Here is a 144,179-nt window from a genome sequence, read left to right as displayed (position 1 = left end):
ATTGTCTTTTGCTTCCTGAGCGACATGAGATGCTTCATATTTCCTCTTGCCATTCTTCTTTCGCTTGGGAAAATCTCTTTGGTAGTGCCCATATTCATGACATTCAAAGCATTGAATCTTTGACATGTCTTTCTTGGGATGTTGCTGGTGAATAGATCTCTCAAACTTTCTGAACTTCCCTTTTCTTTTAAACCTGACAGAAAATGCTTGCTCTTTGGATCCAACTGCAACATCTTCCTTGGCCTATAATCGGGCTTCTTCCACTTTGCATATTTCCCATAGATCATTGAGTGAGGAAGCCTCCTTCTTGGCCCATATTCTTGGTGTAAAGTCTCCCCACTCCTCAGGCAACACATTCGGCACTATTGTAGTCATCTCTTGATTAGGCATGATTTCTCCTCATTCCTGCAACCGATCTCTTATTTCAGAGACCCTCATGAAATATGAAGTTATACCTTCTTCTTTTCTAATCTTAATTTTTTATAACTCATTCCTTAGAGATATCCCTTCTCCTATAGTGCTGACAAGGAATAAATCTACCAGTTTGTCATAGATCTCTTTGGCTATTTCAATCTTGGCTACATAAGGAATCAGAGAGTCCTTAATAGATTCTATGAGAATCTTTTGAGCTCTCACTTAGTTCTTGTTATGCTTAGCTAGTTCTTGACCATTAGAAGGATAAACAATTTTCTTTTGTACATAATTAATAACTTCTTGTTCTTTCAAAGTGAGATCAGTCCTCTTCTTCCAAGCAAGGAAGTTGGCAACCCAAACTAACTTACTGCTTTCCTTGCAGGAAGACATCCTTTTCAAGATTATATTTTCTCAAATAAATAAGATACTTACTTGATGTAATGATCCTTGAATCTCTAATTTAGATGGTTGCCTTGAAGGAGCTTGAGGAAGCTTGACTACCCTTGACTGCTAGGGAACCTGAGATCTACTTGCCTTATCCTTGAGGATCTGTTGTACAACTGAAGAAAGAGGATTCTTGATAAATTTCTCTTATAGATCCCTCACTTTAATAGATCTTGGAGTTTCAGAATGTGGATCTTAATTCTGAATATTTCTTTTCCTTCAACTTTAGTTGCCTTGACTCTTCTTAAATGTTCTATACCAACCCTTTCTTGATCTTCTACCATCCCTCTAATAGCATGTTGAGAAATCTGAGGGCTTGAGAAGTTAATGATTTCTCTATCTTGAGCTTGTCAAGTAATTACCCTTTAGATATATTCAAACAAGATCTTTTATATGTTAGTGATTATCAACTTCATCAACCAGCTACCATGCATGATAAACAAAAATAACAAAGACACAAGATATTGGCAGCAGCCAGGGCAAAACCTCTCCAAACCTCAGAGGAAAACCCACGGTAATTATTCTTATAGCTTCATCTTCTTGATAAAATTTCCACGAACAATACAAGACCCTTCTGAACAATGTGACTCCAAGATCAAGGCTATATCATTCTACTACTACAATTATTTAACTTGTTGTCCCATGGATGAAATTTGCTACTATGAATGTATGAGTTGGCTTCCTCCTTCCTTCCTCTTCGTTATTCAAGCTTCCCTTGCTCAAGATAGTACACTAGCCTAGTAGTTTTCCTCAACGTTGCCTTGAGACAATGTGATCTGCTTCCTTGAGTGGACTGCTCATAAGTCCTACTTGCAGATTTGAAGATGACACTTTCCTTCCACTTGTGAATGAGCCTTTTTCTCTTTAAGGTCTTCTTCTTCCTCGTTGTGCTTGTAGATTTCTTCTAGCCCAATGACTGATCTCTTTAGACTTGGAACCAACCTTTATCAACAAGATACCCTAGGACTATATGCTGCCCTAACCCAAATATGCTCCTTCGTACGTGTGAGGGATTTTGGGCTCTTCTAGCCCTCCTAAACCCTCTCTTCAATGGTCACTCTTCTTCGCATGGATATGCCTTTCAAATGAAACCAAGACAGAGTATTTTCCTTTATTATTAGGGCAGATGGAGTGATGCCCAAATATTGCACGTGTGACAGACCCTCCTGTGGTTATGGACATACTTTTGCGGTTATGGATAGACTTCTTTGCGACTCCCTTCTTCTCCTTTACCTCACACTCAAGAACAATCTCCTTCGCATAAATTGTAGATCAAATGTTCTTGTGTGAGTATGTCTGAATAGATGAGGAGAGGCCTTTATTTATAGTGTTTGAGGGATTTCCGTTAGGGTGACATAACATGCCTCTAAGCCAACGTGAATGTGATATGAAGCTGACATGAACACTCAAATATAAATATATATTTGTGCTAAAAATACATTGCTTCTCCATATTCGTTTGGATGGGTTAATTGCTAGCCTTTTGATCTTGACTTAGAAGGAGTCTTGCACCATGATTCTTCCCTTGATCTTGGAGTCATACATTGTACATATTTAAGTGTAAACATTTACATCAATGACACAAACCTATCACCTAGCCTAGAGCTCATAATAAGAGCTACTAAAACAAATAAATTTTTGAGCATGAAACCCATGACTCAAATTCACAAAAATATTTTGCTAGATACAATTTACATCATTTACATTGGAATGTATCATTATGAATAATGAACCTAGTTAAAATTTATTCAACACTGGTTACTACTAGAGCTAAGCAACAAAAAGGAAAATCTTAGATTTAGAGTTTTTTAGAAATAAGGTTTCAAATCCAAGTTCATTTTTGGACTTAATACTACTGCAAATTATAGAGGAAAATAAAAAACCCCTACAAAAAGTAAAAATGAAGGCTACAAAAATGTGCCCATTGGGGTCTTCCTAGTGGAGTCACCAATTATATTATGGATAAATTTTTCTCACTGTAGTGAGTTACTTTAGATCCAACAAACTTTCCCAGGTTCTTCCAAATAGAGGGTGTGTGAATTAAGTGTAGTACAATGCAAGGTAGATTATCCCAAGCATACAAGAAAAAATTCACAAAGAAAGCGGAGAAGGTTACCTTTCCTATCATGATGAAACAACTCTATTTGGTGTTTCCAACTTGTAGGATATCCCACATATATCTTTTCTGTTGCTTCTACTTATAAATCTCTACACACAAACAAGAAAGCAATGTTGGCTTGAGGGGGCCTGATCCAGGTTCATCGCTAATTAGCCAAACAAATCCATACACTACTGGCCCTTTTGGCATCAGCTTGTAGAGCGTGGACTGAAGTCTCACCTGAAGCAATATGGGGGGATGCTGGAACCAAGTTTCCGCACCCTGAGATGGTTGTGACGTCGTTTGATTTTTCCTATCCCTGCCTTCGCACAGGTGGTTTCACTCTAGGTCTTGCAAGACAAATCCTCTATTCTGGTCCTCAATACCTTCGTGAAAGTATATGATTGACCTTCACACAACCCTAACCTGTGGCTTAGGTATTTTTGTGCTACTATGGTAGCGTGCCATGCAGATTCCTCAATTATCCTAAGTGATTTGCTTATCTTGTCAAATACTTAAAGTTATCACCACATAAGTAGATATTCATAATTGTGTTCAATTATTCAATGTAATTTCATTCATTCATGCATCATATAAGAATATGTTGAGGGCCCTGAAATCGGGTCAACAACAAGGGGGATACCCACCCGGTCGAGAACCTGGTTGGCGGCTCCGTGCCCATTTGGTGTAGCGGGTCCGACTGGGGATAACGGGACCAGCTTCCCATTCTAAGGGGATGTGTGTGTGTAGAGTTTTTTCTGGTTATGATGCTTGAGTCAAAAGAAGATTTTATTAGCGCTTGGTGATGAGCATGGATTTTCCTAGCTTGTTCTCTTTGCTCTTCTAGTTTGATTATTTCCATTTGTCTTAATTGTAAAGAGGAAGTAGATACTTCATCGATATATTGCACTAAAGACAAAGAGGGAATGACTAGGTGAGTCAGAAGAACCACTTCTCTCCCATAAACTAAATTAAAGGGAGAAGTGCCGATTGAAGCTTTCTTTGTGATTCTATCAACCCATAAAGCATTTACCAGCGCTTTGTGCCACTTCTTTTGGCTTTGGTCGACTGTTCTTTTGATAATTCTGATTAGGTTCTTGTTTGTTGATTTAGCCAATCCATTACCTTGCGGATAGTAGTTGGTAGAATATTTCAGTTTGAAACCTCTTTTAAGCGCAAACTCAGTCATAGTATTTCCAGAAAAATATGAAGCGTTATCAAACATTAATGCTGTTGGCAATCCAAACCTAGTGATGATAAATTGATCTATGAATTCAATAATATTTTCAGAATGAGCTGTCTTGAGAGGAACTGCTTCTACCCATTTGGTAAAATAATCAGTTGCCGTAAGGATATACTTATGCTGCTTAGAAGAGTGAGGAACAATCTCACCTATTATGTCCAAGCCCCATTGACTGAATGGTTGGTCGATGTTGACTGGTTGTAGCGGCATGGATAGTTTCCTTTGTTTTCCTGCAGCAGTCTGGCAGACTTGGCATTTCCTTACGTGATTGTATGAGTCTTTGAACAGCGTGGGCCAATAATATCCTGCACGCAAGATTTTATGTGTAGTCGCATCTCCGGCATAGTGTCCACCTGCTGGTCCATCGTGGAGTTCCTGCAAAACCTTTTCGGCTTCAGTTTTCTCAAGACACCTAAGAAGCACAGAATCGTAATTCCTTTTAAACAAGACATCATTTATGAGCTGGTATTGTTTAGCTTTTAATCTCAGAGCTCTTTTCTCGGTATGATCCAGACGTGATGGAGCATACCCATTCTTAAGAAAATAAATGGTGTCAGCATATGATGATTCTGCATCGTTTAGGCTTACCTCATATGCTTGTACCTCTTCAGATGAGTTCTCCGGGATTTGCGATGCTCCAGCTAACATCTTGCAGAAGCCTTGACCTCTTACGATGTTTGCTGGTTTGATTTCAAGATCATATTCTTGTAAAGCGGTAATCCAATTAGCTCTCTTTTCGCCCACGTCTTTCTGCACCAAAAGGTTTCTTACCGCCGGAAACGGTACTATGACTTTAGTGTGGGCTTTAAGCAAGAAAGGTCTGAAGTATTTGATTGCTTTGAAAACAGCATATGCTTGTTTCTCTACGTCTGAGTAATTAATTTCAGCACCTTGTAAGTTCGAGCTAAAGAATGCGATTGGAGCTTCCGCTTTCTCTTAATTTGCTTGGGTCAAAATCGCGGCATAGGATTTCTCTGAGGAAAAAGTGTATAAGGTAAAAGATTCTGAAAAATTTTGGGTGGCCAAAGATGGAGCATTGATGATAGCTTGTTTGATTAAGTTGAATGCTTCGTGCTCATCTAGACCCCATTTGAAATTTGAATTCTTTTTTATCATATTTTGTAAGGGAGAAATAATACGTGAAAAATCCGGGACAAATCTTTTGACAAAATTGATCTGTCCAAGGAAGGATTGCATGGCTTTCTTGTTATGAGGTATGGATATTTCAGAAATTTCCTTGATTCTGTCGGGTTCTATGTGAATACCAGATTTCGACACTATGAATCCAAGCGATTTCCCTTCGCTTAATGCAAAGAAAGATTTCTTTGGGTTGAGCGAAATCCCATACCTCAAGCATCTTTGAAAGATTTGCTTCAAATCTTTGAGATGGTTGTTTCGTTTTTTGGAGTACACTGTTATATCATCCAGGTAAATCACTACTGATTTATTGACTAACCCTTTAAACGCGATGTCCATGGCTCTCTGAAAGGTAGCTCTGGCATTGATCAGACCAAATGGCATCTTCCGATATGCATAAGTGCCCCATTTGGTTCGGAACGTAGTCTTTAACTGATCATCGGGATGCACCAGTACTTGATTGTATCCTGAAAATCCATCCAGGAATGACATTAATTCTGAGCCTGCTACTGCCTGTAATATTTGCTCCATGGGTGGGAGGGGAAAGTTATCTTTCTGACAGGCTTTGTTGAGATTTCGGAAATCGATACAGATTCTAATGTCTCCGTTTTTCTTCCTAACGGGCACCATATTGGATACCCATTTAGAATGCCTGACGGGGAAGATTATCCTGGCTCTCAACAACTTATTAAGCTCAGTTTTTATCTGATTTTCTAGGTTAGGGTGTATTTTTCTGAGCTTCTGCTGGACAGGTTTTTCATTGTCAATCATAGGGATAACATGTTGAATGATAGAAGTGTTGTATGTCTTTAGCTCATCGTAATTCCAGGCAAAAACGTTCTTGTATTGTCTCAGAAGACGGATATATGCTGATTTCGCTTCAGGAGCTAGGCCGTGACCTAGGTTAACGTTTTGTGGCTTCTGATTGGTTCCTAGGTTTACTAATTCATAGTTCAGGGTAGAACTGCAAAGTTTAGCATTGGCGGACCTTTTAAACCGACTTTTCAAATCATATAAATCTTCTAATTTGACCACTGATTTCGGTATAGCATTGTCAGAGCTATTTTGTTGTATTTGGTGATCATGATGGTCTTCGTCAATTATCTGATTTGAGTAGGATCCTTCAGAAGTAAGGAAATTTACGATGTCAGGATCGTCGTTGAACACTCTCCAATTGGTGATATTGTCAGGGATGGATGGTCTAAAGATTAATTCTATTGAAAACCTATCAGGACTAAAATCTTCAGAAGGGATAAGTCTAGAGGCTACATTAGCTAACAGGTCTGCGCTCGCATTTTGAATTCTTGGAATTGACGAGATGTTGAATGCTACGAAATGTGCAGTGAGATCTTGAACTAATGATTGATAATGCTTTAAATGACTTGACAGGCAATGTATGGTGTTACGTACCTGTTTTACGACGATCTCCGAATATCCAAAGACTTGAAGATACTTAACGTTCAATCCGATTGCTTTGTATAGGCCTTGAACCAAGGCTTCGTACTCCACTGTGTTGTTCGTGCAATCGAACTCAAGTCTGCATGTGAGCATAATCTTGTTCCCATCTGGGTTGATCAGAACTCATCTTGCTCCTGCCCCCTCATTGGATTTAGATCCGTCAAAATATAATTTCCAAAATAAAGATGTATTTACAGAATTATCTAAAAAACTAAAACATTTTGAGTCATCAGTTTGGGAGAAATTTTCAACTTGGGATAAAACTGAATTCTCTAAGTATGGTGAAATATGAGCATTGAAATTACCTAGGAAAGAATCTATTGCGTAATTGCCTACAATGCTGCTATTGTACGTTATGGCTTCATTTTCTCCTTCCAGTTCTGTCACTATGTATTTTTGGTGCAACTCTCGTTCAACCTTTATCTAATTTGGTTTACCATTGTATGGTAACCACATGTGCGACCAATCGGTTGAAAAATATCTGTGGAGTTTTTCCGACCAATCCCTGCTAAGAATCAAACCATAGAACTCAGGGATATCAGCTACTAGAATGTCGATAACCTGACACACTTTTGGGTTAGACCACAATCTTATGGTCACCTGATTAAGTTCACCAATCACTTCGACTTGGGATCGATCAAGTTGAACTATACGTACTGCGGATTTTTGAGGTTGCACATTCAATTTGGCACATATTGACCTGGGTAAAATATTCGTTGAAGCCCCAGAATCGACCAAGCAATTGTGCACGTTTTTGTTGAAGATTTCATATGTGAGAAGAAAAGGAGGAGTATGAGATCTTGATCTTCCTCCAATAAAGGCGATGTCATTTGGATCAATTTTATTGATCGTGTTGGTTGGAGGCCTTCCCAGATTGTCGGAAGCTACAGCTGTAGGTAAAGATGTAGTAGGCACAGCATGTAATTCTTTCATCATTATTTTCTGTTGGTGTTTCAATTTACTCAATTCATACAGAGTGATATTAGCCCTAGTCTTCTTCATGTCATCAATGATGTTATAATCCATTTCATCCGACACTATTAGTGTTCTTGATGGAGGCGTTTGATCAGATTGGACTGGGCTAAGCTGGGTCGCTTTAGCAGTTGTCTTTTTTGTTGTGACCTTTTCTTTTGTTGCAGGGCTTGCGCCCTTTTGTTTTGGGGTAATCTGGGGAGGATCAAGTTGATTTTTGCTTCTCGTGCTAACAGGAAATGCTTCTTGATCCTCTGCTTGTGGGAGGATGAAGTCCCACATTCCTTGTAGTTCTACGACCTCTTCCTCGTCGTTCTGCCCTTCAGTGGTATTTTCTTCTTCTTCGCCTTCTTCAGATTCAACGTTTGAGACAACACTAGGTGGTTTCACCTCCATGGGAGGATTTCTTTTAAAAGTCCTAAAGGGCTTTTTCGAAGAAGTCTCTGCTACTCGTTTCTTAATATCAATCATCTCATTGGACATGGATTTCAACACTTTTTGTAATCCTTCCAAATCGAAAGGGTCTTTCGTTTGCTTCTTCTTGGTGTCTTCTTTGAAAGAGATCTTCTTAGATTTGCGTTCTTCTATAGAAGATCTCTTTTCTAGGGCTACCACACATTTTTCCACTGCTAACGCTTCTGTCAAGTTGTCAACTAAGGTGGTCTTGTTTGCCCTATCTACGAAGATAGCCAAGTTTGGAGGTAAAGCCGTGATGTACCATTCACATCTTACTTCCTCGCTGGGTTGTGAAGCAGCGGGGATTTTGTTGAGGATCTTATTGAACCGTAAGTTAAAATCTTTAATGGGTTCTCTAGCCTCAGCCTTAAGATTAGATAGGTCATTGATCAATGTCGCTGTTGATCTGTCATCACCAAACTTGGTGAGGAACTGACTTTGAAAAATGTCCCAGCTTGTGATGGATCCGGAAGGTAACGAAAAGTACCACGACCCAGCTGTTCCTTGCATTGTATAAGGGAAAAGCCGGACAACAGCGTCTTCGTTAGTGACTCCGTTGAGATTAACAGAAAGCATGAAATTATTGATATGTTCCTCGGCTAGCATTCCTGCTTCCCGATTGAATTTAGGCAGCCATTTCTCAGTATGGGCCGGTATAGGGCTCAGGGGTGGAGGCATTAAAACCGCCCCAGGATTGTTCCATGGAGACTGGGCCATCGCTGAGCTGCTAGTTAATGGAAGTGCAGAAGATGATCCCTGATGTTGAGAAGATGAAGATGTTAAGATCTTTGATGTTTGAAGAGGAAGGTTTGTAGAAGATGGGTGAGTGAGTTGAAATGAAAGAGTGGGTGGTTGAATTCGCGGTGAGGGAGTTGATATGGACGAAGTGGATGAAGGAGTATTACTGTCAGACTGTGGTGGAGTTTTCCTTGCTCTTTTCCTGGTAGGAAGAGGAATTTCACTTGGTTGTATGCCAAATTTTTCACTCTTTAATCTGGTAAGGGGATGAGCAGGGTTGTACTGCGAAGTCACGCTGCTTTTGGATTTATCAGACTTCTGGTTAAAAATAGAGAATCCCTGGAGTTTACGAATCAAAGTTTGAATTTCAGGGGGTTCAATGATAGATTGGTCTGATATATTCGAATATGAAGTAGTGGTAGATACTCGAGCGACTTCAAATTCTGGTTTTAACCGTGTTGGAGAAGTCGAGGGAGTTGATGAGGGTGTATTACTCTCAGAATGGTATTTAAATATTTCTTTAGGTGCCATTCATAGTTCGAGCCCTCCTTCTAGCGCCAAATATGTTGAGGGCCTAGAAATCGGGTCAACAACAAGGGGGATACCCACCCGGTCGGGAACCTGGTTGGCGGCTCCGTGCTCGTTTGGTGTAGCGGGTCCGACTAGGGATAACGGGACCAGCTTCCCGTTCTAAGGGGATGTGTGTGTGTGTAGAATATGCTAATGAAAATATGGAATTATTTCTAAGCTAATCTAATTCTAAACTCGGAGACTGAATTTTATACTACTTTAATCTATCAAGAACAACACATCTAATCTACGCTAACCCGGGATAGCAATTTTTCCATTATGCGATCTAGAAAGATTTCACACAATAACTGGTAATGAAGATTATTCAGCTATTACGAGAATATAAATCAATTAAGATGAACCATCCTGCATAAAAAGTTAAGCAAAACGGTTGTGAACAGCATGTCGCATAATCAGTTATTCATGTATTAAGCACAAATTAATAACTCCACCGTACAAAAGTGCCAAATGGTAGTCCACTCATTCATACATTAACATATAAACAACATCAGCTGTATATTACTCTAAGAATGCAAGCAGAAATTCGTCAAGAGATAAAAGTACCATTTATGACTGATTTTATACTCACAAACCTTAAGCAATAACGATCTATTTCTACTTACTTCTAATGCCTACTAAGAGTACAGAAGTGCAACATCAGTAGCGGGTATTAAAATGCAAACATAAATAAATCTTGATCCGTCCATTCATCAAAAACCCCCTCCGAGGGTACAAAAGTGCATGTTCTGAGGACAAGTTTTTTGACAAATTTCTAGACCCTTCTCCAATGCAACGAGAAGGGTTAAATACTACTAACCGGCTAATTTTAATTACACAAATTTAGGGAACGGCTTCAAATGACCGCCCTTTTACTAAAACAAATTTATTTCTAAAAACTGAATCTAATTTCTAACCATTTCTGTATCTGCTCCTTAGTGCTGTAAGCGATGCGCTGTCTGCCGTGAAAGAGTCGGCTGCTTGTCCTTTCCTTTTGTTCAAGCTTGAAAATTAGAAATAACAAGAGCTGGCACCTCTTTCTGACAAACTAGAAGATATTTTTGAAAGTGTTCTTCTGGAGGAGTGTCTTCACGGCGTGTATACTTAGTACAACTCAGATTTCTTTCAAACTGATTGTGCTGTTGCTATTTCGGTTTCCGGCCTTGCGAATGACTCAATGAGCTGGGGATTTTGTTGCCTGAACGATTTTCTCAATTGAAACTTGTTTCCATTCTTTGTTCCAGGCTTTTCTGAGACGTCTTTCCCCTTAAGTGTTTTTCTTTTTGCTTTACCCAATTTGGGACTCAGGATCTTTCATAAACGCTTTGCTTTTGTGCACCTTTGACTCTGAGTCCTAGATAGCCTATTTCCATCAGCATTTGTTGAGTGATACTCTAGAATCCGCGGCCCTGCTGTATGCGGTATCCATCTGCGAAGTCATCTCCTCTCTTTTCTTCTAGCTTTGGCGCTTTTCCTTAGATGTTTCCTGCATATAGATTTATATCAGTTGCTGACTTATAGTTCACGTAAATGAAAAGAGACAGAGAAAAGATTGACATGAAAGCAATTAAGTTCTAATGAATGCATAATCATGTCACCCATTATGACTTGACTCTTCGAAAAACGCAACATAATCATCTTTCGATACACAGGCGTACAATCATTAATTTCCCGTAAGGTGCGCGCCTAATTTTGGGCTCACAGATCATGCCGAGGAATGCCTGCGATGAATGGCTTCTGCGATGTGCATCGCAGCATCGAAGATTGCGATGTAAATAGGTGGCATCGCAACAATTGATAATCTCATTTGTCGCACACCATAGATCGCAGGTCGCAGCTTTGCATTGTCGCAGATCGCATATCACAATATCGCAAGGTCGCAAGGTTTTTCGCTTTGTCACTTTGTGCTGCTTATGTAACATTGCGACGTGCGACGTCGCATATCGGCCGTCGGCGATTCTTTAGGTTTTCCCTTTTTGAGCGCTTTTAATGCATGCGATGCGATGAGTTCTCGCGTTGCTCCTCCTCAGTGTATTTATGCGCTTTGGGAAAGCGATCCTTATTTCCTTTGCGATGCGATATAGCTTCTTAGGGAGTTAATACAAAAGATTTTTCAAACAAAAATATTTTTTGGATTTTTGGTTAAGGGTCCCCCTTTGCTTGATGTTATTACTAATATCAAACAAAGAGGGGGGTTGTTGGTGACCACAACAAAATAATAAAGGAAATTCATACATAATATATCCAAATCCATCAACAGAACAAAGACATAGAAATTTCAGAATAACTCCTTTTATTAATATCTCCCAAGTGTTACGGACTCTGTCCACCCTGCGCACACTGCTATAGGGGTCCGTGCACTCAGCTGTGGACTTGTACACTAGGCTTCTATGCACTCAGCTGCAGAGTCTCTATCTACACTGCAACCCATGACTTAGAATTCTTCTTTAGAGCTATCACTCTATTACAAGATCTGCCATTCTATTGATCAATGACTAAACTACTTAGAGCCTAGCTCTTGACCACCCTTTTTGACACATAACACCTTCATGCTCTGCAACCACAAAATGCAAAGTCCTTACAATTATATTACAAAAATTGACTTAACATGGGCTTTTAGCCCCAAAACTGCCCTTGGGGCATCCCACTTCCAACAGGTCCCCAACATAAACATCATGACTCGTTCTCGAGTCACTCGGTAGGCACGAAGATCTTTGCGTGAGGCCCGTCCAGCTCGACCCTGATGACTACAACTTTGGCCATGCACTGAGCTGCTGTCTTCTTTGAATCTTCAACTGTTTTCTCGATTACTACCCTTGTGCTGTCAGCCTGAAGCTGTTATTGCATCGCTTGCAGAGTTGCAAGCTTGCCTTCAATGTTTCCTATGATTGCGTAAGCTTCCTCCAGCCAGGGCTTTAGTCGTAACTTCAGCACTGCTTTCTTGTGCAATGCTGCATCCACCTGTTCCTTCAGCTGCTTAGCTTCCTGCAGTTTAACTAACCTCTGTGTCAGCGCAATAGTTCGCGTTGTGCCCTTAACTTTGTCATAGCACTGCTGGAGTTCACGCACTTCCGTCTCTAGCCTCTGGATGTTTGGGTACTCCTGTAAGCTGGTCAGGACCTCAAATGATTGTTCAAATAACTCTGTGTAGTCTGGTACTGCACTCTCCACTGCCGCGACTGCTTCTGTGACAGTGGCCGCCCGCTGTTCCTTTACCTTTGGAGGTGTTGAAGGCTAGGCCCTCAACTGGAGCTCTGTAATCTGTAGGTTCAGCTCCAACTAAACCTGCACTAAGCATTGCAAACCTTGGTAATTTCATTTTCGAGCACTTTTTTGAACACCTCCATTGTCTTGTTAGCCTGTGGGTGATAAGGTGTGCTCTTCTGGTGATATACCTGAAATTCCTCCATCAGTGCTCTGATCGTCTCATTCAGGAAGTGCGTACCACGACCACTCATCAAGATCTTTAGACATCCAAATCGCATCAGTACATGCTCAAATAGGAACTTTGCGGTAGTCGCGCTTGTGCAATCCTTCATTGGCTACGCTTCTGCCCAACAAGTCAAATACTCCGTCGCAGTGATAAGGTACCTTGCTCCCGTCTTTCCATATGGCTGAATGGGTCCTACAAAATCTATCACCCACTTCTCGAAGGGTTGCAACATCATTTGTGGATTCAAAGGAATTTCATCCCTCTGCGATGGCCTGCCTGTTCTTTGACATACATCAAACACCTTGCAATATTCTTTTGAATCCTGATGAAGGGCTAGCCACTACAACCCTGCATGTAGAATCTTTTGCGTGGTTGCTGTTCCTGCATAATGTCCTCTTGTGGCACCCCCATGAGCATCCATGAGGATGCTTCTTCTTTCGAACTCAGGTACATACCGTCACAATATCTCATCAGTCCCCAACTTGTATAGAATCCTAGCAATGACAGAGAAATCAGTCGCATGCACCACTAATTCCTTCTTTTACTGAACAGTGTATCCTTCCAGTGCAGTTCTTGTTGTTAGGAAGTGTATTATATCCTCAAAATGACAATCCGCAACATGCACTGCAAATATCTGCACGTCAGGTAATCCTTCTTCCAAGTTAGTAGGTTCCTCCCCTGTTTTGATGCGCAACAGATGGTCTGGTCTCGCGTTCAATCGTCTAGGCTTCACAACAACTTCAAAATTGTACTCCTGGAACAATAAGAGCCATCAACAAATTCTCCCCCCCAACACAGGCTTATTGATTAGGTACTTTAGCGCGGAGTGATCCATATACATCTTAAAATGGCCTCCTTGCAAGTAATGCCTATACTTCTGGAGCACATACACCATAGCTAGCCCCTCGTGCTCAGTGGTGGAATATTTCTTCTCTACTTTGGATAATATGTGGCTTGCGAACGCGATAGGATGGTCCAATCCTTCTCCACTAGCCTATGTCAGTACTGCTCCTAGCGCTATACATGATGCGTCGACATGCACGTGAAACTCTTTTTTCCAGTTTAGGAAGACTAGAATCAGTGCGATAACCATCTTTTCTTTCAATATATCTAAGCTCTTCCTACATTCATCCTTCCAGTAGAACGTGACGTCCTTCTTCAACAATTTCGCCATAGGCGCAGTGATCTGGGCGTAACCCTTGATAAACTTTTTGTAATATCCTGTACGTCTTGGAGTAGGGCACAATTATTTCACACTCCTCAATGCTTCCAAGTTTGGTATCACTGTGATCTTTGTAGGATCTACCATCAGTCCTTGTCTGCAAACCACATGCCCCAGTAGGTTCCCAAATTGAACACAAAACAGACACTTCTTGAGATTGAGAGCAATCTGGCATCTTGGATAGGTATTGAACATCAGGCGCACGCTTGCTACATGGTGCTTAACCATCGCAAATACAGTCCAATAATCAAAATATACCTCCAGGAACTTATGAATGAATTCCTTGAATGCCGCAACAACCATGTGCGAAAATATGGCAGACACGTTCTTCAATCCAAATGGCATTACAGTGTACTGAAAACAACCCCACTCAGTTGCGAAGGTTGTCTTGCTCCTATCCTCCGGCGTGATTTTGATTTGGTGGTACCCAAAGAATGCATCAGTGAAGGAATATACTTCCTGGCCACCTACATTGTCCAACACTTCATCAGTGAATGGAGTTGGGAAAGGATCATGCACACAAGCATCATTCAGTTTTCTGAGATCCACACATATCCTTATCTCATCCTTTAGGTTCTTCTCTTGCTCACCATTGGGCGTACCCAATCAGATTCTTCCACAGGCTCAATGATTCTTGCTATGAGCATCTTGTCTAGCTCTAAGCAGACCTTCTCCTTATATTTCAGATTGAGATGGTAAGGCCTTTTCTTAACTGGCTTCGTGTCAGGCTTTAATGTGATGTTCATCATTCCTAGGTCCCCGATTATTCCTTTCAGATCAGTAAACTTGGTAGGGAATAATTCTTGGTATTTGTGGAGTAGTTCAACGACCTTATCCATCTTCGTGTCGTCCCTATAGTCTCCAATCTTCGCGAATTTGGGTTCTGCCTCCGTACCAATGTTTACTTGTTTCATTTTGAATGGCGTGGTTATATCAAGGTTCTCAATCTGCAGTCCTTGAACCTCGTGGTGACATTCTATTTCCGGAATGTTAATCTTCCATGAATTCTTGTCCTCTTCTTCAAAAGTTACATTATAACATTCTAGCACACGACTCAACTGAGTAGCCAATTCAGGTCGAATCAGGTCTAAAGGATCATGTTGTATCCTAAATATTGTTGCTTTCACTTCTTGTAGCACTTCATCAATACTGTCAAACCGGTCCTCAAAACTAAATGTCATCATGAATCCTTCATGTAGGATATCCAATTCACCTATCCCATGGCAGAGCTCTGTTTCTATATACCAATTCATTGGGATAAAATCCAGGGTATGACAGAATAGGTGCACCCACTCAGGTTGGGGCATTTCTCCATAAGCCTGGGTCCATTTGGCTAGATGTGTGTGCAGATTATTCTGCCCATCATACTTGTCTGTCAGTCACATCTTAGGCTCCCCAAATTGTGTTCTCATCATCCTCCTCTATTCGCGCCAATAATCAAAGCTTCCCTTGTGCGTACCCCACCATCTTGCAGGCAAGGAAAATTTTAAGGATGGAAAATTTTCTTGAAGTTTAAAAAATTGGCGAATCTCACTAATCCCTAATATGCAAACTATAAAATGTGTATTGATATATTTGTAAAATTATTCAAATCTATAATGATTTTATATATAGTCTCTATATAATGTTGGCGATTTTTGAGGTAAAATAATTTTATATTCTAAAATTTGGGCGAATCATCTTTTATAAAAATTGGTAATTGGGGAATCTTTTTTTGGAAAAATCAAGGAAAATTAGCCCACTGGGCGAACATTAGCCCCTAAAATTTTCCATGCTTGCAGGTGTGGCACGCAGTGCCTAGTCCAAGGTCTGAAAGTGCTGCTTTTCTAGTACCTCCCTTTCAAATGCATCCAAAAAGATATCTACCTCATTCAAACCATCATAAGTAGGCAAATTTCTTACCTCGATGACACTCAGTGCAACGACCAGGTCATCATGTTGCAATTCAACATAAATACTTCATGTAACCAATTCTGCTAGCATTCTATTTCTTCGTTGAAGTCTAAATTGCAGGAAATTTTGCGATCCCATGTACTCCGTCCATTTGTGGTGGGATTCACCCAATCTTGGTCTCACGCTATTATATTATAGATATAGTCCAAGTCATCATCACTCTCATAATCGTAGATAGGATTAGTATAGCGTGATCCTTCAGTAGGATTGAGGGTTACTATTACGCACAACGATTTCTTCTCAAAGGTCATCTTTCATTTCTTTAGATTGATTACCCTGTTTATATCAATAGCCCAGTGAATTCCTAGGAGTGTAGGATAGGTATTGTTGTCATCCACTATCTCTATTACTTCAAAAGCGGCCAGTGCACTCGCTCCCTCAATATCCACGGTCACCCCATGCAGCCGCCCCATGGGGATGATCTTCTGCTAATTCGCCATCCTTAGCTGAATCAGAGACCATTGTAGTGCAGGTCTACCCATTCACTCAGTCTTATCTCCCGTCCCGTCCTTGTTTTATGCTTGCCAATCTTTCATACTATGTGTGGCTCACCTCGCACAGTTCCAGCACATCTATTGATGAGTTCTTATAACCCTTTCACAACCTTACTGTTGCGTAGTAACTTCATACAGGTTTCTAGGAAAGTTGTGAGCATAGAGGGCTCCATCTCCTGCTCAGGCTTATCCTTGCTTCCTGAGGTGGAGGCCTCAGTGAAGCTCTTCTTATCTTCCATGAAAGTTTCACGTGCATGCTCCAAATTGAAATTAGCCTCCCTTGCCAGAGCTTTGCGAACCCATATACTGTCTTTTGGTTGTTTCCCCTTTTCACCTCCTATTATGATTCCACTTCTTAGCACTATATTTATGTTTCGATATTCCTTGTGCGGCTCAAACCTCATCATCTGTAGGTTTTGAGTTGGCGGAGGTGGTAGCGCCCCTTTGTCATGTATCCTAGCTATTAGCATAGGACAATCTTCTGTTTCATGATCAAACAGTGTGCAATACTTGCACGACGAACTCGTTAGATTAGTGCAATCGCGGGAATAGTTTCCTCTTCCTCTGCAATTGCAGTAAATAAACTATCCTTGACCTCTACCAGGTCCTCCTCCACCTCGGCCTCTTCCATGCCCCTGAAATCATATTCATGCCATTCCTATGCTCTGGTCAAGGGGTTGCGTCTCAACCTGAACCCTATAGGTGGGATTTCTATCCATCATCAGTTCATAGCTCCTGCAAGTACACTCATCATTCCCTACTAACCTACAAAAGTTGTAGAACAACTATTGCGGTGTCTGTACAAACTTCTGTAGAAAGTGATAGTTATCCGTGGCATGTTTTCCGGCTACCTAATAGACAACGCACAATAATGCAGGCCCCGTGCTAGGTTCTACTTGAGATTCTAGCCTTAGAGGCATCAGTCCTCCTCCTGGAATATAGTTTGCAAAGACCAGTCAATGGTCTTTGTCATGACCCTGACTCTTGCATTTCAAGCACCATACCTCCTCGCGTACCTCTGGTCGAACCATCCTGTTCTGCTTTAGACTTTGCATCTCAAGGCACAAATTCTTTAGCTGCGCATGGATCTATTGAACTCCTAGATTAGGAACTTACATCAAAGTTTCATGTAGTCTCATGGAAATATCCAAGGCCTCTTCTTGAGTTTTTATCTTCTACTGCGACAATGCACTCCTTAACTGTGGTAGTAGCGAAGCCACAAACGACTCACGATGTTGTCCATCTGTCAAATTCATTTTGGCTTCGAGGATTGTGCATTTTAGCCTCTGATCCAGTTCCCAAGGCATCTTTCCTGGTTTCATCACGATCTCTTTGAATCACACAATAGACTGTGCCTCAAATTTAGGCCTACTAAATTCCCTATTCAGTGCTAGCTGGATTTCTGCTACTCTAGCATTCGGGTTATCGTTAGAGTACTTAATATACCAAGTTAGCACGCAATATTGTAGAGAACTAACCAATGTGTCCTTCTTTATATGATCATGTTTAACACCTTCAGCTTCCCATACAGCCCTCACAACAAACCAGAATTGGTCCGGGTCCTCATTTACCAAGCCTTTGAACAAAGTAAACTTCACTGTATTTTCCATACTGAACCGCGATGGAGGTGGAGGTGGTATGGGTGAATTTGGAGGTGAGGGTGGTGAAGTCGGAGGTGGTGTGCATGGAGGTGGTATTCGTGTGAATCCTTGTCTTATTAACTAAATATCACTTCGTGGAGAAACCTTCGCTATCCTTCTTCGTCACCTCGTAGAGGTGAAATCAAGGGACTATACTCTAGACCCTTTTTTCCTTCGTTCTTGTAAGTTTTTCCACTTCGCATAGTCCCGAACATCAAGGTAGTTGCACAACCCTTTTTTCACACAATAGCATTTTAATCCAGGTATTCAAAGATTTTACATACTTACCTCACAGTCCTTTGAAAAAGCGTTGCTCTGCCTTGCTATAGCTGTCTGAGGTGTCGGCTATGAATTTGATCACAAATCCTCCTATTATGTGATCGAGCCAATGATTGGCAGTGCGGGAAATCTTATCCTCCGATGCTTTGAACCTTCACACTAGCTTCGGGGTCCAGACAATAGGACCGTCAAGTTTCCAACGTCCTTGGCTATCTGCTAGCTTCACGATCCACTAGTATATCTCAATAGGGAAGGATCAGAAAAATATCTCGTGGATCTCTGTATACAGGTATCTGTCCAACCACTGTTCCTTTGTCAGTCGCGGGTTTCTCTTCTCTTTTGCTGTGAATTCATGGATCTTTCTATCCAACCAGTCTCCAATCTCCTTCTTAGTTGGATTCCAGTGATACAACATCCCACATCTCTTATGCAGATTCTGATCCCGGCAACGGAACCATTTGTTGGCTTGAGGGGACCTTATCAAGTTTCAGCGCTAATTAGCCAAAGAAATCCCTACACTACTGACACTTTCGGCATCAGCCCGCAGAGCGTGGACCGAAGTCTCACCTGAAGAAGTATGGGGGGATGATGGAACCAAGTTTCTGCACCTTGAGATGGTTGTGATGTCGTTTGATTTCTACTATCCTTTCCTTTGCACATGTGGTTTTGCTCTAGGTCTTGCAAGAGAAAGCCTCTATTCCGGTCCTCAATACCTTTGCAAAAGTATATGATCGACCTTCACACATCTCTAACCTGTGGCTGAGGTATTTTCCTGCTGCTATGGCAGTGTGCTATGCAGATTCCTCAATTATCCTAAGTGATTTGCTTATCTTGTCAAATAATTAAAGTTATCACCGCGTAAGAATATATTCGTAATTGCATTCAATTATTCAATGTAACTGCATTCATTCATGCATCATATAAGCATAATAAAGGAAATTCATACATAATATATCCAAACCTATCAACAGAACAAAGACACATAAATTGCAGAATAACTCCTTTTATTAATATCTCCCAAGTGTTACAGACTCTGTCCACCCTACACACACAGCTGCAGGGGTCTTCGCACTCAACTGCAGACTTCTACCCTAGGCCTCTACGCACTCAGCTGCAGAGCCTCTATCTGTTGGAAATAATACTGAGAGGGGGGGTGAATCAGTATTATCAAGTCAATTATTTTTCATTTCACAATCAAATTTGTATACGCTACTTCAGTTAGTGAAAACCGTGTATGTACACAAATACAGTTAAGGAAACCAACGTATAACCAACAGACTTGTAATTTAAATTATTCTTCAGATGTTGATCATTAATCTAAGCATCAAACCATATAAACAATAACCAGGAATAGTAAAACAGAATAGGCAGTCACACATAAGAACACAAGATATAAGTTGGAAACCCAATGTAGGTGAAAACCACCTGCTGCAATTCGTCTCTATCTTCTTTTAATTAGAAAATTCTTTTTACAATGTTTCTGTACTGGTGCAGTCTTATACTAGTATGCAAGTTGCTACCTGTAGAAGGCTACAACCTTCTCGCGTTCTCCAGCTTCTCCTGGAAGGGAGCTACAACCCCCTTAGACCTTGTACTAGCTAAGGTACTAGTACATAGGTACTGACCTACAGAAGGCTACAACCTTCTCTTTTCTTCCAGGGACCACGTTTCATAAATTTTCAAACTGGATCCATGAATAACATCAATCAAACATCAAGTATATCTGCATAAACCAATCTCCTTTGCACCAAACAAAACTGAATCAAATAGTCACCTCTCTGAATGCTGTACCCAGAAAACTGTAACAGTAACCAGACACCAATTTTCAACCCAGAACACTGCAACAATAAACAGAAGTAGCTAAAACATATTTCAAGAGATGTACGCTACTTCAATGTGTACATCCTGCATGCATACGATTTTGAATTAAGGCCATCTAGATACGCTATTTTGAATTACCGAACCAGCATGTATACAAGCCTTTGCTTCGCTGAACCTGCGTACAGATCTATAAAAGTTAATTTATCCTTTTCACTTATTCAGACATCAGTTATACCCAGATTATCCGATTTATAGATCAAGTTATGCCCCAAATATAACATATCAAAATCACACAAAGATACTATTATTCAAGCCTTAGGATCTTGACCCATCAATGGAATTTATCCTTCTCCTTGCACTTAGGTTCCTCCTTGATTCAGATCCAGCTATGCACCATAACCCAATGACCAGTGTTCTAGATCTTGCCTTTGATAAGATATTCAATACTTGAGTCAATGCCTTTTCCTAATGATCTCCTTCCCCTTTTATAGTCTTAGGCCTTACTCAATACCATGGTCCAAAACCACTTAGAACCAATACTTGGGGTGCAATACCTAGGTTTAATACTTTGGACGAGATACCATGGTCCAAAACCATAGGTCCAAATACCAAGGACCAAATACTATGGACTAAAATAAGTTTTCCCACATGTACGCGCTTTTCCATGCATGAAAGTGCGTGCATCCGCATACGCAACTTTTGATCGGCAATCCCGCGTGTATACGTGACTTTTTCAAAGGGAACCTGCGTATAACTCTTTTTCTTTCATTCTGGGAACCTGAACAGTGATCTGCCATCTGAGTGAGTTGCCATCAAGGATAACACCCGTGTCATAGTGCCAAACCTGTGTCATAATGCCAACAATCTCCCCCTTTGGACTTGATGGCAACCCCAAGTCGCTCAAATTCATTCTCCCCCTTTGACATCAAGGGCAAAGGGTTCTGCTTTCCTATGCTGTCCATGCTCCCCCTGACTGTAAGCAAGGTCTGCAAGAACATGTTCTACAAGAAGAAACATGACTTTATACATCATAAATGACCTTCCTATCACCAAAGACTCATACATACATCCATCTCCCAACCAAGTGGGGATATACCAATATTGACTCATCCACCCAACCAAGTGGGGATATACCAATATTGACTCATCCACCCAACCAAGTGGGGATACACCAAAAGTTTACACATGATAAAATTACAACATCCATCCCAGGCATAGTGGGGAAACCAAAAAAAAAGGTCGTTACATGACCTTGATAAGAAAACAAATACACGATATAGAGACAAAATATCTACAACGAGACTATGATAGTCATCAACAATTATCATCAACAACATCTATCAATTATCATGCAGACCGACAATCATGATCTTCTTTTGCACCTGTTCCACCTAAATAAAAACAACTGTGAAACTGAACCAATATCTTCTAAGATAATGCCAATAATGCATTATTAGACGTATATGCTCCCCCTGAACCTGTGCCAGATGGTCTTTATCAGACCCATATCAGACTCTTTTCATCCTGAGTCTATTCCCACTGTTTTTCTTCAAACCAACATATACGCGACTGTACCCATAGAAACCGACATATATATGCAGATACGCTTCATTAAACTCGCATACAACCACTATTCTCTTAAACATATAATTTCAACAGCAAGACGATGCATCAACTACTCCCAGCTTCTCTCTGATGTATTCAAATGTCTCCTTGGGCAGTGGTTTGGCGAGTATATCGGCAACTTGTTCTTTGGAGGGGTCATACTTCAATTTTACCTTTTGTTCAAGCACTTGTTCTAAGATAAAATGATATTTGATAGGTATGTGCTTGGTCTTCGAATGCATGACTGGGTTATTTGAAATACTGATTGCACTTGTATTATCACAAAAAATGGAGATAGATGGATTACAAGTGATTTGAATGTCTTGCAATGTTTGCATCATCCAAAGAAGTTGTGTGTAGCAAGAAGCAGCTGCCACATATTCTACTTTAGCTGTAGATAATGCAATTGAACTTTGTTTCTTGCTAAACTAAGATACTAATCTAGAACCCATAAAGAATGCACCACCACTAGTGCTTTTTCTGTCATCCACGCTTCCTGCCCAATCTGCATCTGTATATGCATGAAGTGTGAGATCTATATCTCTAGGATACCATAAGCCATAGTTTTGAGTTCCTTGAAGATACTTGAAAATTCTCCTAACTGCCTGAAGATGAGTTTCCTTTGGATTTGCCTGAAATCTCCCAACTATTCCCACTGCATGCATGATGTTTGGTTGGGTACCTGTTAGATAGAACTGACTACCAATCATGGATCTATAGGTTGGTTGATGTACTGCTGCTGATTCATCATTTGCGCTGAGGTTGCATCCTGTTATCATAGGGGTACATACTAGTTTCGAATCCTCCATCCCATATTTCTTCAAGATTTGCTTGAGGTACTTGGTTTGTGATAGAAAAATACTGTCTTTGTTTTGTTGGACTTGTAAACCAAGAAAATATGTGAACTCACCAAGCAGGGACATTTCAAATTCTTTTTGCATCACCAAGGCAAAGTTTTGACTCATGTCTTCTTCATTACTACCAAAGAGGATATCATCAACATAAACAACACGTATTAGCAACTTATCATTGTCAATTTTTATATATAGATTGCTATCTGTGGATCCTTTTGTAAAACCTTGTTGATGGAGGTACTTATCCAAATGATAATACCAAGCCCTTGGAGCCTATTTAAGGCCATAGAGAGTATTTTTAACTCTACATACAAGTTTTGGATCATTTCCAAGGATAAGCCCATCTGGTTGCTCAATATACACTTCTTCTTCTAAGTCTCCATTTAAAAATGCAGATTTCACATCCATTTGATATACTTTGAACTTTTGAAAGCTAGAAATAGCAAGGAACATTCTTATGGCCTCAAGCCTAGCAACTGGTGCAAAGGTTTCTTCAAAGTCTATACCTTCTTGTTGAGCATACCCTTTGCAAACAAGTCTGGCCTTGTTTCTAATAACATCTCCATTCTCATTCAGCTTATTTTTGAATATCCATTTTGTCCCTATGACATTCTTATCATTTGGTTTAGGAACTAACTCCCAAGTATTATTCTTTTCAATCTACTCAAGTTCTTCATTCATGGCCTTGACCCAACATTCATCTTTGCATGCTTCACTTACATTTTGTGGTTCAGTGGAGGAGAGCAATGCTATATAGCTTGAAGCTTCTAAAATAGCTCTTCTTGTTTGTACACCTGCCTCTTTCTGCCCCAAAATTTGAGTTTCTGGATGATTCTTCTGAACGTACCTGGATGGAGTCTTTTCTTCTATCCTTATCTATTCTTCTGGTGCCTCATGGGTTTCTTCTTCATCGTAAGTCTAATTTGATGTTGAAGGATAGTCCTCATCATCTTCGAAATCTTCAAATTTTACCTGCCTAGTAATGTTTCCTTCTTCATGAACCACTACATCAATACTTTCAACAATTTTTCCAAGTCTTTTATTGTAACACTTATATCCTTTGCTATGGGGAGAGTAACCAAGGAGAATGCCTTCATCTGCTCTAGGTTCAAACTTGCCAAGGTTTTCATCAGTCCTTTTGATGTAACATTTGCTTCCAAAAATTTTGAAGTATTTTACCGTGGGAGTCTTACCATACCAAAGTTCATGAGGAGTTCAAGTGCTGTTCACCCAGACGTTTGTCTTGTTGAGAATAGTAACTGCAGCAAATGCAGCTTCACCCCAGAGGGTTGGGGGAGTTCCAGACTCATCAAGCATAGCACGAGCCATTTGTTGAACCGTTCTGTTCATCCTTTCCACTACATTTTGTTGAGGAGTCCTTACTGTAGATAATTCCCTTCTTATTCCATGTTCTTCACAAAAGTTGAAAAATTCATCCGAGGTAAATTCCCCTCCTCGATCAGACCTGAGGCATTTGATTCTGTGATATGATTCGTTTTCAACCAAGGCTTTGAATGCTTTGAACTTTTCGAAAGCTTCGTCTTTATGCTTCAGAAGTCCTATCCAACACATCTTGGAAAAATCGTCAATGAACAATATGAAGTATTCTTTTCCTCGAGGTGACCTCTTCCTAGATGGACCACATACATCAGTATGGACAAGTTCAAGTGGTCTATTATCTGATCCTTTCTTCTCAGGGAAATTAGTTCTGGTTTGCTTACCAAACTGACATGATTTTCATATTGTATTGTCTGGAATTCTGATATCAGGTAGATCACGAACTGCCTGATATTTGCATGCTTTCCTTATCTAAGATAAGCTTAGATGCCCCAATCTTCTGTGCCATAACTAGTGTTTATCATTCTTGCTTAGATAGCATTGTTGTTGTCCTCCCTTGAGTATGTATAAATTATTGGGAGTTCTTATGCCTTTGATCACTATTTCTCCTGTATCAAGCTCACGAACAATACATCCATTTGATCGAAATATTATCTCATATCCTTGATCACACATTTGACTGACACTCAATAGATTATGCTTAAAGCCATCAACATACATAACATTTCCAGCTTTTACTTTTTCTTTCAAAAGAATAGAACCTTTACCTTTTATGAGTGCAGGGGTGTCATTTCCAAGTGAGACCTTCCTTTCCTTTTCTAAGGCTCTATATGGCTGAAGTTTTTCTTTATCACCTGTCATATGTTTCGAGCACCCACTGTCAACGTACCACTGATTTTGCTGCCCTTCCGCATATAAGGCTATACCACATCTTTCTGGTTGTGGTTCTTTCTTTCTCCATGTTTTGGGACTCAATGAAGCTTGCTCTTTCTGAGATGTTTGCCGAAACCTACTCCTGCATTCAAAATCTTCATGACCGAAGTTGTTACAAATAAAACATTCTATTTCATTTTCAAGAGCTGAAAAGTTATTGTAGGTCCTTTTCATGATCCCAGTCATACTCTATTTTTGTGCTTCTCTAGTCATGATGGTCTTGTAGGCAACACATTGAGCAACTTTGTGTCCAAAGTTATGACAAGAGAAACATTCGCCATTAAGGAAATTCCTGTGATTATCAAACCTACTGACCAATTGATTGTAGTTTCCATTGACATCCATTCTTGAGGCAAATTGAGAATGATTTACCTATGGTTGGTTGTATATTCTGTTTATCCTTGAAGTAGATTGCCCTCGATTTACTTGGTGATCTCTGTTCATTCTTGAAGTAAATTGTCCCTGATTTACCTGGTGATCTGCATTATGCTTTTGTTGTCGATTATCAACTTGTTCACTTCTCCTTGCTGCATCAAGATAACTTTTGGAGGTGGATGGCTTCAGTATATCCAAGACCTGTCTTGATTAGAGGAGAACCCTCCACTTTGATAATCTCATCTAAAGTTTCAGATCCTTTAGAAAATATAAGATTAAGAGCTTTTGATTTCTCAATATCTTTTCTAAGTCCCACAATTTCACATTCTAACTTTTCATTGTGTTTTTCCCTTTCAGCAAGTTGGAATGTCAGAGTATCTATAATGATATTCTTTTCTTCTAAACAAATTTTAAGTTTAGAAATTTCTTCATAAAGACCTTCTTCATCTATAGCATCCAAGAAATCATCATCTTCAAAGGCCATCAAAAGTCTATAATCATTACATTTTTCATCTTCATCACTATTTGAAAATCCATCACTGTCTTCATGTGTATAATAGCTCTTCTTACTTACATTCTATTTTCTATTCCATCTAACTGGTTCCTTACCTTTGTCAAGCTTATCTTTATGAGGACACTTGGCAGCATAGTGACCGACTTTTCCACAAGCAAAACATTTGAAGGGTAGCTTACCTCTGAACCTTCCAGAGCCCTGTTGAAGGTTCTTGACAAAGTTTGATTCTTCCTCTCCTTTTGACAGATGTCCTAACTCATTGTAATCTCCTTTTCCTGAGGCTTTGAAAGCGGCTTCTCTCCTGTCTGATGGTCCCCCTTTTCTCATTTTGAAAGCAGTTAGGATTCCATGCAACTGTGACATGGTAATGCTCTGTAGATTCTGCTTTTCTTCTATGGAAGAAACTTTTGATTCAAACTTAGAATACAAAGATCTTAGAACCTTTTCAACCAAAGTAACTTCTTTTATTTCTTAACCCAAGTTTTTCATACAATTAACAATCTCATCTATACGTAAGAAATAGTTAGCCACCCTTTCATCATTGTGCATTCTGAGATTTTCATACTAAATTCTGAGAGTTTGTAGTTTTTCCCATTTTACCTGATCATCTCCTTCATAGCTCAGAATGATCTTGTTCCATATTTCTTTTATGGTTTTGAACTGCATAACCTTGACGAATTATGATTGAGATAGACTCCCTTATAGAGTATTGACAGCCTTTGAATTTGTTTCATACTGCTTCTTTCCAGTCATATCTGTAGGAGTTGCTGATGGAAATGTGTATCTTGTTTCCATGATATCCCAAACTTCTGTACCAAGAGATTCAAGATAGGCTTTTATTCTTACCTTCCAATAGACGAAGTTGCTCCCATGAAAAATTGGTGGCCTGATCAATGTCTCTTGTTCGTAGTTGCTCATGATGATAGATCTTCCTTCAAGAGATCAAGCTTCTCCTCAAGGACCTGCTATGATTCCAATTGTTGGAAATAATACTGAGAGGGGGGGTGAATTAGTATTATCAGGTCAATTATTTTTCATTTCTAAATCAGATTTATATATGCTACTTCAGTTAGTGAAAACCACATATGTACGCAAATACAGTTAAGGAAACCAGCGTATAACCAACAAACTTGTAATTTAAATTATTCTTCAGATGTTGATCATTAATCTGTGCATCAAACCATATAAACAGTAACCAGGAAAAGTAAAGAAGAATAGGTAGTCACACATAAGAACACAAGATATAAGGTGGAAACCCAATGTGGGTGAAAACCACCTACTGCAATTCGTCTTTATCTTCTTTTAATTAGAAACTTCTTTTTACAATGTTTCTGTACTGGTGCAGTCTTATACCAGTACGCAAGCTACTACTTGCAGAAGGCTACAACCTTCTCTCGTTCTCTAGCTTCTCCTGGAAGGGAGCTACAACCCCCTTAGCTCTTGTACTAGACATCAGTTATACCCAGATTATCAGATTTATAGATCAAGTCATGCGCCAAATATAATAGATCAAAATCACACAAAGATACTATTATTCAAGCCTTAGGATCTTGACCCATCAATAAAACTTATCCTTCTCCTTGCGCTTAGGTTCCTCCTTGATTCAGATCTAGCTATGCACCATAACCCAATGACCAGTGTTCTAGATCTTGCCTTTGATAAGATATTCAATACTTGAGTCAATGCCTTTGCCCAATGATCTCCTTCCCTTTTTATAGTCTTAGGCCTTACTCAATACCATGGTCCAAAACCACTTAGAACCAATACTTAGGGCGCAATACCTGGGTTTAATACTTTGGACGAGATACCATGGTCGAAAACCATAGGTCAAAATACCAAGGACCAAATACTATGGACTAAAATAAGTTTTCCCACATGTATGCACTTTTCCGTGCATGAAAGTGCGCGCATACGCATACGTGACTTTTGATCGGAAATCTCGTGTTTATACACGACTTCATCAAAGGAAACCTACGTATACCTCTTTTTCTTTCATTCTGAGAACCTAAACAGTGATCTACCATCTGAGTGAGTTGCCATCAAGGACAACACCTGTGTCATAGTGCCAAACCTGTGTCATAATGCCAACACTATCTACACTACGACCCATGACTTAGACTTCTTCTTCAGAGCTATTACTCTATTACATGATTTGCCATTCTATTGATTGATGCATAAACTACCTAGAGCTTAGCTCTTTTTATACAATCCCATGGTCATCCGTGCACTCAGCTGCAGAATTCTACCCTAGGCCTCTACGAACTTAGCTGCAGAGCCTCTCTCTACACTATGACCCATGACTTAGACTTCTTCTTTAGAGCTATCACTCTTACATGATCTGCCATTCTATTGATCAATGCCTAAACTACTTAGAGCTTAGTTCTTTTTATACAATCCCATGGTCTGCGGACCATGGGTAGGTCTCTTACAGTCGACTTTACTTTACAAAACTAAGGGCGGACTACCCATTTTGACACATAACACCTTCGCGCTCTGTGACCACGAAATGCGGAGTCTTTACAATTATATTACAAAAATTGACTTAACATGAACTTTTAGCCCCAAAACTGCCCTTGGGGGATCCCACTCCCAACACCAAACCACTATTTTCTTGCAACAAAGAGTAATGCATGCATACACATAAATCCAAGACAAGCATGTAATCAATGGAAAACATGAATGAAATGGGGGGGGATATTTATTACTTTGCATTAAAACCATTCAAGTGCACATAGTTGTGCCTTCTATAGCCTCTGTTCAAGTTACCTTCTCACAAACACTTACTTATATCTAGACGTATTCATACAATCTTATCATGGAATTAGACTATATGTCAAACTTTTAGCAACATTTCGAAATTTCAACTTTATCCTCCTTTGTGACTTATGGAAAGCTTGTTTAAATATTTTTTTCTAAGAAGTGCTCCCATTGAATTTAGACGTTCTTGACCGTGTCTGCTGATTTGATCCTTATCCACTCATAGTGATCAAATATGACCTAATCAAGCCTTATCCATGCAAAAAATTTCTTTATTTCTCTAACTCAGTGGCATTGGGGCATTGTTATCCCTTTGTTTCTCAAGTTATTGTGACACAGGGCATTGTTGGGCCTAGTGTTGCTTAGCCATAACAATAGTGGAGTGCTAAACCCTCCAATTTCACTGTTATGTAGCCTTTTAAAAACCACTTTTTGACACATTGACTTGGAAGGCCTTGTCCCCTTCTATTGGAACCTAGGGGGTGACCTTTTGAGCTGAAACCAGTGGATACAGAGGATCTTAGTAGAGTGGCACCACCAAAAACCCTTTTATTGATTGTTTATCATCCAAAGTTAGAGCCTGAGGAGGTCATAGGAGATGAAACTCCAGGCATTGACAACAATAGGAAGAGAGAGTACTTCATCAAATGGAAGGAGAATGGATCTGTTAGTATGAAAATTATTAGTAGGTGTACCAAAATTTCTTCACTTAACTCACTGGTGACTAGTGACCCTAACAACATAAAATGGTTGCTTCTATGCTTCAAATCTGCAATAAAATGTGAGAAAACCTTGCACGAAAATATGTGAGGCAAGCCCAAAACATATAACAACAGTAAATGAAAGTGCAATAACCTAATGGAGGACTTCAAATGAATAATAATTTTATCAAAACAAATGGTGAGGAATATTTACAACATGGTTCTGTAGATCCCCCTCCATGGGATGGGTCCTTTTGATGTCCTTGTGCTTCAACAATCTGTTTCTCTCTCTCAATCTTGTAATGTGCAGAAAAAAAAATGGCTTGAACTCAAGTGGGAGATCAAATGTGATAAGATAATAGTGGTGACGATGAGAATGATCAAGGTGAAGGATGAATGGAAAACCCTCTTATTTATAACAAAGTATTGAGCCAAATTAGGAATTAGAAAATAATAAAATATTATTGAATAAATCAAAATCTAGATGTTAGGAACACTTTATTATATTTTTGAGAGGGAAAAGATATTCAAAATGGTTAAATGTCTTTATTTAGAAAGTGGTTGAAGTAATTAACAAATAAAAATGATTTATTAATCACTTTGTGAGAATTAAGAAAGGTGTGAATTTGAAATAATTATTAAATAATGGTTTAACAATTATTCCAAAAATAAAAATAAGGAATAATAAATAAATAGTGATTTATTTAATTACTACAAGGTGATTGAGTCAAAGGTTACCAAAAATAATTATCAAATAATGATCTAATAATTATTTCTAGAGAAAATTAAATAATAATGATTTATTCAATTATTCTCATGGGGATTTTTGGATTTTAATGAGAAATAATTTAGGAAAAATGGTTTACTAAATTATTTCCATGGTGAAAGTGAATTTACTATGGTAAAATTAATCCTACATGGTGTATTTCGATCAACCTAGGAAGAAATGACTAGGTGATCTTTTTTGGTGATAACAGATTTCCCCCCAACGTAAGAGTGTAAGGAGAAAATCATATGACCGAAATATGTTGTAGGTAAATTGCTTTCACGAGACATCGAATGGGAGTGTTATAGGCCATTTTATCACATCTCATAAATAGGCTTGTTAACTATTTCAATAAACATCATTTTACCCCTTTTCATCACCCTTGCACAAACACCTAAGCATGAATCTCCCTAATCCCTGAATTTTTGCCTTTAACTTCTTCATTTAAGTGATTTTAAGGCCCAACACACCTTGTTTCCCTAAGAGACTGTGTTCACAAGTAGGTTGACCCTCTCTAGACCTGCGTTGATATCCAATAGGTTGCCCCTTGCTGGGGGTGTGCTAATTCTAGAAATTTTGGAAAAATAAAATGAATCCCGAAGCTTCCTCTTCTAGAAGCTTCCAGAGTTTTTTCGAACCATTTTCCTTGGATGAAAGTCTCGAATCCTATCCTATCCTACCTTGGATATTTCACCCCTTATCCCTTGAGCTCATCCTCCCATCAAGAGTTGATATCAAGCCTAGATTGATAAATGGATAAGAATTCTTAAACTGCAATCCTCTTCTATATATTTACTTCCATCCACATGCTAGGGTTGGCTTTTGGGGATAGATTCTACCCTCATGATGTTGTTGTGAGAGTCATTATTCCATGCATAAGGGTGACATAGAAATACACTTTGTGACAAGGAAGGACAAGTCAACTTGGAGGAGCTCTTCTAAAAGATCAACTCTATATTTGGTTGTGACTCTCTCCATTTCTATTAATACACAAGGAGTACATTATTTTCCTATATGTGATGTTATGTTATTAATGTATTTCAATACCATGCTCATCTATTGAATGAATTAATTGGATTATGCTACATATATGTCGTATATCTTTGTCTTGTGTTTTTTTATTATGTAGGTTCTAATTATAGTGAGATAGGATTGGAGCAATCAAGCAAAGAGAGGAACAAAAATTGCAACATGCTCTAGGTAGGCTTCATCTCATTGTCCATTTACACTAAGGACGACATCAAAGTCCTTGATTTATGTTGTTATAGGCCAGTCCACCAGGCCTAGGTAAGACACTTTTGTTCACAGTTGTAGATTCTGTATAACAAATTGGCGACTCCACTAGGGATTGGTGTATTCCCTTAGTGGTTTCCTTGTCCTTAGTGATTTTTTTACCTCCTTCAAACCTTCTCTCCCTTATTTAGTCAAGAATATACCTAGGAAGACATTTCGTTGAGTTTCAATTGCAATTTTTTTGTCAGAACCTTACATCCCCTGATTAGTGCTCCCTCTTGTCTAGAGACAGAGCGTTGCAACACTCCTAAGACTTCTCTATGCCTTACAAAGAACCAATTCTCTTCTAGCACCTGCGTTGGTCCATGTTCATGCATAAATTTTATTTTCTCTGATTTTACCTCTGTCCATCTTTGTTCCAGCTGCTCTTCTTCCTTGAGTCCCCAAGTGCCTTGTGGTGTCTCAAAAACCTCCATTTGGTTTGATTTTGGTTTTGAGTGTCTTTGATAAGGATTTGTTTAGGTTTTCCTTTGTTCTTATCATTAGGTCATTAGCGAACTGATTTGTTTAAATATTGAGTGCTTGAATGAATTTGTGTTCTAGTCATCGTTTTGAAAAGTTTGCTTTTATCAGTGATTTGACATGCATCTTAGCTTTCGTCATATTTGAAAATTAAGTGGAATTGAAAAGAAAAATCTCTTTGCATTGGCATATAGGGTTTTATGTGTGTATAATTATTGGAATAGTTACATTAAAAGGGAATTTCACTTTTCATATTGTTTGTTGCATTTTGTATGTTGCATACTCTTTGTCTCTTCCCTCTTTTAGATACATTTTCATTGAAAGTGAAAGATTTTGTTTCTTCATGCTAGCTTGCATATTTGGGAATTTAGGTGAAACTCGCAGTGAGCCCCAAAACTAAAACTTAATTGAAGATAAACATTAAAATTTACTGAATCAACCTAAGGAGCATTTGTAACAATAATGCAAACACTTAGAGGTCTAGGCTAGAGATGTGTTTTGGCGTTGTTAAACGTAGGAGTTTCCATTGTTTTCTAGCATTTTATCCTGGGGGTGATATCCTGTTCCATGTACATAATGTAGGTTTTAACCCTGTATAGAAATTACCTGCATACAAATTCTAAAACACAGAAAGTAAACAATGCGAGAGCATAACACATATACACAGAGATTTTCCCCTTGATCCCAAAACCGGGACTACTAACTTGATTTTTCATTATTTTCCTTTCAATGTTACAATACATATTTATACATGTCGAAGCATTCAATACCACGGACCGAAAACCATCGCGTCCAAGATCATGGACCGAAAACCATAGGTAGGTTTGCCTAACCTAATATAGGGTCCAAAAAAAATTTTCCCGGGGCACTGCCCCAGACCCCATAGAGGGGGGCTACTCACCCCCCTTAAACCCCCTGTGACCCCCCCACTACACAATTGTCACAACGATGGGGGAATCCACCCCCCCTCTAACCCCCCAGTTCACTACATCGGTTAGTCATGGAAAGAATATAACACAACCCAACATTCTCCCACTTGTTGTTTCCTTTCCACAGGGGGCCACAGGAGAGCTTAGTCATTTTTCTAGCCTTGAAATGCCCATTGTTTCTCTACACCAAGAGAACTTCTCAGAGCTCACATATTTTTTCAATGCATCTGCAATATTCTTCAAAGTGTCCACCTTTACCAGCAACACCTTTTTGTCTTCTATCATATCCCTCACAAAGTGATACTGAACATCAATGTGCTTTGTCTTTGAATGATAAGCAGGGTTCTTTGCCAAGAAAATTTCACTTTGGCTATCACAGTCTATCCTTATAGCTCCCTGTACTAACCCCATATTTGAACATAATCTCTGCAACCAAACTGCTTCCTTGCTTGCATGAGTGGCTGCCATGTATTCTGCCTCTGTAGTTGATAGTGCCACTACATATTGTTTCTTACTCATCCAACTGACTGCACCTCCAAATAGGTTAAACATATACCCACTTGTAGATATTCTCTGATCCAAATCTCCAGCCTAGTCTACATCAACAAAGCCACGGATATCCAACACTTTGTCCAATCTTGGTCTTCCTTGGTAGCACAAACCATAATCACTAGTGCCAAGCAAATACCTGAAAACCTTCTTCACTATTGTCCAATGCTCCTTCCTTGGTTTTCACATAAACCTGCTCAATACTCCCATTGCATGTGCAATGACTGGTCTAGTATAGACCATTGCATACATCAGGCTACTAACTGCACTTGCATATGGAACAGGGGACATGTCCTCTTCCTCTTCTTATGTCTTGGGACACTGTTTAGCATATAACTTTACACCTACAGGAATAGGAACCTTCACTGGTTTACTATCCTGCATATTAAATCTTTGCAATATTGTCTCGACATACTTCCTCTAGTTTAACTAGAGCTTCCTCTTTGCTTGATCTCTTTTAATTTCCATGCCCAAAATATAGTTTGCAACACCAAGATCTTTCATGCTAAATTTGGAGGACACTTGGGTCTTCAAATCCTGGATAATTTCTTTTTCATTTCCAACCAGCAACATATCATCCACATACAAGACCAAATAAATAACACAGTCACCAATTGATTTAAAATACACACAGTGATCTTCTTTGCTTTTGGTGAAGGCAAGTCCCCGTATAAGTGTATCAAATTTCTGATACCACATCCTTGGTGACTGTTTTAACCCATATAGAAACTTCTTTAACTTGCATACCAGTTCTTTCTTACCCTTCATCGCAAAGCCTTCAGGTTGCTTCATGTAGATCTCCTCTTCCAGATCCCTGTGAAGAAATTTTGTCTTCAAATCCATCTGTTCTACCTCAAAATCAAAAGCAGCAGCAATAGATAAAAGTAATCTAATAGAAGTTACCTTGGCAACAGGAGAAAAAATATCACCAAAATCAATTCTCGACACCTGGGAATAACCTTTTTCTACCAACCGAGCTTTGTATTTCTCCACCTTTCCTTCTGCATTTGTCTTCTTCTTGAACACCCATTTGCTGCCAATGGGCTTCCTTCTAGTTGGCAACTCCACCAGATCCCAAGCCTCATTTTTGTGCAAAGATGCCATTTCATCAATCATGGCCTCTTTCCAGAGTTTTCCATCCTCTGAATCTACTGCTTCCTTCACAATTTTGGGATCATCATCAATAATAGATAAAGAAAATTTGAACAGAAAGCAGATGGACTATACCTTTCTGGCTACCTTCTTTCTCAAACTGATCTTCTCACACCCAGAGTTTGTGGCTCTTCATCTTCTGATTCCTCCTCTGTTGTAGAGTCTGATTCTTCCTCCTTTAGCTCAAACTCTATCTTCTCAGGTTCCTTTGGTTGGACTTCATGTTTAATAACATCTTTTACCTCTCTGAACACCACATCTCGGCTGTACACGACCTTCCTTTTTGCTGGGTTCCAAAGCTTATAACCCTTTAAACCATCCTTATACCCAATAAAGATACACTTTTCAAATTTACTATCCAACTTGGTTCGTATCTCGTTTGGAACATGTACATATGCATCACATCCAAATACCCTTAGATGTGAAAGAGAGGGTTTCTTACCAGTCCATACCTCTTGTGGAGTCTTATCCTCCAACGCTGATGAAGGTGATCTGTTGACCAGGTAACATGATGTCTCCACTGCCTTTGCCCAGAATTCCTGTCCTAACCCGGCACCACTGAGCATGCTTCTTGCCCTTTCCATCAACGTCTTGTTCATTCTTTCTGCAACTCCATTTTGCTGAGGTGTATATGGAGTAGTCTTCTGCCGTGCTATACCACACTTCTTACAAAATTCAAATTCCTTACTACAAAACTCTCCACTGTTATCTGTCCTCAACACCTTTATCTTCTTCTATGTCTGGTTTTCCACCAGAGCCTTAAATTCTTTAAACCTGTCAAAGACTTCAGATTTCTTCTTAAGGAAATATATCCATGTATTCCTTGAGAAGTCATCTATAAATGATACATAGTACATAGACTTACCCAGTGATGGAACCTTCATAGGTCCAAACACATCACTGTGCACAAGCTCTAATATATGTTTTGCCCTCTTACCACCAAAGGGAAAACTCACCCAATTTTGCTTCCCATATACACAATTTTCATAGAAATAAAAATCCAGAGAGCTATTACTCATACCTTCTACCATACTTTTACCATGAAGTATTCAAAGGCCCTTCTCTCCAATATGTCCAAGCCTTTGATGCCACAGTATGGTCTTCTCTCCAGAGACCACTAGATTTTCTGCTCCACTTTCAGGAACCACAGAACTGTTGCACCCATCAACAATAGTGCTACCTTGCAGCTTGTATAGAGTTCCAGTATGAACTCCCCGCATCAATACCAATGCTCCCAAAACCATCTTGCAGGTATCCTTCTCGAACACTGTTTTTATACCTGCATCATCCAACTTGCTTACAAAAATCAGATTTCTGGATAATGCAGGAATATGCAAAACACCTAGAAGTGTTCTAACCCTTCCACCTTGCAACTTCAACTTTACTTTTCCACGACCAACAATTCTAGCCTTCCTATCATCCCCTAACAAGACATCACCACCATCGTATTTCTCATACTCGCAGAACCACTCTCTATGGGGAGTGAAGTGAAAGGATGCACTTGAGTCAATCAACCATGCCTCATGATCTACATGTGTACTTGAAGAAGTCGAGTACACATCCCCAGCTTCATCTGAGGTGGTTTTCGCCTCTGCAGAAGGAGCATCATCAGATCCCTTTCCTTTATCAAGAGCTTTAGATTTATAGTCCCTTTTGTAGTTCCCTTCCTTTCCACATTTCCAACAAACCACCTTTACAGGTTTTCTTGGAGATTTAGATCTCCCTCTAGATTTAGATCTCCCACTCGATGACTAATTTTTGTTTCTGTTCTAGGACCGTCCACGTACAGACAAGGCATCACCTTTCCAGCTCTCCATATTTTTCCGTCTCATCTCCTCCATCAGCAAGGATGAGACTATTTCATCAAACTGCAAGGTACTTGCATTGCTACCTATTGCAATAACCAGACTATCCCACAAATCTGGTAGAGAACACAACAAACTGATGCACTTATATTCATCTAAAATTTTAATATCAACAGATGATAACTGACTTACCACAGTATTAAATGCATTCAGATGCTCTATCACCAAGTCTCCAACTTTCATCCTTAGGTTATACATCTTTTTCCGCAGGAACAGTTTATTCACTAGAGACTTAGATTGGTACAAAGTCCCTAACTTGTCCCACAAAGCCTTCGCCATAGCTTCCCCTGATACATTCAGCAATACTTAATCTGAGACACACAATCATATTGTGCTCTTTGCCTTTTGATCCAACTTCTTTCATTCTTCATCAGACACTCCCGTTGGTTTAGTACCCGGATCTACCTCGATCCACTGAAATTTATCCACCAACAGATCCTCCATCTTGAGTTTCTACAACTCAAAACTTTGACCATTAAATTTATCGATCTCTATCTTTCCATTTTTCGCCATCCTCTTTCACGACTAGAATTGATCTCGCATATCTCCCATTTAACAGGGTCTACCACAGGCCCGAGCAAAACCCCTCAGCAATAAAGGCATCCCCTTGAAGCCAAAACAGCTTTGATACTAAATGTAGGTTTTAACCCCGTACAAAAATTACCTACATACGAATTCTAAAACATAGAAAATAAACAATGTGAGAGCATAACACATAAAACACATATACACAAAGATTTTCCCCTGGATCCCAAAACTGGGACTACCAGCTTGATTTTTCATTATTTTCCTTTCAATGTTACAATAGATATTTATACATGTTGAAGCATTCAATACCATGGACTGAAAACTATGGCATTCAAAACCATGGACAAAAAACCATAGGTAGGTTCGCCCAACCTAATATGGGGTCCAAAAAAAGTTTTCCCAGGGCATTGCCCTAGACCCCGTAGAGGGGGGTTACCCGCCCCCCTCAAACCCCCCGGACAGGGGGGGCTGCCACCCCCACTGCACAATTGGCGCAACGAAGGGGGGGCTCTGCCCCCCCTCTAACCCCCTGATTCGCTACATAGGTTAGTCGTGGAAAGAATATAACACAACCCAACACATAAGTGTATCAAATCATTGTTTGTGTACCTTTGGGTATATTTGATGGTGCCCCATGCATGGTAAGTATATGGGAATTCTGTCACTGAACGGTTATGCATTATACAACACTACTACAGATTACACTTCCACGTATCATCGACTATATTTCAGAAGTCCACCATAGGTTGCTATCCTCACATTCGGTAACTGAGTCATCCGCCTTGTACACTGTCATACACAGAACACATAATTCGGGGAGATTGCCTGCCCGTACATAAATCCTTGGTTCTCTAAGGTGGTATATTGCAGTTCACAATTTCTTAGTAAACCATTTTTCCTAGCTACCCCTTTTTCATTTATTTTTTTTGTTAATTTCTAAATGTTGGCACGAAAGATTCATTAGGGGAGAAGACCCTAGGTTCAAGCGCGGAGAGCCAACAATGGACCGTTGTAGTCTAGGACAACACCAACATTTTCACCTTACCCAAGGCATAAGGAGTCTCGCCCGAGGTGTTCCTTGACTAGAACTAGGAAGGGTTTGTCATGGAATCAACGGTGCACTAACCGATAATAGATAAACAACATCACATACATAGACAAGATAAAAACATACCATCCATTACTAAGAAACTACTATGTGCATGAATCTTATAGGACATTTAGAATTTTAAGTGGGTCACCACATCATAAACAACTATATGCATCATGCTAAGCAACCAATCTAGACTTTACTTCATATTAATTCAACAACAAACCATTACATAACACATCAGCGTTCGCCATAGATGATTACAAGGAATACCCATTTATGGACTCACGGGCTCGTTCTCTAACTCAATGGTCCTGCTTCGCTCTATCTCTACGTTCTAGTTCTGTCTTGTCGCAACCAACTGTCCCATCTGCAATGCTAACATCCACAGCTTAATCAACCAAACTCTCTTCCTTACGGGCCTTCTCCTTTCATATTTCCCATACCACCTGGACTGTCAGTTCCTGCTCAGCTATTCTTTCCCTCGGCTGCCACTCGTCCTTCCTGTCTGCTCGACTACCTTTATCTTCCGTTGACACCTTGATGCAACCCTTCCGCAACTGCCTGTTCCTTCTTTACTCTCCAGTTGTCCTCCCCACAACCTAACCGTTGTTGCCACCACTCGTTTCCTCCTCATTCTTTGGCAAGCAAAAATAATGAAAACCTTTGAAAAATCAAAACGAAGGCCCCAATAGGCCTCGACCACAATTCTTTGACTCATCCCCAAGTCAATTCATTTCGATCTCAGCCAACCATGTAGGTATCTCTATGGGTGCTCTGGTTGGTGGATGTACTGTCGATTGTTCTGACTCCTGGGTTGGTGCTTCCTTTGTTTTAGCCAACACTTGCAAGGTGGCATCACTTTTATCCTTCTGAGGCTCCCCCATTTCAAACGAAGGCTCCAACTCTGGAACAACTACCGTGGTTTGCTGCCTGAACTCTCTATACTTCTGAAGGGCTTCTTCCCATCTGGCAAGGATTGTGTCGGCTCGTTGAGTAAAGTCCTTGGCCATATTAGACGTTAACTCAAATGGTCGTTGGCTTTGCAGATTGTCCCATTGTTCTCCACTTGTGTCACAAACTTCTTTTAGAGTTAGGACTTGTGTACAGACTGGTGGGCGTAGGTCTCTAATTACCTTCTTAGTTTTTGCTGACTCTTCCTTGATCTGATCAACCTATTCCTAGATTGCGTCAATTTATTCATTGATTTGTTGTAGGTGTACCAGATTTGTGCATTCCTTGGTGTTAGCGAACAATGCTTGTAGCTGCTCTCTTGTGGGGTATACCAAATGATTTTTCAATGCCAGGCTTCCTGGCCAGTTGTGGACTCTATTCATCAGGACGTAGCCTTCCACAAGGACCTCAGCTAGTGCTTGCTTTTTTGCTTCTACTTCGGTGATTTTCCCTTCGACTATCCTCACGTATATCTCGACTGGATCCGAGAGTGATAATCTTACCGTCTCTAGTTTCTTTTTCATATCAAAATTAGTGGATACTAGATTCGAGCATGCCACTTGGATATGGTCGCAACAACTTACTAGTGTGCAGGTTGTGATATTTTTTGGGGCTTTCGTGTTTGCCTCGGTGATCATTGGCCATAACGATTGGAATCTCTGCGTGACCTGGTCAACCTAGGCTTGTGAATTTGTGTTTTCCTGTCTCAAGCGATCTCGTTCTTCTGTCACCTCTCACAGTTGCTTTGTCTTCTGCTCATGCTCTTTGGCGAGATCGTCATGGATCTTTTCAGACCTTTGTGCTTCTTGTTCTATGAATTCAAATAGCTACACCGATGACCAATGCTGTAGTGTGACAACTTGTATTATGCTGGGCTCTAGAAAATGATGTTGTATGGGTAGGCCACTTGCTATGGATTTTTCTGAGTGGAAGGTGGGTGAGTGAATGGGCTGTGACTGTGGAGTGAAATGAGGAGTAGGGGGAACAATGCTAGGGTTCAGGACCACTGGGAGATTTATAGGAAAAAGTGGCTGGCACGGTTCATCCCTTTTCCCTTGTGTAGTGATTGTGCTTGGGCTTTTGCCTTGTGGCAGGTCCAACCTAAAAAGTAGTGATGCTAGTGATGCTTGTTGGGTACCGCTGGAAAAGGTGGTGCCCTTATCCTACTCGGTGACTCAACTTCCATTTCCACAGTTGTTTGTCGTCAGCTAGAAAGGAGGGTTTCTTACAGGGTTACGGAAGTGAAGGTTATGTGCGGGGAAGATTCTCGCTAATGATGTAAGGAAGTGGAGGTGGTGGGAGGAATTTCCTTTACTATTGGGGATGCAGAAACTTAGTGTTCAACCTCATCAGTAAGGTCAACAATTGAAGGTGGTGGAGTAGTTCTTGGCTTTTTAACAGCGAGACTCCGAACAACTCTTTTCTTCTTCAGCTTGGGGACTGTTGGCTGGGATGGAGTGTGAGTGACCCTAGTGGGGAGTTTCATAGAAAATAGAGTTGTGATGATGGGCAAAAACATAGTGGAACCTTGAAATTGCAAGGGTGTGTTACTCTCACTTGATTGGCCTTCGAAACTTGCAATTGTTTGCCTTAGTGTGAACATTTTCTCCTCCATCTGCAACACCATCAGGTGGAGCACATCTTCAGCTGGTCTCTTTCTGCTACTTTCTGCTACCTCTCCCCCTTGCTTCGTGGATTTAAGATGCCAAACAAATATACTTCCCATCAGTAATCTCACAGGCCACCCCGGGTCATGATCCCACCTCAGTATGTAGTGCCACTTCGTCTAGAATAAATTTATGTGGCCTCATCTTGAATTTTTCTAGATGGATGCACCATGGTCTAAGGTAGGTGTGCCCATGTGAGGCTCCAAACTAGACTTCTCCAGAAAACTCATCTAGTAGAGTTTTCGATATCCTCTACGTCGATATTACTGCAGTCAGTATCATTTCATACTAGTCTCTGAAAGTCGTTTCATTTACCTCCTTTGTGCTCAAATCCCTCGACGCTCTCCATGGTTCATACCTGAGTTCTAACAATTGTCCTTTGATAATAGGCATCATTTCCCTCTCTCTCGGCAGCCTCCATTTCCACATGGCCAGAGACATTAGAATATACCCAAACAGAAAATTGGTACTCTGCCTATACACATCTTCACATGCTTCAAAAAGTTCGTTAAGAACAAAAGTAGACTGGTTGAGTACCTCCCCTTTGCAAAATTGTTCCACAACCGAAATTACATCCAGTGTGCATTCGTTTCTCAAGAAGTGTCTCATGGTTTTGCCTGCTATGATGTAGCAGGAAAATCTTATGTTGACTTTGTTTATCATATCAATCTTTTCTCCTCTTCCACCCTGTTCAGTTTCATATCTTGCATAGTAGTTATCTTCACTCTGCTTCTTGGCTCTTTTAGCACCTTCCTAAAACATTGTGGTGACTATGTTCCCTCCGGCTGACAACCCTATTAGACAATGAATATCATCTACATGAATGGGGCACTCTTTGAAAAGCCACAGTGATCCCCCATGTATTACAGTAGTTTAGTACATTTCATGGCGGCAAATTGAGTGCCGAAAATAGGTAGGCTTCTCAATTTGAGTAATATAAACCTCTACAATCCTCGGAAAACCTCCTTGAATCTAGAGCTCTTGGTGCTATCATCCTTCTAGATGTCTTTTGTGTAGACCTCTCTCTTCAGAGTTGGGAATTGGAAGCAATCCATAAGGTTGTTGTCAACTAGAATCGCCTTATCGTATTTCCCATACAAATTATCGACCATCACAATTCATTCATATAACTAACCTTGTGGAACTGATATAATTCCCTTCGTCATCTCCCTGCATCTCTGGTAAAAAATTGTCACTTGAGGTTTCACACTTCTGCAGTTGTTCTTCAGAGTGGGCCTGGATTTGTTTTGCTATATGCAATTGAAACTTTGTAGTTTCCTTCATTATCTTGCAAGTTAAGTAGCCAGGATTGACACGATGTTTCCTGACTGGACCTTAGGAACTAATTACTTTGGTAACATTCCCGATGTGTTCTAGCCCTAGTTCTCCATCATCGGCTGATCTGGACCTGACAATCGTGACGTGGACTGGGAAAGGACAGAGTGGGCTGCATAGCGTATTAATTTTTCCATGATGGGGTTATTTATTAACTAAACTTGTTCTTAATGGGAAAACATTTTATGGCTCCTACTTGATAGTTGTATTATTGGTTACTTATTATGAAAATGACTACTAGTATGGCGGAAAGGATGGGTATAGCGTGTGACCATAAAGACTGAAAAAGTATCTACCTACGTGTAACTTGTAGACTATGATTGCATGTGCGACTGCTAATTCTACTTCCCCCCCGACCACAAATGGGTTGTGGCGTGATGTTATTGTTGTCGCAACCTTATTGACATTTTTGCTTATTTCTTTGAAAAGGATAAAAACATGACTCTAACTAGCTGCTTAACATGATTGACTAACTCTTATTACCTCCTACCTACTTGCGGGCTCGTTTTCGAGACCCTCTTCATCTTGAATTTTTGTTTGATGATTTGTGGAAGGGCTTTAGGCGTGCGCCATTTACCCATCCTTGTAGCATGATACCATCCAGTTGCACTAATATTACTGCTCCAAAATCTCTGATTTCCGCAACAGCGAATGGGCTGAGCCAGTGCATCTACAGTTTTCCTGGTAATTTATGGAACTTGTTGTCATATAGTAGAACCTGATCCCCAACTTTGAATGTCTTCTTCTTGATATTCCTATCGTGCCAAGATTTCTACCTTCTCTGCTCCATGGACTAGTGAAACTCGGCCAAGAATCGAGATTCGTCAAGTTCCATTAGTTGATGTAGTCTTTCTCTCAATGTCATATTTTCAGTCATTCTCATTACTTCAGTTATGAATATGCTTGGTATTATAAACTCTACTGGCACCACTGCTTCCTTTCTGTATACTAGCTGAAACGGTGTTTTTTTATGAAGTCTCTTCACCGTTGTTTTGTATGCCCATAGAGTTGTTGGTATTCTCTCATCCCAATCATCCCTGTTGGCTGATATAATATTTGTTAGACTTTTCTCCAAGATTTTGTTGAATTCTTGAACAGTTCCGTTGGTCTGTGGATGATATGGACTACTTTTTTTATGTTGAATCATGAAATTCTTCAGAAGATCCTCAAGAGTTTCATTTATAAAATGCGTTCCTTGGTCACTTGTGAGACTCTTCGAGCATCCAAATCTCAAGATTATGTTCTCAAAAATAAACCTTGCAGTTGTGTCTGCTGAATAGTCTCTGAAGGGTGTTTCTTTTACCCATCTGGTGAGGTATTCAGTAGTGGTTATTATGTATCTTGTGCGTGAATGCCTTGCTGGTGGTGTAATGGGTCCAATGAAATCTATTTCCCATTTCTTGAAGATTTGCATTGTGTGAATGAGATTTAAAGGTAATTCATCCCATCAAGAAGGTTTCCCAACTCTTTGATAGACATCACAGCTCTTAGCATATTCCTTAGAATCTTTGTGAAGAGTTGGCCATCATAGTCTCACCTGCAGTATCTTCCTTGTGGTGGCTTTTCCTCCCACATGGCCTCCTGTGATTCCGACATGACATTCCCATAGTACATCTTCTCTTTCATGCTAAAGTATGCAACGTCTCAGTACTTGATCTAAGCCCATTTTGTAGAGGTGTCCTGCAATCAGTTGATAGTCTACTGCCCTTACTATTAAGTGTCATTTCTGTGTTGCTGTATATCCTTCTAGGCAATGACCTATTGTCAATAATGTGGAAATCTCTTCTAGGTGATCTGGAACTACCTCTATTCTAAATAAATAAGCATCAGGCAACCGATCATCTAATGGTCTTTCTTTCTCTCCAGTCTCCAATCATGACAAGTGGTCTAGCCCCACATTTAGTCTGCCTGGTTTTACGAACACCTCGAAAGTAAATTCCTAGAACAGTAATAACCATTGACATATCCTACCTTCTAGTACTGGTTTGTTTACTAAGTATTTCAGTGCGGAATGGTTAGTGAAGAACTTGAATGGTGCCCCCAATAATTAATGCCTAAAATTTTGGAGTGAGTAAAACATGGCCAAGGCCTCCCTCTCAGTTGTCGTATAATTCCTTTCTGTAGTTGACAGTTTTCTGCTGGCGTAATACATCGGGTGATCCATATTTCTCTTCCCTGGTTTTGTTAAAGCCTGCTCCTAGTTCTATCCCTAACACATCAATGTTCACATGAAACATTTTGTTCCAATCTGGATAGACAAGGATCAGGGCACTTCCCTCATCAGCCTTCCTCTTAATCTAGACCCAAACACCACTTTTTCTTTTGAGAAGGATTGATAACTTTCAGTGGAAAACTCGACTATATATCCTTCCATCGTAGTCTTTACCCAAAAATTGACTACTCTGGTCAGATCATTATCTAGTTGTTTGAGCGATATGAGATCTGAGGAAGTTCAGCTGCGGCAAGCTGACATCGACCCTGCTGACTGATTCTCCCCTTTCGGCATTCTTAACCATTTATAAAAGTCTTCTAGGAACTTGCACCAGAAGATCTCATATTGGTCATTGGCACCCTCAGCATATAAAACCCTTCACTCACCTTGTTGATCGGTTGATTCCTGTGGATAGCCTGATCTACTATGAACTGATCTATTTTGTGATTCTACCAATCCCTAATCTCTTTCTTGAATATCCTCAACACCATGTTCCGAACTGGTCCTTGTAACTTTAGGTCAAGACTACGATGGAATGATATATAGTTGAGTTTGCCGCCGAAAGTTATCAATCCTTCTCAAAGGCCGAAGCATTGTTTGGATCTAAATTAAGAGGAAGGTTGATGAGGGAAGTGTCGTTGTGGATTAAAATGTTTATGGTAGAAGAAGGACTACGTACCTCACCTACCATGGAAATGGTAGCGTAAAACCCCAGTATCGGGGGAGGGATCTAAGGGGAGAATGCTACTGGTTAGGGAGTAGAGATGCTATTGAAGGAATGGATGTAGAAGGTTTGAAGAAAGTTAGAGATGTGAGAGCACAAAGGAGAGCGCTTTTCACTGACAAGTGAAAAGCGAGAGTGATTTAGACTCTGAAGAAGAGAAATATGGGACCTCACCAAGTAGGAGTAGTCTCAAGGAAACCCCAAGAGTAAGGGGGAGGGAAAGAAGATGCAGAACAGAGAAAAATTGGCAACAGATGGGATAGGAGCTAGGATGATGAAGAGGATCCTTCCTTACAGGTTACAGGAGGGATAGTGTAGGAAAAAATGCCGAGTAGGTATGAAGAGGAGAGAGAAGAGGACATGAGCAACATCATGAGAAGACTATTTTCCGAAGGAGAAGAATCCACTAGGAGTCAGCAACAATACCCCCAAGGTATAAGTAGTATTCCTCCCGACCTTCCCCTAGTACCTTACTATAATCCAGAGAAATTTGTTATTAAATTAGCCAAGGCAATACAGGTACACAGCGTGCACGAGAAATATAAGGCCAGTTTTAATACTAGGAATAACAAAGGAACCAGTGGTATTAGTAACTTGGGATTGCAAGGATCCCAACAGCGAGGCAACAAGGGGTTCGTAATACTAGCTCATAACTAAGTAAGCATGGCAGGATATTTTATCAGATATCCAGAGTTCGTGGGGAGGGGAAACGAAGACATGGAATAACACTGGTATCTCTATGAAGCTATTTGGAGAGCACGTCACACTCTAGACAACGTCAAGATATTTTAGTTCCAGACCATGCTGAGGGAGAGAGATTTGCATTGATTTATAAAATGGGCGGAACAAAACTAGAATCCCACAATAGATGATATCAAGAGAGAATCGTATAGGAATTCAAAGTACCTCAGACAAACCAACAAGGGTTATCGGAGCTATAAGAAATCAAGCAGAATGAGGGTAAAACTACTTGGGAACTCATGCAAAGGTTTAAGGATGCCATTGCTAAGCTGAGGTACACTCTAGACCTGAATCACCAACGCTATTTGTTCATCAAGGCACTCCCGCCCCTCACAAGAATGCCACTAATAGAAAATCAGGACCCTTCAAATGCTTTGGAGCAAGAATCACACATAGAGGCCATGGCTGGATATCCTCATGAATATCGGGGCGGGACGAGTTTGCAGGATCCAACAATTATGGGCCTTCAGAACTAGATCACAACTTTAACGGAGAAATTGAAGGATCTTCAACCAGTGTGACCAGCCATACCCAACGTATGGTGCACACTGCATGGTGGAAGTACATGTCGTGATAGAATTCCCAAGGTTGTGGGGAATTAACCATCCATGGGGGAGGGGGTTCACGGGATCATCAGGGACCGCACCAACTGCAGGAGTTGTAGCAGTAGGAGTGTAAGGAGCTTTTCCTGGACAGAACAACTAGGAATATTGTTATATCTGTAGAATGTATGGATATCTACCACAGATGTGCCCGATACTGCAAAAGTACTCCAACATCCCTAATAACAACTACTATGAGTTCTGTGCATCTACAAAACATCACACTAACTAGTGCCGAGCATTGGATTCTCTAGCAGAATGACTGGACAGGTTGACGTTCATAATTAATGAGTCAAATGGGGGATGACGAGGAGGAAATGGGAGAGGAGGAAAAACAGGAGGAAGAGGCTTTATAAGGTGTTATAACTGTGACCAAGAGGGACATGTCGCTAGCGAATTCCCACTCCCTATGAGACCATGGTGCTCACAATATGGAATTAACACTTATGCCATGAAGGATTTCCCGGAACTCATTGCAAAGTGGGAGGAAAGGACCAGACAAAGGGGGGCTAACCTGATTAACGCCGAACCTCGTATCGACGACGGTCTTCCCACAACCAATATCAACATAGTTACAAGAGAAGGAAAGAAAACGGGGGAGGATCATTGTACAACGGACCCATCCTTGATTATTAAAGTAGCATCTCGAAAGAAGTCATATCAGCTTGAGAGACAAAAGCAATATTATCACGAAGCATCCAAACTATTCGAGGGGATGACCAAGATGAAGGAAGACCAAAGGTAGAATGGTCATGTGCTAGATAGTAACCAACCGATTGAAGAATGGTTAAAATTATTCTTGCATATCGTCGAAGATGAAAACATGTTAAAGGAGTTGCGGAAAAGTTTGAAGGCTGCACTATCAGTGGAGGAAGGGGAAGAAGAATGATTATCTGCCAACCTACCAGAAAAACATACTAGAAGAGTGCGGTGAAACAAGAAGAGAAGTAGAAAGGAATTCTGAATTAATGCTCAGGTTGTGGGATTCCAAATCAGGGACGCAATGCTAGACCTAGGATCAGATGTAAACATCCTGCCTAGGAAAACATGGGAGGAAATGGGTAAGTCGCAATTGAAATACTCGTCAATTCAACTAAGAATGGTGAATCGATATTGTATATTTCCCATTGGAAGGCTAGAAAACATAGAAGTAGATGTGGTGGAGGTGAAGACACACACCAAGTTCGAAGTGATCGATCTAATGGGAGATAAGGACCATACCCAGCACTCCTTGGGATTGATTAGGCCTATGAAAACTATGCTATCATTGACCTAAAGAAAGAATTGATGATTTTCAAAGCAGAAGGAATGAGGGTGATCCAACCCTTGGACCCTTATCAAGGACCCAGGTTCATAGAGCTTGTAGATGACATGGATGAGCTAGGAATGCTAGAATAGCTATACACACTAACAACAGGAAAAAGGGAAGATTACATAAACCCTACTGCAGGAGGATATGTCAGTTGGAGGAGTATTCAGAGCTCAGAGACTGGTTCAGAATCTGCATAGGATGCATGGTAGCAAGGTGGATATGAACTAAAAACTAGATGTTGTGTAATGATAAGTTGAGTTAATTTGATAGGAACAGAGGTAAGCAACTATCCCAAATTACATGGCATTGAACTAGTGAAATAGTGGAGAACACACCACAAGAGACTACGATATTGGGAAGCCATAAAGCAAGCCATGAGGGAAAGGTTTGGCCAGGAGGAAGACTAACTGCAAGATAATATGAAATACAGAGGGAATTCAAGTCCCAGGAGGCATGTCAAGGCCTGCATACAAGGTTGGAGAAGACAGGGGATCCCAAAGGGACTGTGGGTACACATATTCATACATACCCTAGAAACTATTCCTTGAGCTTGGTACGCACAAGAGGAACTCTGTAGGAAAATGGTGGATTAGGAAGCTCTGGAGGCACAGTTCGTTAGCATATTTTCAGTTAGGGGTGATGATGCATGCATGGCTAAGACACTTCATGCGATCAAAAGGGTTTTGTTTTCCCTAGGACAGTTAGTTGAAGGTTGTCTAGATGAAAGTTTCCTACAGTGTCTGTACGACATGGATTCTCCAGAATATGTGACCTACGAAAAGGTAGATGTAGAGCCAGACGAGGATGGGTTAGACGGATTGGAACACCTAACCTTCGAGGAAATAGAAAGGGAGAGAGACATCTAAGAGAGTCCCTCAAGGGAAGGTGCTCACCTTCTACCGATGAAGTTGAGAAAACAAAATGTGGGGATGGAGGATAAACCCAAAATGGCGTATGTGGGAGATTATTGGGATGAATAGACTACAAAATAAAGTTTAAGGATTGATAACATTCAGCGGAAAACTCGACTATATATCCTTCCATCGTAGTCTTTACCCAAAAATCGACCGCTCTGGTCAGATCGTTGTCTAGCTGCTGCAATGATATGAGATCTGAAGAAGTCCAGTTGCGACATGCTGACATCGAACCCCCTAACCGATTCTACCCTTTCAATATTCTTAACCATTTATACAAGTATTTTGGGAACTTGCACCAAAATATCTCATATATTTCACTGGCACCCTCGGCATACAAAATCCCTTCACTCACCTTGTCAATCGTTGTTGGGAACAGGTTCCCCTAAGGACAGTTTTGGGGCTAAAAGCCCATGTTTTGGGACAATTTTGTAATAAAGTTGTAAAGTCTCTGCATTTTGTGGTCGCGGAGCGTGAAGGTGTCAAGAGTCATAAAGGGTTGTCCGCCCTTATTTTGTAAAGTGTAAAGTTGGCTGTAAAGATCCACCCATGGTCTGCAGACCATGGGATTGTATAAAAAGGAGCTAAGTAAGTAAGCTCTAAGTAGTCTTTAGCGAAGAATGAAGTAAGGAGTTAAGCATTAAGTCTAAGTGTTCTTGGGTCTTAGCATAGGTAGAGGCTCTGCAGCTGAGTGCGCAAACGCCTATGGTGGAAGTCCGTAGCTAAGTGCGTAGACCCCTGCAATTGTGTGCGTAGGGCGGATAGATCTGTATTAACTTGAAGATATCAATAAAGAGAAGTATTCTACAAATTCTATGTATTTATTTCTTGTTAATTCATCTGGTTATATTGCGTTTTGGGTTTAATTTACAATTTTCATGTGATGTGCAAATGTATGGGATTATATTGGTTAATTGAACGCAAGTAAGAATATTAGTTTACGCGGCGTTAACTGTGGTTGATTAGTAATATAAGTAAAACACTTAAGATAACTTGGGAAACTATATAATACGATGTCATAGACATGCAGAAGTACTTGGATCATGGGTTAAGGCTACGTGAAGGTCAATCGTGCACCTTCGCGAAGGACATGAAGGGCGGAATAAAGGGTAGACCGACAGAGCCCTAAGTCTTAGAGACTTGCACGAAAGTAGGAACAAAGGGTATAAATCAACATCACGACCATCTCAGGGTGCGAAAACTTGGTTCCAACATCCCCCCATACTGATTTGCATGAGACTTCGGTCTGCGCTCCACGGGCTGATGCCGAAAGGGCCAGTAGTGTAGGGATTTGTTTGGCTAACTAATGCTGAACTTGGGTTAGTCCATTCACAAAGCTAACAAATGGTTCTTGTTCCAGGACCAAACTCTGCATGAGAGATGTGTGATGTCGTATCACTGGAATCCAACTAAGAAAGAGGTCGAATACTAGTTGGATAGGAAGATCCATGAATTTGCAGCGTAGGAGAACAGAAATCCATGGTTAACAAAGGAACAGTGGTTGGACAGGTACCTGTATACGGAAATCAACGAGATCTTTTTTTGTTCCTTTCCAGTTGAGTTATACAAGTGGATCGTGAAGCTAGCAGATAGCCAAGGAAGGTGGAGACTTTACGGTCCTATTGTCTGGACCCCAGAGTTAGTACAGAGACTGGAAGCCTCGGAGGATAAGATCGCCCGTGTTGTTGATCATTGGCTCGATCGCATCATAGGAGGATTTGTGACCGAATTCGTGGTCAATACCTCAGTTAGTTACAACAAGGTGGAGCGTTGATTTTTCAAAGGTCTGCGAGGTAAGTACTTGAAGTCTTTAAATACATGGATTAAGATGTTATTATGCGAAAAAATATTTATGCATCTACCTTGATGTTCGGAGCTACGCGAAGTCGAAAGACTTACAGGAACAAAGGAAGAAAGGGTCCTGAATATAGCTCACTTATTTCACCTCTATTCGGTGATGAAGAGGGAGTAGTGCAAGCTTCTCCATGAAGTGCAGTTTAGTTAATCAGATAGGGATTCCCGCGACTACCACCTCCACCTACACCACCTCCAACCTCACCACCATCACTTACGACTTCGCCCACACCACCTCAACCTCCATTGCAGTTCAACATGGAAAATTCATTGAAGTTGCCTTTCTTTAAGGGCTTCGGAAATGAGGACCCAGACCAGTTTTGGTTCATCGTGAAAGTTATATGGGAAGCTCAGGGTGTCACAGATGATCACATGAAGAAAGCAACATTAGTTAGTGCTTTGCAGGACTACACACTAACTTGGTACATTAATTACTCTAATGATAACCCAAACGCTGGGTTGGCAGAGATCCTGACCGCGCTGAATAAAGAGTTTAGTAGGCCTAAATCTGAGGCATAGTCAATTGTGGGGTTCAAGGAATTCGCAATGAAACTAGGGGAGGCACCTTGGGAATTTGATCAGAGATTGAAGTGTAAAATTTGCGAAGCTAATATGAACATAACAGATGGACACCACCACGAATGGTTCATGGCTCGCTCCTGCCTCACCTAAGGGTTGCACTGTCACAATAGAAGATTACTACTGAGGCAGAGGCCTTGGAGATTGCCATAAGACTGCATGAAATGCTAATGCAAGATCCAAATTTGGGAGTTCAATAGATCCATGTGCAGCTTCAAAATATTTTCCTTGAAATGCAAAGTTTGAAGCAGGACAGAACAGTTCCAGTGGAGGTGCATGAAGAGATATGGTGCCTGAAATGTAAAGGACAGGGGCATGACAAAGACCACTGCCTAGTCTTTGCGAGCTATACTACAGGAGGAGGATCGATGCCTTTAAGGCCGGAAGCCCAAGCAGGACTGAGCGTGGGGCCTGTGTTGTGGTGCATTGTATGTCAGGCAGCAGGGAAACATACAAGTGATAATTTCCATTTGCTACAAAAGTTTGTACAAACACCACAACAACTGTTCTGCAACTTCTATAGGTCAGTAGGGCATGATGATCTCAACTACCAAAGTTACGAATTGATGATGGATAGAACACCCGCCTATAGAATTTAGGCAGAAATGCGACCCCCTAACCAAAGTGTTGGGATGGCACGAAAAGGCTTTTAGGGGCACGAACAAGGCTGAGGCAGAGGAGGACTTGGCAGAGGTTGGGGACAGCTAATCTATTACAATTGGGGAGGACCAGGACACTATGCCTGTGAATGCACTAACCCAATGTGTCCATTGTGCAAATATTGTACTCAGTTTGATCATGAGATAGAGGAATTTCCTATGCTAATAGCGAGGATACGTGACAAAGTGGTGCTACCACCTCAGCTGACTCAGAACCTGCAGATGATGAGGGTTGAGCCTCACAAAGAGGATTCAAATGTGAATATAGTGCTCTGAAGTGGAATTGCAATAGGCGACGATAAGGGGAAACAACCCGAAGATAGTGCATGGGTTCGCAAAGCTCCAGCGAAGGAGGCTAAATTTGATTTGGAGCGCGCACACGAAATGTTCATGGAAGAAAATAAGAACTTCACTGAGGCCTCTACCGCAGGAAGCATGGATAAGCCTGATCAAGAAATGGACCCTTCTATGCTTACAACCTTTCTAGAAACCTGCATGATGCTGTTGCGCGATAGAAAGGCTGTGAAGGGGTTGTAGGAACTTATAAATAGATGCGTCAGAAACACTACGGGTGAATCACACGGGGTACATAAGATTGGTAAGTATAAAGTAAGGATAGGACGAGAGATGAGACTAACTGCACAGATAGGAGAATATGAAATGGATAAGGTTATTTTGGATCTGGGGTCAGACACGAATGTTTTACCAAAGCAAACTTGGGAGCAGATGGGAAGACAAGCGTTGCAGTGGTCTCTGATTTAGTTAAGGATGAAAAATCAGCAGAAGATCATACCCATGGGATGGCTGTAAGGAGTGAATGTAGATATGGAAGGCGCGAGTGCACTGGCTGACTTTTAAGTGATAGAAACAGTGGATGACAACAACCCCTACCCTGTGGTCCTTGGCATTGATTGGGCTACTGACATGAACGGGGTAATCAACCTAAAGAATCGAAATATGATATTCGAAAAGAAATCGCTTCACATAATAGTACCCCTAGATCCTGGTGAAGGATCTCACTATACTGAACCAGTACACGATTATGAGAGTGATGATGATTTGGACTGCATATATAAGATAATAGCGTGAGACCAAGATTGGGTGAATCTGATAGCGGATGGATGAATTGCATGGGATCACAAGAGTTCTTGCACCTCAGACTCTAATGAAGAATTAGAGCACTGGAAGAATCAGCTACATGAAGTAACCACACTAGGCTGTAACATGATGACTCAGTAACTGCGCTGTGTGTCGTCAGAGGTAAGAAATTTGCCTACTTACGATGGCTTGAATGATGTAGATGTATTTTTGGATGCATTTGAGAGGGAAGTACCAGAGAAGCAGCACTTCCAGGCTTTTTACTGGGCACTGCGCGCTCTGCCTGTGAGATGGTGGGGTATGCACAAGGGTAGTTTTGACGATTGGCGCGAGTGTAGGAGGATGATGCGAACACACTTTGGGAAGTCGAAGGTACGAATGACAGACAAATATGATGGGAAGGATGATCCATGTGCACACTTGGAAAAATGGGCTAAGGCTTATGGAGTGAAGCCCCAACCTGAATGGGTGCACTTGTTCTGTCATACCTTGGATGTCATCCCGCTGATCTGGTACTTGGAAATAGGGCTCCGCCATGGTACAGGTGAATGGGATATTTTGCACGAAGGATTCATACTGATGTTTAGCTTTGAACACAGGTTTGACTGTATTGACAAAGCGCTACAAGAAGTTAAAGCAACAATCTTTAGGATACCACAGGACCCTTTGGATCTGATTCAACCCGATTGGACTACTTAGCTAAGCCACATGCTAGAATGCTATAACGTGACTGCTGAAGAAGAAGATGAGGATCCACGAAAGATTAATATCCCTGAAACCGAGGGTCATCGCGAGGTTGAGGGACTGCATATTGAGAATCCTGATATAACTGCGCCACTAAAAATGAAACAGGTAAATATTGGTACGGAGGCGGAGCCCAAATTCACAAAGATTGGAGATTACTGGGATGACACGATGGTGGATAAGGTTTTCTAATTGCTCTGCGAATACTAGGATTTGTTCCCTACCAACTTTACAGAGCTAAAGGGGATAATAGGAGACTTGGGAATTATGAAGATCACATTAAAACCCAATGCGAATCTGGTTAAGAAAAGACCTTACCATCTCAATCTGAACTATACAGAGAAGGTCTACTTAGAGCTAGACAAGATGCTAGCGGCAAGCATCAATGAGCCCGTAGAAGAATCTGATTGGGTAAGCGCAATGGTGGTACATGAAAAGAAGAAGAAGGATGAAATAAGGATATGCGTAGATCTCAAGAAGTTGAATGATGCTTGCATACTTGATCCTTTCCCGACTCCGTTCACTAATGAGGTATTGGATAATGTAGGTGGCCAGGAAGCGTACTCCTTCACTGATGGGTTCTTTGGGTACCATCATATCAAAATCGTGCCTAAGGATAGAAGTAAGATGACCTTCGTGACTAGGTGGGGATGTTTTCAGTACACTGTAATGCCTTTCACATTGAAGAATGCACCTGCAAATTTTCCGCACGTAGTCATTGCTACATTCAAAGAATTCATTCATAAGTTTCTGGAGGTGCACTTTGATGACTGGACTGTGTTTCGGTTGGTAAAACACCATGTGCCAAGTTTGTTCCTGATGCTAGATACTTGTCTAGGGTACCAGATTGTGCTCAGTCTGAAGAAATGCTTGTTTTGTGTTTCTTTTGGGACTCTGTTGGCTCATGTGGTTTGTAGACATGGATTGATGGTAGATCCCACGAAGATCGCAGTGATACTTAATTTGGAGGTTTCGAGGAATGTAAAATAGTTACGCGAAACCTTAGGACATACTACGTATTACAGGAAGTTTGTCAAGGGATATGCCCAGATCACCGCTCCTATGGAGAAGTTGTTGAAAAAGGAAATCACGTTCTATTGGATTGAGGACTGTCAAAAAGATGTATTGAAAGGAAAGATGGACACCACACTGATTTTAGTCTTCCTGGATTGGAAGAAGGAGTTTCACGTAAATGTAGATGCCTCATGTATAGCAATGGGGGCAGTACTGACACAGGCTGGTGGAGGATAATTGGACCATCCTATAACATTTGTATGCAGGATGTTATCCAAGGCTGAGAAGAACTATTCCACCACCGAGTGTGAAGGGTTAGCCATGTTATACATGCTCCAGAAGTTTAGACACTATTTTCTTGGTCGACATTTTAAGATTTATATGGATCATTTTGCATTGAAATACCTAGTCAATAAGCCTGTGTTGGGAGGGAGAATCTGTAGGTGGTTGTTATTATTCTAGGAGTATGATTTTGAGTTATTGTGAAGCCTGAATGACTAAATGTTGGACCAGACCATCTGTTGCGCATCAAAATGGGGGAAGAGCCCACTAATTTGGAGGAGGGATTGCCTGACGCACAACTATTTACAGTGTGTGTCGCGGATGGTCACTTTGAAGACATCATACACTTCCTAACAACAGGAATTACCCCATAAGGCTACACCGTCCAACAAAATAAGGAGTTAGTGGTGCGTGTAGCAGAATTTTTTTTCATTGACGAACATCTGTACAAAATGGGGTCTGATGAAGTATTATGAAAATATGTACTGGAGTTTGAAAGGAGCAGTATCCTCGCGGACGCTCATGGGGGCTCCCCAAGAGGCCATTATTCAGGAAGAGCTACCACACAGAAGATTCTACGCGCAGTGTTATGGTGGCCAACCCTCCATCAGGATTCAAAAGCTTACTGCAAGGTGTGTGATGTGTGTCAAAGGACTGGTAAGCCATCGCAGAGAGATGAGATGCCTCTGAACCGACAAATGATGTTACAACCTTTTGAGAAATGGGCGATAGATTTTGTGGGACCCATTCAACCCCAAGGGAAGAAGACGGGAGCATGGTACATTATCACCACAACTGAGTATTTGACTCGATGGGCAAAGGCACAGCTTATGAAGGACTGCACAGGTGCAATCGTTGCAAAGTTTCTCTTTGAGTATGTGTTGATGCGATTTGGGTGTCCAAATATTTTGATGAGTGATCATGGTACACTTTCTGAATGAAATAATCAGTGTGTTGATGGAGGAATTTCATGTATATCACCAGAAAAGCATGCCTTATCACCCACAGGCTAATGGGATGGTGGAAGCATTCAATAAGGTGTTGGAGAATGTGCTGACCAAGGTTTGCAAAGCTTAGCGAAGTGATTGGGACCTACGCATACCCGCCGTACTATGGGCCTATCGAACGACATGCAATGTTGAGCATGGAACCCCCCTAAGGCATGTTTTGGGGCTCAAAGCCCATGTTTTGACCTAATCTTGTTGTAAATCTCTACGACTTGTGGTCGCGAGTGTGAAAGTATGATAGAGTCACAGGGTTGTCCGCCCTAGTTTTGTAATGTAATGTCGGATGGATAGACCTACCCATGGTCCACGAACCATGGGATTGTATAAATAGAGCGAGGCTCTAACCAGATAAGGATAGAGAAGAGTAACAAGTCTAAGTGATTGAGTCGCAAGTGTAAAGTGTGTCTTTAGGTCGTAGAGTAGGAGAAGGCTCTGCAGCTGAGTGCGTAGAGGCCTAGTAGTTTGCAACTGAGTGCGTAGGGCAGATTCGAGTCTGTAATTGAGGAAGGAATTAATAAAGAGAAGTTTTATCATAATTTTGTGTATCTATTCTTGGGTTAATGCATGTTTGATATAATTTGCAAATATTCTGTTTATTTACTGCGCGCACCTGTATGAATGGTTTATGTTGTTAAGTATAACTTAAAACATGCAAGTAGGCTAAGATAATAATCTAACATTAGAATACCAGTAAAGTCTTGGGTAATAATGCAGAAGCACAACATTCAGCCCCTGAGTAGGGCTACGTATAGGTAGTATATCAGGTCGCAAGGTATTGGAAAGTGCGCGAAGAAACCTGCACACAAGGTCAAACCACGGGCCACTTGAACTCATCAGACATCTCCAGGGTGCGGAAACTTGGTTCTAGCACCCTCCCATACTACAACGAGTGAGAATTCAGTCCACGCTCTGTGGGCTATTGCCAAAATGGCCAGTAATACTGGGATTTGTTTGGCTAACTTAACTGTGAACCTGGATTAGGCCCCAATAAGCCAACAAATTGTTTCATTGCTAGGACCGAGATCTGCATATATATTTGTGATGTCATATCACTAGAATCCAATAAAGAAAGGAATTGAAGAGTGGTTGGACAAAAATATTCACGAGTTTGCAGTGCAGGAGAACAGGAATCCATGATTATCAAAGGAAGAGTGGTTAGAGTGCTACTTACATACAGAAATCCACGAAATTTTCTTTGCATCCTTCCCCTCTGAGTTGTATGAGTGGATCACGAAGCTAACAAACAGTCAAGGAAGGTGTAGGCTCGAAAAACCTATTGTGTGGACTCCAGAGTTGGTGCGCAGACTGGAAGCATCAGAAGATAAGATTGTACATGCTGTGGATCACTAGCTCGATCAAATTATCGAAGGATTTATCACCGAGTTTGCGGAATATACTTCAGTCAACTATAGTGAGGTAGAACGACATTTCCTCAAAGGACCATGAGGTAAGTATGTTAAATCTTTGAACACTTGGATTAAAATGCTACTGTGTGAAAAGCAGGTTATGCGAATAAATTGATGTTTGGGGCTACGCGGAGTGGGAGGATCTACAGAAACGAAGGTAGCACAGAACTAGAAACTAGCCCCTTGATTTCACCTCCGTGGGAAAGAGAGGAAGAGCTCGCGAAGGTCTCACCAAGAAGTGCGATCAGTTTGATATAGCAACGAATTCGGTGCATACCACTTCCACCTACACCACCGCCAGTTTCACCATCTTCACCCTGTCTTCGCCCACACCACAGTTCAATATGGCAAGCGTGATAAGATTGCTGATGTTCAAAGGAGTAGTGAATGAAGATCTTTACTAGTTCTGGTTCGTGGTAAGGGCTGTATGGGAAGTGTAGGGAGTTATGGATGAAAATATGAAGAAAGTAACATCGGTCAACACTTTATAGGATCGTGCACTGACTTGGTACATTAAGCACTCCAATGACTATCCGAACACAGGGATCGCGGATATCTCAGCCGTGCTAAACAAGGCATTTAGCAGGCTAAAGTCAGAGACACAGTCGACCATCGGATTTAAGGAAATCACTATGCTTCCAGGCAAGACCCCCTGGGAGCTGGATCAGAGACTAAAGTGTATGATTCATGAAGCCAACATGACCTTGACGGATGGGAAACACCATGCATGGTTTGTAGCATCACTAACGCTGCATCTAAGGAACGTGTTGTCACAACAAAAGTTATCCACTCATACCGAGGCCTTGGAGATCGTAATGAGACTACACGAAACCCTAATACAAGATCCTAACTTGGGAGTTCAACAGATCCACGCGTAGTTGAAAAAATTGTGCCTTGAGATGCAGAGTTTGAAATAAGACAGGATAGCTCACCCAAAAGTGCGCGAGGAGGTATGGTGCGTAAAGTGAAAAGGCCATGGACATGACAAGGACCATTGTCCAGTCTTTGCAAACTACCTGGTGGGAGGAGGACCAATTCCATTGAGACCAGAGGCACAAGTAGGACTGAGCATGGTGCTTGCATTATGGTGCACAATTTGTCAGATAGGAGGGAAGCATGCTACATATAACTGCCATCTATTACAGAAGTATACACAGAGTTCCCAACAGTTGTTCTATAATTTCTACAGATTAGTAGGCCACGATGAGCATACCTGTAGAAGTTATGAACTAATGATGGATCAGACTCCTGCCTATAGAGTTCAGACCGAAATATGAGCCCTCGATCAAAATGCAAGGATGGCACGCACTGGATTTCAGGGGCATAGATGAGGTCGAGGTGGAATGGGGCTAGGAAGGGGTCACGGCTAGCTGATATGTTACAATTGCAGAGGGCCAGGGCATTATGCCCACGATTGTACAATTCCGACAAGACCATCATGCATATATTGTACCTAGTTTTATCATGAGACAGAGGACTGTCCCATGCTGATAACGAGGTTGCGTGACAAAGGAGCACTCCAACCTCCCCCTACTCAGAACCTGCAAATGATGAGATCTGAGCCATGCGAGGAAGACCCAAATGTAAATATCGTGCTCCGAAGTGGTATCACGACAGGAGATGACAGGGGAAAGTAGCACGAAGATAGTGCCTGGGTTTGCAAGGCTCCATCAAAGGAACCAAAATTTGATTTGGAGCACGCTAAGGAGACATTCATGGAAGCTAAGAAGAGCTTTGCAGAAGCCTCCACTTCAGGTAGTAAAGACAAACTGGAACAGGAAATGGACCCATCAATGCTCACAATGTTTTTGGAGACATGCATGAAGCTACTACACGACAGAAAGGTTGTGAAGGGGCTGCAAGAACTCATAACTCGATGTGCTGGGATTGCGCCAGGAGAACCACACGTAGTACGTAAGCTTGGGAAGCACACAATGCTAATAGGAAGAGAGATGAGATTGACCATGCAGATTAGGGAATATGAAATGGATCAAGTGATTTTGGATCTAGGATCGAACGCGAATGTCTTGCCAAAGTAGAGATGGGAGTGCATGGGCAAGCCTGCACTGCAATGGTCTCCTATTCAATTGCGAATGGAAAACTAGCAAAATATCCTATCTATGGGAAGATTACAGGGAATAACGGTAGATATCGAAGGTGCAAGCGCTCTTGGAAATTTCAAAGTGATAGAGATTGTTGATGATAGAAATCCCTATCCCGTGCTACTAGGAATAGATTGGGCCACTGACATGAATGGAGTGATAAATCTAAAGAAGCACAAGATGATTTTTGAGAAAAAGTCATTGTGCTAAGTGGTACCTTTAGACCCTGCAGAAGGATCATGCTACATAGAACTGGTGCCCAACAATGACAGGGACAATGATCTGGACTGTATTTACAAGATAACTGAGTGGGAGGAGGACTGGGTGAATCCAATAGTGGATGGTAGACTCTCGTGGGAGCGCGAAAGCTCCTGCACCTCATATTTAGACGAAGAAATAGAACAATGGAAAAACCAGTTACACGAGGTAACCATGCTCAACTGTAACATGATGACAAGGTCGTTGTGCTGTGTGGCAACAAAGGTAAGAGATCTGCCTCTGTATGATGACTTGACAGAGGTGGATGATTTCCTGAACAAATTTGAAAGAGAAGTGCTAGAACAATAGTGGTTCAATGCTCTGAAATGGGTATTGCACGCTATGCCTGAAAAGTGGTGGGGTACGCACCAGCAGAATTTTGAGGACTGGCATGAATGAAGAAGGATGATGCACCTACGATTTGGGAAGCCTCAGATGCATATGAAAGCCAAGTATGATGGGTGAAATAGATCATGTGACCACCTGTCCATATGGGTACAGGCATATGGTGCACAACCTGCATGAAGGCACACTGTTCGCATGGTAGGAAACATGATCGACAAGCAGGAACGGGCAAGGAAATGGCATGAACGATGACCAGGAAATATGCATGTAGAAGCATATTCACGTAGAAGCCTTTGATAAAGTACGTGAAGCACTGAATGCGGTCCACCATGTGAAGCCAACTGACTGGGACCTGTTCATACCAGTGGTTCTATGGGCTTATAGGACCATGTGCAAAACCCTGACCGTGCGGGCACTTCTGAAGCTGATGTATGAAGCGAAAGTTGTAATCCCTATTGAGCATGCAAAGCCTAGTCTGTGCATAGCAACACTTGTAGATAAAATGGTTCGTAAAGCCCGGAAAGAAGGAATCACACAGCTGCAAGAAACAAAATGTTGGGACTTGAGGAAGAAATCCAACATGGAAACCTTAGACTCCAAGAACTTAAAGAAGACAGAGTATGGTTAAGAAAGAAAAGTGCGCTGGTCGACGTGGAAGTCAAGAAGCTGGAGGATGAGATAAAGGAAGATATTATCACTGAAAAAACTAGGATGGTAAGGCGAGGTGCGTACAATCACACTGACAAGTTTGAGAACTATCGTTGTGAATTGATTAGTCTAATGCCTTGGCTTGGACCACATATTGCTAAGCATAGTGACCAAGGTAGCGTGTTGCAAATGGTGAAGTGCACGATGCCGACCATAACAATAAAAGGTGGGGATTCTCCAGGAATCATGATGGACGACAGGATGGAACTCCCCACTGGTGGTGCGGCCACCTGACTAGCCAAGGGAAGGATAGTCTTAGCACTCCAAGTAGTTGGAATGGTGCACGAGACTATAAACTATTCTGCCCAGGAGCTGCATGATATTGGAGATACGCTCAGAAGCAAAGAGTCACAAGATCTGTGACTGCACATGAGGGGTTGCACTACTGCGCGGGTTGTCCAGAAAGTGACCATTGAAGTGACTATTCAAGATGGGATGCTTGACTTGAGGCCAAATGGAGCAGGCGACAGGCATTCAAGATGCGATTTATGGGCAAGATTTGGGAAAATATGCTGCCAAGAAAGCATTAATGAACCGGAATTGGGGGAATGGTAAAATTTGAATTAAAAAGGTGCTATAAAATACAAAGGGCTTCCCAACAAACAACAATTGGTCATCTGCAAATTGAGCGATTGAGTAGAACCCTGAGTGTTGTGAGTTGAGCGTTGATTTAGCCCTTGAATTTTCAAGTGATAGATTGCAGCACAGAGACAATGAAAACAACTAAGGATGGTATGGAGATAGCAGAAGGGACCCCCGAGGAGGCAGCACAAGCCCTAACTGTGGGGGATGTTCTAGAAGGTGCCGAGATTGTGGCAGAAATACTGAAATCACCACGCATGCCGAGACCTAAGAAGGACAAACAAGAAATGGCTCCCGTACGCATGGCCCCACAGAACCCATTGCACAGAAAACTGTCAATGGAGGAGAAAAAGAAAGCTGTCATTATAGAAACAGATGAAGAAGAAGAAGATTTGCAAGATCATACCATCATAGAAGAAGAAGATGAAGGCAGAAAGGTGGATACTCAACCTAGGAACTCTGCGAAAAAACTACCTGCCTATGTCCCCCCGCGAAAAGGGAAGGCCAAAGTGCCCAAGGACTTGGATGAGACCAAGAGCTCGCTCCAGAACCCACTCCTCCCAGATGGCATTATGTTTGAAGGCATTCACCTGGGATACGTGCCGAGCATGAAATTCGAAGATTGGGACCTCGCTAACCACGATAAGTTCCCTCATCTTGAGATCGGAAACCTCATCAAGCAGAACACTGCGAGGGTGGTGACAACATTAGAGCCATGGAAGTGGTTACGCAGAGTGGAAAAGGCCAGGCTACTGAACCTACTCTGGGTGCCACATTTCCACCTCGCCCCAATAACCATTTTCGTTATCAGGCAGCTGCTCTGACTGGTGCATGATGGGTGTTTATGGCTTGAGGATCCCATCCCCATCATGGTAGACTTGATTCATCACGTCTCTTAGGTCCCATACAAAGGAAACAACCCCACAGCCATATCAGAAGGGAAGGGCAATGATTTGGCCATCGCGGAGGCCATGAACAAGAAGTACAAGCTGGAAAAGAAGAAGAGGGGCTACGCCATCTCCAGCATCAAGGACAAAGTAGTACGCTTAGCAATCCAAATCCTCACAGGAAAAGTTATGCACAAGTGCTACACAGACAAGGTACCGACGCTGGTAGTCACATTGGCCAAGCAGTGTGCGGAGGGGGTCCAGTTTAACTAGTCCATATTCCTCTGCATATAATTTTTAGAGAATTGTCATGAAGCCTAGGAACAGGGCAAAAAGTTCCACTATGCATGGTTGTTACTATCCATAGTGCTCATAGCTAGGGAATTGCCGGAGGATAGTCAATTCCCCATAATTAACAGAGATTTACCGGAGGCCGCGAAGTATGCTTCACTCTAGGCCACGAAGGATGCCAACAGGATACATGATAACAAGATCTTCTGGGTGCTCATGGAGATGAACATCTGAATGTGGATCAACCGTAAGCTGTGGTTGTCACCCACAATTTACAATAGTTTGCAGAGTTTTGCAAAATTTAAGGCAGACATGTATAACATATATATCAGGGCACGCAAGGACCCGATGAAGCAGTGGACAAAGCTACCCTTTGTAGCAACCGATGAATCCATTTTCAATGTCTTGGAGGCATGGCCGCTGGAATGATGTGCCCCAAACATTGCAAAAATCGAGAAGTCGGCAGCCCAAAAGAAGAAAGACGAGGCCAAGCTGTAGATCGCACAGTTGACCGAAAAAATGAAGGAAGGAAACAACAGCAACAGAAGTGTCGGTAGCATGGGACGCGACACAGAAAGCAGCTGAGCAAGAAAAGACCACAACAGTAGTAGCAGCAACATGGGTAGTAGCAGCGAAGGCGTGCGAGGGCCAAACAACGCCTTCGTAGGAGAAGGAGGTAGAGGAAGCAGAAACAGCAAAAGGAAGCACAGACCCACGAACCACATCCACACAGCTGAAGCGCCAGCACCCAGCAGAGAGGGTAGGGTCGTGGAAGAAGGTCAAGGAATCGAAGTTGTCCAATGACCTGATCACCCCAACTGAGGGTGATTTACGTGACATCAAAGAGACGGTGTGTGATATCACAAATGAGGGTCTGCAAGATTTCATGCAGGGGAACCAGATTGTGTTGGGGGCCCTCAGAGTGCAGTTGCAGGAATTACAGGTGTGCCCCCCTCAGGTTGGTACCCTTTCGACCAACCTCGTAGTCAGATCCACGGTAGCAGAGAAGATGTTGCGCGCATGGATGACGAACACAATATTGCTGCTGGAGGGGGCACTAGTGACATCAAATAAGGCCAACAAGCCTTCGGTTAGCATGCTGAAAGGTCTCAGTGTTAATCTCGCTGCCCTACCACGTGAGACATTATATGTGTTGCAGGATGGGATAACTGCAGAGCTGCGAGATAGGGAGAGCCGTGTGCTCCAAGTTCTTAGTGAGCAGAAGATAAATATGGAGCAATTAAGCTTGCAGCGCGATGAATTGGTGTTGCAAAATCAACAGCTAATGCAGGTGATCGACAACGCTTGCAGAAGTTTCCTAGAGCTGGCCATCTCAACAGATATACCAGTAGAGGTGTGAATCCACAAGTTAGCAGTAGGAATCCGCGAGGTTAGGGAGGAAATGACAAAGGTTCAGCTACACTTGAATCTTTAGATTGTCGAGCTGCAGTTAAAGGCGCAACAATCCACTCCCCTGGAAGTAAGAGAACAGTGCACTAACACTATCACAGTGGGATTGGAAGAAATTGGAGGTGTAGTGTGAGACTGCACCAACATGTTGGAAGAATCACTTGAGGGCCTCACAACTCTGTAGGAGGACCCCAACATCCAGCGCTTAGAGACAGAGGCACGAGAACTCCAACAATAGTATGATAGTTTCTGAGGAACTGCGCAGACAGTGGTCCTCACCCAGAGGCTTGCACGGGTGCAGCAGGCTAAAGCACAGAAGGAGCAGGTGGATGCGACATGACATAAGGAAGCAGTCCTAAAAGTGCACGCCCAACCTTGGATCGATGAGGCCTTCACCATCATGACAGACATCGAAGGCAAGCTCGCACACATACAGGGGATGCACACATTGATGCAGAGAAGCACTCCAGACATAGAGGTCTTGGAACAGTGTATGTAGCAGATCCAATAAGCAGCATCTCATTGCTCTACTGACCTCTACGTAGTTCGAGAATACTTGGAGGGACTCTGTGCAAAGATTGACGCACCAATAGAGTGACTCGAGGGTGAGTCACGATGTTTGTGTTGGGGGCCTATTGGGCATGGAATCCCCTCAAGGCATGTTTTGGGGCTCAAAGCCCAAGTTTTGACCTAATATTTTTGTAAAGCTCCGCGAATTGCGGGCGTGGGGCGTGAAAGTATGATAGAGTCACAGGGTTGTCCGCCCTAGTTTTGTAATGTAATGTCAGCTAGATATACCTACCCCTGGTCTGCAGACCATGGGATTGTATAAATAGAGCGAGGCTCTAAATATATAAGGATAGAGAAGAGTAACAAGTATAAGTGATTGAGTCACAAGTATAAAGTGTGTATTTGGGTCGTAGAGTAGGAGAAGGCTCTGCAGTTGAGTGTGCAGAGGCCTAGTAGTCCGCAGCTAAGTGTGCGGACCCCTGCAGCTGAGTGCGCAGGGCGGAGTCGACTCTGTATCCGAGGAAGGAATTAATAAAGAGAAGTTTTATCATAATTCTGTGTATCTGTCCTTGGGTTAATGCATGTTTAATATAATTTGCAAATACACTATTTATTTATTGTGTGCACTTGTATGAATGGTTTATGTTGTTAAGTATAACTTAAAACATGCAAGTAGGCTAAAATAATCAACTAACATTGGAATACCAGTAAAGTATTGGGTAATAACATAGAAGAGAAATGTTCAGCCCCTGAGTAGGGCTGCGCATAGGCATTACATCGGGCCACAAGGTACGGGAAAGTGCATGAAGCAACCTGAACGCAGGGTCAAACCGCATACCACTTGAACTCATTAGACATCTCCAGGGTGTGGAAACCTAGTTATAGCACCCTCCCATACTACTTTGTGTGAGACCTCAATTTGTGCTCCGCATACTATTGCCGAAAGGGCTAGTAGTACCGAGATTTGTTTGGCTAACTTAACTCTGAACCTGGGTCAAGCCCCAATAAGCCAACATGTAAAAAGTTGACTGGACAGACACCCTTTAGGCTTGTATATGGTGTTGAAGTAGTGATGCCCATGGAATACATTGTGCCTAGTCTATGCATAATGGCACTCACAGGTATGACAGATCGCAAAGCCCTGGATGAGAGGCTCACGCAGCTTGCTGAGCTTGAGGAAGAGAGATTTCTAGCTGGATTTCACCAACATGTCCAAAAGTAGTGCAAAAAAGCATGGCATGATCGACACATTAAGTTGTGCACCTTTAAGGTAAATGATCTGGTTTTGTTATATGAAATCAAGTTTGATAAATTTTTAAGGAAATTTAGAATGCACTGGTTAGGGCCCTATGTCATTAAGGAGATTATCGACGGCAAAGCAGTTCAGTTGGTTAAATTGAATGGAGATCCCTTCCCAGGAAAGGTGAATGGGAGCCGATTGAATCCATACATAGGTGATCTAGCTAAGTGAGTATATGAGGGTAGCATAGCCTTAGTGCTCCAGGTAGCTAAAAGGAGGCGCGGGACTATAAACTACACTGTCCAAGTTGGGGAACTACGTGATTGGAGGATTGTGCGAGGCGAGGAAATGTCACAGGATTCATGATAGCATGAAGGGAGATGCGTTAACCAGGGAGAAATCACGCAAGTTAGCTGGAAAGTGACTGTTAAAGTCACTGTTCATGATTTGATGATATGAATGCGGCCAAATGGAGTGGACAGTTGACATTTAAGACAAACTTTATGGGTAAGATCCTTGGAAATCTGCCACGAATCTGGCATTAATGAACCAAATGTGGGGGTAACAGTTGGATTTGAATTCAAAGTGGCCTATAAATTATAGGTGGAGGCCCAACAAAAAACACTTGGCATTTTTAGAATTGAGTTTTTGAGCTCTCAGGCACACATGAACCGTTTAAACTACGAAGTTTTGCTAGCAAGTTCAGTATTTGAGACGTTGCCAAAGGAGACATAGGAGTTGTTTCATAGCATCATGTTGACGACCACAGAAGCTATGGACGTCGAAGCAGTGATAACTGAGGGGGTTGTGCTAGAGGTTGTTAGGGAGGAAGAGGGAGCTTCTCTAGAGGTTGTAGAGGTATTAGCTAAAGTTCCCAAATCACCACAGACACCTAGACCGAAGCCAACCCCAACCAAGGAGTGTGCGAAGGATAAGAAGGGCAAGTAGGATGCGATACCAGTGTGCGCATCACCGAGAAGAAACCCACTAAAGGACAAGCCCACCGCACAGGAAAAGGGTAAAACCATTAACCTGAAGTTAGAGGAGGAAGAAATTGAGGACATCTCGATGGATGATGAGGATTTGGGGGTAGAAGTGGAGGAAGCTAGAGTCTAGGGTTTTAACCCTATCACTAAGTTTCCCATGTATGTACCTCCGTGAAAGGGCAAGACCAAGTTGCTAAAGGACATTGACAAGAGCAAGGTCGCCTTACACACCCCACTGCTACCAGATGAGATAGTCTTTGAAGGACCACATTTGGGGCGGGTTCCTCTGTTAAAACTAGAAGATTGGGACTTAGCTGACCATGAGAAGTTCCCGCACTTAGCAACAGAGTAGCTAATGTGCCACATTATTGACACAACCACCGAGATGACTACATTAGAACCACGGAAGTGGCTCAAGGGTGTAGAAAAGACAGGTCTGCTCAACCTACTATGGGTGCCACACTACAATCGCACCCCCATTATAGTATTGATCATCAAGTAGTTGCTATTCTTGATGCACGATGGGTGTTTGTGGCTCGAGGAGCCAATACCCGTCACCGATAGATTGATCCATAGGATCACACGGCTACCCTACACAAGGGAAAATCCAGCCATGATGTTTGGCGGAAAAGGTGGCGAGAAGGCCCAAATGGAGGCCATGAAGGATAAATTCAAGTTCGTGAGGAAGCCGCAAGGCTATGCCATCTCGAGTATCTATGACCCTGCAGTTAAGGTGGCCACATAGATTTTGGCAGGAAAGATTATGAGGAAGTGTCGCGCAATTGAAGTGTCGACACTTGATCCAGGTGGATATTGGTGGCCACCTGCCAAGTCCACATAGACCCCCACCATTTTTTCCCTCAGCATTTTCAGTTTCCTTAATTGTAGCACAACTTACTATTTTTGGCAGTTTTTCGAGTCCTGAACTTCTGGAGCCATTTTGAGGCCCTAAACGACTTTTTTTGGGAAATCTAGGGGCAACATTGGTCCATGGATCGATTTTTCCCTTCCTAAAGTGGTAGTGCTCGGATAGATCTTTCTAATGAGCTATTGTATGCGTCAAACAGAGATTGTATGCCAAAGTTACGACCCTGGGAAGTTGATGTACCAATTTACCCAAATGGGGCCCATAGTTTGGTGTTTCATCTTCTAGGGTTAGGTTTTGGAATGTGAAGGGTTTTCCATTATTTCTAAACAATAAATAGGCCTTCGAGCCTCATTGTAACACAGTTCAGAGGCATGTAGCCACCACATCTCCTCTCAGAGATAAGCTACCATCGCCCTAGCTGGTTTATTTCCATTATTGTTTGTAAGCATATTTTAGTATTTTACATTAATGGAATGAGGTATTATTTCCATTGCATATATGTGTTTATGGTTATCTTTGTAATTTATTGTGTTCCTGTTTAAGTCCAGATCTGTGGTATCGGAGTGGTTTTCTTTTTCTTTTTTTTCTTTGCATGTCCCCAACAAGGTCGGGATATAAGGAGTTAGGGTTGGAACTGGTCGAGCCTTTGCAAGACCAGCCTCGCAAATCCTGACGGCCTCCGATGGCGGATGAGAAGAAAGATGAGGGGGCAGGAGATCCTATCAAAATCTTGCTCAAAGAAGCCCTCGAGCGACAATGGAACACAATGATGGACAACTTTGCCCAGATCCTTCAGCGGCTACCCAAAAGCAACGCATCGGCTTCCAGCAGCTACTCTGGAAACACCACGCCCTTTAAGGGACAAGTTAATTTTGAAATCCCCATATTCGAGGGTCAGATAGATGCAGATGTCATAGATAAATGGTTAAATCTGCTAGAGGGTTATTTTTCTGTTCATGACTTTTCGAGTCAAGAAAAGATTGTTTTCGCTCTTCTCAAAGCAGCCCCCCATGTCAAAGACTGGTGGGAAACCTACTGCGAGCAGAACGATAAAAATACTGGCTCACTATTTTCAGCCGCACCCACCTGGAATTCATTCTAGGATGCCATCAAGGAGCAGTACTACCCTGTCGGAAGCTATGAGGATGAATACATAAAGTGGACCATATTGCAACAGGGAAGGGACCAAGATGTGCTGGAGTTCACCAATATTTTCCATACCCTTCGCACAAAGTTGGGTATCAAGTATTCAAAGCAGCATTTGATACTCAAATACCACATCTACCTGCACAAGTACATCCATGAAGAAATAGAATTCCTGAACATCTCCACGCTCGGCAGAACATACCGATATGACGTCAAGGCTGAGCAGAAGTTTAAACAAAAGAAGCGAGACTTTGGATCTGCGAATCCGAAGCTAGGGAAAGGTGCCCCTAAACCACAGAACAAAGGACAAAGCCAAGGTGGGGCAGCCCAAGACAACCCGCCAAAGCCACAAGCAAAGAATAGCATCGTGAAGCCGAAGAAGGACATGGAAAAATGGTGTGAGTTCCATAAGAGCTCCACTCACAACACAAGTGAGTGTCGGGCCAAGTAGTCACTGGTGGCTGACCTAAAGGTTTCAGAATCAGATGCATGTTCTGACTCTGAGTTAGAACCCGACAAGGGGAATGACAAAGGGAAGAAGATTATTGATGCGGATCCCAACGCCACTGTTGCTACCGCCAAGATCCAGAAAAATGAACCCGAAGATCCAGAGGAGGAGGCGCGTCTCTTCCACTCCTAGATGTGGGTAAAGGGCTCCCCACTATAGTTCATTGTTGATATCGGGAGCCAAAAAAACCTCATTTCAGCAGAGGTCATGAAGTGGTTGGGATTACCGACCATAGCACATCCACAACCGTACACCATCGGGTGTCTTCACCAAGGACAGGATCTTTGTGTGAGCCAGCAGTGTCGCCTTCCATACAACATCAAGCCCTTCACGGATGAGGTATTGTGTGACATTACTCCCCTTGAATTTTGTGATGTATTATTAGGACAACCATACTTGTGGAAGCGACATGCTGTGTATGAATCAAGACCTCGTGCTATTATTATTACATTGGGAAATAAGTTGTACAGGGTACCAGAGGTAGCACTGCCTACCACCATCTCTTTGATTACTACAAAACAATGCAGTAAGATCATTTTCAAAACCAGGAAATTTGTTTTCTTGATGATACGCCCTCAACGAAAGAAGAAGACGGTAGCCATGGCCTCTAGACAAGATCCCTCCGCACGACAACTACAGATGGACAAGGTCGTGGAGGAGTACGAGGACATCTTCACCTCCCCACAGGGGTTCCTCTGTAATGTCAGGTCAAGCACTCCGTCGATCTGATCCCTCGTGCGCCGCTACCCAATGGACCAATTTATCAGCGCTCCATTCTAGAGAATGATGAAATCAAGATGCAAATTCAGGAGCTGCTATAGAAAGGTCACATCTGTCCGAGTTCATCACTTTGTGGGAGCTCGATTGTGTTGGTACAGAAGAAGGATGGGACTTGGAGACTCTGTATTGACTATCGGGCGCTGAACAAGATCACTGTCCGTAATAGATACCCAATCCCGCAGATTGATGACCTCTTGGACCAACTAAAGGGGGCAAAATATTTTGACAAGATCGATTTGAAGTTAGGATATCACCAGGTACCAATTGAATCCTCTGATGTGTGGAAGACTGCCTTCAAAGCCAAGGAGGGCCTTTTCGAATGGTTGGTTATGCCTTTCGGATTGATGAATGCTCCTACAACCTTCATGAGGCTAATGGATAACATCTTGTGGCCATTCACCAACTCATTTGTAGTGGTATACTTGGATGACATTCTGATCTTCAGCCAGAGTTGGGAAGAGCCCCTCCACTACATCTGACAGGTTCTCCAAACACTGTGGCAACACAAGCTATGCACCAATTTGGAGAAATGCACTTTTGGCATGACCTAGGTTCAGTATCTGGGATACATTATTGATGAATAGGGGGTGCATGTGGATCCAGCCAAGATCCAAGTCATTCGGGATTGGCCATCTCCAACCACTCTGACAGAGCTTCGCAGCTTTCTAGGTCTTGCCAACTTCTACCGCAGGTTCGTGTTGGGGTTTTCTCATATCAATTGGCCCTTGAGTCAAGTCACCAAGGGAGGTGCAAAAGCAAAATTCTTTTGGTTTGAATCTCAATAGAAGGAATTCATAGAGTTGAAATATCGCCTCTGCACGGCACCAGTGCTTGCGTTACCAGATTTACAACAACCATTTGAGGTCGAGACAGATGCCTCTGACTATGCTATTGGGGCAGTCCTTACTCAACACGGGCATCCAGTGGCATATCACAGTGAAACACTTTCAGACACAGGCCGGAAGTATCCCACTTATGATAAAGAGATGTATTCCATTGTGCAGGCTTGCCGACAATGGAAGCATTACATTTTGGGGGAGGAAACGGTCATCCACATAGACCATCGATCCTTGCAGTTCATACAGACCCAAGGGAAATTGCAGAATGATCGCCATTAGAAGTGGTCTACATACCTGCAACAGTTCCATTTGAATATCATGTATAAGAAAGGCAGCACCAATAATGTTGCAGATTGCCTCAGTCGACCACCGATCATGGTGTTAACCACCGTGCTCAAATCTTGTGGGCACGAGACTTCTAATTGACCACTTCTCTACAAAAGCGACCCAGAATTCGGCCAAACATACCAGACACTCTTGGAGGTTGGCATGTTCCAGATTTTCACCTCCAAGATGCCCAGTTATGCCACTTGGGTCACCTTTGTGTTCCTTCAAACGAGCGTGCCAAGATGATTTGGGAAGCACACTACAGTTGAGCTGCTGGGAATTTCGGGGTCGAGAAAATAGTGGCAGTACTGCAAAAGTATTTCTAATGGCCAAATCTTCGACAGGATGTCGGGAAGTACATCAGATCATGTACTACCCATGCCATTGCCAAACCAACCATCAAGAATCAAGGCCTCTATACCCCACTGCCTTCCCCTAGTCGACCTTGGGAATCCATCTCCATGGATTACATGTCAGGCCTTCCTTCCACTAAGCATGGAAATGACTGTGTTTTTGTGGTTGTCGACAGGTTCTTGAAGATGGCCATTATGGCGACCTGTAAGAAGAATATTACAATAGAAGCCAATGCTAAACTCTTCTTTGAACAAGTGTGGGTGCACTTTGGGATCCCACAATCTATCATCTCAGATCGCGACAGTTGGTTCCTCAGTACATTTTGGTCCAGTCTCTGGAGACACCAAACTCACTAAGTCCACAACCTTCCATCCTCAAACTGATGGCCAAACAGAGGTTGTCAATAGGATGATTGTGCACATCCTGTGCATGTACAACTCAAAGCATCCACGCACATGGGACGAGAGCCTCCCCTATGTTCAGCATAGCTACAACCGAGCTCTTCATAGCTTGACTGGCCACAACCCCTTTCAGGTGGGCTTGGGATTCCAGCCACTATGCCCCATTGATGTGGCCATGCCACTTGCAGCTACTCACACAGGTTCGACTCATGTCCAGTCTGAAATAGACAAGACAACCAGCTTCATTGAGCACATCCAACATATTTGCTAGCAGGTCCATGACATTCTGGAAAAATCAAATGCCAAGTACAAGCAACGACATGATCAACATCGGGTGCCAGACAAGTTTCAAGTGGGAGACAAAGTCTGGTTGCGTTTGCAAAAGGAACGCCTCACTGGAGCCTATCGGAAACTGAGATCAATCTGGTATGGTCCTTACACCATTACTAAGGCTGTGGGAGACAATGCATTTGAGCTCAGCATTTCCCCATTCCTTGGCCTGCACCCAGTGTTCAATGTGGACCGCCTTCGGCCATACTTTCCACCATTGCTAGACACATCCGACATTGCAGAACAACTCACACCACAGAATTAAATCCAGATTGCATGGAACAAGCTGCAACTGATCGGATCATGGACACATAGATCAATAACACTTGCCAACAGAATATCCAACTATATCGAGTTGTCAAAGCAGGCCAACTCCTTCACCAGGGCAAGTGGTTCACCAGGGACCAAGTTCAGCAAAAGTTTCCTCATCTCATGGAGGAACTCAATGCAATGGGGACCATTGCTTCCTAAGGGGGGAGGAATGATCCAGGTGGATATTGGTCGCCACCTACCAAGTCCACTGGACCCCCACCATTGTTTCTCTCAGCATTTTCAGTTTCCTTAATTGTAGCACAACTTACTATTTTTAGCAGTTTTTCGAGTCCTGAACTTCCGGAGTCGTTTTGAGGCCCTAAACAACGTTTTTTAGGAAATATAGGGGCAACATGGGTCCATGGACTGATGTTTTCCTCCCCAAAGTGGTAGTGCTCGAATAGATCTTTCTAATGAGCTATTGTACATGTTAAACGGAGATCGTATGCCAAAGTTACGACCCTGGGAAGTTGATGTACCAATTTACCCAAACGGGGCCCACAGTTTGGCGTTTCATCTTCTAGGGTTAGGTGTTGGAATGTGAAGGGTTTCCATTGTTTCTCAAAAATAAATAGGCCTTCAAGCCTCATTGTAACACAATTCAGAGGCATGTAGCCACCACATCTCTTCTCAGAGATAAGCTACCATCGCCCTAGCTGGTTTATTTCCATTACTGTTTGTAAACATATTTCAGTATTTTACATTAATGAAATGAGGTATTATTTCCACTGCATATCTGTGTTTATGGTTATCTATGTAATTTTTTGCGTTCCTGTTTAAGTTCGGATCAACACAAGCCATTTCTCTTGCAGTCCAATGCGCTGACGGAGTCCAGTTTAATTGGGTGCATTATCTCTGCGGTGAGTTCCTCGCAAATTGCCACGAGGCACGGGAGCTCAACAAGACCTTCCACTATGTGTGGCTCTTGCTGTCTATTGTATTGGTAGCCTAAGAACTATAGGAAGATAGTCAATTCCCCTTGGTCATGCCAGACCTACTAGAAGCAAGGAAGTACGCTTCACTGTGGGCGACCAAGGATGCTCAGCGCATCAAGAATAGCAAGATCTTCTGGATCTTGATGGAAATGAACATCCACACTGCTATCAATCGCAAACCACAGTTGTCACCTACTCTGTTTTCCAACCTGTAGGGGTATGCAGGGTTCAAGAGAGACTTTCACCGTGTGTCGATTAGGGCATGGAAGGGCCCTGAGCAGACATGGTATGACTTGCCTTACTTAGCAACAGATGACACAATTGATGCAGAACTTGATCACTAGCCGGCATAGTGTCGCACTACCTTAGACTTGGCGGTGGGGTCAAGCAATTCCACTGCGCAGCACAAAAAGGAGGAGGTGAAGCTCAAGATGGCACAGCTGGCTGAGAAGAGGAAGAAGGAGGCCACTAATAAGGCTTGGGTGGAGCACGATGTCACCAGGCAGAAGGAAAAGCAGACAGGGGAAATAAAGTGTGGCTATGACAAAGGTGCAAGGTTGCCTTCGCCTAACACAGAGGAAGAAACGAATGAGCAGATAGAGTAGCATGGTGCAGACCCATAGACGGTGTCAGACCATATCAAGCGTCCAAGGGAACAAGAAGAGGTGGGGTCGAGGAAGAAATCCAAGGCCAGCAAGGCATCGCCAGACCCAATCACCCTTACAGAGGGAGATTTGCATGACATTTGAAACACGTTGTGGGATGTCACCACCGAGGCACTACAACAATTCAAGTAGCAACAAAACCTACAATTGGTGGCCATCTAGATGGGTCGGCAGGAGCTGTAGACCTGCACATCACAGGCTGGCACAGTCTCCACCAGCCTCACTATCAGTACTTCAGAAGCTGCCGATAGTGTTGTCGGATGGAGCACTGACCACAGAAGATGAAGCTGACAGGCCCACTATCAGCGTAGGCGCTCCACCTATTGTAGGATGGAGTGATCGTGGAGTTGAGGGCCCGCGAAAACCATGCTTTACAGGTGATCAGTGAGCAGAAAATTAATAATGAATAGATGGCCCTACAGCGAGACTCTTCCATTGCCGTAGTGACTGAGGTAACAAACTGAAACAAGTGCATAGTTCAGGTCATGGAGGAGGCATGACGAATGGTCCCAGAGTTGGCCATTCCTGAGGAAGAACCAGTCGAGGTGCACGTTTGCAAACTTGCTACAGGGGTGTGCAATTCTCGCAATAGTTTACTAAGGTTTAGCTGGAGCTGAACCTATAGATTGTAGATTTACAGTTGAAGGCCCAACCTTCAACTCCACCAGAAGTAAAGGAGCAGCATGCAACCGCTATCATAGAGGTGATAGCGGCGATAGATAGTGCAGCAGCAGACTGCACATAAATTTTTGAAGAATTGTTTGAGGTCCCGACGAGCCTGCAGGAGGACCCTAATGTACAGCGGCTAGAGATCGAAGCACGAGAATTGAAACATCACTATGACAAAGTAAATGGTACAACGTGAAATGTCACTTTCACGCAGTTGAAAGAACAGGTAGATGCAGTGCAGCACAAGGAGGCAGTGCTGAAGGCATGCTTGAAGCCCTGGTTGGATGAGGCTTATTCGGTCACGACCTCTATTGAAGGCAAGCTTTCTAATCTTCAAGCAACTTAGCAGAAACTTTAGGTTGATAGTTCAGGACCAGCAACAGAGCAGTTGGTCAAAGAAGCGAAGCAGGCAGCCACATAGTGCAATGCCGAGGTTGCCGTCATACAGGTCGAGCTGGGAGGTCTTCGCGCCAAGATCTCTGCACCCGTAGAGTGACTCAAGGGAAAGTCACCATGTTTGTGTTGGGGGCCTATTGGGAACCGGTTTCCCCAAGGACAATCTTAGGGCTAAAAGCCCATGTTTTGGTACAATTCTGTAATAAAGTTGTAAAGTCTCCGCATTTTATGGTCACGGAGCGCGAAGGTGTCAAGAGTCATAAAGGGTTGTCTACCCCTATTTTGTAAAGTGAAAAGTCGACTGTAAAGATCCACCCATGGTTCGCGGACCATGGGATTGTATAAAAAGGAGCTAAGTAAGTAAGCTCTAAGTAGTCTTTAGTGAAGAATGAATTAAGGAGTTAAACATTGAGTCTAAGTGTTCTCGGGTCTTAGCGTAGGTAGAGGCTCTGCAGCTGAGTGCCCAAAACAGATAGAGTCTATATTAACTTGAAGATATCAATAAAGAGAAGTATTCTACAAAACTAGTGTATTTATTTCTTATTAATGAATCTAGTTATATTGCATTTTGGGTTTAATTTACAATGTTCATATGATGCATGAATGTATGGGATTATATTGGTTAATTGAACACAAGTAAGAATATCAGTTTACACAGCGCTAATTGTGGTTGATTATTAAGATAAGTAAAACACTTAAGATAACTTGGGAACCTATACAATACATTGTCATAGCCACGTGAAAGTACCTAGATCATGGGTTAAGGCTGCGCAAAGGTCAATCGTACACCTTCGTGGAGGTCCTGAAAGGTAGAGTAAAGGGTAGACTAACATAGCCCTAAGGCTTAGAGACATGCACAAAAGTAGGAACAAAGGGTATAAACTGGCATCATGACCATCTCAGGTTGTGTAAACTTGGTTCCAGCATCCCCCCATACTACTTTGGGTGAGACATCAATCCACGCTCCGCGGGCTGATGCCGAAAGGGCCAGTAGTGTAGGGATTTGTTTGGCTAACTAATGTTGAACCTGGCTCAGGCCATTCACAAAGCCAAGAATCGGTTCATTCCTGTGGATAGCATGCTCTGCTATGAACTAATCTATTTTGTGATTCCACCAATCCATAATCTCTTTCTTGAATATCCTTGACACCATGTTTCAAACCGGTGCTTGTAACTTCTAGTCCTAGTAACGGAACCATTTTTTTCCATGAAAGAGTCATAAAGGGAGAAGACCCTGGGTTCAAGCACGAAGAGCCAACAATGGATCGTTGTATTCTAAGACAATGTCGACATTTTCACCTCACCCAAGTGGTAAGGAGTCTCACCCGAGGTGTGCCATGACCAGAACTAAGAAGGGTTCACCATGGAATCAATGATGCACCAAATGATAATAGATAAACAAAATCACATACATAAATAGGATAACAACATACCATCCATTACTAAGAAACTACTATATGCATGAATCTTATAGGAAATTTAGAATTTTAAGTGGGTCACCACATCATAAACAACCATACACATCATGCTCAGCAACCAGTATGGACTTTACTTCATATTAATTCAACAGTAAACCATTACATAACACATTGGTATTCACCGCAGAAGATTACAATGAATACTCGTACGGACTCACAGGATCTTTCTCTAACTCAAGTGTCCTGCTTGGCTCTGTCTCTGCATTCTAGTTATGTCCTGCCACAACCGACTATCCCATCCACAACACTAACATCCACAGCTTAATCAACCAACCTCTCTTCCTTACAGGCCTTCTCCTTTTATATTTCCCCTGTCACCTGGATTGTCAGTTACCTCTCACCTGTTCTTTCCCTCGGCTACCACTTCTCCTTCCTGTTTTCTCGGTTGCCTTTGTCTTCTGCTGACACCTTACCGCAACCATTCCACAACTGCTTGTTCCTAATTTACTATCCAGCTGTCCTCCCCACAATCTAACCATTGTTGCTGCCACTCATTTCCTCCTCGTTCTTTGGCAAGCCAAAATAATCAAAACCTTTGCAAAATCAAAACGAATGCCCCAACACTAAAATCAATTAATTGACCACAGAACAACATCCTCCCCGTGGAACAACTCCTTAGCGGATTTTTAGGTTGAGACTAATGGAAACATTTCTTAAGTCTACCAATCAAGGAAACCCCTCTGATGGGAATCCTAGTCCTTTTCCTTCTTTTGGAAATATTGGTGCTCCTTATATGGAAACGTTGTCCCTTCCGAGATTTACCATTGGTTTTCTAGTTTGGTTTTTTTTGTCCCCTATGGTTTCGAATGTCCAAACTTCTCTTCAACCAAGTTCCTCCACCTGAACAATATCAACCTCAAATTCATCCTAAAATTGACCCTTTGCCTTCTTCACAAGTTGTTTCTTAATCCATTTCTTCCTTCTCACCTGGTGAAAGCCTTGACTTTAGTAACCAAGAGGCTAAGAAGAAGAAGAAAAGAAAGATTAAGAAGAAGCAAAATATGCAAGGGGACAACCAAACGACCATTGCTATCCATGCAACTAGTATTGAAAAGACTTCCAATCATCCCCACAAAGTTAAATTCCCTTGCAAGTTATGTAAGGATGACCACCTTCTTAGAGATTGTCCTGGTATTCCCAATATATTAGAAGTGTGGTCTACAGGCTCACATCAACCTTTCTCATCAACCTCTAGAGATCATGCTCATGATAAACCATCACCTAGTGATAGTAAGGTCCATGGGAAAAAGGGTAAAGTTAAGTTTCCCTATAGGTTATGTGAAGGGAATCATCCTATTCACCTTTTTCCTTATATTGATGAAGCCTCAAAAGTGTTGGAAAACCTTATAGCTTCTCAGCCTCATCTTATAGTTGGTTATTTCTAGCTTCCTCCCAATCCTCCACTAGTTGATGAAGTGATTGATTAGAAGCTTGATGAAGTTATTGATCAAAATCCATCTCCATTCAATCCCAATCTCTTTGAACATGAATCCCATTAGTCCATTCTCAACAAACCATTGGTTGAGAAAATGGTTGACTTGATTCCACCTTCAACTGAGTGTACATTTCCCATAGAGAGTGAACTTCATATTGCTCGGGTTCTTCTCCTTTCTTCAGGTTCCAATGAACTGGGGGATAGTTATCTCGTTCCCATGGAATAGGGGGGAAATCCTCTTGTTCCCACATTACTAGAGAGCAGTTCTCCAATTCCCGTAGCACAAGGGGGTAGTTCTGTCACTGCCCACGACACCCCCTCCAAGTATTATGGTCACTTCCTTTGATTGTAGTCAACTGGAAAGATATCATCTTCCTCCTTACTTGCCCTTCCATATCATAATGCATGTTTATAATATGGTTGTACAAAGCACAGTTATAGATGAAGGCACGTCTATTAGTATTATGTCCTCAACTACTTGGCAAGCTTTAGGTTCTCACAACTTGTGCTAGTTACCTAGAATCTATTGGATTTTAATAGAGGAACGAGTCAATTGTTGGGGATCCTTCTTCAGTTTCCTATTAATATGGGAGGAAAGAATTTCTATAAAGATGTGATGGTAGTCCAAGGCCCTCTGGATTTTAATTTACTCCTTGGGTGTGACTATGTTTATGACATGGGAGCTCATGTCTCTTCACTCTTTCATGTGATGTGTTTCCTACATGAAGGAAGAATCATGACCACTGACCAACTTTCATTCATTAGTCCTAATTTGACTCCCAATCAACCATATTCCTTAGTCCTTATGTGCAAGTGGTATCTCCCCCACCACAAATTAATTATGTGGAAACCTATTCCATGCCTGCATCTACTTATGATCTAGTAGGTGATGTAATGCATCATTTACTAGGGGAATTGGAATATGATCTATCTAATGGATCCTTTGATACCTTCCAAAGATTTTTTCTCTGATCTGATGAGAACCTCTTGGAAGCCATGGCCTTCTGAAGGTCATGATCAAGGTGTCAGAGTAGGGTTCCTTTCCTTGTGTCAAACTCCTTAAAATATGAAACAAATTCCTTTGAGCATAGTTCTTTTGATGTGTCAAGCTTGTTAAAAAATGAAACAAATCCCCTTCCAATTCTAGTCTTATATTAGATATCGTAAATTCCCAAGCGAGTCTTTCACATGATCTTGTAAATGAACCTTCATTCCATCCACATGTTAGTTACCAATGGTGTACTTCATCTTCCATCAATGTTCACTAACTCTTCATTTCCATCCACATCTTACATCAATGAACCTTCATTTCCATCCACATCTTGAACATGACACTCTTCCACTTCATCTTCGTTGATGTTGGATTGGGAAATTTGCTTGTCTTTTCATTCATCATACCTTTTCAAAGCCTCCATTTTTTGTTTTGGGTCAATATTTCCAACTCCATTCAGTGTCATTGGTGTGTTCAAGAGAAGCCATTCAGTTGATACCTGCTACAAAAATATTAAGCCTTCATTCCATGTCTTTCATTCCTGATCCAATTTTGTATTATCATCGTTCTATCTCAAATCATGATACCCATTTCATGTCATTGATGGGGGATACATCAAGGCCCTCCTGCAACATGTCTCGTCCTATCGACATCAACTCATTATCTAGGAAGTTGACATAGGAAAAACCCTTTGGTACCTTGGTGCTTGGATACATCAATGGAAAGTTTCCTCACTCTCAACAATAGGTTTACATCATTGGCCTTAGAATGAAAAATTATGTGTTGTGTTCAACTTCAACTCATTTATTCACAACATTTAGATTGTATTGTGGTACCTTGAGGACCATTAACATCATCAGCAGTTTCTCTCATGTTTGTTAACGAATTACATCGTTGCCCAATAATCAGATGGTGTCTACCATGTTTGACTCCAACTCAATAATTCACATGGTTAGACTCATACATTGGACGATCATGTGAACGAGATAGAAGACCCCAGATCTAGTTCCAACCATTCGGGTTGCGATTTCAGGGTTGATACAATATCACAATGTATGATGGTTATGATCATACAAATAGTCATCCAGTCATTGGTCCACCCTTTTCAATCAATGGACGTGTCTTTTGATCATTGTACATGTAATGTTAAGCTTTTATGATGAGCATGGGTATGCCTCCCTGAGTAGAGACATCATAATGTAAATGTGTTGTAACATATAATCATCGCACTGGCTGTCCTTGATCCCGACTTATCACCAGGTAAAGCGCTTCAGTCATTAGTTTCCATTTTTGATTTGGCACTTTAGGGGGAAATCTGTTATAGGCCATTTTTCCACATCTGGTAAATAGGCCCCTTAATTGGATCAATCAACACCCTTCTACCATTTGTCATCACTCTTGCACAAATACCCAAGCATGACTCTCGCTAATCCCTATATTTATGCCTTTAATTTCTTGATTTCAATGATTTTAAAGCCCAATGCACCTTGTTTCCTTAAGCGACTGCATTCTTCAGTAGGTTGACCCTCTAAAGACCTACGTTGATCGCCAGTAGGTTCCCTTTGCTAGGGATGCAATGATTTTAGAAATTCGGAAAAAAATAAAAAGAATCTTGAAGCTTCCTCTTCCAAAAGCTTCCAAAGGTTTTTTTAACCATTTTCCTTGGATGAAAGTCTCGAATCCTATCCTATCCTACCTTGGAGATTTCACCCCTTATCCCTTGACTTCATCCTCCCATCAAGAGTGGATTTGAAGCCTAGATTGGTAAATGGATAAGAATTCCTAAACTACCATCCTCTTTTATATATTTAATTCCATGCACAAGCTAGGATTTAGATTCTGGAGGTAGATTCTACCCTCATGCCACTATTGTGAGAGTCATTATTCCATGCATCAGGGTGAAATAGAGATACACTTTCTAACAAGGAAGGACAAGTCAACTTGGAGGAGCTCTTCTACAAGATCAACTCTATATTTGGTTGTAAGTCTCTCCATTTCTATTAATAAAAGGAGTACATTGTTTTCCTATATGTGATGGTATTTTATTCATGTATGTGACTACCATGTTGATCTATTGAATGAAGTTATTAGATTATGCTACATAAATGTCATAGATATTTGGCTTGTGTTTTTTGATTGTGCAGTTTCTAATTATAGAGATCAGAGCTAGGATTGGAGCATATAATCTAAGAGAGGAATGAATGTTGTGACAGATTCTAGGTAGGCTTCATCTCATTGTTCGTTTACTTTAAGGAAGAAATTATAGTCCTTGCTTTATGTTGTTCTAGGTCACTCCACCAGGACTAGGGAAGACACTTGTGTTCGCATTCATAGATTTTGTATAACAAGAAGTCATGGAGAGAGAGAGAGAGAGAGAGAGAGTTGAAGTAGGGAAAGGAAGGACTTAGAAATGGATGGGGTGAGACCTACTAATATGATATAAGTCTCCTTTTATTTTGGAGTACATGATCTCAACTGAGACAGGGGAGGCATACCCATGCCCACCGAGATAACTGAGTACAAGTAATAATGGTGTGCCCAAAAATGTGGAACTGAGCTACAAAGTACATGATACATGATATATAACATGTCGACATCAATGGGACAAAAAGTGGTACAATGATACAATGAGTCCCATATGCATAATATGCCTAGAAAAATAGAGGCCAGGACTGAATACAATAATATCTACTGACATGACTACATGAGACATAATTCCCCTCAAGTTGACATGGTGAGGGGGGTTATCAGAACCAAAGAAGATTTGTTGAATTGGAAAGGGATCTGAAGACCTGAATGGATAATCTAAAGGAGACAGACCATCCTGTGAGTGTTTTGATCAGCGAGATTGAACTAGTTAAATCATCAGAACTGCATTTGAGGCTAGATTACGAGCTACTGGCATTCAGGCATGTGGGGGTCTACCTGAAGGGCCACCCCCTCATGAGGTCTGAAACATCTCACACATGCTTGGGAAATGCTGGTACAATCTACTGGATCACTAGATCATCAAGTGTACAATTCTCAATCGTGTAATAATGAGATGGAGTCGAGCACACGAGAATCAAACAAGCCAAAGGGAAATGAGTATTCCCTTTGCTTGATCTGAGGCACTGAACAATGATGGAAGATGGAACCAAGGTACACCATCCTCTAAACCACTCTCCCAGAATAGATGTGTTGGAGTCGACATAAGAGGGCCCACGAGAGTTGAGGCAATGAGGAGTCCTCAACAAAGGCACAAGGGATATAGTAATGTGATTGATATAATAACACTAGGGATGATGATGGAGGAATAAAATGAGTAGTAGACTAATGACTTCCCTTGTTAGAGCATTTTATGCATTGTTGACCTGACAACGACTGACTCAATTCCAGAGGCGATGGTCAAATACTCAGACAATGGATTTTCAAAGACAGGTAAATATAGATGGAGGCCAAACATTAGTGAAATGGATGAATATGATGCAACAACGGATGAGGTACTGTAACAAGACTCGATGGGACTCTAAACAGACTCCATGGATGTAGGGAATCATTTTTTATGCCTTGAACAAAGGTGAATCGATGATGTTTCCACGTGGGGGAGGCTGAAAAGGGATCATAAAAACATGAGTAAATAATGGTTACTCATGACAAAAATTGACACGTGAGTCTTCAAGTGAAAAGGTAAAATGGTACCAGAGTACAAGCAACTCCAATGAAGAAATTCAATTTTACTAGGTGGTCAAGTGAAACCTCTTGGAAAAAATGGCTTCCTAGTGAAGTGTCAAATTACCAAAAATAAATATATACCCATTATAGAGCTCAATGCAAGATTTCTAATGGTACTGTCAGTTCATCAAGATATGTTACGGTTTGGTCACAATGGGCAACAGAAAAACTAGGGTTTTCCCTATAAAAGGGTTTCTTGCCCCCAAATCCAATTCAGTTGCATATTGAGCCATTAGAGAATTTGGAGAGGAGGAGAAGGCCCTAAATCTTGGCAAGCTCTTAGTGGATAAATCGACCATCAGAATTCAGATCTGTGACTTTCAGATAGGTGACCTAACTTGTCTAAAAATGGCCTTAATGCTTCTTAGAAGGATGGTTCCTAGTGAAGAATTAAGGTAAGAAAGGATGAATATGGGAATGAACTACTAGAGGATGTCTACAGTGATCCCCGCCCACCAAGTCAAATATGGGGACCAAGTGGTTAGTGTGGTATCACATATGGTAGAATGTTTCAATGCATGGTATAAATCATCTACGATATGTATATGGCTCGGCGAAGAGGCTGGTAGGAAAAAACATCCAAGGAATGATAGGATAATTAACCATACCTAGATCATTGAGGTCTAGGCCAAGACTTAAGTTAATAATGTGGGAAGGTGGATAGGGGCCATCATGCCCCCAAGCATGTGATATTTTCCCCCAACATATGATGATGGAGGGGACTAGTTGGCTAAGAATGATTCCCCCTAGTTGGTTGCGTTTATGGAGCGCCATTGTGTTCTAAGTGCTCAAATAAGAGATTCAAGAATTCGGTCCCATTAGCACAAGTTCCTCTAGAGGATGATGAGTAGATGTAGGGGCATAGATGCCCCCGAGTTTTATAGGTGTGGTTTTAGCATGTTATGGGCTTGCCAGATATATTTAAAGTAGTGGACTCCAAACACTTTATCGATGTGGTTCATCATTTGTTATTTATGGTTGTATTCCTATGGAAGAATGTATGATGGGTACAATATGAGAAAGTAAATGATGGATTACCAATCTCACTTCGCACTAGATATATGAATCAAAAGGATTCAATTTCAGGGTTCACATACATGGTGTCACTGTACCAAAAAGTGGTTTTATATATAATGAAATGATGCTCACTTAGATGACACAGTGGTTAAAAACAAAATGTCTAAGGGACTATCTTCTTGATGTAATATGGAGGAGAGATTAATTGGATCATCCCTAGAGTGATCTGAGGTGATATGAGACTATATAGGTTCTTCTAAATAGGGAAGAATAATGGTACTAGAGTCGACCCTACCAGATGAACTAGGAGGGTTGGGGAGAATTTATTCTCCAGGACTCTCGAAAGTGGATGCCCCCTTACCCAAACATTGAGTGGCAATGTAATGGCCACAAGGTGGATGTGGTTCAGGTTCTTGGGTTCAAAGTAAGGGGTGATGGAATCAATCATCATCATGGGAGATAAGTTTCACATGCGCAACTCCATAAGGGTTGGACATATCACTAGTAGATGTGACATCTACCGATGTTGAGACCGAAGTGTTCTCCAAAGAAGTTTCGAAAGAAGAAAAATACCAAACTCCTAAAGAGTCAGAATATATCGAACCCATGGATGCTAATAAGTAGAGAATAGGGGTTGATATAGTTTTCATCTCAACATCAAGAGGGGGAATCAAAATGGTGCGTTGAGAAACCTCCTGTTTTGGAAAAGAAATGTGGCCATAACCGAAAGGTAGAGGACAAGTGGAATGACTACTAGTGACATCTAAGTCATGAAGCACTTGACGCGTATCACGAAAATATTCGAAGAGGGGACAATGATGGGAATAATGGCCAATACTTATCACACAAATCACAAGTGTGATTCATGTGTAAGGATTTGTTCTTCTTGGCGGAATTAGGTAAGGTGACATGGACCTCACGAGTGTTAGAGTTTGGGAAAGTACCAAAGACTACATTCTTAATGTGAGGGAGCTCGAGATAATTATTGGTGGCATGCCCAACGACATCACACAAAGTGCATGGAGGAGTAGGATTTGGTGGTTTAGGAGGAGTGGGAGTTGGTTGGGGTGCCTTGCCTTTGGATCCTTTTTTTTGGTTTTGGCCCCCTCACCAAATGCTTTCAGAGTAGGAGTGGTTTCCTGTTGAGATTCCTATGGAACTAAAGCAAAGAAAGGGGTGGGAACAATGGGTTGAACTAGAGTCAAAGTTGTGTAAGGTTTGAGTTGATTAGGAGGAGTGTTTGCAGGAGGATCAATGTACCATACTGGGATCCCCAAAGTGATGTTAGGAAGAATCAATGTAGCCATAATAGGGGTAGAAAATATTCATGGTGGCAGGAATAAGAAAGTTATCTGACAAGAAGGGTAATGACCTGGGGGAACAAATCCAAGATGGTTAAGACTTGGGGGAACAATTCCTAGTTTAAAAGAACTAGGAGAAATATTGGCATAACGAAATTGACCTAGAGGAATTGTACCTAAAGGTTGAGTTGTGGTGGGAGCTAGAGGTTGCAGAGGGGTTTGCTATTATGAAGGAGTACCTACCACTTGCTGGCAGCCCGTGATGCTTGGAGCATGCAAACAATGGAAGAGCTAGGCTAAGAAGGGGTAGGCGGTGGACCATAATAAGCCCCAAGAAACATGGAACCTTTAGAAACATCAGTTAAGGAAGGGACAATCTTATTTCTACTCATCAATGAGATAGTGATTTGAGAAGAGGTATGAGACTGAGAGTCATAGTAACTCAACTAATCGATAGTAAATATCTTTCCGTTGTGAGGAAAGAAAATCTTGGGAAGGACAACATATGTGAAAACGAACATGGCATAGGTGTAACTACAACCCAACAAGGTATTATAATCTAATGGGGCATCAATAACTTTGAAATCAATCAAGACTATCTTGCCAGCAATAGTGATGGGGCAGGTGCAATATAAACTGAGGGGCTACGAGGGGTGACCATCCAAAGAAAAAAGAGTGATAGTGGATGGTGATAGGTCAGGGGAACCAAGTTTCTTTGAAACAATAGCGTTCATCGCACAGGTGGAGGCACCTTTGTCAATTATACACTACTAGACAATGGTGTTTTTTATGGAGACTGGTATTTGAAAAGCAACAGATGAAGGTAGGGGGGATGTTCTGTTTTTTAAACATAGAAGACAATCAAACAATAATCAAGGGGTTCCACAATCCCTGAAGCATTTAGTAGATATTTATGTTTTCATGGGCACATCTGGAGGACTTCCAATGTTGACATGGCAGCACGAGACTACGCCAAGTCATATATGATGATATAGGTATGGGCAGCTTTAGAAGAAGCAACATATCAATGTAATGGACCTTTGGGGATCTTGGGAGGAACCTCAACTTTAGGTGGAGGGATTTGTAAGGTACCATTTGGCGACGACAGAGTTTCAGTGTAAACTTTGGTTTGGGAATCAGTCGTTGACTTCGCAGGATGCTTGTCATATTGGCACGACCGAGTTTGGAGGTTGACTTGTTTGATGTTGACCTCTTCGGAATTCATCATGAGAATCTGGTAGTTATTTTCACTAGGTTGTGAAGGTTGGGGGGTTTCATTACCTTGGGTGGGTTGGGTAGCCATGTATCCTTGATGAGGAAAAGGATTTGTAAGCATAGCTGGTTTTGATGAAGCAGGAGGGGGAGGAGGTGGAGTAATGGGTTGAGGTCGCCGAGAAGCAGTTTCTTGGGCTTCCCACGCTTATCGCATTTGAGGTAAAATGGGTCATTCATGAGTATAATGGCTAAAATCTCTGCAATAGGCAAAAAATTTATTGCTTCTAAGAGCCTTGTTTTTCTTGGGATGTCTGTTTTTTTGCTGGGTTGCGAGATTAGGATGGTCACCCTTAGGGGCATTAGGTTGTGGACCATGATTTCCTTAATTACCTTGAGGTTGTTGGTTCTGGTTACCCTTCCCCTTATTCCTTATCTTGGGGTTGGGAGGATTGGTAGTACTCTGCTGGGCATACACTCTACCTTGAGGAGGTGTTTACTAGGGTGGCAAAGGTAGAGGAGGCATGGGAGATTGAGGCGGTGGTGCTGGAGTGAGAGGCAGTGCATAAGGATAGTAAGGATTCATGACAACATTTGGATAACTGGGTTGAGAAAAAATTGGCCCTGGAATTGACTGATGTAGGTGGGGATATGCATATGACGTGCTTGTACCTTGGTAAGATTTGACACTTAAAATATCGGGAGGGGGATAGGTGTAAGAAAAATCCCCCTCCGCCCCCCCGGGGGTTGACTGTAACTCATAAAAGGTTGAGGATATGGTGATGGTTGAGGGTTGGAAAGAGATCCAATAATATCATCAACAACATGAGATGCCCTCACTGCATTAGCAACACTAGGCTTAGGTAGAGTGAGGAGAACAGTATAAACATAACCTGACTGGCATATATCAAATCATATTTTAAGTTTATCTAGAGATCTTCTTCCTTAGTCTGAGGGAAGTGAGAGGTGACATATTTACCTATGGGAGACAAAAGTGTTCTTAGAAACCAATCCATATATACATGGTCTTCAAACTCAGGGGCTCTACACATGCTCCTCCTTCTACGCCATTCTTGAACATGGTGAGAAAGGAAGATCGCAGAAGTTTGACAAAAATAAGTTAGAAGTTTAGTACCAATGTCGTATTGGAGAGGTAGCTGGAAATAAGAAATAAAAGCTTTGGCGAGAGTTGCAAAGGTGGAATGTGAGGCATGCGGTTGCTCCACATACCATTTGGAAACAACTCCAATTAGGGTGCGTTGGAAAAGGTGAAGGCAAATGGAGTCTTCGGTAATGGAATTTGATGAACACCAAATGTGAAAAGAGTGAACATGATATGTGGGATCTTCTACAGGATTACCTTTGAACTTGGGGATATCGTAAGGAAGCTTGGTAGGCATAAGAGGCCAATTTGGATTCTGGAGAAGAATTTCGTTGATGAGCTAGCTGAAATAAGGGAGGCTCAAACCAACCATATGAGGAAGCAAGGGGGGGTTAGTGACCATATTGTGAGAGGTTCCACCAGTGGGGTTACCTTAGTTAGGACCTTGGTTACTACCTGGGTTAACATTACCCACATTAGTGCCTCACATGGTGATGGTACGGGAGTGGGAAGATGTAGAATCATAGGAATAACTAGAAGAACCAGAAGAACTAGAGTCAGTATGGGGACTCAATGGAGGACTAGAAGGATGAACTCTAACTCGACAATGAGTAAGATGTCCTAAAGGAGACTGGGGTTGAAGGCCAGGAAGTCTCTGCGAAAAACACCTAGGAGGTGTAATGGTGTCAAGGAAAAGATGACTCAATAGATTAAAGGGTGATGATAGGAGAAAATATTAACAAACAACAACTAAACACTAGTGCAATGGTGCAAATGCAAACTAACTATAATGATATGCTACTCTAATTCAAGAAAATACGTCCTATTAAAGACAAAACGACCTCTAGCCTAAAGATGATAAATCCTCAAACAAGTACTAATTCTATTATTTCAGATGTCCTTCCAAAAGACTTCTTACTTGATGGAATTCGATCCCCGCAAATAGAGTTTTCTAGAGAAAGGTGGGTAGAGAGCCAACTGCTACCCACAACTAGTCCTACAAGGTGTTTTCCTAAGATTGGCCACTAAGGTTACCTTCATCCCATGGGGGTGGTTGGTGATGAGCCCCAAATTTGGTAACATTTTGGGCTCATTTGGCCTAACTACCCTTGCTCAACCCTTCATTTTTCATAACTTATGCATCATTTTTTAGTATATTTATGTCATTTGTACGAATGAGGGCAGTCACTATTCCTAGGTGGCTAACACATGTTTATTTCAGGTTTTTTGACATTTAATGGAGCAAAACCACACAGATGAGGGCTAGGAGACAGCCAAGATGGGATTGAGGTTTTGTAGGAAGGTTGTCCACAGCATTGAATGGCCTTCCTCGTGATCTCCACCCCAACTCCGAGCTCCAACAGCCACCACCACCGAGCTAGAAGGCAGCCAAACGGATTGTGAGGAAACAACAGATTACTCTTAGTTTGGACAACCAAACCCCACTAATTTAGGAGGCCAGCTTGGCCCTTGTAATGTATAAATGATGAGGCTGTAGCCTTCGATGGGGACTTTTGAAACTTTGTTGCATATCCTGGATTACGAGCTGATAGCTCTGTTTTTCTCTTTGGAAGCCATTTTTGGCATGTTATTTGACTTATGACTATTATCTTTTAATGGAAAGCCGGCAGATTTGAGTTCAGTTCTGAGTTCTTAGAGGAGCCATAGCTCTCGGGGTTGGGCCCAACCTGAGAGCAATAGGCCTCCTTTCTTTGTATTGTTACTTTCCTTTCAACATTGTATTTCTTTTCCTTTACATGCATTTGGAAACACAGTTTGCTGAGTTGAATTTCTTGGTGTGATTAAGTAGGTTATTTTTATGAACAAAGTTGCTTTCAGTAGTTTAGATTAGTGTAAGGAGATTGGAGTAATCAGAGTTCCAAAAAGGGTTGACTGCACGCTCACTTCCACCTCCGTTTAGAGACTGGAATTGCAGACCGTGCCACCCACCAAAAACACTGTTTTATACGTTCATGCAAGCTTTGATGCAATGTTCTCGGTTGTAGCAGCATCCATGTGTTCAGATCTTGTGGAATGAGTCGTTGCTTCAATGCCATGCAAGAGTTTCCTTACAAAATCACGTTGTTGTTCTATGGTTTTATAAAAACAGTTAGAATAGGTTGATGAAATCTCGGTTTTGTGCAAGACACGGATGATTTGTTTCATTTACACTGTGCAGTACTACTCCCTCACTCCCCTATCCTTCTAAGCCGTGCCTAGACCATCCACTCATCCCTTAGTTAGACCACTTATCTCCTAACTCTTCTACCACCCACGTGACTTTACCTTTTCGGTCTTCCATCTCCTCTAACCTCCTCTAGGCCAACCAGCTTTGCACACCCCCTCTTCATCTCATCTCTCTCTCCATAAGCCATCACAAGCTCCCCTCCTACCTCCTTGACCATCCATATAGCCTCTTCCACTCATCCATCACCCAAAAATCCTATTGCAGAACATCCTGTAGGAATTAGTGAACTTCCTGTAGAAACTCTGAACATCCTGTAGAACCCCTGCAGACTTCCTGTAGAAGCTTGTAAACATGGTTGCCAAGCATCTGAACTTTATGAACTTCTCTGAAAGGATGCTAGGGATCCCTTAGACCCTCTCTGAGCCTTCCTGACCTTTTCCAAGCATTTCCCTCCTTGATCTATCCCTGCACAGTCAAAACCCAGTTAGAAGCACACACATAATAATCCCAACAACTTGAACAAAAATACAAAAATATGCTTCCTTTAGATCAAAGTAGTCTAGACACATGCATCTCACCTTCCTAGAAGTAATGGCACCTCTTTCAGTATTTTGCATTCCCACCTTTGCATCAGTAGGACTAGCGGGTAGAATTAGGGTTTGCTAGGGTTTTCATTTCTTGTTGGCTTTCAGTTCCTTCCTACAGTAGGTTAATTTCCTTTGAGATAGCTTTCATCCATCGGTTAAAAAGCTTCTTCTGAGAACTCATAGAAGTTGGCTTGAGCCCTAGCGGACTTGTGCCAGCTGACCAAGTGACAGCTGCGACAAGAGCTAGTACTTGTGCATACAGCACCGTCGCTTCCAAGTTTGTTACGAACTACCGGGTTGATAAAATTACAGAAGGAAGCTCCAGGAGTTGTAGCATTATTGCTACAATACTGGAGCCCACCATCCTTTTTGGCACCGTTGCCGGGGAAGCGTCAGAGTATTAGTAATTGTTGCCTTTCTTCTATTTTCCTACTCTCGCCTTCTGCCAAGTAGTTTATTTCATTTCCATTCTGCAAAAGTAGCATATACATTTCTTGCTTTCATAGATTAACATTTCAATTCCGCAATTCCATTTTTGCAAGCGTAGATTAGCATTTCAATTCTGCAAGCGTAGACTAGCATTTCCATTCCTGCAATTTCATTTGAGCAAAGTAGATTAGTTCTTTCCTGCTTTCATTTCAATTCTGCATTTTCATTTCAGCAAGATAATTAGTTGTAGATCAATCTGTTTCAGTTTTTGCAGGTACCAGAGAAAAAAACAAAACCAATCAAAAGTCTTTCCATTTCATGCCTCGTAGGAATCGAGATAAAACAGGCAAATTCTTACCCAACACCCCCACTACATCACTGAGTCACCCTTCTCTCTTCTTCGGTGACAGTGATCCAGAAGAACCTATAGGTGAACCTCCTGAGATATACGAAGATCCTATAGCAGAAGAAGAGTTAGAGACCATTCCATCTGAAGCTATGGCTGACAATAGGGGAGAAGATGAGAGAATAGAAGGTGCCTTCCCCATCCGAGAGACCAATGGAGACATGAAAATGAAGAACATTAGCCCCTACGCCTTACCTCACCTCCATGGACTAACTACTGAAGATCCTGATACCTTCCTGTTTGAGTTTGTTGTCCTTTGTCGAACCTATGACTATACTGAAGATGAACAGAAGCTGAAACTCTTCCCCTCAACCCTTAAGGATGCAGCATTACGCTGGTTCATGGGCTTACCTGGGAACAGTATCACCACTTGGGCTCAGATGCAGCAAGCTTTCAATACCAAGTACCAGGACTACTGTAGATCCAAGGAAACCAAGGGAGAAATCTTTCGGATGACCATGGGAAATGATGAGTCCTTAGAGGATTACGAGGAAAGGTTCCAACTTAGCTATAAACGGGCTAGGTGCACACTTGACCCTGAATCCCTCAAGTTGGTCCTGCTCCGAGGAGTCCCTGAAGACCTCTTAGATACCCTTCACATGTTAGCTGGAGGAGATATTTACCAACTGCCTTATGAGGACATAAAGACTGTGTTTAGAAACCACTCTAGGGCAGCCCGGAAACGAGGTAGAGGAAACCTCCTCTCAACTAGTATTCCTTTCTCCAAACATGAGTTTGCAAATCAATTAGAGGATCTCAAGAGTGAGGTGAGACAGACCATTGCCATGCAACTTGATACATTCAGGATCCAGCAGAAGAAGGAAGAAGCTGAGAGGGCCTTGGCTATCTTCTGCCCTAGGTGTACAAGGAAACACCCTAAGAACGAATGCCCATTACATTCGGTTGAAGTATGTTTTGTTTGTGAGGAGGACCATCCCACAAACCAATGTCCAACCTTACCTGGGCTTAAAGCCATGTATCAAAGGACATAAGCCCCCACCGAACCTCTCTATTTCCTCAACCAAAGGAGGCCACAAGGACCTAGACCTTACCAGCAGGGGATGCAAGGGGCACCCCAAGCCTATTACAGCCCCAACCAAGCTACTCCTATGCCTTCCTGGGGTCCCCCTGCTCATCCTTCCTGGTCTATGCCTCCTCCATGGTCTTACCTACCTCAGTACCATACTCAACCCACTACTCAGTCGTATCACTCACATGCCCAGCCACAGCCTCAGTGGAATGCACCTCAATCGGGGTGGAGGCCCCAGTACAACACTCCTCCTGCCATTTTGCCTCCACCACCAGTTCAACCACAACCATTACCTCCTGCTCCTCCAAGGCAACCTCAAATGCCTGCTCAATCGAACCCGAACCCCAACAACAGACAGGCCCAGCAGTTATATACTGGGGAAACATCATGCCCTACCTATGCTGTGGAGATCCAAGAGATCAACCTGCGATCTGGAAAGACTCTTCCGGATCGCCAACCTCCTCCCCCAGAGGACGAGGAAGACAAACAGGAAAGTGAACCAAAGGCTATTCCACCCTTTCCTGAGAGACTAACAGCCACCACACAACCCAACCTAGAGGAGGATGAGCTTCTGGGAGAGCTCAAACAGTTGTGTGTGAAAATACCACTTCTCCAAGCCATCAAGGATGTACCAATATACAACAAACTCGTTAAGGAAAAGTGTTTCAGACACCCAGGCAGGCGAAAGAGGGATGCTTCAACCATCAATGTCATAGGACAACTGTCTGACCTTATGTTGGGACAAGTCATCTGCCCAAAGTATCTAGATCCTGGGAGTCCTGTAGTAGATGTCCACATCAATGGCACCATCATACCTCACACCTTGATTGATCTGGGGGCTGCCATTAATGTGATGACTAGAGATACCATGCTCAAACTCAACCTTCAGGGTTCCTTGAGGAAGACCTCGACAGTCCTACAACTAGCAAATCGCTCCACCGTGACTCCCGAAGGGATTGTGGAGGATGTCTTGGTCTCTGTTGACTCTTGGGAATACCCTGCAAATTTCTTGGTGCTGCAACCAAAGGCAAAGCTCACTGGATATCCTGTTATTTTGGGAAGGCCTTGGTTAGCCACTGCAGATGCTTACATAAGTTGTCGTGCAGGAAACATGACCATCAAAATGGTCTTATGTCCAAGCAGCTAGTCCTATGCCCTCCTACCCAACCCTCATTAGAGCATGACTTACCACTTTGGTTGGAGGAAGGAGAAGAGGATGAGGTGTATTCAGCACCTTTGTGCACCCTAGACACCACTAGGGGAGACCCCCCAACCGAGGACGATTTGATTGAGACCTTGATCCAGAATCCACCTCCCAGTGCACTGTCCTTAGAAAAATTGGTGGAGGATGCCCAAGCCAGCACCTTAGTGGACCTTTGTGCGACCAACCCTGTCACTCCCAGAGTCAAGAATGTGGAGTTCGGCCCTGAGAGAACGTTAAAGATCAGCTCCTCCCTATCTCCTTCCCAGGAAAAGGAGCTGTGTAGTCTGTTGGCCAGTCATCTAGATGCTTTTGCTTGGAGCTATAAGGAGATGAAAGGAGTCCATCCTTCGGTCTGTACCCATCACATCTACATCAAAGAGGATTGTAAACCGGTTAGGCAACCCCAGAGGAGGATGAATCCAGCCCTTAAGGACATTTTCAAGGACGAATTACAAAAACTGTTGGATGCCGGATTCATTTACCCCATCTCTGATAGCGAATGGGTGTCCCCTCTGGTGTTGGTTCCCAAGAAAAATGGGAAGTGGAGAATCTGTGTGGACTACCGAGAACTGAACAAAGCTAAAAAGAAAGACCATTTCCCTCTACCTTTCATAGATCAAGTGTTGGATGGACTGGAAGGAAAGAAGTTTTTCTCTTTCCTAGATGGGTTTAGCGGGTACAACCAAATCCAAATCAGCCCGGAAGACCAAGATAAGACCACCTTCACTTGTCCCTGGGGTACCTTTGCCTACCGAGTTCTTCCCTTTGGGCTATGCAATGCTCCTGCTACCTTCCAGAGAGCCGTTTTGAGCATCTTTTCCGAGCTGGTCCACGATGCGGTGGAAATCTATATGGATGACTTCACTCCTTATGGGTCCAACTTCCAGGAAGCATTGTCCAATCTGGGAAAATTCCTAACCAAATGCATTGAGATGAACCTGTCCCTTAGTCTTGAAAAATGTGAATTCTTGATGATTGAAGGGACCGTGCTAGGCCATACCATTTCTTGCCAAGGGTTACAGGTGGATCCTAACAAAATTGCTCTCATCAAGAAGGTTCCACCTCCTCAAAAGGTAAGGGATGTTCGGAGTTTCTTAGGATTAGCAGGGTATTACAGGAGATTCATTAAAGACTTCAGCAAGCTAGCCTCGCCATTGTTTGGCCTGTTGGCAAAAGATGTGGAGTTTAAGTGGACTGACGATTGTCAGAGGGCTCTGAATGAATTAAAGGACAAGTTGGTGTCTGCCCCAATCTTGAGAGGTCCAAACTGGGCCCTACCTTTCCACATCCACACTGATGCCTCGAACAAAGCCATAGGGGCAGCCTTAGGACAAGTTGAACAAAAAATTTCGTATGCCATTTACTTTGTTAGCAAAAACTTATCCAAAGCAGAACTGAATTACACTGTAACTGAGAAAGAATTCTTGGCTGTGGTCCATGCACTAAAAAAGTTCTGACATTATATCACTGGCTATCAAACATTTGTACATACTGATCATGCTACAATTAGATATTTAATGAATAAACCAGATGTGAATGCTCGTATTATTAGATGGTTACTTTTGTTGCAGCAGTTTGATTTGACTATCGTTGACAAACCAGGTAAAGAAAATGTTGTTGCTGACTTTTTATCTAGATTGGATTTATCTGCAGATGAGGATGGAACAGTGGATGACCAGATGCCCGATGAACATCTGTTTGCTATTTCAGTACTCTCTCCATGGTTTGCTGATATAGCAAACTACCTTGTTTCAGCACAGTTCCCTCCGCACCTATCCTCCAGAGAGAAGAGCAGAATCATCAGAAAAAGTGCCTCATTCACTTGGATCGGGGGCAACCTGTTCAAGCTTGGCCCTGATCAGATCTTAAGGCGTTGTGTAAGGGAGGAGGAAGTCTTTGATATCCTCCTCACCTGTCATGATGGGCCTTGTGGAGGACATTTCGCAGCAAAGAGGACTGCCTTCAAAATCTTGCAGGCAGGTTACTATTGGCCCACACTTCATCAAGATGTCAGACGGTATATCAGCCAATGTGACCAATGCCAAAGAATGGGGAAACCGAGTCAAAGGGATGAGATGCCTCTCCAACCTCAAGTGACTCTTGAGCCATTTGAGAAGTGGGGTATGGATTTTATGGGTCCAATCAACCTTCCTTCGAGGCAAAGGTCTTACATCATTGTGTGCACCGACTACCTGACAAAGTGGGCAGAAACTAAAGCACTCAAAGCAGCGACAGAAGAAAAGGTGGCTGAGTTCTTAAGGGAAAACATCTTCTACAAATTTGGCTACCCAAGAGAGCTAGTCACCGATCAAGGAAGCCAGTTCACATCCAACTTGATTGAAGACTTACTAGCTCATCACAAAATCAAGCATAGGACTTCCACCCTGTTGGAGAGGCAAATCCCCTCTACGGATAGAGGCGATCCCTACTAGCCCAGAATGGGACTAGCAACAATCAATCAATGCTACTGTGCAAGTTCCTAATTGCAATTAAAAGAGAGGCAAAGAACACCTACTTGGATTCCAACTCTATTGTTTGATGAAGAGATGCCGCTCTCGCTCCTTCGCCTTGGCCGGTCACAATCTTCCGCTATCTCCGCGAATAGATACCTGCACACACGAAGAGAAAGACAAACACAAGCGTGAAATCTAATAAAAGCAATTATACATCAGTCAGAAAGTATGTAATTCACATTAACCATTGCAAGACAAATGAGAATGGAACCATAACAGTAGTCATCTATTATTAAATCAATAACAGAGAAAGGTACAACCAATGTTCTGACGCTGAGTCCTTCTCTTGAGGGTCCAGCCAACAAGTCTCTTAAGCATTCACCCTTGGAGGTAAGTTCTCCCAACACAAAAAGCTCTCTCTCACACAAGCAATACTCACAACCTTCCTTAAGCTTCCTCTAGAAAAACCACACTTGTCACACCAACTTCCTACTAGCAGCAACAAACCAAGCACTATGAATTCCACACTATCCAAACTAGCTGCTCATGGTAATGGTGGAGGTTTAAATAGAGGAGGAGTCTCCATGGATGGTGGGAGGACAAGCTTATCTTCAAGGAAGGTGGTTCCAAATGATGAACAGACATGCCATAGAAGGGAGGGCGATACTCACAAGGCTAAAAACCAGACCTGGAACCATCTGGAAGGCTGGCTGTTTGAACAAATTCGCCCAAACTGGATCAGCGCGGGTGTAACACTGAACTGACGCGCTGACAGCGCATCACATAAACAGATAAGACTGTGTCAGCGCGGCTTGATACTTTCATAGGATGCGCTGGCGCATAAAATTCGACCAGCGCGGGAAACCCGTGTGCTTCCGCGCTGGCAGCGCACCAGTAACACTATAAGCCGCCAGTCAGCGCGGTTATTTTAATGACAGACGCGCTGATGCAATAAACTTAGGCAAAGTGGGTCATTTGGCCAGTTTAGAGAGCATGAACATGGTGGATTTGATTTCATGGCATGATAGGGAGACTGACAAGGAGACAGTGACAAATTACTGCGTAACAGATGCCCCCTAAAGCATGAAGCCCGAGAGAGTGGGAGGGGTGAAATGCTTTACAAAACTGCTGAACTGGAACACCACCAGGAAGGACCTGCATGAATGTACAACTGATATCTCGATCACATGTAGTCTAGGCATGGGCGCAGCCATCCAAAAGACATACGAAGAAGGTCTGTGGTATGGACGCAGCCACCCAGCTGAAGAGACCATAAATATAAGAGGGTATGGTCGCAGCCATCCCAAAGACTCAGGTATGGGCGCAACCATCCATCAATGAGTCATGTAATAACAATCCACAAAATCGCAGCCTGGTTCACAACAGACAAAAACCAGGGTCTTGCGCTCCATCCCATCCCGAACAAAGTACAAGTTCAAGCATGTGAATACATGAGCTGAAGTCGAACATGCATGAACATCGTCTGATTACCAGTCAATGATGAAAACTATTAACAGACGCGAGAGGTACCACCAATGATGACAATGGTCCTCAAGGTACTGATAGGTACAATCTGCGGCGTGTGAATCAATGAGCTGGTGTCGAACACCCGCAGAATCATCCGATCGGAGGCTGATGATGAAAACCTCACGTCGAACACGAAGAACTTGCCATTGAGGCATGCAGGCTCTAAGGCACCTGAAGGGAGTCTCTAGGTCACTTTCCTGGATAATGAGCTGGAGTCGACAGGAAGTAACCTTGATCGAAGGTGGGCCATGATGTTTCCCACATCATCGACACGAGACAGAGAAGGATAAAAGATTTTGTGTGAGACATCAGAGGGAGGCGGTAATCTTGCAGAGGTCAACTTCTCTTGAACATATCGGCGGCACAAAAGCGGATTTGGTAGTATCTGACATCAAATGAGCAGAGGTCATGGTGACAAGGCAATGAGCAGATGAGAGGTCAAATAGGATATCCCAAACCCACGGAGGCTAGTGTAAAACCAAGATGAGAAATCCCCACCCAGACACGAATGCAGAGGAGTGCCATGTTCAAGAGCGACATACTGCCGACACGACCATTATTACAGTTTCATTTTCCCCACCATTTCTGGCAGGTACCCCGGTTATTTTTGGATGACAAGCTTGACGAGGATAGCATATGCTTGGAGAGGCGTCATTTCGACGATGTCCGATGTCATTGAGTTTTAACGAGCCTGACAAAGGAGGAGCTCGGCGTCTTTTCTTGTTTAGAGAGTCTGAAAAGACAGCGGAAAAGGAAACTCCAGGGGTGTCCTTTTTCGTAAAGTTGTGTCTCTCGAGCCCGAAAAAGTATAAAACAATGCTCGAAAGAACCGCCCGACCATTACGATCGAGGAGTACTTTTCGTGAATAGTAGCTTCGACCCGAAAAAGTAAAAAAGCGGTCAGAAGCACGTCGTTTTAGAGCCAATAACGAGCGCGAAACGACAAACACCCGGCGATCTTTTTAAGTTACACGGTCGGAAAAAGAGCTTAAAACGACCGCCTCCCGTTCCTTTTAACGAGCCGAAAGGAATTTCGGCCATCTTTTCTTGATACATGTCGGAAAAGAGCTTAAAGACGACATTTTTTGGGACCAAGTGCACGAAGAATCGTTATGACCACGCCGGTTACTATAACCTGCACAAGAACACCACCCGCATAAACCTGTTCGATATGTGTAAAAACATAATAAAACATGCATAACAGCATAATATAGTGACATTAGTGCTAAACCCATGGTAAAAATACGACAAAAACCCACATTGATAAGAAATTATAGCTAATTATGAATTTTTTACCATAAATAGGGGGGTAAAAGTCATTTTTTACCATTGTTACCATTTTGAGTTGTGAAGAACGTTGAGGAGCTGCAAGGTTGACGGAGCAATTTCCAGCCCGTACGGACACCATTCATCCGGCAGCTTGTTCCAGGTAGGTTCTCCTCTCCCTGCGTTTCATTTTGAGCCTTTTTTTGAGCAATTCCACGGTGGGATGTGGCCCTTTGGGCGAATTTTTTGAGCGTTGATGCGCTCTCGGTCAGCGCGGGTTTCCCGCTCGGGTCTGCGCTGATCGATTTATATTTACACGTACCACCTCATGGGTCAGCGCAGAAAACACGTGTTCTTCCGCGCTGACCCAAGGAAAAAACAACGGTGCGCCATTATCAGTGCGACTGTTTTAAAAACAGCCGCGCTGGTGCCGTAAAGATTTATTTTTTAAGAATTGAACGTACAAATCTCAACGGTTAGCATCCTAATGTTTTTTCATGGTCTTGCAGGGCAAAATGGATTTTGTTTGGCAAGAGAGATCTCACGATGATGAGGATATAACCGCCTATGCACTTGCCGAATGCCGAAATGCAATGCGAGCATGCGGTTTCTTGAAATTCTTCCTTACTCCGCGCCTGAGGGCGCAACCTGACTTGCTTGAGTTCTTAATCAGAGCTTGGAACCCAGTGGATGGGAAATTCACAATCCGTGGCCAGGACATTGAGTTTGATTCCACGGACATTTATTTTTTGACTGGATTATCACGCCGGGGCCAGATGCCCATCCTGGAGGGGCAACGGCCCAGCGGTGAGACTCTTGATCAGCTCATGGCTCGAGTGTGCCCACGGGCTGTGAAAACACGGAGCGGGAAAGTTGGTATCCCGACAGTGGAGGACATGCCTCTTCGCACCATACTCTTTCTAGTGACACGGGCAGCGGGTTCTTTGGCCAATCATGAGGCCTCAAAGACCCAACTACTACTAGCTCTGGAGTGCTTACAGCCCACCATTTTCAACTGGGCAGCAGCTGTGACCACTAGCATGAAGAGGCAACTTAACAACTGCCGACGCGGAGAGTCGAAGCAGTTTGCATATGGGTCGCTTCTACTGCCGCTTATGCTGGAGCGGGTGCCGGCCCTACAGCTACAGACCATGGCCGTGGATCCACCTAGAGGTCCTTAGGAGACGAGGGCCAGTCGCTGGGCCCGCGTCATGCCACGTGGAGGTGGAGGCCGCCCAGTGTCTTGGGGATTGTATTTCCGAGAGTGGCTGGATCGACAGGTTGTCATCGTGGAGGACTGGCCATATGCTGGCATGGACTTCCGCAATGATCCTGACATGCTACTTCCCGCAGGAGAACATTGGGACGATGGAGGTATGACACTTGATCTCTTTTCAATGTTTTTTGATGTTTTTGATTTTTTATGTACATGTCTTGATAAATGTCACGGTGTGCAGATGTGGGACCTGTGAGACCCATTGGCCTAGCCCCAACGGCACGGAGAGAGGGGCAAGGAGCTGGAGCCCTAGCCCTAGTCCCTCCAGGAGTTGATACGTCGGAGACTGTAGCTCGCAACCTCGAGGGTTTGCTGGAGGGGGTGCCAGATTATCAGGGGGTCGAGGAGGTCCCTATAGAGCATCAGATCCACACAGTGGGAGTGGCACCCAGGATGCATCGCCTTTTGAGGCGAGTGGCACGGGCAGCAGTATGCTATAGAGAGCATAACCTAGATCAGTAGTCACCTAGGTTTTACTTCCACTGATGTTTTGAGAGACACATGTCTTGGATGTACTGAGGACACCGGCGTTATTTTTTGGACATATACACTTATTTTTGAGCGCCTCAGTGCGCCACACGATATATATATATATATACTATTTTTGGATGGATCGTTTCACATGTGATGATGTTTTTTAATATGTTATGCAAATGTCTAATACAAATGTGATCTAATGTATCAGTTGCACAACACACGACCCATGCATTTTAATTTTTATGCAAGCTTAAAAGTACATATGCAGGCACACATGCAAACTATGCTTGGAAAAAAAAAATTATTTACACATGCTTATTCTATGGTCTTATTATGTTTTCTATATCTTCTTGTATGGTGTTTATCTATTACGCAAATTCCTATCCAACACATGGTTTGCCAATGCATCGGTTAACGTATTTAATCGTCTCGGAATATGTTGATATGTGATATAATCAAAATTCCTTTCTAACAATCTCACACGTAAATACAACCTTAGAATGCGTTGGTCTCTGACGGAATACCGCCCGTTGAGTTGATGGACAACAAGTTGAGAGTCCAGGTTTACCACCAAAGCACGGATGCCAAGATCAACTGCTTCGGCTAGCAATTCAATTACAGCACTGTATTCGGCAACATTGTTGGTGGTACGGCCCAAGCACATGCCTTGAAGGTCTAGCAACTCGCCGTGAGGATCGTAGATCGCCCACGCCGCAGAAGACAAATTGCAAGTACTACGGCAGGCGCCATCAGCGAAGCCAACGTAAGGTGTACTAGACATCTGCACAAGAAGCAGAAAACAAAATAAGAGGCAAACACGCCTTCACACCAAAGCAAAACTTGAAATCATGCACACATGACACACTTGCTAAGAACATACGTATGTACAAACTAGGTGCACGAGATCATGCGTAATATTTTTTCAAATAAAGCCCGTTGCGGGGCTTGTCAAGAGGATTTCCTTCGTAATCGATGAGCTCATATGCCCCCTTTTGCAAAACTCTCTTCACGATATAGGGGCCTAGCCACATGGATTCGAGTTTACCTGCCCCCAGCTTATCCTTAGCTTGATCGTAGAGCAGTACTAGATCTCCCTCAACAAAGGAACGAGGTTGAATGGTATTGTCGAAGTGAGCCTTAACCCTCTTCTTCTGTGCTTCAATAGCCAGAGAAGCTAAGCGACGGGTCTCATCTAGCCTTTCTAAATAGAGAAGCCATTCCTCCACCGGAGTGGTGTTGGGGAGCAACTCGACAGCTAACTTTAACGAAGGAATCTCACACTCAACAGGAAGGGTGGCCTCCAGTCCATAAACAAGCTGAAAAGGAGTGAAACCGGTGGCGTCCTTCACAGAGGTCTGGTAAGCCCACAAGGCGGGGAACAGCATCAGATGCCAGTTAGACTTGTGCGTATTCACGGTACGTTGGAGCATTGTGATCAAAACTTTGTTCACGGCTTCAACTTGGCCGTTGGATTGAGGGTAATACGGCGTCGAGCTATCTTGACGCAAGCCTAGCTGGGTCGTTAGTTCCGTCATCATGTGATTATGGAAATGTTTTCCGTGATCTGTGACAATAGCCTGGGGGACTCCGAACCGAGTAATGACATGATTAAACAAAAACTGCGCCGCCGTGTAACCGTCTTCGTTCAATGTAGGCATCGCCTCGGCCCATTTGGTGAAATAATCCACGGCAACGATGATGTACCCATGCCCCCCGGCCGAACAAGGGTTACAGGACGTATAATCGATGCCCCATTTGGCAAATGGACCTACGGAAACAACGGGGTGCAGTGGTGCAGGAGGTGCACGCATTTTCCGGTGGTAAACCTGACATTCATGACATGCACGGACGGCAAGGATGCAATCCTTGAAGATAGAAGGCCAGAAATAACTAGCACGGAGAATTTTCTGGGCGGTAGCATATCCGGACATATGGCCGCCACAAGCACCGGAGTGGCAGTCATTCAACACCCGCTCAGCCTCCTCGAGAGTCAAGCATCGGCGAAGAACAGAATCAACGCCGAGGCGGTACAGGGTATCGCCAATAATGCGATAGGGTTGAGCTTGGTGACGAATCCTCCGTCGAGCATCTTTCAATACATTAGGACGGAAGGAAGATGTCTGCAAATAGACTATTATGTCCCCATACCAAGGGTCGAGGGTGCTGATCAGAAATAATGTTTCATCCGGGATATGCTCTTCCGAACGGGATGGTGCAGAAGAGGATGGCAAAGAACAGAGCAATTCTGCAAAGACCAGAGACTTCTTAGACTTGGCAGCAGTAAATTCCAAGTCAAACTCTTGTAGGATGACAATCCATTTCGAGTACTTGCCCCCCAGCAGCTGATGCGACAAGATGTAGGTCATTGGGTTGCAGTCGGAAATCACGGTCGTAGTGCGCAATAGGATATAGTGCCGGAATCGTTGGACGGCGCAGACAGCTGCCAATGCCAACTTCTCGACATAAGCGTAACGAGTTTCCGTATCCAGGAGATTGCGACTAAGGTAATAGATAACGTGCTCGTTGCCATCATCATCATCCTGTACCAGTACCATGCCGATGGTGGTATCAGCGGCAGCTAGATAGAGAGAATAATCACGGTGATAGTTCGGAGGTCTTAGGAGTGGGGCCGAGACAAGGAGGTCCTTGAGTCGCTCGAAAGACTCCTGGGCGATGGCATCCCAACGAAAGGGTGTGTCTCGCTTTAATAACAGTGTGAAACCCTTAGCCACCTCGGCATAATTCGGAATGAATCGTCTAAGGAAATTCACTTTGCCCTGCAAGCTCTGCAATTGTTGCAAGGAAGCAGGGGGAGGAAGATTCAAAATGGCCTCAACTTTGAGGGGATCCAGACAGATGCCTTCTCGGGAGACGATAAACCCGAGCAGTCGGCCAGATTCTACGCAGAAGACACACTTATGAGGATTAAGCCTTATACGGTAGTGTCGACAACGGAGAAAAATCTCGCGAAGATGAGAGGGATGGTCCTGACGCTTAGCTGAATGAGCTGGAAGGTCATCCAGGTAAGGCTGTACAATGTGACGAATATCATGAAAGGCATAAGACATTGCACGTTTAAATGTAGCGCCGACATTCTTTAGACCGAAAGGAATCTTCTTATAGGCGAAGGTGCCCCAAGGACAAATAAAAGTTGTCTTATGCTGGTCTGTGGGTGCAATGTTGATCTGGTTATAGCCAGAGAAGCCATCCATAAATGAGTAAATCTCACTTCCGGCGCATTCATCAATAAGTTGATCAATGAAGGGCGTAGGAAAGTTATCCTTCGGACAGGCACGATTGATATCACAGTAGTCAACACAGACCCGGATAGTACCCTGCTTTTTATTCACAGGGACTATATTAGACACCCAATCCGTAAGAGGAATGGGGTAGATGAAGCCAGCTTTAAGAAGCTTTTCGACTTCGGCCTTGATGGCTGCAGCCTTTCGGGGGTGCACTGGGCATAAGCACTGACGAACAAGCTTAGCATCTTGGTATGTAGGTATTTCGTGCACCACTATACTAGGATCGATGCCAGGCATTTCCTCATAGGACCATGTGAAGACATCACGAAATTCGCGAAATAAAGCAGTATAGAGTTGAACTTCCTCAGGAGTGCAAGTGACTCCTATATGAATGTGCTCGACGATCCCTGGTTTGACAGAGATGTCGATCGGTTGGGTTTGCGTGATATTTCCCATATTTCCCTCTGGCACTTGATAAAGCTGAATGGGTGTTTGGAGGGGCGGTGATGGGACGCATGAAGCAAACCTTTCGAGACATGCGGTCATTTCCAGATGGGGAGGGAGAAACGAAGAGCGATGGTGGTGATCTGACCAAGGGAGCTCTTCGAGAGACATAGTCTCTATGATGGCTTCGTCAGAGGGAAATATCTCCTTTAGTGGATCCGAAGTAGCCTCATCTCCTAGCCAAGGGAAATGATCATATGAATCGGGGACACTGCTCGGAAGAGTAGGTTCATCAGGGGGAGCTGATGCAGCGACAATCTCGATGTAGTTGAGTTCGGCAGGACTCAACGGCATCATATGACCCCAAGAGTCTTCTTGGTTAACAGGAGGAAGAACCCACGGATCTGATCGTACATAGATCATGTTGATAGGGGCGAGATTTGGGGGTGGGTGGGGAAAGACTCCCATTAGAGTGGGATCTTTGAAAAGTCCAGCACCCACGTTCACGAGTGACTTTGAGGTATGCTCCACAAATGGCACATTACCTTCAGAAGAAGAGGCGAAGAAAGAGAGCTGGTCCACCGTGACAATCTTCCCCTGGTGAGGGAAACGAATGACACAGAACAGGGAGGAAGCCACGGCTTGCATGGCGTAAGTCCAGCTCCGTCCGAGGAGGAGGTTGTAGGTCAGATTGGCGTCAACAACTTCAACCTCTACTTCTACGGTCTTTCCTTCCAAAGAGATGGGTAAGCGTTGGAGGATACCGTAAGGGCGCGATTCTCTTCCATCGAAAGCTTCTAACGTCGTAGGGGACTGACTCAAAGCAGGGGAACCAATCGCCTTCCAGCAAGCAACAGACATGATGCAGGTTGAGGCACCTTCATCAATAACCGTACGATGAATCGTTCTGCTATTGATGATGACCTGTATAAGGAAAGCGACTTGGTGAGGCAGTCTCTGTGTAAAACCCTCGAGATCGAAAGAAATCAAATCTGAATCTGCCGGGTCGATGCCACCAATTGCTGATAGCAGGGACTTCCTCTGGGAGGGGCAGCTCTGGAGGACTTCTAGAGCGGACATAGCAGACGGAGCCTGAGCTAAGTCCTCAACAATGCTATAGTGCTGGGCAGCACGAGCATTAGGGTTGTAAGATGACTTCCTGAGTACACCTTTTGGAGGGGGTCGGGGGATCGTCTCAGTGCTGGGCCTTTCGATGTGGAGAGGACCAGAACTAGACGGAGGAGCGCTGGAGGGAACCTCCGGCTCTTTCCCGGCACGAGATGGATAATCTTTCGCTCGAGTTGAAACATGGATGGGGATCGTGCCAGCCATGAACACTTGAGAACCGAACGAGGAAGAGGATTGAGATGGGTCTGCCACCATTTGAGTCTGCTGGGAAGGGAAAGGCTCTTTGAGCACAGCAGGGGTCCCAGGAGCACCTTTCAATAACCGACTAACTTCGGACCGCCTTGGGCAGTCCTTAGTGTAGTGATCCTTATCACATATGAGACAAGGATACTTAGGTTTTTGTTTAGCTCCTTCCTCGGGTGGAGGTTTAGGGGCATCTTGCTTGGGCTGACTAGATTTCTCTTTAGCTTTCCCTTTCTTTTTCCCTTTTGAGGATTTATCCGCCACGGTGGACTGGACGGCGTTTACCTCAGAGGTACTTCCAGGATTAGATTGGCCCTGAGAAGCATTTTCATTAGAAGCGTTCTTCTTTTGCTTCCCAAGGTTCGCAGCTGATTTCTTTGATGACGAGTTCACAGAGCCAATGACCCCATCAACAGATGGTTTGGGCGGAGCCTTGGTCTGTCTAGGCCTCGAGGCGTCTGGCAAATAATCATATAGAGTACCCGACTGAGAGTATACTAAGTCTAGGTACTAAGCTCGCGTGATCGCTTGCTCTTCAGTTACACAAGCTCCCATAGCGATGTCTTTTGCAATTTTAGGGACAAAGGAAGTTGTGTACCAATCGGTCAGGAGTTGATCAGGAATCCAGAATTTGATCAAACGGCGATGCCTTCTCCATTCATGTATATGATCAGATATGTGCGTAGCCGTGTCCTGTTTTAGAGACGTGAGGAGATTCGTCCCCGTCTCGTACCGAATGGGTAACTGAAAATGAGTTAAAAACGCCATAGCCAGCGAGTTGAAATCTTGAAACATGCCGCGATTCAGCTCGATGTACCACTTAGCGGCTGAGCTGGTGAGAGTTCTTTGAAAGAGACGAAGTCGGATAGAGTCATCAAGCCATGAGTTCGATGAACACCAGAGGTGATAGGTCATAACATGTGCTTGAGGGTCCTCACCCGCTTTGCCATCAAATTTTGGACAATCACCGGGTATTTTAGTTGGAACTGGTGGCCAATATGCATTATGCAGAATGGGATCATTCGTTAACTTGGACACATCCGGAAGTTCCAACGTCGCTAAGAATGGCAACTGAGGGTTAAAGGACATTTGTGGCTGCGGATTCGAGGTAGTATTAGGGTTCCAACCAGGTGGTGGTTGCCCCCACGAACTCTGTCCAGACGGACCTGGCCCAAAAGGGCCTGGCGCATAAGAACTTTGTCCCGATGGACCTGGCCCAAAAGGGCCCGGCGCATAAGAACTTTGTCCCGATGGACCTGGCCCAAAAGGGCCTGGCGCATAGGGACCTTGTCCGTAGGGGTTCTGCCCATATGTATTCTGTCCATATGCAGACAGTTGACCCTGAGTCTGCCCCCCAGCACCCCATGTATTAGCAACTTGACCTGCAGGTGCAGCATATTGATAATTTTGGTAAGGAGTGACCTGCATCTATTGATAATTCTGGTAAGGGGTAAACTGAGTTTGCCCCTGGGGTTGCTAGTAGCCATACATTTGCTAGGCTCCATATTGAGCCTGGTAAGCAGGCTGCGCTTGGTAGGAAGGCTGGGGCTGTGGCCCGCCTTGCATTTGATAACCCATTTGAGTTTGAGGCCCAGAATAATGTCCTTGAACCGGCTGGGCTTGGATCGTCTGGCCGGAAGGTTGGCCTGGTTGAACCTGGGATTGACCTGCTTGCCCAGAAGGATGTACCTACTGGGTGCCAGGTTGTCCTTGAGCAACCACGGGTTGTCCTTGCAGAACAGACGGTCGAGCTGGCTAGATGGCTGGTTGACCTTGCGGTTGACTAGCCTGTCCAGCTGGATGAGTAGGACGGACAGTGGGTTGGCCTTGTTGTACAGAGGGCTGGCCCATTTGTCCGGAGGGTTGTACTGGTTGAGCAGTGGGTTGGCCCTACTGTACGTAGGGTTGCCCCCCTTGCCCAAAAGGTTGCACGGGCTGAGCAGTGGGTTGGCCCTGCTGTACGTAGGGTTATCCCCCTTGCCCAGAAGGATGACTAGACTGGACAGTGGGTTGGCCCTGCTGCACGTAGGGTTGCCCCCCCTGCCCAGAAGGATACCCTTGTTGGACTGTTGGTTGACCTTGAGGGGTGTAATTTTTCCCAGCTTGTCCAGTGGGATACCCTTGCTGAAAACCAGGTTGGCCTTGTTGGATGTAAGGCTGCCCTGGCTGACCAGATGGATAACCTTGCTGGGTACCAGGTTGCCCTGGGTAACCAGAAGGTTGACTCTGATAGGAAAAAGATGGACCTCCCATGGCTGAAGGTTGTCCCGGGTAGGGTTGTCCTTGTGGGCCCCCAAATTGTCCTGGGTAAGACTGGCCATAAAGTGGTTGCCCTTGGGGGGCTTGTACATAAGGTGGTTGGCCTAGATTAGGTGGTCCTTGAGGCTGTCCAGGAATTTCCTGGCGCCCACGAAAGGTATGAGTAACAGGATCATAAGTAACGTTTAATGGTGTCGAGACTTCAACGAAAGGTTGACGAGGCAGGGATTGAACCTGCTCGAGGTACTGACCGTTAGAATCATAATAAAAGAGCGGACCTTGGTAATTCGGGTCCACAATGGGTTGCCCATGGGCATCATACGGCCCCCCTCCTGGAATAGGACCAGAAGAGGGCTGAGCACTTTGTGCAGGATCGATGACTCCAGACGAAACCCCTGGTTGGCTACTGCTCACTTGACTGTGAGAGGGACCAGCCCCAGGGTTTGTGGATGAAGATGTTGTGACAACACTGACAACTGGAGTTGAGTACGCTACACAAACAGTTGGATTTGTGGGAACTGAGGTAACAGGCGTGTTAGGGGGTTGCGAAAGAAAGGGTTCTGTGGTGGCAATGACACTAGGATCCCATATAGTCGTAGAAGGCATTCTGGCAGCTATTCTATCCCTCATTGATTGATACCGTGGAGGGAGTGGAGAAGTAGCTGGAATGGGAGTTTCAATACTTGACACCACGGGTGTCTCACCTGCGCTGGGAGATGTCTCGTCCATGTTGGAAGTGGACATCGGAGACGACATACTGGGAGGAGTAACAGGAATATCGTCCTCGTCAGGCTCCCAGATAGGGTTCCAATCTTCTTCGTAATCCGGGTCGCCCGGGGCACGTACGTTGATAGGCTGGATACTCGGGATAACCGGAAGAGTATCGCTTACAACTGGTACCTCAGGAGCAACAGAAGATGGAGAACCTTGCTCACTTGGACCGGGAGTTGACGGGTCAGCCAGGATGACAAACCCCACACAAAACCCTAAAGGAAACTAACGACAAAGACCCTACTCAAACTAACGCATACAAAATCTAACCAGGTGATGTTATCGTGGCCGAATAAATTTTTAAGACACAGGAACTGAACTTGACCTTTTCATGTTTCAAGAGTCGAGAAAAGGACGAAAAGATGACTCTAGTCTCCTTCGAATATTTAATGAGCACGAAGTGACAAGAAGCTCACTGGCACCTTTTCATTTAGAGAGTCCGAAAAGGATCAAAAGTGACTGCTCTGGAGATTCTAGGCAAAGGGTTTACCAAGCAATCCGTAAAACTACTTATACACCTTGGCAATCGTATGAGAACCAAGGACTTTTCGTACTGCAGTCAATCTTCCCGAATGCTGTGTTCGGTGCGTTACAGTTCGCAGGGTGGCAGACTCGGCTTCCTATGGATCAAGGTCGATAACCTAGTGGGGTCTCCCCTATATACGCGACGGTACGTGGGAGCTCAAATCCGTGCTAGACCACTATCGAGTCACAAGAGGAGGAATCACCCAACCGTAATGTGAAACAACAGTGACTAGGTTTAACGACGCCGGAGCACGTCTCTAGCCTAGACCTCTACAATGTGAGCGTTAAGTTCCAATGCGTTTTTAGATTTATTCAGTTTATTTTATGGTTGATCTTGAATTAAGTTTGGGTTTCAGGCCTTATCGTATGATCTCTCACAATTGCCTAGATGCAAACTACATGCCAAAGAATACCATTTTGTTCGATGAATTCTAACTATGAGAAGGTTAAGAGCTTTCAATCAAACAAAATGAACTCAAACAATCAAACAACCTAACGCAGCTAATGACAAAGAAATAAATTTTTTCTTTTGAGAACACAAATCAATGAAATGCTCTTCTTTTCATTAACTCTTGAATGCAAAAGATGCTAGTTTGATTTCTCTTTCAATGGCACTATGCACTTTAAAATGAATTTTGAGAGACAGCAACACCGAGCAACAAGAAGCAAAATCACTCAATGCAAAGCACAACAAGCGTGAAAGGAGCTGATTGAACCCTAGCAACTGTGATCTGTGACTTGGGCAGTGAAACAATCCGAGGATCGGTTCAACAACAATCACCTCAAGCAAACAAGCAAAGAAAGCAAAAAGAGGAAGGTTTCCACGATAGCAAAGGCAAGCAGCAACGAACTTTTGTGAACAAGTGAATAAAACAAGGTCGATCCAGTGAAAACGGGATGATGGTACTAGGTCACGGGACACAAAAATGAAATTCGTCCAACAAGACTTCGCAAGCAAGTGTGTAACAGTTCAAACAATAAATATCAAGTCATAAACCAAGTAGAAAAAGCTGGAGATAGTGAAACCAACAGGCTCAGGAGGCAAAATTGAAACAAATTCAATTTTACAGGATCAGCGCGGGTTGCGCTCAGCAACTGTGCGCTGACAAGAGGTCACGCGTAGCAACTTGGCGCTGTCAGCGCGGAAGGACACGGGTTAAGCGCGCTGGTTCTATTTCAGAACCGTCGCGACTGTTTTACGTACAATCGCGATGACAACGGGTTTAAAGAAACAGCTATGCACTGTCAGCGCAACTGTTTTGATATAAACCGCGCTGAGATTAAAAAAGAGGCAAAATCAAGCCAAAAACTCCCAAACCAAGGCCAGAACTCTTTAAACAATTAAGACACTTCCCAGATTGAACCAGGAGGGCTAAAAACAGAGAACTAATCCCCAATTTCGAAAAGAGAGAACAATCAAACTCAAACACAAAGATGGACAAAAGAGACAAAAGGCCAGCTCCCCAGTGGAGTCACCAAATTGTTGGAGAGGCAAATCCCCTCTACGGATAGAGGCGATCCCTACTAGCCCAGAATGGGACTAGCAACAATCAATCAATGCTACTGTGCAAGTTCCTAATTGCAATTAAAAGAGAGGCAAAGAACACCTACTTGGATTCCAACGCTATTGTTTGATGAAGAGATGCCGCTCTCGCTCCTTCGCCTTGGCCGGTCACAATCTTCCGCGATCTCCGCGAATAGATACCTGCACACACGAAGAGAAAGACAAACACAAGCGTGAAATCTAATAAAAGCAATTATACATCAGTCAGAAAGGATGTAATTCACATTAACCATTGCAAGACAAATGAGAATGGAACCATAACAGTAGTCATCTATTATTAAATCAATAACAGAGAAAGGTACAACCAATGTTCTGACGCTGAGTCCTTCTCTTGAGGGTCCAGCCAGCAAGTCTCTTAAGCATTCACCCTTGGAGGTAAGTTCTCCCAACACAAAAAGCTCTCTCTCACACAAGCAATACTCACAACCTTCCTTAAGCTTCCTCTAGCAAAACCACACTTGTCACACCAACTACCTACTAGCAGCAACAAACCAAGCACTATGAATTCCACACTATCCAAACTAGCTGCTCATGGTAATGGTGGAGGTTTAAATAGAGGAGGAGTCTCCATGGATGGTGGGAGGACAAGCTTATCTTCAAGGAAGGTGGTTCCAAATGACGAACAGACATGCCATAGAAGGGAGGGTGATACTCACAAGGCTAACAACCAGACCTGGAACCATCTGGAAGGCTGGCTGTTGGAACAAATTCGCCCAAACTGGATCAGCGCAGGTGTAACACTGAACTGACGCGCTGACAGCGCATCACATAAACAGATAAGACTGTGTCAGCGCGGCTTGATACTTTCATAGGATGCGCTGGCGCATAAAATTCGACCAGCGCGGGAAACCCGTGTGCTTCCACGCTGGCAGCGCACCAGTAACACTATAAGCCACCAGTCAGCGCGGTTATTTTAATGATAGACGCGCTAATGCAATAAACTTAGGCAAAGTGGGTCATTTGGCCAGTTTAGAGAGAATTAACATGGTGGATTTGATTTCATGGCATGATAGGGAGACTGACAAGGAGACAGTGACAAATTACTGCGTAACACACCCCCTATCATCCTCAGGCAAATGGGCAAGTGGAAGTCACCAATAGAGCATTGGAAGGGATTTTGACTAAGGTGGTGAGCAGCAGTAGGAAGGATTGGGCAGATCGCCTGGTTGAGGCCACGTGGGCTTACAACACCACTTGGAAGACCACAACCGGCTTCACACCTTATGAGCTGGTCTATGGAAAGAGAGCTTTGCTGTCAATTGAATTTGAATACGACACTTTGAGGATGGCAGCTCAGCTGGACCTAGATCTCAGCCATGCCCAACAAGAAAGGTTATTGCAGCTGAATGAACTGGACGAGCACCGAATGCAGGCCCTCCTTCACTCAGAAGTGGTTCAACTTCAGAGAAAGGTGTGGCATGACCAACACCTCAATGGCAAGCAATTTCAGCCAGGAGATTGGGCGCTGTTGTATGATTCTAGGCATAAAGATTTCAAGGGGAAGCTGAGAACCAGATGGCTGGGACCATATGCAGTGGAAAAATGTCATGACAATGGATCTGTTCTTATTCAGACCATTGATGAGGAGGCCATCCCCATGCTTGTCAATGGGCATCGACTGAAGATCTATAGGAAACCTCTCTCAAGGCAAGAGTTCATCAAAACTGTGGAGAAATCAGTGTTGGTCATAGAGAAGGGTTCTACCTCTGTTTTGGGCATACCCTGAAAGATCTTAAAAAAAAAAGAAAAAAAAGAGGAAAAAATAAAGATCCTTGGGTGAAAACCTTTCTGAGGCTCCCAAGGCAGATGGTAGGGGTGAAAACCTCATTGAGGCGCCCCTGCTGTCTTTCAAAAAAAAAAAAAAGATTTGAAAAAGATCCTTGAGTGAAAACCTCTCTGAGGCGCTTAAGGCAGATGGCAAGGGTGAAAACCTCATTGAGGCGCCCCTGCTGTCTTTCAAAAAAAAAAAAGAAAAAAAAAGAAAAAAGAAGGAAAAAAACAATAAGCAAAAAAGACAGGGACAACAAGTTTACAATGTGGCAATGCATGCAGGTTGCAGGTATTCTATGAAGGAGGGGAGGTCTCTCAACTCAAAGTCAAGGGTCCTTATCATGCTACCAGGAGACCTCACCAGCACCTCCTCCAAAAACACTCATCTTCTCCGAGGTATGGGCACGATTTCATCACAGCCTAGTCTTCTACAGGAAGCTGCAGACTTTCTACAGGAAGTTCTGTATTTCTACAGGAAACTTCCTGTAGAAGTTCTGGACGGCCCAGAATTCATTGTGTGGGGAGATCTAATGACCAAGGTTCGACATGGAGGCATGCAAGCTACTATTTCCTCCATCACACACTGCTGTCACCTCCTTCTACCACCCCAGTTGACATGCAATAAAAGTACCTGCACAATCAAAACAGATCATTGAGTTATCAAGAGGAAGCAATTTTGAAATGGAAAAAGATGCTGAGATGCCATGCAATACCCATCACAGCTATCTGAGGGCCCTATGAGCATGATCATGATGCCACTGTCTTCATCGTTTAGCATGCACCCGAGGAGGAAAAACTGCTACAGGACATCCTGCAGGAGTCCCGTAGCAGTTAAGCCAACTAGAGTGTACACCATTCAATCGCCTGCAACATGCAATAATAACGCGGGCACATGCAGCCGAGTCATAAGCTTCATCGTCAGCAGCCTGCGCAGAGGAACCTCCGGGCCTGTGCAATTAAGCAGCAGCAAGCAAATATAGTCATCGTCGTCCTGAAGCCTGAGAAATCGTGTCGCGGCCGCACAGGTAAGTGCCTCGCCCTTTCTTTCGTCGAATTACATGAATATTACTTTGAAATGTTTGCAAGTATGAAATGAATGGGTTGAGCGGGTGTATGGCCATTCGACTGGCCACGTCGACCAGTCAGATGGTCTAGTCGGATGTGTAAAAGGTGGTCGTGGCAAAAAGGAACGAGTAGTGGACACGTGAGAGCCATCCAGTCGGGGAGAAGCACGTTTTAACAGAAATGACGGTGGCGGATCTGCGGAGAATGATGCGGCAGTCAGGGAACTTGCAGGAGAATGATTAAGTGACGTCGTCCAACGGTCCGGCAGGGACAGCTCACCCCCGCGCCACGGATTCCACCGGATTCAAATCTATCAGCTAGATTGCCACCCCACGCATTTATCATCAACCGTTTAGAAGTCGAGTGAGCATCCGGATTCCTCTGAAGCTCGACACTCCAAGTCTTCGGTCGTTCGAATGTCTGCTAGCAGCACAGAGAGCGCAGAATCACTGCAGTGTTCTCCAGACCCTGTGCGTTGTTTCTACAGGAAAGCTGCTTCTATAGGAAGGTCACTGCCACGAGGAAAATAAGGCTCTTCACGTCAAAGGTGGCGAGTTAAAAAGTTAAGCCTAAACCTTGCCTTCCACGCAATTGGTTTCGAGGGTGGTGGAGTCGACGTTCTACAGTCTGCTCATAAAGGAATTGCAAGTGTTGTCTGTCGTTTGCATGAATTGTCGTCGAGGTGTATGTAAAGTCTCCTACAGGATATAATTTGTAATTAAGCCCTGTTAAAGCTCATCTAGAGATAGTCTTCGTGAATTTTATGCGTGGCAGAGGTGTAATTCTACGCTCTGTCCCAAAAGGCTAGTTTTTTGCATCCGCCACCTCCAGCCAACGTAGCAGTTTTTCACCATGCCGGGTGGGTTCATCAAAAAGGAAACAACCGACTCCAAGAAACTAAGAGAGAACCCTGAGGTGGTGGAGTTGTTCACTCGCGCGCAATGGATGTTGTTCTGCGACAAATTACAAGGGTATGATGATGAGGTGGCAGAGGAGTTCTTGCGGGCTCTGAAGCCAAAATCCAAGACATTAGCCACTGTCAATTTCAAGGGTTTGAGTCTCAGACTCACCCCACAATTCATCAGTCGAGTTACTGAGCTCCCAATGGGGGTACCATGGGACAAAGAAGAGAGCAAATTAGGCCAGCAGGCTAAGAAGGAATTCTTCCCACTAGAGGAGCAGTTCTCAGAAGATAAGAACGGGGTTCGCAGGACTAGCTTACTACCACTTTGGAGCGAAGCCAGCCTCCAAATTATGAAATACATCACCTGCAAAGGTCGGTTTAGCATTGTGTATGGGTACCATTTTCGGCTACTTACAGAATTAAGGCATCAGATGGACCTACCCGCGGAGAACAAATTAAGTATTCCCTACTTTCTACTGCAGTCTATGACCGAATGTGCCACCAAGTTGAGAGAAGGCACACCAGACCAGGTAGCTCATCACGGGCTTATTAAGCTCCTCGTGGAGGATGCACTCCACACATACAAAGTCCCTCTCTCATGGGAAGCCTTTCAAAATTTGACCAAGGATGGCGATATAAAAATGTTGACTGAAGAGCTTGGTTCCTCCAACAGCGAGGAGAAGGAGTCAGTACCCGCAGGGAAGAAAGAAAAAGGCCAGAGACCCATGGCCAAAGCACCGAAGACAGAGAAAAAGGAGAAACAAGAGAAAAAGGGTGCCAAAGAGAAGGAGGACACACCCATATTAACGCCCAGAGAGAAAATATTGCAAGGCAGGGTGGACAAGACGGAGCAAGTCCACGTCAGCAAAGGCACCTCGACAGCAGCCTCGACCAAGTCAAAAAGCAAAACACCCTCAGCAAAGCAAACTAAAGTGGTGCCTCCTGTTTCTACAGGAAAACCAAAACCGGCTTCTACAGGAAGCCCGAAATCAGCTGAAAAAGGGCCTTCTACAGGAAGCCCTGAGAAAAGAAAACCCAAGGAAAAGAAAGCCGACGTTCTTGCAAGGGAGGCAGTAGCCGTGCTGGCCGCCCTCAGTACACGTCCTAAGCCAAAGAAAAAGAGGAAGAGGGAGGCCCCTCTATATTTTAAAGCTAGGAGAAGTGTGAGAATAAAAACGGGCAAGCCACAGCCTCCATCCAGCAGCCCAATCACTATAGAGGATGCCCCTACTTCGCCCAAGGAGAGGTCCCCCTCAAAGATATCAGTCACCTATGAGAGGGGGAGCCCGAAAACAACTACTTAGAAAGATTAGACCAATTGGCTTCAAAAGCCCGGCTACAGAATGTTGAGGCTGCTCTACAGGAAACCTTAGCCCGGCTTAAGGAGACAGAGAGAATGGAAGGAGAAGCACCCTCATCACCACCGAGGGAGGGCGAAGTAGAGCCACCAAGAGAAGAAGAAAAAGAGCATATTTCGGAGCCTAGCCCTCAGCCAAGTCTGAGCTCATACTATAACTTCTTAGAAGCTGGTAAAATTATACCACAGAAATTCACTGTGCCACTGTTCTTTGCATTGGAGGAAGAGAGAGTACGATCACACACGTGGATGAAAATAGCCAAATCAAAAGGTGTGGCGGACATAGGCCCCTTGGAAGAGCAACTCAAGGAGGCCAGAAGGGAATTAGCTATGGCTAAACACGTGGCAAATTGCCAACGGGTGTTCCTACAGGAAGAAAACGAAAAACTTAGACTGCAGCTACAAGAGCTGAGGAGAGGAACAGGCACATCCTCCGGGGACATCACAGCAGAACAGCAAGGAAAAAAGGAACTACACATCGGTCTTGGGGAGCCAACCACGCATCTACAGGAAGCAGAGCTGCAAGCACAAATTGAGGTGCAAGCTCTCAAACAACAGCTGCAGCAGAAGGAGGCACAATTGGCCTGCATGGCCAGTTGGGCTATGGATGCTACACAATGCAGACAGCCGGCCAAATCCTATGGCCTGTACCTGAGAGACCAATGGCTACAATTTCAAATCAATATCTTGGCGCAAAGAGGTATCTCTCAGCTCCAAGACCCGCAATAGTTCACTGAATTATGCAATACCAGTTCATTAGAGGATAAGGCCAAATTATCGGAGTTCTACCTCCATAATTTGGCCCTTCCTAATGTAACTTCATGGGATCCCAACACGGTCTTAGGGGACATGCAGTTAATGGCACTTGCCTCATGGTTGAACCATGAAGACAAAAGAGCAGCAAAAGCCAAAGCGGTCATGAACCGAGAGCTGAATGAGCCATTACTAATTAGAGCAGAACCAGGGGATCCAACTGCATTAATATCAGCACACCAACACTTATCCACCAACCCTCAAGCTTCATTGAAATATATGGATCAGCAAGCCCATGCCATAGCGCATTTTGAGGATATGGAGAGACTGTTAGGGGACAACTGTGTTCACGCTTGCACCCACCGATGGAATACATTGGCCCACAGTCTAAAAATCAGAGAGTATCATACTCCAACTCGAATGAGGGAAGCTCTAGTACAGGTGCCCCTTTATAAGAAATCTATGCAGAACCTCCAGGGCAGCTAGATTGGCCTCAAGCTAAGCCCACCTCTGCTGTTAGGATTGATGGAAGGCAGCACAGAGAAATATGAGCATGAACAGTGGGAAGAGGTGGAAAGAAAGGCTGGGTTCCATGTCAGTAAGGAGGACACTACTGCAGAAGCTTGGGATGTGAGGGTGGCAGTAAAGGCAATGAAGGACGAGGAGCCGGATTAGTTGCTCAAGGATGAGCAATCATTTTAGCTGGGGGGTGATGATGAGCCCAAAATTTGGTAACATTTTGGGCTCATTTGGCCTAACTACCCTTGCTCAACCCTTCATTTTTCATAACTTATGCATCATTTTTTAGTATATTTATGTCATTTGTACGAATGAGGGCAGTCACTATTCCTAGGTGGCTAACACATGTTTATTTCAGGTTTTTTGACATTTAATGGAGCAAAACCATGCAGATGAGGGCTAGGAGACAGCCAAGATGGGATTGAGATTTTGTAGGAAGGTTGTCCACAGCATTGAATGGCCTTCCTCGTGATCTCCACCCCAACTCCGAGCTCCAACAGCCACCACCACCGAGCTAGAAGGCAGCCAAACGGATTGTGAGGAAACAGCAGATTACTCTTAGTTTGGACAACTAAACCCCACTAATTTAGGAGGCCAACTTGGCCCTTGTAATGTATAAATGATGAGGCTGTAGCCTTCAATGGGGACTTTTGGAACTTTGTTGCATATCCTGGATTATGAGCTGATAGCTCTGTTTTGCTCTTTGGAAGCCATTTTTGGCATGTTATTTGACTTATGACTATTATATTTTAATGGAAAGTTGGCAGATTTGAGTTCAGTTCTGAGTTCTTAGAGGAGCCATAGCTCTCGGGGTTGGGCCCAACCTGAGAGCAATAGGCCTCCTTTCTTTGTATTGTTACTTTCCTTTCAGGATTGTATTTCTTTTCCTTTACATGCATTTGGAAACACAGTTTGCTGAGTTGAATTTCTTGGTGTGATTAAGTAGGTTAGTTTTATGAACAAAGTTGCTTTCAGTAGTTTAGATTAGTGTAAGTAGATTGGAGTAATCAGAGTTCCAAAAAGGGTTGACTGCACGCTCACTTCCACCTCTGTTTAGAGACTGGAATTGCAGACCGTGCCACCCACCAAAAACACTGTTTTATACGTTCATGCAAGCTTTGATGCAATGTTCTCGGTTGTAGCAGCATCCATGTGTTCAGATCTTGTGGAATGAATCGTTGCTTCAATGCCATGCAAGAGTTTCCTTATAAAATCACGTTGCTGTTCTATGGTTTTATAAAAACAGTTAGAATAGGTTGATGAAATCTCAGTTTTGTGCAAGACACAGATGATTTGTTTCATTTACACTGTGCAGTACTACTCCCTCACTCCCCTATCCTTCTAAGCCGTGCCTAGACCGTCCACTCATCCCTCAGTTAGACCACTTATCTCCTAACTCTTCTACCACCCACGTGACTTTACCTTTTCGGTCTTCCATCTCCTCTAACCTCCTCTAGGCCAACCAGCTTTGCACACCCCCTCTTCATCTCATCTCTCTCTCCATAAGCCATCACAAGCTCCCCTCCTACCTCCTTGACCATCCATATAGCCTCTTCCACTCATCAATCACCCAAAAATCCTATTGCAGAACATCCTATAGGAATTAGTGAACTTCCTGTAGAAACTCTGAACATCCTGTAGAACCCCTGCAGACTTCCTGTAGAAGCTTGTAAACACGGTTGCCAAGCATCTGAACTTTATGAACTTCTCTGAAACGATGCTAGGGATCCCTTAGACCCTCTCTGAGCCTTCCTGACCTTTTCCAAGCATTTCCCTCCTTGATATATCCCTGCACAGTCAAGACCCAATTAGAAGCACACACATAATAATCCCAACAACTTGAACAAAAATACAAAAATATGCTTCCTTTAGATCAAAGTAGTCTAGACACATGCATCTCACCTTCCTAGAAGTAATGGCACCTCTTTCAGTATTTTGCATTCCCACCTTTGCATCAGTAGGACTAGCGGGTAGAATTAGGGCTTGCTAGGGTTTTCATTTCTTGTTGACTTTCAGTTCCTTCCTACAATAGGTTAATTTCCTTTGAGATAGCTTTCGTCCATCGGTTAAAAAGCTTCTTCTGAGAACTCATAGAAGTTGGCTTGAGCCCTAGCGGACTTGTGCCAGCTGACCAAGTGACAGCTGCAACAAGAGCTAGTACTTGTGCATACAGCACCGTCGCTTCCAAGTTTGTTACGAACTACCGGGTTGATAAAATTAGAGAAGGAAGCTCCAAGAGTTGTAGCATTATTGCTACAATACTGGAGCCCACCAGTTGGGTCTTGGGCTTATTGGTGATCAACCACAGCACGAAATTCCCTACCATGGGTTGGGTATCCCCGACGAGAACCGCTCGCACTATGATCTAGCCTAACCCCCTCTGAATCAGGTTTTTGACGTGCTCCGACTTTGGATCGTGGGATGGTGAAGGATTTTAAGCTCCCTAATATGTCAAATTATATGTCTCAATGTAAGTGATCAATGGGTATTATTGAAAGACTATCCCACTAATCCTACACCTAACTACAAATATTGTTTTAGCCCTGGGGCCCAAGTGGGCTTAATTTATGTGAATTAAATTATTAAGGTGTAGTGTTTCAAGTATTGTCTTAACGTTGTTAACCAAGCGCTCATGTTCACTTAGAGTGTGAGTGTGTGAAAATAATGTGTCAAGTGGATTAGTTAATTAAGCATGTTTTGATGATGCCATGTGTCGCTGTAAATAAAGTGCTGAAAACTGAAAATAATGTTGAAAATGGACAGTAAAATAAACAACAAATTCAAGCATACAACTCCCCACCCAAGAGGGTCTATCAAGTAGCTAAAAATGTCAAGGAAAAAAACAAATCGAAGAGACAAAAATGGCCAAAAGATCTAATGTCTAAGGGACTAGGATCTAGAGGCAATGATTTGCTAAAATGGTGCATAAAACAACAAAAATCAGCAGTGTAAATGCTGGTAAAGGATAGGCAAGAAACTCCAAAAACCTAGAAACACAAGGGGATCCTAAGAGGGAAGGCAACACCAAAATATAAAGGGAGTAAAATGTTGAAGAAACCTATCCAAAAGGGCTATAAATCAATGTACAAAACCCTAAAAGTCAAAGGCTAAAAATGTTGCACACTAGGCTTCTCAGCTCAACAATTATCTTCCTAAATGGTCGATGTGTACTCTAAACCATAGGGGAATTTTCCCTTCCTGAATTAGAAACTACTAAGTGGATCTAGGCCTAGAGGTGGCTTAGGAAATAATAGGAATCCTTCCAATCCCAAAAGAAACACTATCAACAAAACTAAAAAAATCTGATTTTTTTTTTTTTTTGAAAAATGATAGAATGTAGAAATTGACCTGAAAAGTGCGTTGGAGTAGTTTTTGGATAGAAAAGTGTGTTTTGGGAACATTTATTGGGCCAAGAAGTGTGTTTTTTTCCCTCTTCCAGTGCTTAGAAGATCTAATCCAGAATTTGTTATCTTCTGCTTCGCTGGTACCCGTGACCTACGAAAAGATGCGTAGCCCCAAAAAAATGAATAATTTTCCAAAAAATAAAGTAGATCTAAAAATAGAAAAGTGGGTGCTTAAAAAAACTAGAAAAACACTGAAGATCTTTGAAACAACAGTCACCAAGGATCTAAATTACTACACCAGTGGAGTCGTCATTTGTTGATGACTAAAGTGTTAAATCCCCAATAGAGTTTCCATTTGTTAGTATGAAAATTCTTAGTAGGTGTACCAAAAATGATTCACTTAAGTCACTAGTGACTAGTGACCCCAACAACATAAAATGGTTGTTTATATGCTTCATATCTGCAATAAAATTTCAAAAAACTTTGCAAGGAAATATATGATGTAAGCCTAAAACATATAACAATAGTAAATGAAAGTGCAATAACCCAATGGAGGACTTGAAATGAGTACTAATTTTATTAGAACACCTGGTGATGAATATTTACAGCATGGGTCTGTAGACCCCCCTCCATAGGATGGGTCCTTTTGATGTCCTTGTGCTTCAATGATCTATTTCTCTTTTTCAATCTTGCAAGGGACAAAACACAAAAAAGGGCTTGAACTCAAGTGGGAGCTCAAATGTGATAAGGCAATAGTGGTGATGATGAGAATGATGAAGGTGAAGGATGAATGGAAAACCATTTTATTTATAACAAAGTATTGAGCCAAATTAGGAATTTGAAAATAATTAAATGTTATTGACTAAATCAAAATCTAGCCGTTAGGAATCCTTTATTATATTTTTTAGAGGGAAAAGATATTCAAAATGGTCAAATATCTTTATTTAGAAAGTGATTGAAGTAATTAACAAATAAAAATGATTTATTAATCACTTTGTGAGGATTAATAAATGTGTGAATTTGAAACAATTATTGAATAATGGTTTAATAATTATTCCAAAATAATAAATAATAAACAAATAGTGATTTATTTAATTATTCCAAGGTGATTGAGTCAAAGGTGACCATAAGTAATTATCAAATAATGATCTAATAATTATTTCTAGAGAAAATTAAATAAATAACGATTTATTCAATTATTCTCATGGGGATTTTTGAATTTTAATGAGAAATAACTTAGGAAAAATGGTTTGCTAAATTATTTCCATGGTGAAAGTGAATTTACTATGGTAAAATTAACCCTACATGATGCATTTTGATCAACCTAGGAAGAAATGGCTAAGTGATCATTTTTTAGTGATAACACGATCAAATACTTATGAGTCCTTATGGAGATGAGAGAAAGAGCTTAGAGCCTATGATAGGAAGCATTAGTTTATAGTCCAAGGGTCAATGCTGGGGGATGGACAACTCAGGGTGGGGGAGGATGTCAAAACCCTAGGGTTCCAAGGTGTGCCCTCATCCCATCCATATGCCAAGGCATGCTCTTAAAAGCCTTGGTAAGACAAGGTGACTTGGACAACATCGCCATTGCAAGAAATGAAATGAACACATCACATGATTTGTGATTTTATGTTGTGGAGTTGTCAGAAAACCAAGGATGAGATGATCCATGTTAGCGTGGTGGCACAAGAGGCCAAGTGATGGGAAAACACAAACCGAGTGACCAAATGAGGGCATGTCGACCGAGTGAAGTAGAATTACATGAGGGAACATGTGGGTACATCAAGAAAAACAATTAGTTGGCCTAACCTAAAGCACCCAACACATTTGGGTGAGTTGATTTAAGAGAGATTACAGCACCTGCATTGCATACAATAACAACTTAGATATAGAGATGGAGCTCAGATGAGTTGAAGTCATATGTGACTTGGAACAAGTGTGAGAGATGAGGGAGGATGTGAGGGATCCCATATGAGTAAAATCAGGCTTGTGATCGTACGAGAATTGAGGGTAACTTGTATTCCGAATAGAACCGTCCCGATAGGGTAGCAACAAATCGCGATAAGGTGACATGTGACATAAGTGTGGTATGAAAGATTGGGGTGAAGGTTTTTGGTATTTTCTTTGGTCTATGTAAACTTGCAACCCAAGCCTTTGACTCAGTGAACCTCTTATACTTGTGATGTTTAATAAAAATAGAAGGCTGAAGTGTCATACCTGATGAAATGATGCATGTGTATGATGATGTCAATGTTCTCTTCATGTGTTGCATGTAATTCCTATGTTATGTTAATGCACGGAGTTAATTGGAAGTAGAAGTGACAATATTATTACTACTTTATATTGATGATAATTCTGCACTTAATATAGTATAGAGATTGGCATGGGTAATATATATTATGAAGCGTAATTTGGATGAAGTAACACCATTCTGCACTAAGTTGTAATGAAAGACGTCAATGTTGCACATTGGAGGGATTGTGGTAGCACTCACAAAGCACCTCGTAACCATAGGAGGCTCAAGAGTTATGACAATCATGTATCTTTCAGAAAATGAAATTTATTTTGTGTTTGTTTCACAATATGGTTAGCCTAAACATCCCTATTAAGCATACAAGAGTTAAACCTTTTGGAGGATTTTATATCTACCTTGACCACATTTGGTTTTTGTCAATGTGAAATTGTAGTTGAACTTGCACAGGTTTGATCTAGCTAGAAAAGAATGAACAAAACTTGCAAGGAAAGAAGAATGAAATTTGATAGAGAAAATAATTAATGAATTCTATTCATGCAATTATTTTCAATTCAAAGGAATATATTCTACATGGCTAAACTAATATAATGGTGATTCTAGTAGTGTATCTAAAGAGATGTGAACATGTACTAAAGAAAATTGACACCTAGTCCTAGTTATTTGGTCATGTAATCATCGATTAACTATCTCATGCAAATGGAGATAGTCCTAGTTATCTAGTCATGTAATCATCAATTAACTATCTCATGCAAGTGGAGATAGTCTTGGTTAACTAAAGTGCAGTTAAGTGTATGTGATCTCCAACACCCCCCTGAAGCATTGTTAGAGAGAACAACATGAATGAGTCCTAGAAAGAAGCCATGTAAGGTACCCATTTTACAATGCATCTAAGTAACATAGAACAACTGCAAGAAGAGGAAATATGAGAAACCACACGGGAACAAAGGCCCTCCCTCAAAATACAATACTGGAAAAGAAACGCAACTACTAGCCTTGTCCAATTGCCTCTACTAGAGAATCATCTCCCATGAGAATAGGAGGACAATCATATGGTTTTGAAGATGAGAGAGAATCTTTTGTGGCTACCATGTGATGTGATGCTCTAGAATCTATGATCCATCCATTAGGAGGAAATGAATGGCAATTATTGCATGTGCATTCCCTCTTGTTTCAAATGCTCTTTCTTTGTACTTCTTCTTAGCACTCTTTGGAATATATTCACTAAAATTGTTCTACTAAAGATTTTGGACCATGACATCAATTTTCTTCATCATGCATGATGATTTCAGATGGTAACCACAATTGCAATAGCTATATTTTGATTGCCCCTTCTTTCCCTTCTTTTCCTTCAGCCTGGTAGACTCATTTGGAGGCTTGGGATTTCATCCATTTCTTCGATTTGGTTCTTTTGTCTTTCCCTTTCCTTTGGATTACTGTTTGGATTTCGAGTTGACGTCACAGTGATTGCATCGTCTTTGGAACTTTTCAATGTGCCCATCTTTATGAGCTTATCTTACTCATGTATCAGGTACTCAATAAAAGCATCGAGTGTGGACATCTTCCATGTTGTGCCTATTGCAAGCCTGACTGTGTGGAAAGTGGAGACAAATATAACATACTCTGGACCCAATTTTGACAATATGGTGAGAGTTAATTAGATTTCTTGCTTGGACTTCTCAATTCTGCATTCTTTCAATTGGAGTAAAAATATTTTTAACCTCGTGAAGAAATTTTGAATGTTTTCAAAATTTCTTGGCTCCAATGATTTGAATTCATTTTCAAGGATGTGACCTCGCATCTCATCTTGCTTCCTAAAGAGTGTCTCAAAAATGGTCCAAACATGATTTGGACTTCTGCATGCTTCAACATGAATCAATAATTATGGAGAAAGTAATAAGCATAAGGATACTAGAGGCCTCGTCCATGAGGTTGAAATATTTGGACAAAATTTAACTGCAAAATTTGGTTCAATCTTGGTTGCCAAAGCTATTTGATACAAGCCTCTACTTTTGAATTGAAGTAGAATCTTTGGCTTCAATTTTGAAATAATTATACGGCATGAGAATTGCGGAAGGTGGAAACTCCCTTCTTTCCAATAGCTTCAATCTCTAGTACTTGCAAATAGATTATTTATGCTCCTTCCTCCTAAGTCTCGTGGGTTCTGATACCATGTGAAATTGTAGATGAACTTGCACATTATTGGATCTACCTAGAAGCAATGAACAAAACTTGCAAGGAAAGAAGAAACAAAATTGATAAATAAAATAATTAATGAATTCTATTCATGCACGTAAAAGAAAAATGATGAGAGAATACAATTCAATGAAATATATTCTATATGGCTGAGTTAAATATAGTGGTGAGTCTAGTATTGAATCTAGAGAGATGTAAACTTGCACTAAATAAAACTGAAACCTAGTCCTAATCAAGTGACCATGTAGTCACTAGATAACCATCTCATGCAAGTGGAGATAATCCTACTTATCTAAAATGTAATTAAGTGTATATTATCTCCCATAGTCGACAACTTCAGTGAAATGCAAAGTTTTCTTGTATTCAATACCATCAACAAAAAGATCGAAATTTTATTGGGTTCCCTTTTCATGAGAAGCTTTCATTAAAATATTAAAAAAATAACCGGACCACATTAAATATCTTATGGACTAGTAAATAAGCTTTGCCATTCCTTTCGGTAGGTGGTGGAGAATTACAACAGTGTCGGGTCCAATGATTCACTTCTTGAGCATGTAATTCAAAAGAACAATACATTCGAGTCCACTACATTCGAGTCCACTTCCATGATGGCAAAGTGCGATGCTAGGCTACAGCAATTGGGATTAGTGAGAACAGAGTTTTAAATTTCCAGTGTCCTAGGCAAACGTTTGAATTTGAATTCAAATAAAGTGGTATTTGAAATTTCATGCGAATGGAATTAGCAAGAGGGAAGCAGAGAATGCAGTTTCACTATTAAAGTTGGAAATGGAATCGGTATTGGCCAGAGAAGTAAAAAATAAAATTTATAGAAGTGTATATACTTAATCTATGTGGATGATGTCATATCAATATTAAAATTGGAATTGGTGAGAAAGAATAAAGTTAAAATAAAATTAGAATTGGTGAGAAAGAATAAAGTTAAAATTAATAATAGATAAGCAGAAAATACCATTAAAGCGAAACGAGCTTATGAATTTATACCCATACAAACCTAACCATTATAATCGCTCAACGTAGTTATATAATTATAAATTCAATAATATTATTATTTTATGGTCCACCGTGGGATCCTTGAGTTGGGTGCGTGAATCGTTACTCAAAGGACAACGTGTGTTTCAGTGGGGTACAGTTTGCCGAACTTGAGTTTCGATTCTTTCATTTCCACACGAAACCCTTTGTTTCAACTATGCGTAGACAACCATGTAACTCCGTTAATCCTACCCTGTTAATAATATATCATATGCACAGCCGATACTCCATAAATATGGACTACACAACATCTATAATTCTTATGTCAGGCCATTGCAAAAAGACATTATAGAATATCTATATGAGCCCGAGCCCAGTGTCAGGCTGCTGCCACTTTAGTGAGCGCTTCAGGCAGGCAGAGTCGTTCTGATTCTGCCGTGGAAGGCAGGGAAGTTAGACCAGCCTCCATTAAAGCACATGCCAGTGCTGATATAATCAACTTTCCTGTCGACGGTTTACTTAAAACGAGTCCTCCTCTAGGAGAACCCAGATTTGGGTATTCCTCTGCAACATCAGCATAAATGGTATTCCAAACACGCTTGCTCATTCCCATCAACTCTGTCACAGGACAAGACTCAGGGATTCTCATGTTGCTCTCATAGACACCATGTACATGATCATGCTTAGAGTGGCAGGCCACTGATCTCTTGTAGGAACCCAACCACATGGAGCACATGTACTTATATTTCCTCCATGGGGGAAGGTGCATCCCCTTCCTGCTCAACGAATTCTTCGCACCTTCGCACATTACTTTCAAAATGGACTGCAATTTCTGAGCCCTCCCCACGTATATCTTGGGAAGCAACCCAAGGAGGGTCCTGTATTCGGTGGTGGGTCTGGCTATCTCAAACTGCGATCTGAAATCCAAGTCCACAAACAAACGAATGCTTCTGCCTGAATTTGTGGTCTTCAATATCACGTCAATGTACTCATAGTTGCCTGCCCAAGAAACGCCATCGTTTAATCATCAAGAACTCATGAAAGAATATATTTGAAAATAAAAATTTTGGAAGCCAAAGAGAGCCACTAACCGGAAGGAAAGCTTCTACTATTATCGTTGGGGCGCGATTTGCAGATTGCTGCATCATATCCCACATTTCTGAGATGGCACATTACTGACTGTTTGAGGCATTCTGGTTGTTGTATTTTCGTGGCCCTTTCCAAGCATTTAGCTGTTTCCGCCAACAAATCTAGCTCTGCCGGGCAATTATCCGAAATGATATCCTGGGCAATATTGCAATCGTGTTAGTCCAAGATGAAGAATATTACTGAACTTATTCCGACTTTGGATTTCATGAATATTTCAGAATCCCATTTAAATCTAATATCTATTAAATTCCTGAAATCTACATTCCAGATAAAAAATACCAAAAAATACACCATTAATATCTAAAAGAAACCAAGCAAAGAAAAAAATGCGTATTACATAAACAAAATGGAAAAATGGGATATACATAATGTATATACCTCGAGTATCTCAATCTGCTTTTCTACTGATTGAAGAGTAGTGTGGCCATCCTCTGTGATTTTCGCATCCATGGTTTCACATTGAGTAGAAGATTCTACGGGCCGTGCAACGTCGAATTCATCGATGAATCCAGCCACCATCATGTCCAGAAGACTTGTTGAGTGAGGCTCGTGCTCACTTCCCCTGTTACTGGTCATGTTTGCTCTCTCTTGTCAAAGCCACTGCGCAAATAAGAGCTTCCCGCAAAAAATCACGAGAATATCATGGGCAGGGGATGTGGATCTAGGAGAACCTGCGCGTATGAAGATAGACAATTGGAATTAACAACTCTTCTTATGAAGAGGGAAAGCAACAAGAAACTGCTCGCGGAGAATCGCATCCGCTTGAGGATTATACCGAAGGCGTAGCAAAAGGGAATGGATATGCTTCAAAATCAGAAGGAAGGCACTGAAAACTGTTCGCAGAACCGCATCCTCAAGAGAATTATACCACAGAAGCCAAAGAATATGCTCTAGAATCAGAATCAAACCTTTGCGGGACACTTTTACCTTTTCCAGGTTCACATCTTCATTAATTCTAATACCAAATAGAAAGCGAGAGGCGCGGAAAAACCGGATGTGAATCATAGATTTTTTTTTATCAGGGTTGGTAAAATGTAGAGTGGGAAGTCCACTTCACTACTGTCCCTGTTCGTGATTTAATTTTTTTCGCAGCATGAACCCTATCGGGGACGAATAAATCCCATGCTATTGGGTCATAAATGAACCGGGTGTATATGTTCACCGTTAGATTTTGCTAAAGTTGAAATCGAAAGGTGGGCATATACACTCGCTGTTCATTTATGGCCTGATAGCATGGGAAATATGACTCGCCAACATTATCTCCGGAGGATATTCGACTTTTTTTTAATAGCAAAATCGAACGGTGGGCATATACACCCGCTGTTCATTTATGGCATGATAGCATGGGAAATATGGCTCGCCCAACACTATCTCAGGAGGATATTTGACTTTCTAACCCGCTGTTCATTTATGGCATGATAGCATGGGAAATATGGCTCGCCCAACTCTCAGGAGGATATTTGACTTTCTTTTAGTAGTTTTTAAAGATTCGACTCTCGTTCAGTTGTTTTTATTTTTAATTTATGAAATTGGGTTATATTGCGCTTTTTTTTTAATAAGATTTTAATTTTTTTTTCACAGAACTTCTATTTATGATTCTTTACAGATAGACTGCAAACAAGAGTAAGTCTATTTCACCAACATCTTTCATGACAAAATCTATGGCGTTGAGTAAATCTGTTTCATCAACATTTTTCATGACAAAATCTATAGTATTGTCAAATTATCAATCCAAAGAGAACATAGATATATCACTTATAGTAGCAAAAAAGGAAATCATAAATAAGGGAAACTAGTGAAAACTATTTAGTTTAATATAAAAATGGAAACAAAAAAACCAGAGACACGGAAGGGAACTAGATCTCAAAACAACCCCTTGGGCCACCAGAAAAGAGTTCAAAGAACATGAACCCAGGGCAGAGGGAGAAGTCGAGAGTGGAAATAGAATTTGCTTCGGAATTTTGTTCCTGGTAAACATGCCTAAAGGAGATTTTTGAGATGAGAAGGATATTCCTAATCCACAATATCTAGTTGATCTTATCAAAAAGTGAATGGTAGATAAGGAATTGCCAATGATTAAGATTTTGTAAATGCCAGGTCATTAAACACATTGCAAGGCCCCCCAAAGAGCTAATAGCTTAGCGTTATAGTTGTCTACTCTACCACCATACCAGGGGAAATAGAAGTGAACATCTAAATCTAAATAGAAGTGAATATCTAGATCTAAATAAAAAAAAATTCATAAATTCATTTATTTAAATTATAATTGTAAATATAAAATAAATTTAAAATTACAAAATTATTTTAAATTTAAATAATATAAATGTAATATATTATAATTATGAATTTCTAAAATTTTATTTTTTTTAAACTTTTTTATTCATTTAAAAGAAAAAAACATACCATATTTATTTGCCAATGACAAAAGCTGCCCAACCCTTTTTTATTCACTTAAAACCTTTTTTAATCCACTTAAAAATATTTTGAAGGAAACAAATAATATACAATTTTTGAATGCCATGTTAATTTCACTTAAAAATATCTAATGAGAAAAAAATACTATACAAATTTTAAATACCATATTAATTTACAAATGTTCAATTTCGGTATTCATTTACAAATGTTCAATGAAATTTACTAGAGTGGAAGTTTGGACTTTTGCACTTTATCTATCTTATTTTAATGAATTAAAAATAGTCTAATTTTTGGTTGTTTTATAGAATATTTTTAACTAAAATAAAATATTTTAAGTATTCTAAAAAATTATGTTATTTAATATTGATTTTTTATAATAATTTTTAAAAATCGTGATTTCGTAATTAACTAGGAGTTTTTTTTATCATTGTGTTATTTTCAATTTTTAATAAATGGCGTCTTCAAACATCTTAGCAAAAGTTCTTAAAATGTCAATATTTTAATAGTAATCTATTGAATCCAAATCTTGAAGCATGATCATGGTAGATGCAAATAAATTCTAATAATGGCATGTATTAGTAGCGATAAGCTATTAACTTCAAATCTTAACTTAGTTTCAATATAAAGAAATTTTAACAATGGGATGGGGAGGAAGAGCTAAATCCCCAAATCCAACCAAAAATAAGAGGTGTTATATTGATTTTTTTAGAAATGAAGTCTCAATTTCAACACAAAAAAAATAAAAAAAAATAAGAGGTGTTAGGGTGAATTCTTTTTAAAAAAGGAAGCCTTTAAACACTATGGAATTTAGGGTGTATGCAGAACCCAAAAATGCTAAAGTGGTGTTTCCTCAGTAAGTAATATAAAGTTAAAGTTCTAGTTGTAGCCATCACTTCATTTACACCTTTAGTGATTAACCTAGAGGGAGAAGGTATAATTGATGATTGAACCAACAAGGTAATGATAACATGAGAACAAGGTTATGGGATTTATATGGTGAAGTCTACCATCAAACTATTCCATGATAGGTGATGCATGGGAAACCTAAGGAAGAGGATCCAATGGAATTGTATCCTACCATTTCACATCAAAATAAGTAACCTTCTCTTCCTTGGATCATTCCATTAAGCACTAGCACAATTCCTGAACAAGAATTGACATCAAATGTAACTTGAGATGAGGGCTCCTTCATGCATTCGTAGCCAATAAGGCCTTGAACACTAATCCAAATTGAAACACCATATAATTTGTCATCTATTTTGGAACTTTCTAAGTGGAAAGATTGGAACACTTGGCTTATAAGGTTCATTTTAGGGGTAGGTCTCAGTTTGGTGATCTTGGATTTATAAACATCTTGGACCTTGTTAAAGGCCTTAAACGATAATTTTTTGCATCATCATAGATAATAGAAGTAAAGGCTGCCACTTGCATGCAACATTCATACACTTGAAATAATTCATATGAACATTCAATAAAATTATGCTAAATACTCATCTCACTATCTCTCATACATATTCAATTTCACATTATAGCAACCTTTAGCCTATTTTTACAAACTCACACAGTAAATCAATCATATAATTCAAACATCAAATATTGAATAACGTTGGCATTCATTCATAAGGATGGAAAATACTCTTATCTAGTATACTTAAATTTGTTGGAAATTAAAGAAGGACAACAACTTTTGACTCAACCATAGGCATGGCTACATTGCAAATTTCTTGCAGCTGGGAACCCCCAAGCTAGATCCAATGTTTGAAGGAAGTTTCAATTAAGGAATTTCAGCCAAAGGTTTAGTTCAGGAGAAAAGAACATGAAGGTCATTCTATTTCACTTGCAAGAATACAGGGAACATGAGTGCTACCTCTCAATCACTAAGGTTTGGTTATTTGCACAGTAAAATATGACTACTAGGGGGCCCACACAACACAAAGGGAGACCCCCTCAAAATTCCCTATGCCCCCCTCAGTATTCCACTCTCTTTCTAGAGCCTCTTGTGCATAATACAATTAACCAACAAAATTCTTATAGGGTCACGTGAATTGTTGAGCGCTCCTCACTCGTTTCCAATCATCATTCCAAAATAGGGCCTCTACTCAAATCTATCACAACTCTAGGGATGAATCTGTCTCCATTTGTAGATACACTCTCCCATAGTCTTTAAGGTATCCACCACATAGGTTTACAGATCAATGGTTTTCAAGGAGTTATGGGATTTTTTTCCCATGTAGTATGCCTAATTCCAGTGGCTACAATTTACTTCTTTTCACACACACAATCTCTTCCTATTATCTCACACACTGGAAATTTCTCCCCCAATGAGTGTTTCCTCACATATCAAGGGTTCAAAGTCCCTCCTTGACCTGCAGAGTTAACCAAGACTACCACACAACATGCAACCCATGCTTGAGTAGTATTTTACCTCCCTCCCCTTCTCTCTCATAATCGCTTGGTAGTTGGTAGTTTGACTGGTATATCAAGGGTAAAAATACATGAAATTCAAGGAATATAGGGAAACTCAAAATATCCCTTACAAATTTCCTTAAGCAAGTCATCCCTTCAGACATTGGGATCCATAGAGGTTGGTTCTCTTCTTTAGCTTTAGCAAGTTATAATTTAACTAAATAGGATATCTACATCAAATAGTCTTGGCAAAACATCATTGCTTGATATAGGAGGATACTCATGATTAATAAAAAAAATCTTCAAATGTTGATGCAAATTGTGCAATGACAAATAACTTGGAAAGATCTCTCCAACAATGTTTGAATGAAGTCAAATGAACGTCATATGAGAAAGTTATGGACATATGAATTTTGTGCACAATATAACAAAATGTTTGCAAGTGTGCCACATGACATCACCAGGAGCAGACACATGGTAGTATAGACATGACACATGGTTGTATAGATGATGAAGTGATAGTATGGATGGTGACAGGTGGACTAATCATAATATGCACATGGCATTGTCTATTAATGTTGTTAGAACACATGGTAGGTGTGATAGGTAGTGTGATGTGGTTGGCTTACATGGAAGTTTATTTGAATGTCACGCATACTAATTAGAGGCTGCCATTTAGCAACATTTGATCATCCAAATTGGATTGGGTCCATTAAAATTTATATTGGTGTGACTGTTAGGTAGGTGGTTTGAACCCCCGGCCTCCAAGTTACAATTATATCTTCTAACACTAAGTGATTAGAACTGCTCGTTAACTAACGCAAATGAAATTCTATTTAAAGTGATAAATGTTTATTTATTGAGAGCACTAGTGGGTTTTGATCCCACAACCTAATCATCAACTATATGTCCTTCCCAACCTCCTCTACCAATAAGACATGGTGGTGGTTTTTGTTACTATACGAAACTCATGCAACTTTATTACATGAATTCACCACTTATCATAACAAAGCACAAAGCCCATGTGATCCAGGTGGATGTGGGTGGCCACCTGTCTATTCCTCTTGGACCCCCACCACTGTCTCTTTTAGTTTCCTTAATTATAGCACAATTTACTATTTTTGGAATTTTTTCGGGTCCTGAACTTCCAGAGCCATTTTGAGGCCCTAAATGACGTTTTTTGGGAAAACTAGGGCCAACAAAGACCATGGACTAGTGTTGGCTAGTTGGAAGTTGTAGTACTTGTATAGATCTTTCTAAAGAGGTATTGTGTTCGTCAAACGGAAATCATATGCCAAAGTTACAACCCCAGGACGTTGATGTACCAATTTACCCAAATGGGGCCCATAGTTTTGGTTCACCTCCTAGGGTTAGGTTTTTGGATGTTTAGGGTTTTCCATTGTTTCTCAATAATAAATATGCCTCTAAGCCTCATTGTAACACAATTCAGAACCATGTAGCCACCACATCTCTTCTCAGAGATGAGCTACTGTCGTTGGAGCTAGTCTTATTTCCATTCTGTTTGTAAGCATATTTCAGTATTTGATATTAATGAAATGAAGAGTTATTTCTACTGCATATTTGTATTTATGGTTATATCTATAATTTGTTGCATTCTTGTTTAAATTTAGATCAATGGTATTAGAGCAGTCTACTCTTTCTCTATTTTTCATTGCATGTCCCCAATGAGGTCAAGATATAAGGAGTTAGGGATTTAATTGGTCGAACCATTGCAAGACCAACCTCGCAAATCTCGACAGCCTCCCATGGGGGAATAAAAGAAAGACAAGAGGGTAGGAGATCCTTTCAAAATATTGCTCGAAAAGGCCCTCGAGCGATAGAGGAACACGATGATGGAAAACTTTGCCTAGATCCTTCAGCGGCTACCCAAGGGCGACGCATCTCCTTCCAGCAGCTACTTTGGAAGCACCACACCATTTAAGGTACAAGTTAACTTTTACATCCCCATATTTGAGGGTCAAATAGATGTGAACATTGTAGATAAATGGTTAAATATGCTAGAAGAATACTTTTTTGTTCATGATTTGTCCAGCCAGGAAAATACTACTTTTGCACTTCTCAAAGCTACCCACTATGGCAAGGAATGGTGGGAAACCTACTGTTAGCAGAAGGATGAGAGGGAACCCTCACTATTTCAGCTGCACCCACTTGGAATTCATTCCGAGATGCCATCAAGGAGTAGTACTACCCTGTCCGGAGCTATGAGGATAAATACATAAAGTGGACCACATTGCGGAAGGGAAGGGATCAAGACGTACCAAAATTTACCAATGTTTTTCATACCCTTGGCACGAACTTGGGTATCAAGGACTTTGAGTGAAATTTTGTACTCAAGTACTGCGACAATCTACACATATACATCTAGGACAAAATGGAGTTCTTGGACATCTCCTCGCTCGGCACAACATACTGATATGTTGTCAAGATCGAGTAGAAGTTTAAACAGAAGAAGTGAGACTTTCAATCCGTGAATCTGAAGCAAGGGAAAGGCGTCCCCAAACTGCAGAACCAAGGAAAAATCCAAGGTGGGGTGACCCAAGAAAACCCCGCCACAAGAAAAGAACACCACCACGAAGTTAGAGAAGGACATAGGAAAGTGGTGTGAGTTCCATAAGAACCCCACTCACAACACCAGTGAGTGTTGGGCCAAGTAGTCGCTGGTGGCCGAGTTGAAGGCTTCAAAATCAGATGCATGATTTGACCCCGAGTCAGAACCCGATAAGAGGAATGACAAAGGGAAGCATATTATTGATAAGGAGCCTAGCACCACTATTTCCATCACCAAGATCCAGAAGAATGAGCCCGAAGATCCAGAGGAGGGGGAGCATCTCTTCCACTCATAGATGTGGGTGAAGGGTTCGCTGCTGCAATTCATTATCGACAATGGGAGCCCAAAGAACCTCATGTCAGTAGAGGTCGTGAAGTGGTTGGGCCTACCAACGACACCACACCCACAACTGTATAACATCGAGTGGCTTCACCAAGGATGAGATCTCTGAGTCAGCCAGCAATGTCACCTTCCGTACAACTTCAAGCCCTTCACAAATGAGGTATTCTGTGATGTTTCTCCTGTTGATGTTTGTGATGTATTATTAGGACAACCATCCTTGTGGAAGCGACATGTTGTATATGAGTCGAGACCTCGCTCTGTTATTATTTCTTTTGGTAATACATTATACAGGATACCAGAGGTAGCTTCGCCTACCACCATATCTTTGATCTCTGCTAAGCAATGGAGTAAGATCATATCCTAGACTAGGAATTTTTTTTTCTTTGTGATTCTCTTGAAAAGTAAGGGGAAGAGCGTAACCACATCCATGGCCCCCGGGAAGGGTTCCTCCATACAGTAGAAGCAGGTGGGTACAGTCGTAGAAGAATACAAGGACATCTTCTCCTCACCCATAGGGGTACCCTTTCATTGTCAGGTCAAGCATCCGATCAATCCAACTCTCGGAGCAACTCTACCCAGCAAGTCAATATATTGCTACTCCATTTTGGAAAATGAAGAGATCAAGTAACAAATCTAGGGTTTGATACAAACAGGACACATCTTCTAGTGGGTTCATGACATCTTGGAGAAGTCAAATGCAAAGTACAAGTAGCGACATGATCAACATCGGGTGCCACACAATTTTTAGGTGGCTGATAATATTTTCTTGCATTTACAGAAAGAATGCCTTACCAGAGTCCATCAGAAGCTCAAACCACTCCGATATGGTCCTTACACCATTACTAAGGTTGTGGGAGACAATTATTTTGAGCTCAGCATTCCCCCATTCCTTGGCTTGCACCCAATGTTGAATGTGTATTGCCTTCGACCATGCTTCCCACCATTACTGGACACATCAAACATTGCAGAATAGCTCACACTAGCAGGAGTTTCCCCATCTCATGGAGGCACTCAACGTAGTGGGGACCATTTCTTTCTAAGGGGGGAGGATTGATCCAGGTGGATTTTGGTGGCCACCTATCTATTCCACTTGGACCCCCACCACTCTCTCTTCCAGTTTTTCAATTTCCTTAATTATAGCATAATTTACTATTTTTGGTAGTTTTTCGGGTCCAGAACTTCCTGAGCGGTTTTGAGGCCCTAAACGACATTTTTTAGGAAAACCAAGGACAACAAGGGTTATAAAATGGTATTGGTTGGTTGCTAGTTGTAGTCCTCAGATAGATATTTCTAACGAGGTATTATGCGTGTCAAACAGAGATCGTATGCCAAAGTTATGACCTCGGGAAGTTGATGTACCAATTTACCCAAACGAAGCCCACAGTTTTGGTTCTTCATCTCATAGGGTTAGGTTTCTGGATGTTTAGGGTTTTCCATTGTTTATCAATAATAAATAGACTTCTGTGCCTCATTGTAACGCCACATCTCTTCTTAGAGATAAGCTACCATCTCCCGAGCTAATCTTATTTCCATTCTGTTTGTAAGCATATTCCAATATTTGATATTAATGAAATGAAGTGTTATTTCTAATGCATCTTTGTATTTATGGTTATATCTTTAATTTGTTGCATTCCTGTTTAAATTCGAATCACCATGGGTTTGACCCAGGATCTATTGCATCTAAATACTACATAAATAAACCTTTTCAAATGCACCAGGGGGGGTGTCTTTTAGTTTGTAGAGTCCAAAACTATTGCTTTTAAACACAAGTTTACGTTGTGTATTTTTTTTAAAGTTTCGGTTGTTTTCCCTTTTGGAGGACAAAAAAATGAGGAAGTGGATCTTTAAGGTTTCTAGAGACCACTAAGCCGCAACAGAACAAAGAAACAACATGGAGGTTGTGTTTTGATGTAATTTTGTCACCTTTTTCATCATAATTGAAGAGGCCATTCCATTGGAAGCAGACCTGGAGACATAGCCCACATTGGGTGAGCTTTTTTATCAATCCTGGTTTATTGTCTCTAATTTTTTTTTTTGTTCATAATTTCATTTTAGTCCTTACTTTATCTTTAAATCTAACACACTCATAATTAAGCAAATTAGGTCATAGATTTTCGAATCAATGCTAGCCCTCTAGCATTATCACTCTTTAATTACATTTATAAAACATGGTGATTAGAATAGGGATGTTACATCCATGTCCCAAAATATTATAGACATGCAACACTAATTTCCTAAAATATGGGACTTGACTCAATCTCCAATATAAGGCTATACACATATAACTAACCAAATAGTAGAGCCATGGAAATAAATATAAGTTAATGAAAATGCAAAGTAGAGAGACCTTGGTGCCCCATGAAGGATGATGCCTCATTTTCCATATATGTGATGGAACCTCTCTTAATGTAGTAGGGTTGAAATTTTTATGGTTGAGTGGAACGAAGCAAATGAAGTTGTCATAGGATGATTCAACTTGACCTATGAGGTTGGAGCCAAGGTAGCCATAAGAGATCATTTTACAAATGATAGACATGATAGGGGAAAGAAATGCTAAGGCATGAAAAAGGTGGATGGAGATAGATTTCTAATCCAAGCATGTACATGTAAATTAGGGTTTTAATAGAGGTAGCCATAAGAGATCCTTGTACAAGTGATAGACATGTTAGGGGAAAGTAGTGATAAGGAATGAAAGAGGTGGAAGGAGATAGATTGTTAATCCAAGCATGTACATGTAAATTAGGGTTTTAAGAGATTTGAAGAGATTAGGAGAGTCGTTGAGAGTTTAAAAATGGTAATGGTATAAATAAGAAAGGGAATGACCTAAAGGTATAATTGTACATTAGGATAGCCATTGAAGAGTCTAAATCATATGAAACGATGCATATTGAATAAGTTCCATTGGTTCTATAAGATAGTGCAAAACGTTTTTAGGCCCAAAACAATTTTCAATTGCATAGGTTGTGGATTTCAAATATGAAACCCCGATGAAACTGATGGTATGCTTCTTACTAAGGGGTTAATGATGTTCTACTCAAATTAACCCCATAAATAGCACGACCAAATGGATTTAAATTCCATTTACCCAAAATGAGGAATCATGAGTGATCATGAACATCATTGGAGGTTTTTTCCCCCAATTGGACCAATGAAATTAGGAAACACCCCAAGGGTTAAAATGAGCCAAATTGGTGACCAAGGGCTAGAGATCGAAGGGGAGAAGGAATCTTAGGATCTCAACTAAGCACTAGATATCCCAAAGAGGCTCCACACTTAGGTTAAGGAGAGGAGGATTCCAAGATGATGGCTTATCACATTAGAGTAGCTCTTGAAAGGTATCATGTCATCATTGAGCAGGTCGAATATGAATGCAACACGAGTCTAATTAATTGTACAATGAATTTCTTGATGGGTAAGTGTATGAAAGTACAACCCAAGTGTTAATTTCACATGTTGCAATATGTTTACTATTTGGGTTAAGGTCATATCCTCCCACAAATGCATGGGGAAATTTAGGAGTATTACCCACAATGGTGTGGAAAATATTGAGGTCATTCCCTTATTAAAATTTAGCATATATGGGCAAGGAAAGCCCCTCTACCTCCCAATACCAAGGCTCTTCTTGTAACACTCTTTACTTCTTTTCTCACTGAATAATAATGTTGTGAAAAACACTCTTTAGAAGAAATGAAATTCTAGATCACAACATCATTATTAATCCACTCCATGAATGCATCTACAAAGGGTCATGGCCCATTCAATTTACAATCCAAAGCTTTATTTGTCTCATCTCCCATCTAATCTTATATTTGGAAAGGTGAAGTTTGATGAATAGGATTTATGATATTTAAAATGTCAAGGATATTTCATTGGAAAAGTTTGGCACATTAAATCTTACAATATTATGAAATCTCTTCTTATGTATAATTTTACTTTAGGTTCAAATTTAATATTACTTGCAATGCATATGGAAAGTTGAAATAAGTTGAAATTAAAATGAAAGAATCTAAAAAATAACAAACCACCCACATAATGAACAATACCCTATGAAAACCCAATGTAAAAAGAGCCCAACTAGAAGGTGAGGCCCTACACCTATTCTTTTCTTCTTATTTATAAAATTCAGGTACAAAGAAAGTGCACTCACCATAGAGTTACCATGGATATTGTTCACTATGGTGTTATAGGATCTTCTATGTCCTTTTTTCTACTTTTATTATCCAACTCTCAATGCTCTACTCTCTATGAACCAACACTCAACATAATAAAAATTAAACCTCTTTTTTTCGTAGTGGGTTAATATTTATGATGACCTCAACTATCTAGGGTTATGGTTAGGCCTTTTGTATGCTTTAACCTTTGATTAATAATAGGGATTTGGACCCTCCATAAACTTATTGAAATTCCATGTATGACTAGTTCTACATGTGTGAGTAATGAAGTAGATGTGGCATCCACTTGGCATCATGATGGTCGATAGGGTAGGTCAACTTAAAAGAGGCATAAACTTGTCATATGAACTTTGATTAAGTGATTTTCATACTGTCATGCGGAAAGAGTCAATTTTGCGGACAAAACCGACCTCCCTAGAAACTAAGGCGTTTCTAGTGACAAACAAAACAATCAAGCACTATCTTTCCCTAAATATGCATTTAAAATAAAAGCAACCAGGTGTTTAAGGCTTACCTTTAGTCCAACGCTGTTTGTAGCGGCCAAGCCTCTTCGATCCAGATGAGCTCCTCTCCTTGAAACCTGCATACACAAACAAGCAAACGATTACATAGCACCTGAATAACTCATATAATAAAACATATTCATCATAAAGACCAAGGAGTTTATGAAACAAATTATATATAACAACTTGTTGAGAAAAATGAACTTAATTGTATTAATTGGAAACAAAAGAAACCTTACAACCAACGCCTTGGTGTTGTGCAGGTCCCTCCCAGGGTCCAGCAAGAGTTCTCCTCTACTTTGATCAGCTCACCCACTTCCAAATGAAGCTAAGAAAGGAATGTGATCTCTCCTCTCAAGCTCTATAAGAAAGTCCTAATTTCAGCAGCATCTACCCTTAGGAATGTTCAGCTTTCAACCTCCCCTACCTCTGGCCCAATGCCTGTATTTATAATGCTTTGGAGGAAGTTAAATAGGTCCACCATCAATGGGATAAGCCCCTCTTTCAAAGGGATAGCTCCCCTCTTCATGGGATAAGTTCCTCTTTCATTGGGATGCATGAATCATCTGGAGGCGCTCAAACCACGTCAAACCATCTTCTAGAATGCTCTAGAATCGACCGCAAGTAAGTTTTTTGAAGTAAAACTTGCACCTTTTGACTTTTACAGGGGTACGCACCCACCCCTTTACAGACAGAGCGTACAAGTACGCAGGTATTATGTACTTGAGGTGCGTGCCCGCAGGTAAGAGTAAGAGAAAGTGCGGAACCAAAGTTATATTGATTTTTTAAAAGCTTTCTCTCTTTTTTGGAGTTTGACATGAGGAGCAGAGGTATAAGACTTGCCAAGGAGGATAGTATGGTTATTGATGGAGCCATACTGACTGCAAATAGTCATGGTGACAAATTTTAGTGTAACAGATTGCCCCCTAAAGTGCGAGGTCTGTAGTAGATCAGGGTTTTATATCATCTAGGAAGGGTGAAGCACTTTATCATTTCGAGGATTATCTTGTGGAGAGCCCAGTCAGGACCTGCAAATATTCAACACAAAATACATATATGAGATCATATCATCGCTGAGGTAGGCATTCCCATACTCAGATCAAAAACTTAACTAACAAACTAACTACTGCTCTGATATAGGAATGATTTCGCAATACATCATAATCATAGACACATGTAGACACAGTATGGACGCAGCCATCTGTTTATAATTAGTCTACTGTATAATGAATACAAAACTCCTCGCAGCCTGGATGGTGGAAACTAGATCCAGGGTCTTCATTTCTGCTTCCCGAAATAGTACGATTCTATCCATGCGAATAAATGAGTTGATGTCGAACATGGTAGAAACCACTTGATTACCAGTCAATGATGTAAACTGTTAACAAGTGTGAGAGAGACCACCAGTGATGTCAATGGCTCTCAAAGTACCCAGTACAATCCATGAGATGTGAATGAATGTGTTGATGTCGAACATGTCACAGAATCCCTTGATCGAAGGTCATTGATGTAACCTGTCGTCAAAGGCGAGAAACCTGCCATTGAGGCATGCAGATCCCAAGGTACTGATGATTTCTAGATCATCTTTCTAGATAATGAACTGAAGTCGATAGAAAGCGATCCGTTGCAGGCAAGCCCACAACACGAAATCATAGTTCAAGTTGAAGAAATGTAGTTGTAAGGATTGACTCAGGGATGGTCAAGATGGATGATAGATATTTTGTAGATGAATGGTTTATTTGCAAGACTCCTCTTGAACACATAATGACACTACAGATGGTTTGGTAACAATTGTCCCAAAGTTAATACCTGGAAACCGGCTGAAGACTTTCAATGTGGTTTGATCAACTATTAGGCAAAGGATTTCCCAACCCAGGTGAATGAAAAAGTGTCGTGTTCAAGAGTGGTGATAAGGTTTTTCGGAGACAAAGTATAACAAATAGGCTCATTTTCCTCTCTTTTCTCCCACCATTTCTGGCAAGTACCTCTTTATTTTTTACAAGCTTGAGGAGGATAACATTTGCTTGATTATAAGCTCATCCTTCGGATGAGTCCAACTTAGTTTAGATTCGAACCCTAAGAAGGAGTGGTCCGTTCCTGTTTGTAATCGAACAAGTCCTTTACTGTGAAATTTTAACGAGTCCAGTATAGGAGAAACTCGGCGTTTTTCAATTTTAGAGAGTCTGAAAAACTTAAGAAGACTCCAGGGTTGACCTTTTTCGTAAATTTGTGTCTCCCAAGCCCGAAAAAGTATAAAATAATACTTGAGAGAACCGCTTGATCTTTTACGACCAAGGAATACTTTTCGTTATTAGTGTCACTAATCCGAAAAAGTAAAAAAGCGATCAATGACACGTCGTTTTATAACCAATATCGAATTTGAAACGACAAAAATCCGGCAATCTTTTTGTGTTTTTACGGTCGGAAAAGAGCTGTAAGTAGACCGTCTTTTAATTCCGTTTTAACGAGTTTAAAAGAAAAACTCGGCGATCTTTTCATGTTTTAGGAGTCAGAAAATAGCTTAAAGGTGACTCTAAGGTTTCACTTTTTCATAAGTTTTAACGAGTTCGAAAAAATTATAAAAATGTACTCATGGTTTTCACTTTTTCGTAAATTTTAATGAGTTCGAAAAAATGATAAAAATGTACTCATATGGCCGACTTTCAATTTAATTTATGAGAAGGAAAAGACGGAAAGAACTCGGTTTTCATTTGTTTTACGAGAATGAAAGATAGCAAAATAATATGGGGATTTTCATGAGTTTAATGAGTCTTGAAAATAACTGAAATTGACTCGAGATAAGTTTCATTTTTACAAAAGCTTGAAACAGAGAAAAACTATGCTTTAAAGTAGTTTCATTTTTACACAAGCTTGAAACAGAGAGAAAACTGTGCTTGATGCCCCCTAAGCGTAACTGCTAGAGCGCATGCCCCCCCCAGCTTCATTTCATTCAACCAGTTGGATGAAATGAAGGTTTAGTTACGAGATCATTTGAAAGACTCGACCTAAAACTGTAAGAAAATTATGCAAAAAACTGAAATAACTTACCTAAATATACCACTTAACATTTATGAGATCTAGTCAAACTCTCGACTCAATTAGAGGAGGATTTGTTTCATTTTTTAACGAGCTTGACACAGGAAAAAAACTATGCTCGGATTCGGTTTCATGTTTACGCAAGCTTGAAACGAAAAACTATGCTTGTTATAAGTTCGCATGCCCCCAGCATAATGACGCAAATCAAGGTACATGCCCCCCAAGCTTCATTACATTCAACCAGGTGGATGGAATGAAGCTTTACTTTCAATATCTTGTAAATATTCGACTTGAAAAGGGAGTTGTTTCATTTTTTAACGAGCTTGACACAAGACAAGGAACTATGCTCATAACTACTCTCTACAATCTACCTAACAAGGAACTTTAATCTAAAAATCCTTGATTCATTTTTTAACGAGCTTGACACAAGACAAGGAACTATGCTCTAAAATCCTTGATTCATTTTTTAACGAGCTTGACACAAGACAAGGAACTATCCTCATAACTACTCTCTACAATCTACCTATATAACCTACCCTTGTTTCATTTTTTAAAGAGCTTGACACAAGACAAGGAACTATGCTCAAGACTCCTTGTTTCATTTTTAAACGAGCTTGACACAAGACAAGGAACTATGCTCCAGACATCCGGTTTCATTTTTTAACGAGGTTGAGACAGGAACAAACTATCCTCATTTCTACTTATATAACCTATCCTTGTTTCATTTTTTAACGAGGTTGACACAAGACAAGAAACTATCCTCGAACTTGATTCATTTTTTAATGAGGTTGACTCAGTAACAGGAAATTTCCTCGAAACATTGATCATGGCTTCCAACTGGAAGAAAGACATGTCAATGGACACACCTTGATCATGGCTTCCAAGAGGTCTTCATCAGAAGGAAGAATACTTCTCTGGAAGGAACACATGTCAAGGGACTCAAAAGGGATAAGAACATCGTGTTCAAGTAATCCCATAGATTTTTCCATGTCAATTACCGGATCTAAATCAAAGGAAGATGAGCAAACAGTGAGAGGCTCACTTACATCGGTAACTGGAAACATGGGACCAGTTGCCACATAATTAACCCGTGGCAGGGTAGATACCACTTTAGAATCAGTAACATTTAGGGGTGTCATATTATTGGTAGTTGAAACAAGACTAGGGAACGAAAGCTGGTCTACAGTCACAATACTGCCATTGTGAGGGAAAGACATCACGCGAAAGAGTGTCGATATGACAGCTTTCATTGCATAAACATAGTCTCGCCCAAGGAGTAAATTGAAATCCAAGGGACCTCGAACTACCATAAGATCAATACAGACAGTTTTACCTTCCAAGGTAATGGAAAAATTAGGAAGGATCCCTAAAGGTTCACTAATGGTTCTGTTAAAAGCTTTTAGATTCTGCGTAATAGGCGCAAGCTGAGGGGAACCCAAAGCTTTCCAAGCAGTTGAGGATAAAATACTAACAGAAGCACCTTCATCTACCTGTGTGCGATGCATGTCCCTACCACCAGCCTTGACAATGACTTGGAAAGGGATGGAGGAAGGAAGACGAGGTTCAGTCAGTCTATTCCAATCAAAGAAAAATACCTTAGTACTTGGAGGGGGTTCCATAGAAACAGGTGAAATGCCCCCCGGCGTAGAGGAATCTGATGTAACAAAAAGAACCTGAGTGGTATGAAGTTCACTCTCTAAAGGGAAAGTGGGATCGACCGAATGTGAAATTGAATCGACCACTTGATCAACTAATGGATCATCAACCTGAGTGACATGAGTTTCACTCTCCAAATGAAAAGTGTGATTGACTGTACTTGAAATTATGTCAATCACTCCGTCAGTTGACGGTAGATTGGGAGAAAGTTTACGGTAACCAGTTGGAAATTCTTGCTGTGGAACAGTAAGGTTTTCCAACAATTTTGAGGCTTCATCCATGTGAGGGCAAATGTGAGTTTGATGACTCCCTTTGCATAACTTACAAGGAAACCTAACTTTACCCTTTTTCCTAGGAACCTGACTATCACTGGTTGATGGATCAATGGAAAGTTGATGAGATTTTTCTGACCATACTTCCAAGACCTTTGGAATACCAGGACAATTGATAAGGAAGTGGTCACCCTTACAAAGCC

General features: G+C 42.0%; 1 protein-coding gene across 1 annotated transcript; it reads right to left on the bottom strand.

Annotated features, from left to right (window-relative positions):
• Nucleotides 1-125,519: 125,519 nt before the first annotated feature.
• LOC149228963 (uncharacterized) lies at nucleotides 125,520-127,463 on the bottom strand. The gene is made up of 3 exons (XM_089375754.1): nucleotides 126,984-127,463; nucleotides 126,548-126,740; nucleotides 125,520-126,455 (listed from the first exon to the last, which is right to left on the bottom strand). Exons 1-3 carry the CDS (start codon nucleotides 127,179-127,181, stop codon nucleotides 125,836-125,838), a joined length of 1,011 nt encoding a protein of 336 aa, XP_089231880.1. The 5' UTR covers nucleotides 127,182-127,463; the 3' UTR covers nucleotides 125,520-125,835.
• Between the last annotated feature and the right edge of the window lie 16,716 nt (nucleotides 127,464-144,179).

This window comes from Pinus tabuliformis, chromosome J, assembly GCF_031772625.1.
Source record: "Pinus tabuliformis cultivar Carrire ecotype Pingquan chromosome J, CPIR1, whole genome shotgun sequence".
Lineage (NCBI taxonomy): Eukaryota > Viridiplantae > Streptophyta > Pinopsida > Pinales > Pinaceae > Pinus > Pinus tabuliformis.
The sequence above is the reverse complement of the archived record's forward strand: the minus strand, read 5'-3'. Positions and strand labels throughout refer to the sequence as shown.

Bases quoted from the DNA above. Each gene is read 5' to 3' on its own strand.
- LOC149228963 (XM_089375754.1), bottom strand. From the start codon at position 127,181: ATGACCAGTAACAGGGGAAGTGAGCACGAGCCTCACTCAACAAGTCTT. The intron at 126,741-126,983 runs GTATATACATTA...AATATTGCCCAG, and splicing joins AGCAGATTGAGATACTCGAG to GATATCATTTCGGATAATTG. The intron at 126,456-126,547 runs GTTAGTGGCTCT...TTTCTTGGGCAG, and splicing joins TAGTAGAAGCTTTCCTTCCG to GCAACTATGAGTACATTGAC.